The sequence below is a fragment of the Durio zibethinus genome, chromosome 25 (assembly GCF_047325235.1).
Source record: "Durio zibethinus cultivar Kanyao isolate XHJ-2024 chromosome 25, ASM4732523v1, whole genome shotgun sequence".
Taxonomy (NCBI): Eukaryota; Viridiplantae; Streptophyta; class Magnoliopsida; order Malvales; family Malvaceae; genus Durio; species Durio zibethinus.
Window position 1 is genome coordinate 16821381 of NC_143186.1, and position 140474 is coordinate 16961854.

The 140474-nt window shown below is 30.7% G+C and overlaps 18 protein-coding genes, 1 long non-coding RNA gene, 1 other non-coding gene and 2 pseudogenes across 45 annotated transcripts; 10 read left to right on the forward strand and 12 right to left on the reverse strand.

The window, feature by feature from the left end:
• Window positions 1-1135: 1135 nt before the first annotated feature.
• On the forward strand, window positions 1136-5735 carry LOC111275788 (uncharacterized). Of its 2 annotated transcripts, none has more exons than XM_022861299.2 (12): window positions 1136-1331; window positions 2067-2180; window positions 2478-2588; window positions 2683-2745; window positions 2849-2962; window positions 3039-3188; window positions 3476-3553; window positions 3621-3842; window positions 3949-4035; window positions 4279-4398; window positions 4941-5033; window positions 5169-5735. In XM_022861299.2, the coding sequence occupies exons 1-12, from the start codon at window positions 1215-1217 to the stop codon at window positions 5226-5228; spliced, it is 1329 nt and encodes a 442-aa protein (XP_022717034.2). In that variant the 5' UTR covers window positions 1136-1214; the 3' UTR covers window positions 5229-5735. The 2 variants fall into 2 exon arrangements, 1 of the variants encoding a protein (XP_022717034.2); XR_016333745.1 differs by having other exon boundaries at window positions 1158-1331; window positions 3926-4035.
• Window positions 5736-6547: 812 nt separating this feature from the next.
• Window positions 6548-9678, reverse strand: LOC111275790 (protein ULTRAPETALA 1-like). The gene is made up of 3 exons (XM_022861300.2): window positions 9128-9678; window positions 8063-8387; window positions 6548-7943 (listed from the first exon to the last, which is right to left on the reverse strand). The coding sequence occupies exons 1-3, from the start codon at window positions 9300-9302 to the stop codon at window positions 7769-7771; spliced, it is 675 nt and encodes a 224-aa protein (XP_022717035.1). The 5' UTR covers window positions 9303-9678; the 3' UTR covers window positions 6548-7768.
• Window positions 9679-18461: 8783 nt separating this feature from the next.
• LOC111275789 (uncharacterized) lies at window positions 18462-22763 on the forward strand (annotated as a pseudogene). The gene is made up of 12 exons (XR_016333817.1): window positions 18462-18578; window positions 19358-19471; window positions 19768-19878; window positions 19974-20036; window positions 20140-20253; window positions 20330-20479; window positions 20950-21027; window positions 21095-21317; window positions 21424-21510; window positions 21753-21872; window positions 22426-22517; window positions 22653-22763. The product of XR_016333817.1 is annotated as an uncharacterized LOC111275789 (transcript).
• A 904-nt stretch (window positions 22764-23667) lies between these two features.
• LOC111275786 (uncharacterized) lies at window positions 23668-27518 on the forward strand. 3 transcript variants are annotated; one of them, XM_089754637.1, is made up of 7 exons: window positions 23724-24230; window positions 24623-24700; window positions 25545-25579; window positions 25676-25731; window positions 26030-26128; window positions 26747-26820; window positions 27403-27518. In XM_089754637.1, exons 1-6 carry the CDS (start codon window positions 23796-23798, stop codon window positions 26803-26805), a joined length of 762 nt encoding a protein of 253 aa, XP_089610763.1. In that variant the 5' UTR covers window positions 23724-23795; the 3' UTR covers window positions 26806-26820; window positions 27403-27518. The 3 variants fall into 3 exon arrangements, with proteins under 3 accessions (XP_089610762.1, XP_089610763.1, XP_022717032.1); XM_022861297.2 differs by having other exon boundaries at window positions 27356-27494; XM_089754636.1 differs by lacking the exon at window positions 27403-27518 and having other exon boundaries at window positions 23668-24230; window positions 26747-26996.
• Window positions 27519-28709: 1191 nt separating this feature from the next.
• On the reverse strand, window positions 28710-30137 carry LOC111276174 (uncharacterized). Its single transcript, XM_089754383.1, has 5 exons — window positions 30129-30137; window positions 29872-30070; window positions 29676-29746; window positions 29442-29534; window positions 28710-28954 (listed from the first exon to the last, which is right to left on the reverse strand). The coding sequence occupies exons 1-5, from the start codon at window positions 30135-30137 to the stop codon at window positions 28931-28933; spliced, it is 396 nt and encodes a 131-aa protein (XP_089610509.1). The 3' UTR covers window positions 28710-28930.
• Window positions 30138-30721: 584 nt separating this feature from the next.
• On the forward strand, window positions 30722-31494 carry LOC111276498 (putative EG45-like domain containing protein 1). Its single transcript, XM_022862241.2, has 2 exons — window positions 30722-30905; window positions 31042-31494. The coding sequence occupies exons 1-2, from the start codon at window positions 30806-30808 to the stop codon at window positions 31314-31316; spliced, it is 375 nt and encodes a 124-aa protein (XP_022717976.2). The 5' UTR covers window positions 30722-30805; the 3' UTR covers window positions 31317-31494.
• A 2932-nt stretch (window positions 31495-34426) lies between these two features.
• LOC149511699 (putative EG45-like domain containing protein 1) lies at window positions 34427-34843 on the forward strand. Its single transcript, XM_089754651.1, has one exon. It carries the CDS (start codon window positions 34451-34453, stop codon window positions 34688-34690), a length of 240 nt encoding a protein of 79 aa, XP_089610777.1. The 5' UTR covers window positions 34427-34450; the 3' UTR covers window positions 34691-34843.
• Window positions 34844-36776: 1933 nt separating this feature from the next.
• LOC149511700 (uncharacterized) lies at window positions 36777-38314 on the reverse strand. The gene is made up of 2 exons (XM_089754764.1): window positions 38020-38314; window positions 36777-37293 (listed from the first exon to the last, which is right to left on the reverse strand). The coding sequence occupies exons 1-2, from the start codon at window positions 38249-38251 to the stop codon at window positions 36950-36952; spliced, it is 576 nt and encodes a 191-aa protein (XP_089610890.1). The 5' UTR covers window positions 38252-38314; the 3' UTR covers window positions 36777-36949.
• A 4437-nt stretch (window positions 38315-42751) lies between these two features.
• LOC149511701 (uncharacterized) lies at window positions 42752-44107 on the reverse strand. The gene is made up of 4 exons (XR_016333682.1): window positions 43911-44107; window positions 43712-43801; window positions 43488-43580; window positions 42752-42996 (listed from the first exon to the last, which is right to left on the reverse strand). It is a non-coding gene; the product is annotated as an uncharacterized LOC149511701 (long non-coding RNA).
• A 737-nt stretch (window positions 44108-44844) lies between these two features.
• On the forward strand, window positions 44845-45650 carry LOC149511702 (putative EG45-like domain containing protein 1). Its single transcript, XM_089754639.1, has 2 exons — window positions 44845-44944; window positions 45081-45650. Exons 1-2 carry the CDS (start codon window positions 44845-44847, stop codon window positions 45353-45355), a joined length of 375 nt encoding a protein of 124 aa, XP_089610765.1. The 3' UTR covers window positions 45356-45650.
• A 5164-nt stretch (window positions 45651-50814) lies between these two features.
• LOC149511703 (uncharacterized) lies at window positions 50815-52367 on the reverse strand. Its single transcript, XM_089754592.1, has 2 exons — window positions 52058-52367; window positions 50815-51331 (listed from the first exon to the last, which is right to left on the reverse strand). Exons 1-2 carry the CDS (start codon window positions 52287-52289, stop codon window positions 50988-50990), a joined length of 576 nt encoding a protein of 191 aa, XP_089610718.1. The 5' UTR covers window positions 52290-52367; the 3' UTR covers window positions 50815-50987.
• An 8719-nt stretch (window positions 52368-61086) lies between these two features.
• On the reverse strand, window positions 61087-62570 carry LOC149511704 (uncharacterized). The gene is made up of 2 exons (XM_089754594.1): window positions 62261-62570; window positions 61087-61534 (listed from the first exon to the last, which is right to left on the reverse strand). Exons 1-2 carry the CDS (start codon window positions 62490-62492, stop codon window positions 61260-61262), a joined length of 507 nt encoding a protein of 168 aa, XP_089610720.1. The 5' UTR covers window positions 62493-62570; the 3' UTR covers window positions 61087-61259.
• A 1956-nt stretch (window positions 62571-64526) lies between these two features.
• On the reverse strand, window positions 64527-66139 carry LOC111276497 (uncharacterized). Its single transcript, XM_022862240.2, has 4 exons — window positions 66016-66139; window positions 65303-65542; window positions 65101-65177; window positions 64527-64801 (listed from the first exon to the last, which is right to left on the reverse strand). Exons 2-3 carry the CDS (start codon window positions 65477-65479, stop codon window positions 65121-65123), a joined length of 234 nt encoding a protein of 77 aa, XP_022717975.2. The 5' UTR covers window positions 65480-65542; window positions 66016-66139; the 3' UTR covers window positions 64527-64801; window positions 65101-65120.
• Window positions 66140-68821: 2682 nt separating this feature from the next.
• On the forward strand, window positions 68822-73725 carry LOC111275785 (ADP-ribosylation factor GTPase-activating protein AGD5-like). Its single transcript, XM_022861294.2, has 11 exons — window positions 68822-69169; window positions 69935-69993; window positions 70172-70262; window positions 70791-70845; window positions 70955-71045; window positions 71158-71392; window positions 71782-72004; window positions 72173-72351; window positions 72554-73009; window positions 73100-73158; window positions 73344-73725. Exons 1-11 carry the CDS (start codon window positions 69119-69121, stop codon window positions 73501-73503), a joined length of 1659 nt encoding a protein of 552 aa, XP_022717029.2. The 5' UTR covers window positions 68822-69118; the 3' UTR covers window positions 73504-73725.
• Window positions 73726-85785: 12060 nt separating this feature from the next.
• LOC111276496 (uncharacterized) lies at window positions 85786-87191 on the forward strand. The gene is made up of 2 exons (XM_022862239.2): window positions 85786-86406; window positions 86579-87191. Exons 1-2 carry the CDS (start codon window positions 85854-85856, stop codon window positions 86965-86967), a joined length of 942 nt encoding a protein of 313 aa, XP_022717974.2. The 5' UTR covers window positions 85786-85853; the 3' UTR covers window positions 86968-87191.
• Window positions 87192-89406: 2215 nt separating this feature from the next.
• Window positions 89407-93019, reverse strand: CCDA (cytochrome c biogenesis protein family). The gene is made up of 12 exons (XM_022862238.2): window positions 92818-93019; window positions 92634-92729; window positions 92438-92493; window positions 92109-92239; window positions 91936-92021; window positions 91787-91818; window positions 91155-91316; window positions 90510-90582; window positions 90304-90404; window positions 90039-90131; window positions 89788-89834; window positions 89407-89635 (listed from the first exon to the last, which is right to left on the reverse strand). Exons 1-12 carry the CDS (start codon window positions 92903-92905, stop codon window positions 89563-89565), a joined length of 1038 nt encoding a protein of 345 aa, XP_022717973.2. The 5' UTR covers window positions 92906-93019; the 3' UTR covers window positions 89407-89562.
• Window positions 93020-93118: 99 nt separating this feature from the next.
• On the reverse strand, window positions 93119-105100 carry LOC111275784 (B3 domain-containing transcription repressor VAL2-like). Of its 21 annotated transcripts, XR_016333568.1 has the most exons (12): window positions 104700-105095; window positions 101286-101367; window positions 101022-101117; window positions 100672-100774; window positions 99736-100018; window positions 99431-99530; window positions 98616-98790; window positions 98103-98182; window positions 94509-94607; window positions 94135-94211; window positions 93976-94009; window positions 93119-93892 (listed from the first exon to the last, which is right to left on the reverse strand). XR_016333568.1 is itself a non-coding variant. In XM_089754232.1 (10 exons), the coding sequence occupies exons 1-9, from the start codon at window positions 104816-104818 to the stop codon at window positions 94512-94514; spliced, it is 1140 nt and encodes a 379-aa protein (XP_089610358.1). In that variant the 5' UTR covers window positions 104819-105100; the 3' UTR covers window positions 94053-94211; window positions 94509-94511. The 21 variants fall into 21 exon arrangements, 8 of the variants coding, with proteins under 8 accessions (XP_089610358.1, XP_089610357.1, XP_089610356.1 ...); XR_016333567.1 differs by having other exon boundaries at window positions 93119-94009; window positions 101016-101117; window positions 104700-105100; XR_016333566.1 differs by having other exon boundaries at window positions 94135-94607; window positions 101016-101117; window positions 104700-105099.
• Window positions 105101-106245: 1145 nt separating this feature from the next.
• Window positions 106246-108261, reverse strand: LOC111276494 (uncharacterized). Its single transcript, XM_022862236.2, has 3 exons — window positions 108069-108261; window positions 107847-107901; window positions 106246-106699 (listed from the first exon to the last, which is right to left on the reverse strand). The coding sequence occupies exons 1-3, from the start codon at window positions 108151-108153 to the stop codon at window positions 106540-106542; spliced, it is 300 nt and encodes a 99-aa protein (XP_022717971.2). The 5' UTR covers window positions 108154-108261; the 3' UTR covers window positions 106246-106539.
• Window positions 108262-116697: 8436 nt separating this feature from the next.
• On the forward strand, window positions 116698-128275 carry ATM2 (myosin 2). Its single transcript, XM_022861292.2, has 24 exons — window positions 116698-117582; window positions 118609-118710; window positions 118808-118951; window positions 119042-119192; window positions 119316-119343; window positions 119476-119644; window positions 119851-119914; window positions 120046-120059; window positions 120156-120240; window positions 120631-120734; window positions 120844-120982; window positions 121749-121867; window positions 121986-122138; window positions 122226-122315; window positions 122882-122959; window positions 123242-123400; window positions 124116-124301; window positions 124680-124885; window positions 124991-125126; window positions 125649-125778; window positions 126118-126231; window positions 126319-126434; window positions 126617-126832; window positions 127460-128275. Exons 1-24 carry the CDS (start codon window positions 117100-117102, stop codon window positions 127937-127939), a joined length of 3666 nt encoding a protein of 1221 aa, XP_022717027.2. The 5' UTR covers window positions 116698-117099; the 3' UTR covers window positions 127940-128275.
• An 88-nt stretch (window positions 128276-128363) lies between these two features.
• On the reverse strand, window positions 128364-129726 carry LOC111275783 (chlorophyll a-b binding protein 13, chloroplastic-like; annotated as a pseudogene). Its single transcript, XR_016333845.1, has 3 exons — window positions 129475-129726; window positions 129193-129353; window positions 128364-129021 (listed from the first exon to the last, which is right to left on the reverse strand). The product of XR_016333845.1 is annotated as a chlorophyll a-b binding protein 13, chloroplastic-like (transcript).
• Window positions 129727-129934: 208 nt separating this feature from the next.
• Window positions 129935-130007, reverse strand: TRNAF-GAA (transfer RNA phenylalanine (anticodon GAA)). Its single transcript has one exon. It is a non-coding gene; the product is annotated as a tRNA-Phe (tRNA).
• Window positions 130008-130921: 914 nt separating this feature from the next.
• LOC111276173 (uncharacterized) lies at window positions 130922-135194 on the forward strand. Its single transcript, XM_089754517.1, has 6 exons — window positions 130922-131342; window positions 131904-131968; window positions 132081-132110; window positions 132218-133103; window positions 133519-133794; window positions 133911-135194. The coding sequence occupies exons 1-6, from the start codon at window positions 131304-131306 to the stop codon at window positions 133977-133979; spliced, it is 1365 nt and encodes a 454-aa protein (XP_089610643.1). The 5' UTR covers window positions 130922-131303; the 3' UTR covers window positions 133980-135194.
• The last annotated feature ends 5280 nt before the right edge of the window (window positions 135195-140474 follow it).

Consider the following 140474-nt stretch of genomic DNA (forward strand, 5'->3'; position numbering starts at 1 on the left):
TATATCTGAAAAATTACTCAAGTACTCTATAATCAATCGTCTATCCCCGTACTATAAAGTTACAAGCTTTTTAAAAAGCATAATTTTATTCATACATATTTTTTTCTAATACAATGCTGTCAATTTTTTTCAAACAATGTGAGTATCTGTCTCTTGTTCTACATAATTTAATATGTTGATATCAACCCATTTTTTTATTATAGCCAGTGTCTTTTTGCCTAACTTTTTTTGGTTTTCATCTTTCATATCTACTGGTTTAGTCGAATAACCCAATAACGGCTCATACAAATCTTTGTAGTATAAATGATCTTTCATCATAGGCTTTCAAATTGAATAATTTATGCTGTCAATTTTATCATGAAACTTGTATCATCTTTTATGATTTCAAACAAAATTTACTTATGTATTGGGCTGTTTCTGTATCGTTGTCTTAAAATAACCCTAACTTTGATACTAATTGTTGGTCTGAAACAATAAATATAACAATGTAAAAGTAATATATCGCAATAAACTTACAGTAATAAACAATAATCAACAATCAATAACGTAAAAAAGATAAAGCACACTAAGATTTACGTGAAAAATCTTTTAGTGTAGAAAAAAAATCACGAACCACCAGAAAAATCTTCACTATCAAATAATGGATACACAAAATTTTTTCTAACTAAAACTAGAGCTAATCAACAACTAGAGATACAATTGAAAAAATCTCGTCAAATAGGTGATTCAACAAATATATTCTGAATTTATTCCTAGAGAGCTTCAAACCCAATTTTTATCTTTTAAAATGTAAAACTCTGAATCATAAACCTATTGATAAATTTTCAGTTCAATCAGATCACGAATCAATTTTCGTTCAATCAACTCTCAATTTTTCTTTTTCTTTCAATTTTTCTAACTATTTTTCTTTTTTTTCTTGATTTGCGACACTACCTTAAAATAGCTTCATCTCTTTTTTTTAATTAAATAACTAAAACTTTGTGTGAAAAAAAAATTAAAACCAATGAGTTTTGATTGATCCAAAACTAATTACATAGAGCTAGATTTTATTTTTTTAATATTATGAAGTTTATCCTTATTTTATTTATATTATTTCATTTTAATATTTATTATTAATTTTTAAAAATTAAAAGTTGAAAAGAAAACTTTAAAGGGGAGACTGGGTTAGGCTCTGAAAACCGTGGAAGGGAGGAGCGCTGTCAACTTGTCTGAAGATGTGGGTCCTATCCTGCGCTACACCTGCTTATCCTACGCACTCTCTCAAATCTCCAATACCCAAATGTACAGCAATTCGTTCAAGCTTTACTTATGAACACCCTTTTGTCCCAGAGGTATATATATTCTCAGAAACTCTTTTTTTTTTTTTTTGGATTGTTTATTTTAGTTTCTGAAATTTAAAAAAAAAAAAGAACGAAAAACAGCTAAAATAGACAGTTCAAGACCACCATTTTTCATGCTAGGAACCATTTATATGTATAAATATAAGAACCCATTATTGTAAACTTGTAAACAGTTAAAGTTCTTTGTTTGATGAGAAAGGAAGAAACTTTGGTGAGGTTGTTTAATGGGCCTAGTTAGTGATTTTTGGGTTTTTTGCTAAGGAATTTGAGGGAACTTTATTTCCTGGTTGAAACGAAGACTTAATTTAAGAAATAGTGTAAAGAGCATTCAAGGTTGATTTTTTTTTTTTTTTCTTCGAATTCTGAGTCTGGCTTATGAGATAACATGGGAATGTGGAGAATTCAACTGCTTTCAGTCTGCAATGAAACAGAGATTGTACCTTGTTGGTTGCTGATAGGATACACATTCAAGTGTTTATAGCGATTGTAAGTGTTAGCACAAGTTCCTAGTTTTCATTGCTGTAAGACTATGTAGCGGAGTATTTATATCAAACTTTAAAAACTTGATAGGAAATATCAACAATTGACATTAATAAATTCCGTTTCATTTGCTATAAGCACTGAAGTTTTCATGGGGTTTGAAGCATTAGCATTAGTTCAAGCTGCTTTAGCACTGTAGAATTGGTAGCGTTAACACCTAGAGTTGTTTTATTATATCCACTACAGGTTGCAAAAGCTGCAGAGTCTTTGTACTTGGAATTCAGAGCCGTGGATAATTTGGTAGCTTGCAATTCCTCACGTGTTCTCAAAGCTTTTCAAAATAGTAGGGTTGGATCTCATGTAAGTTACTCATTTTATCCAAAGTGGCGGTCACCTCTGGCTTTCATGTTTCTAATGCGTGTTCCCTGCAGTTGAGAAACGGCATCTTGCTTTAATATGTGATTGGACATATCTTTGAGGCATTTTATGTCATTGTTTATGTACATGTGTAACACATACTTGTGTAGATTCATGTATGCATATGCATTTCATGTTATAACATGCAGATTTATCTCTACAAGAAATTGCCAATTGTTTAATCTGTTAATAATGATGGTGTATGTGGTGCTTTTATTAATATGCTTATTTTGTAGCCAGCACTTTGCTGGGTGCACTGGCTACGGTCATGATGAAGCCGGGGGACGAGAAGCACTTGATAAAGCATTTGCAGAAATTGTTGGAGCTGAGTCAGCAATAGTGCGTTCCCAGGTTTGCTATATGTTGCCTTTGTATCTTTGGATATTATGAGTTCTGAACAGTTAGCACTAATTCTTGTTAATCTCTTGGTCCTTTTTTCCACCAGTTCTTCTCAGGTACTCATGCTATCACTTGTGCACTATTTGCTTTTCTAAGGCCTGGGGATGAGGTAAGCTAACTTGGCTGATTGTTTCCACACTATCTTTGCTGTTATATGACGTTCAGTAGCTTTTTTTCCACTAGAATATGGTCTGGATTAATTCGGTTCTCAGCTTTTGGCAGTGGCTGGTGCTCCTTATGATACCTTAGAGGAAGTTATTGGAAAGAGGGATTCCAATGGACTGGGCTCCCTGAAAGATTTTGGAGTGATGTATCGTGAACTTCCTGTATGTTGCTAATAACCACACAGAGCAAGTTTCAGCTTCTGGTTGTGAATGTTTTCTCAGATTGATGTTCTTACAGCTTGCTGAAGATGGTGGACTTGACTGGGTTGCACTCACAGGTGCTTTGAGACCTCATACAAAATGTGCACTCATACAGAGGTCATGTGGTTATTCATGGCGTAGGAGTTTAAGTGTGAATGAGATAGGGAGGGCAATAAAGATTATCAAGGTAATCTGTTTATATTCGGTAAAAATTATGGAAACTCTATTGAATTGACCTCATTGCTGCAATAAAATCTATGAGGGTCTAGGCTTGAATGTGTTGTCCTCTGCCTTTATTCACTATTCTTCTGTCTGAAAGGGGAAACGAGGAAGAAAGATAGATAGAAAAAAGAGTTATGGGATATTGTCTTGAAATTTCATTATTACAACCATTTCTGTTTCTCTTATTAGTTTGGAACTCATAATACTTTTATCCAGTTAATGTTCCCTCTTAATTCTCATTTGTATGAACAGATGCAGAATCCTAACTGCTTGGTCATGGTGGATAATTGCTATGGTGAATTTGTGGAAAGCATTGAACCTCCAATGGTGGTAGGTGCAGTATTTCTCATTGCTTTTTCTGAAGAAGGGTCACATGGTTTCATTAATGGTAGGGCAGGGTGCAGATTTGAGTGCAGGAAGTTTGATAAAGAATCCCGGAGGAACTGTTGCACCATGTGGTGGATACATTGCAGGGAGGAAAAAATGGGTTGATGCTGCAGCGGCTCGTCTATCAGCACCAGGCCTGGGGGTTGACTGTGGCTCAACCCCTGGTGATATTATGCGAGCCTTTTTCCAGGGTTTGTTCCTTGCACCACAAATGGTTGGTGAGGCAATCAAGGTACATTCATCATGTTCTTAGCCCTCGGGGTTTTTTTTTTTTTTTAATTTATTTCCTTTTGTCCCTACTATGTGGCAATGAAGCACATATCCTTCCTTAATTCAAGGGAACCTTTCTGGTTGCTGAAGTTATGGCATCTGAAGGGTTTAAGGTGCAGCCTTTTCCTCATGTCCCCCGCCATGATACCGTACAGGTTTGCTTCCTGACTGTTCCTTGTTCAGCTAATTATCCAAAGAACTGAAATTGGAATTCATATGTGTTACACTTTTTGTATTTCTATAGCTGATAGGAATTATATGTTATAAGAGTATCTCTCTTTAAGCAAATGATATTGGTTCTGCATTCTGACTAATTCATCAATATTTTCATTTTTGCTAAGTTTTTTTCTGCAAATTGATAAAACAATATGGAAAAGTCATTCTGCTCTTGTTTTCAGGCAGTGCAGCTTGGAAGCCGTGAACTTCTCGTTGCTTTCTGTGAAGCTGTGCAAAAAAGCTCTCCTGTAGGTTCATTCACTAAACCAGTTGCTGGTACAACTCCAGGATATGCATCAGAGGTCTGGTTATGTTTTACCTTCACCTTTAACTTGTAATGCATTGGGAAATATTTTATGGATGCAATTACCTAAAGCAAATTATTAGACTATAAGGTGCAAATAGCATGCATGAATTCCTCATGACTCCAAGACCTTCAAAGTTCACTTGCATATTACATTCTTCAAAGAAACTTTAGCATCATTTCACTTCATCCCAACTCATAATAAATTGAGTTAGTTATGCAATGGCATCTGTATAGGAAGATGTGGATCACATATAGAATAGCTCGATTTCAAGATTTCTGTATAAAATTTTGTCGATGTGAGGATTATCTGTTGTCAAGCCTCTTAGTTATACTTAGCATCTGGTTGAAATTGAGATTGTCTGTGTGGGAAAAATTGGTGGTCCTAAGGTAACGCTGGGCATGAGTAGTGGTAGAACTCTTGCATAAACTAGAGTTTAAGTACCATTACCAAAGGCCATCTTAAATTTGCATTTTCTTCTTTTATATTATAAATTCCTATTTTAAGAACTTAGAGAGAAATCTTATATCTTTTATCAGGTTATTTTTGCTGATGGAACCTTCATTGATGGGAGTACAAGTGAACTGTCATGTGATGGACCATTAAGAGAACCATATGTCGTGTATTGCCAGGTATGTTTTTCAAGGATTTCAATGTCCATGCCTGGTCTGAAATATTTGTTATCACAACTAGATTAGGAAAATTATCAGATAACATGTTTGTATGCATATCCTGAATGAGAATTTTGCTTGAATTTTCTAATATAGGGTGGTACACACTGGACTCAATGGGGATTAGTTCTGGGTGATGTTCTAAAATCTCTCTGATATGAAATCTAATTTTGAGCAATTAGGAGGAGGCAGAAGTGTTTCATTGATATTCATCAAAGGGCATATACTTTTTATATCTGGCATCGGAGTTTATACATTTGCAGTGTTATTAGGAGAGTTTCTTGTCAAACTCTGCTTAAACGTAGATCAAAGCTTGATCAGTCTCTAACTTCTGAGGTATAACAACATTCGTTTCATTTTTCACCATTCTACCTTGCCATATGGAAACCTTTCTAAACATTTTTAGTAAGAACTGCTATCCTTTGAGTTGATTTCATGATAGTCTCATGAAAACACTCATCTAGCTTTTCTGATTAGGTTTATGGCTCACTATGAGCCCGAATATCTGAATGAAACGCAGGGGGAAACAGAACTTTTGGATGCCACATCAGGAGACAGGATGCTGGACCAACTTTAAACGTTCACTTCGATGTCCATGTATGTTTGGTTACTTGAAAACAGTGAATGTGAAATTAGATACTATAAATCGGGATTAAATTCAATATTTACTTGAAATGATTTAATCTCGAACAATTAGAAATATTTACTTCAAATGATCATAAATATAATTTGATTTAAAATTTAATAATTTCATTTTGAAATTATTCAAATTCAAATAATTTGAGTATTAAACTCAAAAAATCCAAATTGAAAATTAAGATAAATCGAATCTAAAATAAATAAAAATTTTCTACCTGAAATGATTCAGCTCATCTAATTACCACCACTAACAGTGATTCAAATTATACAATAGTTTGAAAAATTAGTTGGATGCTAAAGGAAAAACAACTTTCAGCAATGGACGTAATCCTTTATTTCAAATGAAATTATAATTATTGGTCGATATTAGGAAAAGAAAAATGATTGGTCGGAAAATTATGGATGGTTTCAATTACTTAAGCACAGCGCCCAGAAGCTCAAGTTATATGTGAAGACATCATCAATCTGGATATCAACAGGAAGCACACGTGGCACATTTTCAAAAGATAATGGAAATTACTAGTGAAAAATTAGCTCATAATAGTCCAAGAAAAAATGAAAAATCTAGTTGGATTAGTGCTATGTAAGTAATGAAATTCTCAGTACACAATCCAAAATTAGTACCATGTAAGCCAATGATGACAACACTTTACAGATGAAGAGTTTTGTTAAAAAACCTTTTTATGTTACTCTCTAAAAGGAACCAAAATTTATTCTTTGCAGCTAAAAGGGTTCAAGTTTGGAGCTTTTAGGAGGCAAAGATGGGATTTTTGTGAAACAAGAAGGGTGGAAGAGGAAGAGAAGAGTGGTTATTTTGAGGTTTAACCAAGGTTTCGGATTTAATCCAGAGATCTAAGTTATCCGCTAAGAATTACTAGAGAAAAGAAATGGAACAACAAACATTCTAATCGGGTAGATTGTTCTTCATTGACATCAAGACTAATGACTGAGTCAGATTTACAAGAAGTCCTCAATTCTTTCTTCGCTGAAGAAAATATTTTATTGGTTGTTGGCCAAATTGGTTTCTAATTCAGGGGCCATTGTTCCATCAAGTAACTGTAGCAGTTTTCAGTTGGGATCGAACATGCAATGTAGTTCCATAAACAGACTCCATAGTAAAACTTGTACTTTGTTTTTTTCTTTTTTTTAGGCCTATGTGGTTCTTTGTAGTAACTTGTATGTTGTACATGGTAAAATTTTCATCTTTGGCGCCATTATACATCTTTCCTCTCATACGTGCATGATTCAAATGACCGAAGACCTTGATTTCTTGCACTCATTTTTGTGACAAACACGATAGCAAAGTATATTACAGGGGCGGCTGTCATCCAGCCATAATGTTTCTGTTTCTTGGACTTTTCACCTGCTCGATTAAGACATCTTTTTTTATGTTCATGATCATGAATTGGGGTGGTCCTGTTCGATTACGTCAATCTACATGATAATTGATGAAATCATGCAGTAAAAGAACCATTAAATAGCATCCTAAACACTTCCAATCAATGCTGAAAAACTCTTTTGATCAGTCGCAATGTGTCATAAAAATGAGGCGAAAGCAGCCCTGACAATCCATATGAATCAATGACTGCATTTGGTGTTTGATTCAGTGAGCACGATACACATGCACTGCAATTGTTTTTTCTTTCGAAGATTCAATTACCGACAGTTATTCTCAGCCGGGCTTTAGTTTAATCAATGCCAGAGTCGAGAAAGAAGGAAAAGCTAGGAAAAAGATCTAAAATCAAACTTGTAGCAACAAAAGAAACAAGCTGCAGGAAAGAAAACTACTTTATTAGCAACAGAAGCTAAAAATGTTTGACTGAGGTGGGATGCCTCCCGAGAGCGTTTGCCCACCGGCAAAGAAAAACCTTAGTCCAGTTATCTGCTAAGAATTATTCTATAGAAAAGAAATGGAACAGCAAAGTTCTTAAATTCCAACAACAAACATTCTAACAGAACTTCAGGAAACTCTAATTGATTCATTTTTCCTTTGCTGCTAGTGAAATGAGAGTTGGGGCATTGCAGCACTGAAAGGATCGATGTTTAGTTCCTATAGCTCAAGGTTCTGCATTTTGCATGAAATCAACGCAAGTGCGACACTTGCAACCCAGAAAGCGGCACTTAAGGCACCCGAAACACACACAAGTAGTGCAACCTTTGCAGATCGGAGATCGAGGACAGCCTCTGCAGCTCTTCCTACTTGCTCGCTCTTCACCATCAAGGCAGGTCATTCTGAAAGAAAACGAGCCAACAAATGGAAAGCTATTAGGAATTTATCTATCTGAAAATGGATTATGGAAGTGATTTTTTTCAGGTTCATATTTTAAAGCACAACTGATGGTGAAACTTACTTGTGATATGGCCAGTCGGCACACCTCCACCTTCTTGCATTCAAAGCATCATGGTAAATTCTGCATTCCTCTTCAGTCCGGAGATGAAACCTGCGTTCTTTCTTACAAATTGAGCAACTAATGAACTCATCACGATGATAAATACGTTTAGCTTGCATGGTGCTTTGCCTGTTTGCTCCATTGGATGCATGTTTGTAATATTTCAGGAGAGCAGTTCTCCCTAGAGGAACCTTCTTATTATTCATGAGCACCCAAATGTGGTTCTTCCATTTCCTTGTTCCTTCTTTTCCATAATGCTTTTGGAAATCATAGGGAGTCAATCTCTCTGCTTATCAAGAATTACCGTCAACATGTTTAGACAAAGGTATCAAAAAGTATACTAAATTAATCCAGAAATTCTAGCTTTGTTTAATAGAATTATTAACGAAGTTAGAGCTCCGAAATTGATAATCTTGATAAAAATATGACAAACTAACAGCCAAAGACAACTTACTGAAACTACAACATGAAGCTTTTATTAACTCTTCAAGCTCTAAGGTTCTAATTAATCAGGCTAAAGTGATTAACTTGCTTTAATGGCCATATAGAATAGGATAAAAGAAAGCAAAACATTTAAGGGATTCCTAGGTTTTTTTTTTTTTTTTTTACAAAGAGGTTGTAGTCTAGAAATAAGAGGAGTTGTAGGTGCATGAAACAACTGAACAAACAATTCATTTAAGAGCTATGATTTTGAGAAATTTAATTTTATTGAAAAGGTTGGAAAGTTTTACAGCAAATCCATGTTTGTTGAAACTTTACAAGACTTTGATAGATATTGGTTTTTGTCTCAAGTTATCTACTGAAAGGTGAACCATTTAATACATGCATTGCTTAATGCTAGCACTTCTCCGATGCATTATTCAACCAATAACCAGTTTCATGTGACAAAATAAAATTATGAGGTGAAATTAAAGTCCATGGAATCAAAGAATCAAAAACAAAGTTGCATATACAAATAAAATTAGAAGAAATAATTGTATCATTCATTAATATATAAATTAGGGGAAAAGGGAAATAATGATTTACCTTCATCACAGGTAGACGTGCGTTTGCAGGATATCAAAAATTGGCCATTGGAAGAAACCTTAAGCTTTCCAATGGTATCACCATATTTCTTGCTTGTGCCGCCACACTTGACCTCAATGAAACGTGACCCTCTTTTGAAGCCATCCACGCCTGTCAACTCTTCTTCAGTGAACATCCTTGACACCCTCAACAAACAAAGCACAAAAAAAAAAAGGAAAAAAAACCTAACACCACTGCTTTCTTTGTCTCGACGAGATTGAAAAACAAAATATATAAAAACAGCCAGAAAGAACTTAGAGATTTGATCAGCTGACAAGAATTTGAAAGAAACTAAGTATTATAGTTCGGATATATTATGTAGATTTGATGTTAGAAAGCGAAGCAAAGCAAAGCAATTTTTTATTTTTAAACGTGTCCCAATTAAATTAAACCGTAAATAAAGGAAGAAATGCAATGTCTGGACAGAGTATCAAATCTGTGGTTATGTAAAAGAAACCACAACCAACTCATCAAAGACATGTCAACAAGCATGCGAGAATCAAAGCCAAAACGTGGAAAAGATGGGGATAGAGAAAGGGAGATGGGAAGTTGGCCAAAGGTAGATTGACAAATGTTTGGAGTTTCCTAAATGCACGAAGTGACGCAAAAAGGTTATCTACTGCAATTAGCATTGCATATATCATTAATTTTTGGTTTGGAGTAAAAATTATAAGATTTTATAACACAAATAGTTTTTTTCTTCTATTTATGCATAAAAGGAGAGCATAAGTTACTACTTAAATCCAAAATTTTATCCAAATTCATTCATCTTTAACACATGACTTAACTTCAAATACAGTTATTTTATTACTTTCTCTATACCAATAATACTGTTTTAGTTTGACTTTTAATGATCATACACTTTTTAACTTTGATTTTATTTGATTTTAAATATATTATTAATTAAATATAAAAAATAATTTCTTGAAGCCTTAAATAAAAAGGTTTTCATATATGTTTTTATAAAAATTTAATTTGAAATATTTAATATGAGAATGGATAGTCATCAAATAGTTGTCACTCAAATATCACTTATGTTTTCTCTTTGCAACAATAACAACAAGAAACTCAATTTTATATCTCATAGCTTTGGATTAGTTGCATGAAAGGTAAAAAAAAAATCATGTTAGATCGCAATTTTTAAACTTTTTGCATCACTTATTTTTATCAAAAATAACATTTTCATCTATTTTCTTAATTCTCATATCATTTTTCATTAATTCATATTTTTTGTAATTTATCTCTAAAAATTTTGATCTTTCATAAATTTAAAAACTTATTTCTCCTAGTCGGTGCACAAATATACTTACATTATAACTTATATTTTCTCTTTGCAAATAGAAAAAAACAAAAATTAACTTAAAAAATTTTCTAAATAGAAAATAAGAAGATGTAGCATTTTATGTAAATGGTCAATTAGAAAATTTCAACCAAAGTCTTTAACAAATCAAAATTGAAATTAGATTTTAACAAATGTTAGAAATTTGCAATAAAGTAACAACGTTCATGAAAATCTTAAAACAATCTTTTTAGAAGAAATAATCTTAAAACAATCTTAATTACTTGATAACTTTAAATAATGGATGCAAATAAGATTGAAGAAAATGAGAAATTTACCTTGATTTCATCTTTGATAAGTAATATCTCGTTCCGAAGCTTCCTATAATTTGTAAAGTTTAATCCTTTTTTATATTCTATCTCTAGAATAGAGTTGGTGAATCAGTATCTATAAGTAGAAAAAAAATTTTGATATCTTTTTTAATAGATTTAAAAACTAAAATTTGATCTGTCGAACCAATTTGCACTAATTTAAATAATTTACCTAAATCGATTTAAATATAATTTCTTTTACTCAATTGTTTTCAATAAAAAATTTAAAAATTAACAAAATATAAGTAGGTAAAAATATGACATCACTCAATACGTTATAAACATAATATATATTTTAATACATGTCTATCTGTTTATTTACTAAAACAATTCAGTACAGATGATAAAGTTTATAGATGAGAGGATACTTTACCTTTTATTATGGATTTCAGATTCTAATCATAGATTTTAACTTTAGTGAAATGCTTAAATAAGCTGCCATCGCTTATATTCTAATTTGCTCAATTTCAATGGTAATTAGTGATGATAGATGTAAGTGTTTGAAATAAAATCTATGATAAATCTCATTCAAATAAAAACAAAGGAATAGTTTAATTTTGTTACTAATGTTACCTAATAACTCTTAAAAGAGTTTATCTTTCTCATGGATAAGGAAAATAAATAATTTGTGTTTGATATGCATTGAGTTTGGGCTCTTTAGGTGTTATTTTTCACAAGAAAACTATGTAATTAATGAATTTTACATCCTAAAATAGATTAAAGTATGAAGGTTTTATATAGTTTTCTTTGAAAAATCACTTTTTTTGGGATAATTTAGGAATAAGCAACTATAATTGAATGAGCTGCAATTTCACCCTAGTAAATTGCTAATTAAAGATATTATGCATTTCAAATTGTCCCCGAAATAAAATAAACGATTTAATATATATTACTCATGCCATAAATTTGCCCTCTCCAATATTTACAACCTCAATTGAAAAGAAATTACTTTATTAGTTCATTGTAATAATAGTATATACATACATATATATATATATATATATATGTTCTATTTATATTATTCCATTTTAATATTTTGATTATTATTTTTTTTTAAAATTAAAACAGTTTTAGTTTGACTTTTGATGATCATACACTTTTCAACTTTGATTTTATTTTATTTTAAATATATTATTAATTAAAATATAAAAAATTTCTAAAAGCCTTGAATAAAGAGGTTTTCATAGTGGTGTTTACAAAAATTAAGTTTGACATATTTAATATAAAATGGATAATCATTAAATAGTTGTCACAAAAATATCACTTATATTTTTCCTTTGCAATAACAATAACAACAACAACAAATTAAAATTTGTATCAAATAACTCTCAATTTGCAATATGAAAAGTACAAAAAAAAATTATGTTAAGTTATAATTTTAAATTTTCTTGCACCGTTCATTTCTATTAAAAACAACATATTCGTCTACTTTCTTATGCTTTATATCATTTCTTATTAATTTACATCTTTCATAATCTATCTCTAAAAGTTTTGATTTTTTTTAAATTTAAAAGCTCATTTCTACTAATCGATACATAAATAGAGCTACGTTTCAACTTATACTTTCTCTTTGCAAATAGGAAAAATAGTAACTAACTAGAGATTCTAGATAGAAAATAAGAAGTTGTAGCATTTTATGTAAAAGGTTAATTAGAAATTTTCCACCAAAGACTTTAACAAATCAAAATTCGAACTTGATTTTAACAAATGGTAGAAATTTACAATAAAGTAATGTCGTAACGGTTTTGTGTCCATCCGAAGAATTTGAAAACAAAATAAAAAAAATAACGGAGTCGTTACCAATCTTTTTTTGGCTAAGTGCGATTGGTCACCTACTAAAACATATCATTTTAATAAAGTTTTAAAATTAATTAAAATTTATTAAAAATATAATTTTACGATCTGCGAAACAGTTTGGATTCAATAGTCGATTACGCTGGGGAAGGATTAACACCCCCACAATGCCCGTTAAGAACGTTACCAATTAACAACGTGTTATCTTTTGATTTTGATAGAAATAGTCCAATTTTCGATGTTCGAAAAATAATTTCCTTGATTTTTTATTTATTAGAAAAAAAATTTTATTCTCGAAAAAAATAAATTAAAACATTTTTATTGAAATAATTCTTAAAATGTTTCAATATATTGGTAACATTAGAAGAACTTTTTCTTACCTAAAAATTTTTTAGGCATTGCTTCTCGGAATACTTAGAATCTCATCCTTGGAGACTCGAATTTACTTGTAAAAAATGTCATGCATGCAATGCAAAATATTACCATGTTTATGCATACATTTTATTCTCCTTTGTTAAAAATTTTATTAATATTTATCTTTAATTCAAATTTTGAAGAAAAAAGAATTTAATTATATAGAAGATTTTCTATAAATTTCTAATACATTGGTAATATTTTACAAAAAATTTTTTCATCTAGAGATTTCTTAAAGCATCTCTACTCGAAATACTTTTAGAATCACATCATCGGATAAAATTTCTTTTCTTCTCATTTTTATTATTATATTTTTAATATATTAATCAATTTTTATTTATTACTTAAAAAAAATTTTTACTATATTAAAAATTTTTTATAAATGCTCCAATACATTGGTAGTATTTTAAAAAAAATCTTCTCACCTAAAGATTTCGTAGGCATCACTACTCAGAATACCTTTGAATCTTACCGTCAGATAAAAATTTCTTTTTCCTACATTTTTTATTAGTTTAGTATTATTATTAAATTTATTTTTATATTATTTTGTTTTAAAAGTTTATTTTAAAAATTAACAAAATTATAAAAAAAATTTAACCACATATTTCATCATTTAATCTAATAAATATAAATATTTTAATATGCATAAATATTAATAAAATAATATATAAAAATATAAAATTTTAAAAAAATATTTATTTTACCTGAACCGGACCGATCAACGGTCCAGTCAATGCGCGGTTCGGTTCGACAGTTCAGCTCTGTCTGGGAGCGATCTGGTTGGCTCAGTGGTTCGTACGGGTTTGATTCGGGTTCAACGATTCGGTTTCGATTCAATCAGATCGATCAGAGACTGATAGAGAAGTAGATCACGGATCGGGTGACGGACCCAGGGTCGGGTCACTGATTGACGAGCGGATCCTCAGGGTTTAAAACGACGTCGTTTTGATCTTTATTGAAACGACATCGTTTTGCTTTTCACTGTTTATATAAAAGGTTCAAATTTTTTTTTCGATCATTTTTCCTTTCCTCTCCAATAAAAATGCCTATTTTTCTTTTTTTTTTTCAGGCTGACCTAGGGTCAGTGGCCTTCCGTCGTGACAGCCGCCATGATCCTTACCTGTCGCGAGCTCTGACTGTCGTCGTCGGTGTCAAAAAATTTTAAAATTTACCCACAAACTCCTTTCAACCTCCTGAATATAGATCTGACCTCCTTTTCACCAAAAAGAGTCTCAAATTCCCTAGATCTGCTTTTGAAGTTTCGGTGAAACTATTTTTTTGTATTCTAACTTTTTTTTTTTTAAACTAACCTTTTTTTTTGTGTAAGAAGCTCTCGGCGCTAGGTTCCTCCTTACGGAGAGGACTGTGGTTTTTTTTTTTAGTTTTTGCACTATTTTTTTTGTTTTTTTTACAGCGTCTCCTTCTCCGTCTGTGTTTTTCTTGTTGTTCGACCATGAACTCTATTTATAAAGCTCTGACATTGCCCTATGCCTAAGGGAATGGCACAAGGCTAGGCATGGGAGTGCAAGCACGAGCCCCATGCATCTTTTATTTTGTTTTTGGCAACATCTGAAGTGGTAGAAGATGGGTGGTAAGGCATGGTGGTCAAAAATGTGGGGTGTAGGGCCTGGTGGCAGTGGTGCCGAGGAAGGCACCACTGCCACCCTCGATTTTTTCTTTTTTTTGTTCTATTTTTTTATTATTATTTTTGTATATTTTGTATTTCGTATTTCGTATTTCTTTTTTCTGGACAAATTTGATGTCTACAAGTAATAGCATTTATGATAATCTTAAAACAATCTTTTTAGGAAAAATAATCTTAAAACAATCTTAATTACATTATAACTTTAAATAATGGATGCAGATAAGATTGAACAAAATGAAAGATTTACCTTGATTTCATCTTTGATAAGCAAAATCTCATTCTAGAGCTTCTTATAAGTTGTTAAGTTTAACCCATTTTTATATTCTATCTCTATAATAGAGTTGGTGAATCAATATCGATAAATAGAAAAAAAAATTGATATCTCTTTAAATAGATTTAAAAACTAAAATTTGATCTGTCGAATTAATCTATACTAATTTGAACAATTTACCTAAATTGATTTAAATATAATTTTTTTTACTCAATTACTTTAGTATAAAATTTAAAAATTAACAAAATATAAATAGGTAAAAGTATAACGCCATTCAATACGTTACAAATAGAACATACATTTTAGCACATGTCCATATGTTTATTTACTAAAACAATGCATGTGCAAAGTAAAGTGATAAGGTTTATGTAGGGGTGAGCAAAAGTTGGTTTGAACCAACTAGACCGATCGAAATCGAGTGAATTCGGTTGAATCGGTTCGGTTTATTCGGTTTTAGTTATAATTGATTTTTTAAATTGATTAAATTGGTTAATTCGGTCGGTTTTTAATTTTTAAAATTGATAACTGCACTGATCGAACTAATCCACTTTCCAATAATTAAAAATAAAAAAAATTAAGATAAATATATATATATATTTTTTTGTAAAATATTGTTGAAATTATTAAATTCTTTAGTAATTTAGTTTGAATGATACTAGAGTTTGAATTTTATTGAATTGAATTTGTGGTTAAATAATTATTCATAATAGGAAAAAAAATAATAAAAAAAATCGGTTATTTAACCGAATCGACCGAATCGAACCGATTTTGATCAGTTCGATTATAGTCAGTTATTTAATAATATTCGATCGGTTCGATTTTTTGTTAAATGAAAATTGATTAGACGGTTATTGATTTTTTCAAATCAAACCGATCGAACCGATCATTTACTCACCCCTAGGTTTATGAACAAGAAGAGATTTACCTCTCTCATTATGAAATTCAAATTTTGATCGTAAATTTTGACTTAAGTGAAGAGCTTAAATAAGTTGCTATTGCTTATATTCTAATTTGCTCAATTCCAAGGGTGATTAGTGCTGATCAATGTGAGTGTTTGAAATAAAATCCATGATAAATCTCATTCAAATAAAAACAAAACATTAGTTTACTTGGTTACTAATGCTACCAAATTATTCTTAAAAGAGTTTATCTTTCTCATGGATAAGGAAAATAAATAATTTGTGTTTGATATATATTGAATTTGAGCTATTGCGTGCTATTTTTTACAAGAAAACTATGTAATTAATAAATTTTGCATCCTAAAATAGATTAAAGTTTGAAGTTTTTTTATAGTTTTCTTTGAAAAATCACTTTTTTTTGGGACAATTTAGTGATAAGCAACTAAATTTGAAAGAGTTGCACTTTCACCCTAGTCAATTGTTGATTAAAAATATTATGCATTTCAAATTTTTTCTTAAATAAAATAAAATATTTAATATAAATTACTCATGCCATAAAATTTACCCTCTCCTATATTTACAACCTCAATTGAAATAAAATTGCTTCATTAGTTCATTGTAATAATAGTATATACATATATATATATATATTCTATTTATATTATTCGATTTTTAATTTTTTATTATTTTTTAAATATTAACACTGTTTAAGTTTGACTTTTGATGATCATACATTTTTAACTTTGATTTTTTTTTATTTTAAACATATTATTAATTAAAATATAAAATTTTTTTTTCTAGAAGCCTTGAATAAAGAGGTTTTCATATATGGTTTTACAAAAATTTAGTTAGGACATATTTAATATAAAATGGATAATCATCAAATAGTTGTTACTCAAATATCGCTTGTGTTTTCTCTTTATAACAACAATAACAACAAACTAAAATTTGTATCTATAACTTTAGATTTGTTATACGAAATGCCCAAAAAAAAAATAATGTTAAGACTTAATTTTAAATTTTCTTATTTCACTCATTTTTATATAAATAAATTTTTTTATTTATTTTCTTATGTCTTATATAATTTCTTATTAATTTACATCTTTCACGATTCATCTTTAAAATTATTTTATTGCTTTTGAATTTGAAAATTCATTTATCCTAATAAGTAAGTAAATAAACTTTCGATTCAACTTATATTTTATATTTGTAAATAGAAAAAACAATAATTAACTTGAAAAAAAATATAGATAGAAAATGAGAAGTTGTAACATTTTATGTAAATGGTGCATTAGAAAATTTTCATTAAAGTTTTAATAAATCAAAATCCAAACTTAATTTTAAAAAATGTTAGAAATTTGCAATAAAATAACAGCATTCATGATAATTTAAAACAACCTTTTTAGGGGAATAATATTAAAACATTCTTAATTTTAAATAAAAGATGCAAATAAGATTAACGAAAATGAGAAATGTATTTTGATTTTATCTTTGATTAATAAAATCTTGTTTCGGAACTTCCTATATTTTGTAAAGCTTAATCAATTTTAACATTCTATCTCCATAATAACATTAGTGAATCAATATTTATAAGTAGAAAAACTTTTAATATCTCTATGAATATATTCAAAAATTAAAATCTATTATATCAAATTAATTTATACTGATTTGAATAATTTACTTAAATTAATTTAAATATAATCTTATTTACTCAGTTACCTTAGTATAAAATTTAAAAATTAACAAAATATAAGTAGGTAAAAACATGACATTATTGCATACGTTATAAACAAAATATATTTTAACACGTGTCCATTTGTTTATTTACTAAAACAATCCATGTACAAAGTAAAAATGTTAAGATTTATGAATGAAAAGCGATTTACCTCTTATTAGGAAATTCAAAATTTGATCATAGATTTTAATTTGTGCTAAAAGCTTAAATAAGTTGCCATTACTTGTATTGTTATTTGCTCCGCTCCAATGGTGATAGTGATGATCAATGTGAGTGTTTGAAATAAAATCATGATAAATATAATTCAAATAAACACAAAGCAATAGTTTAACTTAGTTATTAATGCTATTTAATGATTTTTAAAAGAGTTTGATTTTCTTGTGAAAAAGGAAAATAAATAATTTGTGTTTGATATGGATTGAGTTTGACCTCTTTTGGGTGCTATTTTTCACAAGAAAATAATATAATTAATGAATTTTGCATCTTAAAAGAGATTAAAATATGAAGATTGTTTTTTTTGAAAAGTCACTTTTTTTGGCAATTCAGGAATGAACAACTAAATTTGAATGAGTTACAATTTCACCATAATCCATTATTTGATTAAAGATATTATATATTTTAAATTTTCCTTTAAATAAAATAAAATTGTTAATATATATTTCTCAAGCTACAAATTTTTTCCTCCTCCAATATTAACAACCTCAATTGAAAAAAAAAAAAACTTAATTAATTCCTTGTAATAATATATATATTCTATTTATATTATTCTATTTTATTATTTTATTATTTTTTTGAAATTAAAATTTGAAAGCAAAATCTTCAAAAGAAGACTGGGTTAGACACTGAAAACTTTGGAAGAGAGAAGAACACTGTGAACTTGTCTGAAGATGTGGGTCTTGTCCTGAGCTACACCTGCTTATCCTACGCACTCTCTCAAATCTCCAATACCCAAATGTACAGCAATTCGTTCAAGCCTTACTTATGAACACCCTTTTGTCCCAGAGGTATATATTTTCCCAGAAACTCTACTGTCTTTGTTGTTTTTTTCGGGATTGTTTATTTTAGTTTCTGAAATTAGAAAAGAACGAGAAACACTTAAAAATAGACAGTTCAATACCACCCTTTTTTCATGCTAGGAACTATTGATATGGATAAATACAAGAACCCATTATTTTAAACTTGTAAACAGTTAACATTCTTTGTTTGATGAGAAGGAAGAGACTTTGGTGAGGTTGGGTTTCTTAGGAACAGTTAAAAAGAAAATTTTGGCTTTGTTAAGATTCCATTAGTGGGCCAAGTTAGTGACTTTTGGGTTTTTTGCTAAGGAATTTGAGGGAACTTTATTTTCTGGTTTAAACTGAAAAGACTTAATTCAAGAAAGTGTTCAAGGTTGATTTTTTTTTTTTTTTTAATTCTGAGTCTGGTTTATGAGATAACCTGAGAATGTGGAGAATTCAATTGCTTCCAGTCTGCAATGAAAAAAAGATTGTACTTTGGTGGTTGCTGATAGGATACACATTCAAGTGTTTATAGCGATTGAAATTTTAGCACAAGTTCCTAGTTTTGATTGCTGTAAGACTATGCAGCCTAGTGTTTATATAAAACTTTAAAAACTTGATTGGAAATATCAACAATTGGCATTAATAAATTCCGTTTCATTTGCTATAAGCACTGAAGTTTTCATGGGGTTTGAAGTGTTAGCATTAGTTCAAGTTTTGCCTGCTTTAGCACTGTAGAATTGGTAGCGTTAACACCTAGAGTTGCTTTATTATATGCACCACAGGTTGCAAAAGCTGCAGATTCTATGTACTCGGAATTCAGAGCTGTGGATAATTTGGTAGCTTGCAATTCCTCACGTGTTCTCAAAGCTTTTCAAAATAGTAGGGTTGGATCTCATGTAAGTTACACATTTTATTCAAAGTGGTGGTCACCCCTGGCTTTCATGTTTCTAATGCGTGTTCCCTGCAGTTGAGAAACCGTATCTTGCTTAAATATGTGATTGGACATATCTTTGAGGCATTTTATGCCATTGTTTACGCACATGTGTTTGCATACTTGTGTAGATTCATGTATGCATATGTATTTCATGTTATAACATGCAGATTTATCTCTACAACAAATTGCCAATTATTTAATCAGTTAATAATGATGGTGCATGTGTTGCTTTTATTAATATGCTTATTTTGTAACCAGCACTTTGCTGGGTGCACTGGCTACAGTCATGATGAAGCTGGGGGACAAGAAGCACTTGACCAGGCATTTGTGGAAATTGTTGGGGCTGAGTCAGCAATAGTGTGTTCTTAGGTTTGCTATATGTTGCCTTTGTATCTTTGGGTATTGTGTGTTCTGAACAGTTACCACTAATTCTTGTTAATATCTTGGCCCTTTTTTTCCACCAGTTCTTCTCACGTACTCATGCTATCACTTGTGCACTGTTTGCTTTTCTAAGGCCTGGGCATGAGGTAAGCTAACTTGGCTGATTGTTTCTACACTATCTTTGCAGTTATATGATGTTCAGTAGCTTTTTTTCAACCAGAATATGGTCTGGATTATTTTGGTTCTCAGCTTTTGGCAGTGGCTGGTGCTTCTTATGATACCTTAGAGGAAGTTATTGGAAAGATGGATTTTCATGGAGTGGGCTTCCTGAAAGATTTTGGAGTGATGTATCGCAAACTTCCTGTATGTTGCTAATAACATTACAGAACAAGTTTCAGCTTCTGGTTGTGAGTATTTTCTCAGATTGATATTCTTACAGCTTGCTGAAGATGGTGGACTTGACTGGGATGCGCTCACAGGTGCTTTGAGACCTCATACAAAATGTGCACTCATACAGAGGTCATGTGGTTATTCATGGCATGGGAGTTTAAGTGTGAACGGGATAGGGAGGGCAATAAAGATTATCAAGGTAATCGGTTTATATTCAGTAAAATTATGGAAACTCTATTGAATTGACCTCATTGCTGCAATAAAATCTATGAGGGTCTAGGCTTGAATGTGTTGTCCTGTGCCTTGCATGGTTTTAGCTTGGCTTGATCACTGAAATCTTGGTTTCATGAGGTGACAACTGGAATCTTGACAAAATCAAGTTACAACTTACATATTTTGCTATTCTAAATGTTCAGATAAATTGAACCACCGATAAGTTCTATTGTTATTGCTTTGCATGGAATATTAGTATTAATTCTTAAATGCATTTATTCACTATTCTTCTGTCTGAAAAGGGAAAAGAGGAAGAAAGATAGATAGAATAAAGAGTTATGAGATATTGTCTTGAAATTTCTTTATTACAATCATTTCTGCTTCTCTTATTAGTGTGGGACTCATAATTCTTTTATCCAGTTAATGTTCCCTCTTAATTCTCATTTGTATGAACAGATGCAGAACCCTAACTGCTTGGTCATGGTGGATAATTGCTATGGTGAATTTTTGGAAAGCATTGAACCTCCAATGGTGGTAGGTGGAGTATTTCACATTGCTTTTTCTGAAGAAGGGTCACATGGTTTCATTAACGGTGGGGCAGAGCACAGATTTGATTGCAGGAAGTTTGATAAAGAATCCCGGAGGAACTGTTGCACCATGTGATGGATACCTTGGAGGGAGGAAAAAATGGGTTGATGCTGCAGCGGCACATCTATCAGCACCATGCCTGGGTGTTGACTGTGGCTCAACCCCTGGTGATATAATGCAAGCCTTTTTTCCAGGGTTTGTTCCTTGCACCACAAATGGTTGGTGAGGCAATTAAGGTACATTCAGCATGTTCTTAGCCCTCTGTTTTTTTTTTTTTTTATAATTTATTTCCTTTTGTCCCTACTATGTGGCAATGAAGCACATATTCTTCTTTAATTCAAGGGAACCTTTCTGGTTGTTGAAGTTATGGCTTCTGAAGGGTATAAGGTGCAGCCTCTTCCTCGTGTCCCCCGCCATGATACTGTACAGGTTTGCTTCCTAACTGTTCCTTGTTCAGCTAATTATCCAAAGAACTGATATTGGAATTCATATGTGTTACAATTTTTGTATTTCTATAGCTGATAGGAATTATACGTTATAAGAGTACCTCTCTTTAAGCAAATGATATGGGTTCTACATTTGGATTAATTCATCAATATTTTTGTTTTTGCTAAGTTTTTTTTGCAAAATGATAAAACAATATGGAAAAGTCATTCTGCTCTTGTTTTCAGGCAGTGCAGCTTGGAAGCCATAAACTTCTCCTTGCCTTCTGTGAAGCTGTGCAAAGAAGCTCCCCTGGAGGTTCATTCACTAAACCAGTTGCTGGTGCAACTCCAGGATATGCATCAGAGGTCTGGTTATGTTTTACCTTCACCTTTATCTTGTAACGCATTGGGAAATATTTTATGGATGCGATTACCTAATGCAAATTATTAGTTTTTCTGATACCATAAGGTGCAATAGCATGCATGAATACCTCCTGACTTCAAGAACTTCAAAGTTCGCTTGCATGTTAGATTCTTCAAAGAAACTTTTAGCATCATTTCACTTCATCCCAACTCATAATAAATTGAGTTAGTTATGCAATGGCATCTGTGTAGGAAGATGTGGACCACATATAGACTAGCTTGATTTCAGGATTTCTGTATAAAATTTTGTCGATGTGAGGATTATCTGTTGTCCAGCCTCTTATTTATACTTAGTGTCTGGTTGAAATTGAGATTGTTCGTGTTATAAAAATTGGTGTTGCTAAGGTAAACACTGAGCGTGAGTAGTGGTAGAACTCTTGCATAAACTAGAGTTTAAGTACCATTACCAAAGGCCATCTAAAAGTTGCATTTTCTTCTTTTATATTATAAATTCCTATTTTTTGAACTTATAGAGAAATCTCATATCTTTTATCAGGTTATTTTTGCTGATGGAACCTTCATTGATGGGAGTACGAGTGAGCTGTCATGTGATGGACCATTAAGAGAACCATATGCCGTGTATTGCCAGGTCTGTATTTCAAGGTTTTCAATGTCCATGCCTGGTCTGAAATATTTGTTATCACAACTAGATTAGGAAAACCATCAGATAACACGTTTGTACGCATATCCTGAATGAGAATTTTGCTTGAATTGTCTGATATGGGGTGGTACACACTGGACTCAATGGGGATTAGTTCTGCGTGATGTTGTAAAATCTCTTTGATATGAAATCTTATTTTGAGCAATACGGAGGTGGCAGAAGTGTTGCATTGATATTCGTCAAACGGCATATACTTTTTATAACTGGCACCGAAGTTTATACGTTTGCAGTGTTATTAGGAGAGTTTGTTGTCAGACTTTGCTTAAACGCGGATCAAAGCTTGATCAATCTCAAACTTTTGAGGTATAACAACATTCGTTTCATTTTTCACCGTTCGACCTTGCTGTATGGAAACCTTTCCAAACATTTTTAAAACATAGTAAGAACTGCTATCCTTTGAGTTCATTCATGATAGTCTCATGAAAACACTCACCTTGCTTTTCTGATTAGGTTTATGGCTCACTGTCAGCCGGGATTTCTGAATGAAGAAAATTTTTGGATTCTACATCAGGAGACAAGATGCAGGACAAACTTTAAATGTTCCATTCGATGTCCATGTATGCTTGGTTACTTGAAAACATGAAGTGAGATTAGATACGATCAATCGGGATTAAATTCAAATATTTACTTGAATTATTCAACCTTGAATAATTAGAATTATTTATTTCAAATGATCATAAATATAATTTAATTTAAAATTTTAATAATTTGAATTCGAAAATTTTGAATTTAAAACTAAGATAATTCAAATCTAAAATAAATCAAAATTTTTTGTACTTGAAACGATTCAACTCATCCAATTGCGTCTCTAATAATATTGAAATTTTACATTAGTTTGAAATTTTAGTTGGATGTTCAAAGAAGAACAACTTCCGCATTGGATGTGTAACCCCATGTATCAAATATAGTACTTTTTAAAGTTACAATTATTGGTCGATATTAGGAAAAGAAAAATTATTTGTCGGAAATCATGGATCGATTCAATTCCTAAAGTACAGCCGCCAGAAGCTTAAGTTCCTGGCAAAGGCATCATCAAACTGGATATCACACACGTGGCACATTTTCAAAGGATAATGGAAAGTTTTAGTGAAAATTGGCTCAAGCTAGTCCAAGAGAAAAAAAAATCTAGTTGGCTTAGTGCTATATAAGCCACGAAATTCTCAGTACACAATCCAAAATCAGTTTTTTTCTGAAACTTACCAATAATGGCAACACTTTTACAAATCTCCCTTACCTTCTCCTCCTTCAGTTCTTCAAATGAAGAGTTTTGTGAAAAACCCATTTCCCGTTACTCTCTAAAAGGACCCAAAATTGCTTCTTTGCAGCAAAAAAGGTTCAAGTCCGGAGCTTTTACGGGGCAAAGATGGAGTTTTGGGGAAGTGGGCAGGGGCAAAGATGGGATTTTTGTGAAAGAAGAAGGGTGGAAGAGGAAGAGACGAGTGGTTTTGGTGAAGTTTAATCAGGGTTTTGGGTTTAATGGTGGTGGCGGTAGTGGAGGTGGAGCTGGTGGTGGTGGAGGTGGGAACATTGATAGTAATACTGCTAGGCTCCTGGGAAATATTGCTTTGGCTATTGGGTTGATTTATCTTTCAATGACTGGACAGCTTGGCTGGGTTTTAGATGCTATTGTCTCCATTTGGGTATTAATCCCCCTCTCTTTCTATATGTATGCATGCGAAATTTAGCTTTCTATTGTTTTTACTTTTCATTTCATTATTGGGTTTTTTGTGGTATGCCCAATATCCCGGATGGTCTGGTTGAAGATTCTATTCGAAGATCAAATTGCCTGCATTTCTTTTACTTTTTATGTAATACTAGAGTTATCTTCTTTTGCAATGCATTTTTGCTCAATTGAAGATATCAGATTTTGTTCTTATTTGCTGATTTTCTAGTTGTGCTGAATGTAGCATTAGCTTGCATGTAATATAGCACCATTTGTTTTGTGAGACCGTCTTAAATATAGTTTTATACATATATATATATTGACATTAGTCATGTAGTTGCATCTGATAACTGGTATTTTCATCTCCAGCTTCTAGCGGTGCTCGTACCCATTGTAGGTTTGGGAGCCTTCCTCTGGTGGGCAGGCCGAGATATTGTTCAAAGCAGTGTGAGTCTTCTTTAATATTTGGTTCCTTGTTGAGTTTATATAACTCTAATTTCTTCAATTGTCTTTCTATGGGTTATAGAAACCCTCCACCATAGGAGTTCTTGCAAGATCAACTAATATTTAAAAGGCTTCTTTCCATACCTAAAAGCAATAGGACATGTTTGTCTAAAACTCTAAATCACTGGTTGAAATCTTCTAGTTGCATATCTTAGTCAATATCTTCAGTGGCTTTAGCAACATTTCAAGTCTTTGCAATCATTCTTTTGAAAATCTATAAATCGGTTTGTTATTGAGAGAATGGTCTGAACTCATTGGTCTGAAACGCCTATAATGGAGGTTTTCCATTAACCTATATCCATATACTTATTGGTTTAATTCCCAAAATTTGTGTAAGCGAATGCATCTAGCATCTATGAATTATGACAAACTTGGTAATAAATAATTCTAATAAAACCATATCAAACTGGATAATGTAAAAATAAAAAGAAGATGAAGGTATGTAGTTGACCCCCTTAGACCTCTCAAGAGCCTTGTGGCTGATGGCCCTTCGGAGCATTTAATGGAGGACCAAGAGCAAGTTTGAGTAATTTTCCCTAATAAATGAGGTCTAGTAACAAAGTTTTCAGAATGTGTTGCCTACTGCAGTACCCGCTCATGTACATGATATAATGATGTTTATGTTAGCCACTCCCTGTCTGTACTTGTAGTCATAAGTATCAAATATCTTCCTGTTATATTTTCAGAGATACAACCCTGTTTTACTTGGTGTTCTTTATAATATGAAGAAATATATGGAAATTCGTCTACTACTGACTGTCTTTAGTAATATCTGATTTATGTGCAGTGCCCAAACTGTGGAAATGATTTTCAGATTTTCAAGTAAGCACAATAAACATCTCTTAGGTAACTTATGGGACAATTATGAAATGGTTTTGTAATTCTTCTGACATTGATGGTAATGGTGATTTTTTACAGGTCTTTTCTAAATGATGAGTTACAGCTGTGCCCTTACTGCAGTCAGCCATTCTCTGGTAAATTGATTATGATTTAACAATTTCACTTGAAGCTAGAATTGACAATCTACAAATATTAACTTGACCCTCTAGTCCTTGCTCACATTATTATTGAATTGGATATGATGGTGAAATTATTTTTTATGTTTATTGATACATCTTCTCTTTCAGACTCATGAAGATGTCTCCATAGATTAGGCCGGATAATCTGGCTAAAATTGTAGCGAGCCTGACTAGCTAATGTCTATTGCATTTATTACTTTGAGTTGGATTGACATTCTTTTCATGTTTTTTTGACTTGTTGATTTCATTGCAGTGGTGGATGACAAGTTTGTTGAGGAACCTGTAAAGTTCTCCAACCAAACTTCAAGATCAAAACAAGCATTCAATGGTTTCAACCCTGGCTCCAAGAAAGGTTCCCTTTTTGACCCCTGTTGCCATTTTTGGGTTTCAGAATCTTTTCTATTTCTTAGAGAATTTAGTATTAACTGTCATTTATGGCGTTATTATAACTGGCTTCAGTATGTTTTGGTTCTTATAAGTTCAATTGAATACAGTCAGGCATCCATTTGCAGCTTCTTTATGTATTTTTGAGTTTGCCAAGTTTCTGTTACCTAAGATTATCAACATTGCAACTTGAATTGTTTTTCGATTGTACAAACCTGGCTCAAAGCAGTACATCATAGCTTTAAAACCATACAGTTAGAAGAAAAACAGAACATGAGATTTGCAATATGATCGTAGGACTTTACTTTTTAAAGTTGGAACTGCCATCTACTTCATTGAAAGTAAGTCTCACATTTAAAAACTTGATTCTATCTTGATCCTCAATTTGTATTGTTTGTGCATATTTTCCACAAACAACATGAGAAAAAAAGGGAAGAAAGAGAAGGTGCCCTAGATTTTGCATATTGAACATAAATCATTTATCAAAAGGATTCTTCATATAGAGAGTTATAAACATCCACGATATTTGGATATGATAAGACAAGATGTAAATTTAAGTTCCTGATATCTATCATGGTTTGTTCAGGAAAGGATTCTTCAGCTGCAGTTGTTGATATTGAGGCTGAAGTAAAAGATGCAGACTGAAGGCTATCATACATGGTAAAGAACTTAAATATTGCAGTAAAGAGGATTCATGAATCATCATGCTGTAGATGAAGACTAAGAATATGAATTGCAAATGTTCCATCGATTTTGGCAAAATGTGTGGCATGACTCTATATTTTCATTTTTTTTTGTTCCTCGTAAAAGGTGAATGAATATTTCACTTCATGTTACCGCACAGCTAGCTCTAGCATAACTCTGTAGATAATCTGTTGTCAGCTACTATCTTTCTTCTTCCATTCTCTTCATATTTATGGAACCTTAAGGAATGAAGTAATAAAACAAATTGACTTGTAAGGAAGGTCTAGTTTAAACCATGAATGCTTAAATCTGCTGGGAAAGTAGCAAATAAAACAAACCTAAGCATATGTTCATCTTTGAGTCCTTGATGATTGGATTTTTCTATGTTCATAATTTCTTCTGATGTCGATTTCTAATAATTTTGCATGTTTAGTTTCCTTGATTTTTCTTGTCCAAGATCCAAGACATGTATAATTTGGATTATGAAAATAGTAAAGATGATTTTGAATAGGTTGGATGCATTTGCAAAAATTTCTCATCGTAATTCAAATGGATAAGGTGCAACCCACCATAGCCAATGAGCCATGCAACACTGCTACGATTCATGGATGGAGTAAGCCCGGTATAACGGCAGCTATTTTCATATCACTGCACTTCAATCCAGAGGAGGTGGAACAGCTGATAAACCAATTGACTATACTACCAATGCGGCATAAAAATGTTGATCAGATGACTGAGAACTATTTTTTGAAGAAGACAGGTAATGAAAACGAAGAACACTGACATTGAAGGGGCTGCCAGAACTGCTGTAGCCCCTAGGAGACCCCTTACTGCTTGGTTTTGAATAAAATGAATGTTGATCAAATCATTCTGCAGCCAATCAAATGTAAATCTCAGCACTTCAGTTAGGAACCCTTCTGAATCCAAGGTTTAGAGGAAAATGTTTTTTGTTCCAAGTTGTATGGTTGGAAACCAGTTTGACAACCAGTTTGACAAATATATCTGGAAAATTTTCTCTAAGTTGCATTAAATTACAGTTAATGTCCTTGTCATAAACAAATTCAGATAAGAATTTTCAGATTGTATAACATTACCTTACGTCAAAAACATTTAGAAAGGAAAATGCTTCTTCGTATACAGATGAAGCTATATGGTTTTCTGACAAAAGTTGGCCTACATTTCGTCATCAACCCATGAAATTTCATCGGTGTCTGGTGCACTATCTATTCCTTTGCCCATGTTCTTCAGAATCTTACCATATATAACTTCATTTTTTTATCTTTTTCATTCCATAAGTTCCGAGTAATAATTATTTTGTTTTATTCTTTTTTTATCCTTTCATATTTGCACTTGGAAAAACCTTAACAGCTTAACCAGTATGACATGACTATCAAAGACACTAACAACAGAGGACGTGGAGAAATGTAATTGATGGGCCTGGAGAAGCTTGGATATTTCCATGCTTCATTGAGCAAAGCAAGAGCAGATCAAAGTCATCTGCTATTCCTGTTGGTTGGCTTGAACTTGTTTGCCGAAAAAATGTCACAGATGGCAATGTCTTTACCACAAATCCATGGGTGTACTCACCTCAGAACTCAAGTGGAGAAAAATTATTCTGCCACTTTCAAGATTCCAAACATTGCAATTCGAAGTATAATTAGAGTTTTTATCCAATTCCATGAAGAAAACTTACAATTCACAAGAACAATATCATTAAATTGGCTGACAGAAAAGCCCTTGGAGACCACAAATTGCTTGGTTGCTAAGAATATGATTCATGATAATTGCAGTTTTCTTTAGAATTTTCAACTGTTAAAAGGGTATTAAGCATGAAATTTTCAGGCATCTATGGATGCAGCATAGGATGAAAACAACCACAACAGAAACTATCATTATTATTATTATTCGTTTGGTGAAATGACCACAAAAGAAATTAACAGAAGTGATAACAGTCACCACCATTATTTTTAATAGTCAAGAACATAACATAAACTGGGCAAACTACATCATCTAATATGGATAGGAAAGGCATTCTCATCCTGCATACTTAGCTGACTACCTCTTATGTACTCACACCCTGTAGAGCTTACTTGGATGCCTGTCCAACCCTCTGCATAAAAGAAAAAATCACCCCAACAAGTTTAAGCGGTTTTTCAAGTTTCAGAACCATGTATATTGTCCCATAAATCAAATTGCATAACGAAGCCATAGACGAGGTAAATGGCACAGACTAAATTCATCCCAAAGCTACTTGCATAGTATACAAATGATACTACAATTAGACCAACACCGGTAAAAATCCTAAAATGTTTGATATATATGCACTGAAATTGCCATAAAAAATAAACAATGGCATTAGCATTTTCCTACCTTAATCTAAAACAACATAAAAAGTTACACTCTTCATTACAATAGCATTGTTTCTTTCTAAAGAGTCTATTTGTACAATCACACTATAGTCAAGGTTCAAACACATAGAAAGTGAGCAGATGTGTATACTTAAGGGGTTTTTTTTTTTAATTAAAGGCAAAACATGCATTGGATAACCAACAAAATGAATAGTCAATTAGTAAAAAAGGTTTCCAAAAAATGATTACCTCTTCTTCTTTCTCTTCCTTCTTGCCTCTAGTGAAATACTTATAACCGCCGTAAAAGAGTAAACCCCAGCCTGTTAAAGAAACAATCACAAACTGCAACAAACAGAAAAGATTAATCAATAAAAAAAGGTGAAATTTTAAGCAATTCAAAGAAATGGGTTTTCAAAAATAAGCAACTAAACAATTAAAAAGATATATATATATATATATATATATATATATATATAAACTTACATGGTCTTCTTTCCATTTAGATGGGTTCATGGGGTCTTCCCACAAATTCACCTTTGTAGGTCCATGATGATCTGCAACACAACCCAAACACCAAAAAAATAATTTATTTTTTATTGAAATCAGCTCAAAAAGAAGAAAAACATAATTTTTGCTATCATGGTTATAAAATGGTGATAGAAATGTGAGAGGGTAGTACCACCGCCACCGCCGGCGAATTCGCGGCAGTGAATGAGGGTGGCAGCTTGAGGAGTCGAATTAGCTGACTTTTCTGGGACAGCCAAGCCAGATTGGTGGCCTGGCGAGCCCTGGTGGTCCAAGCTGACATAGTTTTCGTGCAAGCTGCTCTCTCTGTTTCTTGGAGTGCTTTTGGGAGTGTTTGTGGGAGCGTATAGAAACTACAGGAGAACTGACAAATGAGACTCAACTTTAAGCCATTCTGTTTCATGAATTGACCCGAACCATTGGAGTCGGTTTGGGACATGTATCTTTAAATTTGGACCCGGTCTATGAAAGTGTTTTATTTTTAAATAATAATTTATTTAATTTTATTTTTAAAATATATATTTTAAAATCTTTAAATATTAATATGATTTTTTTAAATATTTTAATATTAAATATAAATTAAACTAAAATAGATGAGTTTTATTGATCAGATGAGACCGAATTTTTAAATCAATAAAAATATCAGCCAAACTTGATTTTGTTCGATCCGAACTTATCAATATGTTAAAGTGCAATGGGAAAGACTGTCCTGATTTCCTAGTAATTGGTAAAACATTGGATTACATGTCCTTCATTTGTGTCAAATTTTGTTATGCCACATTTTGATCGAATTGGTAAATACTTTTTACAACAGGATAGGATACAAGGAAATTATGGAAAGATTTTAAACAGTTTGGAAATTCATTTCTCCTAAATGAATAAAAGGAAATTATGGTAAGTAACCAAATAGAAAAATTGGTATGAATTTCATTTCATGATATACTTTCCTACAATAACTCAGAAATGACACAGGCAATTTGGCCTATATAATTGGAAATGCCCATGCAGGCGGCTACAGTACTCACAACACTAACAACCTGAAAATCAGAAACTAAGCACGAGTACTGTTTTCCATTAAAAGCAAGCCAATGGAGAAGACTACTCTGATTTTTGTTGGTATCGTAGCCTGCCTCATCTCCATTGCTTCAGCAACACCAGGAATTGCCACCTTTTACACAAACTATGTTCGTGAGTATTATTTAATTTCTCCTACTCAATTGAATCAAAATTTTAATTTATTTCTTTCCTTCATAATATATAACGTTTTAATCCCATTATTACATATATATGAAAACGTTAATCATGCTATTATCGTTGTTTGTAGCTTCTGCATGCTATGGAAACCAGGATAACGGAAACATGATTGCGGCAGCTGGTGATACTCTGTGGAATAATGGGGCAGTGTGTGGAAAATTTTTCACCGTCAAATGCACAGGAGCCCGAAATGCCGTGCCACATCCATGCACAGGCAAGAGTGTAACCGTGAAGATCGTGGATCACTGTCCTGGATGCCCTTCAACCATTGACCTCTCTCGGGAAGCCTTCACACAGATTGCCAACCCCGTCGCCGGTATCATTAACATTGACTACAAGCAGTAAGCAACTAAGCGTAGCACATTTCCTTGAAGTTTTTTTTTTGTTTTAATGCAATATATAATATATGATTTTGTTTTGTGGTTTTGCAGGAATTGAAAATTTTTTGCATACAGAGACTGAAGTTTAGTCATAAATGTTTATTGTAATAAAATAATGTCTGTTTTGTAATAAATTTCATAGCAGTAATAGTGAGGTGAAGAAATTAAGCTTGAAGTACCTCTTGATGCTATCTATATCCCCATCATTTGAGAAAATTAAATTATATTTATCAATAAGTTGTTAGGAAATTAAAATGAACAATTAAATAACACATCATGAATGATTATATTTATTAATTTATGCATTGTAAGGTTAATTTTTCAACATATTATTTTACATTAAAATTTAAATTTTAAATATTAATTGATTCGTTCATATATTTTTAATCCAAATTATTGTAAACAAAATTTGCACAAAAAAGTGAGTAATAATTTTAATTTTTATGATAAATAGTAAAAAAAAATCAGTACATGTTTATAATAAGTAGTGAAATAAACTTTGAAACATTGTAATCAATCCAAAAAAACACCACTAATCAATCAAATGCAAATACGAGTCATGATCTGTATATACTACAATTACGGGTAAAAAAAAACAAATACATAATTACAATTAAAAACATTGAATTTGTCCAATTTCACTAACAGTCACATGATCTATTAGTAGAATGCTAGATACTTAATTTCAGTAATTAGAATTCAGATCTTTGATAGCTTCAAGTAAAATAAATTGTCGCATTTTAAATCCTACTGGCAAAGGAAAGACCTTCCATTCTAAGTTGTTACTAAAAGTAGTTGTATTATGGTATACTATGTAATAGCAGAACTCCTACAGATACAAAACAGAAGTTAGACTGATCTCCATGGGAAGAATACAATAAGCCAATCTAAATAAGTGCAAGTGCGAGCAATTTCAACCCGATTCCAAAAAACCTTTGATAAATATGGAAATCTGTTCTAAAGCAATAATTTATAAGGGTAATTACTCGATGTTCCTGGCTAATACTCCAAATAGATTGAAAAAAAAAAAAAAAACACCAGAAAGGCCAATAAGATAAGAAACAGCAATGTTGAATGAGAGCAGCAGTGAAAAGGTATATGAAGATTCCAGCTAAAAGCTTTGCTTCTTTTATAAGAAAAATGAAGAATGTAGCAAATTAAAAATAATTGAGGCAAGGTATCTAATGTAAGATGCATGGAAAAAGAAAAGCATTGTAACTAGAAAACCAAAAGGATCGATGAGGTTGAAACTGTTAGTACTTAGTTGTTAACCACCATGCTTCTTCTTAACACAAGGGAAAGACAGCCTTTATATTACATTACCAGCAGGCAAAGTACTTGTAACATATATGAGTAGAAGTGTTGATATCCAACAATCTAACAGAAATAGGTTCTGCTTTTAAGTCTTACGCAGAACAGAGATCAAAGGGCATGATGAATCAAGCATTTACATCAACACCATCCAACATCAAAAAAATAAGTTAAGATTATTTTACGATCAAAATTGAGCATCACATCCTTGTACATTATCTCCGCTGAGAAATTTGTTTCAAAGTAGCATAACTTTATTTTCAGTTTGAAAAATGCAGTCCTAGAGTTCTTAGATGTAAAACGCCTGCACTCTACTTCTAGCATCTCTATCATTCCAGCTTAAGGCATGTTTTGAAATGGTTGAAGCTTGAAAGTGAAACTTCAAGCAGAGAACTTGTGTTATTCCATTGAGGAAAGGATCATCGCCAACACCCAAAATTAGTGGAAATCTCCATTGATTCCATTTATAACACGATTATTTTCATATCCTTTAATTCTTGTCAACTTTTTTTCATAATCACAAGTTCATAATTGGAATTGGGTTCATGTTTCCAGTGCCAAGAAAGAAGCATCACTCGTTTGCACTTTGCTATCATAAGCCAGAAAGGAAGGCTAACTCAGACATTGATATGTCATTATCTATATTCAGGAAATGCGATTGGAGTTGAGGAAGAAAGAGGAATCTGGGAAAGTTGCTATAATTATACCCTTTCTGATCAAATCTTGAAATTTAAGCTATAATGCCAATTATCTGATTATAAAGCTTGCCAGGAAAACACTGCTTTTTTCTGCCCTCACTTGAACAAAGGCATTAGTACATTCAAAAAATTATCATCCTTAACAGATTTCACCCTATCATTCTATCCACATCTGACCCCAGGAACTTTTAAGTCATCCTAGAAATGGCTATGGACGAATTCCTTCATAGATGAAACTTGAGTCATATCCTCTGGTTTATCAGAAGCCTGGACAGTGTTTTGAGGCTTCATCTCGACAGCCTGCTTTCGGATCACTGCTTGCTCACGCAGAACACCAACTTCTTTCTCCGGTCTGCTTACAGTCGCTCGCAATGTCTTCAAATCTTCTTCCAGTTCCTTGGACTTGTTCTTATTCTTTAACTTCTCGTCATCACTTAATGACTCTGAGACAATTTTATAAGTTGGATATGCACCTGCAAACATAGTAAAATGCTAAAATACCCATCATACAAGATTAAGAGCAAAACTGCATCATCCTGATCATACAGTATGAATTTTCACAGATCATCATAACTGCTAGTAAGAAAGCATGAAATGAAGTGAAATGCATTATCTGGCTATCTATGGAAAACAAAAGAGATTGGCCAACGAGGTGTTGGCTCAATTGATTGAGCTGGCTCTCCCCACTAATAATTGCCTAGGTTCAAGTCTTGCCAGTTGCCCCTCATTGGTTCTAGTCTCGAATGTAGCCAATGAAGCTGGTCTGGGTTTCGAGCAACCTATATATCAGCCCCTGGTGTACCAAAAAAAAAAAAGAAGAGAGATTTTAAAGCCTATATCCCTTTTCTTTCTTTACGGATACCTTCTCCGGACTCCACTTTATAAAAAATATGTTCGTGAGTATTATTTAATTTCTCCTACTTAATTGAATCAAAATTTTTATTTATTTCTTTCCTTCATAATATGTAACATTTTAATCCCACGTCGGAATATTATGAAAATTCATTACGACATATATATGAAAACGTTAATCATGCTATTATCGTTGTTTGTAGCTTCTGCGTGGTATGGAAACTAGGATAGTGGTAACATGATTGCGGCAGCTGGTGATACTCTGTGGAATAATGGGGCAGTGTGTGGAAAATTTTTCACCGTCAAATGCACAGGAGCCCGAAATGCCGTGCCACATCCATGCACAGGCAAGAGTGTAACCGTGAAGATCGTGGATCACTGTCCTGGATGCCCTTCAACCATTGACCTCTCTCGGGAAGCCTTCACACAGATTGCCAACCCCGTCGCCGGTATCATTAACATTGACTACAAGCAGTAAGCAACTAAGCGTAGCACATTTCCTTGAAGTTTTTTTTTTGTTTTAATGCAATATATAATATATGATTTTGTTTTGTGGTTTTGCAGGAATTGAAAATTTTTTGCATACAGAGACTGAAGTTTAGTCATAAATGTTTATTGTAATAAAATAATGTCTGTTTTGTAATAAATTTCATAGCAGTAATAGTGAGGTGAAGAAATTAAGCTTGAAGTACCTCTTGATGTTATATATATCCCCATCATTTGAGAAAATTAAATTATATTTATCAATAAGTTGCTAGAAAATTAAAATGAACAATTAAATAACACATCATGAATGATTATATTTATTAATTTGTGCATTGTAAGGTTAATTTTTCAACATATTATTTTACATTAAATTTAAAAATTTAATTTTAATTGACTCATTCATATATTTTCAACCTAAATTATTTTAAACTAAATTTGCATAAAAAAGTGAGTAATAATTTTAATTTTTATGATAAATAGTATAATAAAATCAATACATGTTTATGATAAATAGTGAAATAAACTTTTGGAACATTGTAATCAATCCAAGAAAACACTATTAAACAACCAAATGCAAATACAAATCATGAACTGTATATACAACAATTGCAGGTAAAAAAATAAACACATAATTACAATGAAAAATATTGAATTTGTTCGATTTTGCTAACAGTCACGTGATCTGATAGTAAAATGCTGGATACTTGATTTCACTTAATAGAATTCAAATCTTTGATTACTTCAAGTAAAAAAAATTGTCCCATTTTAAATCCTATTGGCAAAGGAAAGACCTTCCATTTTAAGTTGTTACTAAAAGTAGTTGTATTATGGTATACTATGTAATAGCAGAACTCCTACAGATACAAAAAAGAAGTTAGACTGATCTCCATGGGAAGTTATAGACTGATCCCCATGGGAAGAATACAATAAACCAATCAAAATAAGTGCAAGTATGAGCAATTTCGACCCAGATTCCAAAAAAAAAAAAACTTTGATAAATATAGAAATCTGTTCTCAAGCAATAATTTATAAGGGTGATTACCTGATGTTCCTGGCTAATACTCCAAATGGATTGAAAAAAAAAAAAAAAAAACCAGAAAAGCCAATAAGATAAGAAACAGCAATGTTGAATGAGAGCAGAAGTGAAAAGGTATATGAAGATTCCAGCTAAAAGCTTTGCTTCTTTTGTAAGAAAAGTGACGAATGTAGCAAATTAAAAATCATTGAGGCAAGGTATCTAATGCAAGATGCATGGAAAAAGAAAAGCATTGCAACTAGAAAACCGAAAGGATCGAAGAGGTTGAAACTGTTAGTTGTTAACCATCATGCTTCTTCTTAGCATAAGGGAAGGACAGGCTTTATATTCCATTACCAGCAGGCAAAGTACTCGTAACGTATATGAAAAGAAGTATTAATATCCAACAATCTAACAGAAGTAGATTCTGCCTTTTAAGTTTTATACAGAACAGAGACCAAAGGGACTGATGAATCAGGCATTTACATAAACAACATCTAACATCAAAATAATAAGATGGTTTTACAATCAAATTTGAGCATCACAGTAGTACATTGTCTCAGCCAAGAAATTTGTTTCAAAGTAGCATAACTTTATTTTCAGTTTGGAAAATGCAGTCCTGGAGTTCTTAGATGTAAAATGACTGCACTCTACTTCTAGGATCTCTATCAATCCAACTTAAGGCATGCTTTGAAATGGTTGAAACTTGAAAGTGAAACTTTCAAGGAGAGAACTTATGTTATTCCATTGAGGAAAATCCTCCCCAACACTCAAAACTAGCGGAAATCTCCATTGATTCCATTTATAACACAATTATTTTCATATCCTTAATTTCTTATTAATTTTTTTTCATAATCACAAGTTCATAGTTGGAATTGTGTTCTATGTTTCCAGTGCCAAGAAAGAAGCATCACTCATTTTCACTTTGCTATCATAATCCAGAAAAGAAGTGTTAACTCAGACATTTATTTGTCATTATCAATATTCACGAAATGAGATTGGAGTTGAGGAAGAAAAAGGAATCTGGTAAAGTTGCTATAAGTATATCCTTTCTGATCAAATCTTGAAATTTAAGCTATAAAGCCAGTTATCTGATTATAAAGCTTGCTAGGAAAACACTGGTTTTTTCAGCCTCCACTAGAACAAAGGCATTAGTATATTCAAAATATTATCATCCTTAACAGATTTCACCCTAGGATTCTATCCACATCAGACCCCAGGAACTTTTAAGTCATCCTAGAAATTGCTACGGATGAATTCCTTCATCCATAAAACAGGAGTCATATCCTCTGGTTTATCAGAAGCCCGGACAGTGTTTTGAGGCTTCATCTCGACAGCATGCTTTCGGATCGCTGCTTGCTCACGTAGAACACCAACTTCTTTCTCCAGTCTGCTTACCGTCGCTCGCAATGTCTTCAAATCTGCTTGCTCACGTAGAACACCAACTTCTTTCTCCAGTCTGCTTACAGTCGCTCGCAATGTCTTCAAATCTTCTTCCAGTTCCTTGGACTTGTTCTTATTCTTTAACTTCTCGTCATCACTTAATGACTCTGAGACAATTTTATAAGTTGGATATGCACCTGCAAACATAGTAAAATGCCAAAATACCCATCCTACAAGATTAGGAGCAAAACTGCATCATCCTGATCGTACAGTTTGAATTTTCACAGATCATCATAACTGCTAGTAAGAAAGCATGAAATAAAGTGAAGTGCATAATCTGGTTATCTATGGAAAACAAAAGAGTTTGGCCAACGTGGTGTTGGCAAAATTGGTTGAGCTCGCTCTCCCTACTAATAATTGCCTAGGTTCAAGTCTTGCCAGTCGCCCCTCATTGGTTCTAATCTCGAATGCAGCCAATGAAGCTGGTCTGGGGTTCGAGCAACCTATATATCAGCCCCTGGATTTTGATGTACAAAAAAAAAAAAAGAAAAAGAAAGAAGAGAGATTGTAAAGCCTATATCCCTTTTCTTTCTTTACCTATATACCTTCTCCGGACTCCACTTTATAACAAAAATCATCAACCGAGAATCCTTTTTGATACCCCTAAAATGTTATTTTCATATCAAATTAGAAAGAGAATCGATAGAAAATGAGAGTAATTGCAATTTGAAGCTAAAAACTCAAAGATAGAAGATAAAAGTGGAAAAACAAAACCATGCACCATGGCTAAGCTTTAAACTATAAATATCAACATCAGAATCAAGACCAATGTGTTAAAATATGACTGATCAACAATCCATTAGCTGCAAACATTAGCATTAAAAAAACCCAATAATATATAAAAGTAAAAATGTATTCATTACCAGGGACGATTTTAAGGCCTTCAATGGTAGCTTTCTTGAAAACATCGGTTGTTACCCTGGAGATTTTTGATCGGTTTTCAGGATCCGACAAGTGTTGGTTCACCTTTTCCACTGCGTCAACTGTTACTACCTTGTTGACCTTGCTGATCGCCGCTGAACCATGATCGTAAGAGCTCTGCCAAAGGCCCTTGACTGAGTCGGTTGACCAAGAAATTAAGTCCCATATTCCCATTCTCGCTGTTTTCCTTTCCTTTCTCTTTGTGCAGTAATAAAGTGAGGAAGCGCAAAGCAAGCAAAAGCAAGAAACAGGAAAGTGATCTTTGATTATTATATTCTTGTTTTTAAGTTCTAAACATAAAATATATTTTTATTTTTATTAAAATTTTAAATTATTATTTTATATATTTTATATCATATGATCATACTATATTATATTTAAAGTTAAAAAAACGAATATTTAAATTTTGATTGTATTAAAAATTTATTTTTTATGTATTATTAGTATATAAATTATATATATTATCTCAAATGATATTATTTTATTTAAAAAATAAATCAAATAATATTATTTTATTAATAAAAATTTTTTTAAAATATTTATATATATATTTTAAAAATTAATATTTATTAAAAAAATAATATTATTAATTTATTGATAATATATAAATTTTATGTACTAATAATATATTAAATATATTAATTTTAATTATTATTGCCCGTACAGATTACGATAAATCCTTACAAACACTCAATCTTGACCCCACCTTTTTTTTAGAAGGCCCATTGTTTTTCAATCATTAATTCTTTGCTTTAGACTTGAAAACCATGATCGGATTTGTGATTAAAAATTTATTGCTACGTTTGGATAAAAGAAAAAGGGAAATAAATTAAAAGAAAGAAATATTATTTTAAAAATATATATTTATCTTTTATTTTGATAATTAAAATTAATAAAAAATAACAATCACTATTTAATTAAAAAGTGAAAATAAAAAGATTCATTATAGTTTTTTTAATTATAACTAGTTTATAAAATAACATATAACATCAAAATAATTTCTTTATGTTGAAATATATTTTTTCTATTGAATTCTTTAAAAAATTATTTATTTATTAGCTCTTAACATTAAATTATTTTCCTTTATTGAAAAACATATCAGAAATCTTAAATTCATTGCGAGACCATAATAAAAAAAGTGATTAATAGATTACACATTACAAAACTTCATTTCTTGGCACAATGTAGGAAAGGAAAAAAAAAAAAAAAACAATATATAGGAAAGACGGACGGTGAACGGACGAAAAAAAAAAAGTGGTGATTGGACAAATGAAAATGAAATGATTAGGGGTATATTTAGATGTTCTATAACATGATTTTGAAAAATTAAAAATAATAATAAGAATAAGATTAATTATTATAATAATAAATTTTAAATTATTAGTAAAATATGTTTTTAGATGAAGCAAAAGTAATATTGAGATAAATTATAATAAAATAAAAAATAATTATTAAAGAAATTAGATTAAAATATGTGTATAATTAAAATTTTAAAATTATTTAACATTTATTAAATTTATTTATTATATAAAGTTGTTTATAAATAATAAAATTTATTTATGGCATTGTAGATTTTTTATTTTAGTTTATAATATTTTATTTTTCTTTAAAGTTGTTAAAATTGATAATAAGTCAGAACAAATAATAAGATTTTTTTAGCTAAAATTATTTTACGAAACAATTATTCATAAAATAATTTTTTTTCAGAATAATTGTTTATGAAATAACTATTCAATAAACAACTTCTTCATAAAATAATTGTTGCCGAAATAACTTCCTTAAAAAATAAAATCAACACATTTATTGAAAACTCTTGAAATATAAATTATTTCATTAAGAGTTATTACACAAAAAGACATTTTATCGAATGTCATTTCACTGAATGAACGATTTTTAGATTAATTTCATTATTGAAATATTTTGAATAGTTTAATTTAGTGGATTGAATATGAAGATAATTAAAATATTCTCTCTTAACATTTTCTTAAAATAAAAATATTTTTTCTTTTTTATAGGGAACTTCTATGTTAATAAATAATTTTTTTTTACGTTTTCCAATAAACAATAATGTGGTAACCCTAATTCTTAAAGTTTGTTGTTAAAATTATTCTTTATTATAAAATGACTATCCATCAAAATTATTATTAAAACTAAAATTATTCATCAATTTTTTTTATACACATAAAAGTTTTGATTGCATACATAAAAAAATATCACAAACGTTTTTTTATTCAATTGATTTGCCGAGGTCAGTGCCTTCTTACGACTTTCATAGCTCAACTATTTGCTCGGAATGGGCAAGCAGAGATTAGTCACAATGTAAAATAAATAAATAAATAAATAAATAAATGAAGATAAAACAAAAGGTAAAAAATTAAAAATGAATATTTACTTGTTCAAAAGATCAAAAAAATTTTAAGAGAAATTAGACTTTCACTTTGAATTGAAAAAGTTTTCAATATAATTTTTATATTTATAAGATTTAAAGAATCAATTTTTTTAATAATAAATATTTATTTTTCTTATTCAAAATTTTTTTTAATAAAATCTCAAAGTTTTCAATTTTTATTCTTTCTATTTCATCAAATTTTATTCTTATGATATTTTAATACTCTTGATATCTTATATAAGATTCTACTACATTGCAATTAATTCATTTATTCATTTGAGTATGAAAAAATACTATTGAAGGGTATGATTAAATCTCTAAAAGAATTTTGGCTCAATTCTAACACATAATAGAGTGAAAAACATGACCCTACTAATTTTAACATTTTTTATTTTTAAGAATACGAAAGACTTGCTTTGGTAGATGTCATCTTCCAATCAATAAGTTCTTGTTTGCCTTATTCTTGCCTGTCCAAGTTGTATAAACCTATATTCTCACTTTTAAAGCATTGTCAAATGCTTCACATCTTGACGTAAAAGTTATATCATAGAATATTTCACTTCATGTTACCGCACAGCTAGCTCTAGCATAACTCTGTATATAATCTGTTGTCAGCTACTATCTTTTTCTTCTCCCATTCTCTTCATATTTATGGAACCTTCAGGAATGAAGTAATAAAACAAACTGACTTGTAAGGAAGGTCTAGTTTAAACCATGAAGGCTTAAATATGCTGGGAAAGTAGCAAATAAAACAATCTTAAGCAAATTTTCATCTTTGAGTCCTTGATGATTGGATTTTTCTGCGTTCATAATTTCTTCCGATGTCGATTTCTAATAATTTTGCATGTTTAGTTTCCTTGATTTTTCTTGTCCAAGGTCCAAGACATGTATAATTTGAATTATGAAAATAGTAAAGATGACTTTGAATAGGTTGGATGCATTTGCAAAAAAATTCTCATCGTAATTCAAATGGATAAGGTGCAACCCACCATAGCGAATGAGCCATGCAACACTGCTACGATCCATGAATGGAGTAAACCCGGTAATATTTATATAACAGCAGCTATTTCCATAATCACTGCAGTTCAATCCAGAGGAGGTGGAACAGCTGATAAACCAATTGGCTATACTACCAATACGGCATAAAACTGTCCATCAGACGACTGAGAACTATTATTCTGAAGAAGACAGGTAATGAAAACCAAGAATACTGACATTGAAGGGGCTGCCAGAACTGCTCTAGCCCCTAGGAGACCCCATACTGCTTGGTTTTGAGTAAAATGAATGTTGATCAAATCATTTGCAGCCAATCAATTGTAAATCTCAGCACTTCAGTTAGGAACCCTTCTGAAATCCAAGGTTTAGATGAAAAAATTTTTTGTTCCAAGTTGTATGGTTGGAAACCAGTTTGACAAATATATCTGGAAAATTTTTTCAAAGTTGCATTAAATTACAGTTAATGTCATTGTCACAAACAAATTCAGATAAGAATTTTCAGATTGTATAACATTACCTTATGTCAAAAACATTTAGAAAGGAAAATGCTTCTTCGTATACAGATGAAGCTATATGGTTTTCTGACAAAGATTGGCTCTACATTTCGTCATCAACCCATGAAATTTCACCGGTATCTGGTGAACTATCTATTCCTTGGGCCATGTTCTTCAGAATCTTACCATAAATAACTTCATTTTTTTATCTTTTTCATTCCATAAGTTCCGAGTAATAATTATTTGTTTTATTCTTTTTTTATCCTTTCATATTTGCACTTGGAAAAACCTTAACAGCTTAACCAGTATGACAATACCATCTAAGACAATAACAGCAGAGAACGTGGAGAAATGTAATTGATGGGCCCGGAGAAGCTTGGAAATTTCCATGCTTCATTAAGCAAAGCAAGAGCAGATCGAAGTCATCTGCTATTCCTGTTGGTTGGCTTGAACTTGTTTGCCGAAAACATGTCAGAGATGGCAATGTCTATACCACAAATCCATGATGTACTCAGCTCAGAACTCAAGTGGAGAAAAATTATTCTGCCACTTTCAAGATTCCAAAACATTGCAATTCGAAGTATAATTAGAGTTTTTATCCAATTCCACGAAGAAAACTTACAATTCACAAGAACAATATCATTAAATTGGCTGACAGAAAAGCCCTTGGAGACCACAAATTGCTTGGTTGCGAAGAATATGATTCATGATAATTGCAGTTTTCTTAAGAATTTTCAACTGTTAAAAAGGGTATTAAGCATGAAATTTTCAGGCATCTATGGATGCAGCATAGGATGAAAACAACCACAACAGAAACTATCATTATTATTATTATTCGCTTGGTGAAATGACCACAAGAGAAATTAACAGAAGTGATAACAGTCACCACCATTATTTTTAAGAGTCAAGAACATAACATAAACAGGGCAAACTACATCATGTAATATGGATAGGAAAGGCATTCTCATCCTGTATACTTAGCTGACTGCCTCTTATGTATTCACACCCTGTAGAGCTTACTTGGATGCCTGTCCAACCCTCTGCATAAAAGAAAAAATCACCCCAACAAGTTTAAGCGGTTTTTCAAGTTTCAGAACCATGTATATTGTCCCATAAATCAAATTGCATAACGAAGCCATAGATGAGGTGAATGGCAAAGACTAAATTCATCCCAAAACTACTTGCATAGCATACAAATGATACTACAATTAGACCAACACTGGTAAAAATCCTAAAATGTTTGATATATATGCACTGAAATTGCCATAAAAAATAAACAATGGCATTAGCATTTTCCTACCTTAATCTAAAACAACATAAAAAGTTACACTCTTCATTACAATAGCATTGTTTCTTTCTAAAGAGTCTATTTGTACAACCACACCATAGTCAAGGTTCAAACACATAGAAAGTGAGCAGATGTGTATACTTAAGGGTTTTTTTTTTTTTTTTAATTAAAAGCAAAACATGCATTGGATAACCAACAAAATGAATAGTCAATTAGTAAAAAAGGTTTTCAAAAAATGATTACCTCTTCTTCTTTCTCTTCCTTCTTGCCTCTAGTGAAATACTTATAACCGCCGTAAAAGAGTAAACCCCAGCCTGTTAAAGAAACAATCACAAACTGCAACAAACAGAAAAGATTAATCAATAAAAAAAGGTGAAATTTTAAGCAATTCAAACAAATGGGTTTTCAAAAATAAGCAACTAAACAATTAAAAAGATATATATATATATATATATAAAAAAACTTACATGCCCTTATTTCCATTTAGATGGTTTCATGGGGTCTTCCCACAAATTCACCTTTGTAGGTCCATGATGATCTGCAACACAACCCAAACACTAAAAAAAAAATAATTTATTTTTTATTGAAATCATCTCAAAAAGAAGAAAAACATAATTTTTGTTATCACGGTTATAAAATGGTGATAGAAGTGTGAGAGGCTAGTACCACCGCCACCGCCGGCGAAGCCGCGGCAGTGAATGAGGGTGGCAGATTGAGGAGTCGAATAAGCCGACTTTGCTGAGGACAGCCAAGCCAGATTGGTGGCCTGGCGAGCCCTGGTGGTCCAAGCTGACATAGTTTCGGTGCAAGCTGCTCTCTCTGTTTCTTGGAGTGCTTTTGGGAGTGTTCGTGGAAGCGTATAGAAACTACTAGAGAACTGACAAATGAGACTCAACTTTAAGCCATTCTGTTTCATGAATTGACCGAACCATTGGAGTCGGTTTGGGACATGTATCTTTAAATTTGGACCCGGTCTATGAAAGTATTTTATTTTTAAATAATAATTTATTTAATTTTATTTTTAAAGTATATATTTTAAAATCTTTAAATATTAATATGATTTTTTTAAATATTTTAATATTAAATTTAAATTAAACTAACCTAAATGAATTTTATTGATCAGATGAGACCGAATTTTAAAATCAATAAAAATATCAGCCAAACTTAATTTTGTTCGATCCGAACTTATCAATATGTTAAAGTGCAATGGGAAAGACTGTCCTGATTTCCTAGTAATTGGTAAAACATTGGATTACATGTCCTCCATTTGTGTCAAATTTTGTTATGCCACATTTTGATCCAATTGGTAAATACTTTTTACAACAGGATAGGATACAAGGAAATTATGGAAAGATTTTAAACAGTTTGGAAATTCATTTCTCCTAAATGAATAAAAGGAAATTATGGTAAGTAACCAAATAGAAAAATTGGTATGAATTTCATTTCATGATATACTTTCCTACAATAACTCAGAAATGACACAGGCAATTAGGCCTATGCAATTGGAAATGCCCATGCAGGCGGTTACAGTACTCACAACACTAACAACCTGAAAATCAGAAACTAAGCACGAGTACTGTTTTCCATTAAAAGCAAGCCAATGGAGAAGACTACTCTGATTTTTGTTGGTATCGTAGCCTGCCTCATCTCCATTGCTTCAGCAACACCAGGAATTGCCACCTTTTACACAAACTATGTTCGTGAGTATTATTTAATTTCTCCTACTCAATTGAATCAAAATTTTAATTTATTTCTTTCCTTCATAATATGTAACGTTTTAATCCCATTATGACATATATATGAAAACGTTAATCATGCTATTATCGTTGTTTGTAGCTTCTGCATGCTATGGAAACCAGGATAACGGAAACATGATTGCGGCAGCTGGTGATACTCTGTGGAATAATGGGGCAGTGTGTGGAAAATTTTTCACCGTCAAATGCACAGGAGCCCGAAATGCCGTGCCACATCCATGCACAGGCAAGAGTGTAACCGTGAAGATCGTGGATCACTGTCCTGGATGCCCTTCAACCATTGACCTCTCTCGGGAAGCCTTCACTCAGATTGCCAACCCCGTCGCCGGTATCATTAACATTGACTACAAGCAGTAAGCAACTAAGCGTAGCACATTTCCTTGAAGTTTTTTTTTTTTTTTAATGCAATATATAATATATGATTTTGTTTTGTGGTTTTGCAGGAATTGAAAATTTTTTGCATACAGAGACTGAAGTTTAGTCATAAATGTTTATTGTAATAAAATAATGTCTGTTTTGTAATAAATTTCATAGCAGTAATAGTGAGGTGAAGAAATTAAGCTTGAAGTACCTCTTGATGCTATCTATATCCCCATCATTTGAGAAAATTAAATTATATTTATCAATAAATTGTTAGGAAATTAAAATGAACAATTAAATAACACATCATGAATGATTATATTTATTAATTTATGCATTGTAAGGTTAATTTTTCAACATATTATTTTACATTAAAATTTAAATTTTAAATATTAATTGATTCGTTCATATATTTTTAATCCAAATTATTGTAAACAAAATTTGCACAAAAAAGTGAGTAATAATTTTAATTTTTATGATAAATAGTAAAATAAAATCAGTACATGTTTATGATAAGTAGTGAAATAAACTTTGAAACATTGTAATCAATCCAAAAAAACACCACTAATCAACCAAATGCAAATACGAGTCATGATCTGTATATATTACAATTATGGGTGAAAAAAAACAAATACATAATTACAATTAAAAACATTGAATTTGTCCAATTTCACTAACAGTCACATGATCTATTAGTCGAATGCTAGATACTTAATTTCAGTGATTAGAATTCAGATCTTTGATAGCTTCAAGTAAAATAAATTGTCGCATTTTAAATCCTACTGGCAAAGGAAAGACCTTCCATTCTAAGTTGTTACTAAAAGTAGTTGTATTATGGTATACTATGTAATAGCAGAACTCCTACAGATACAAAACAGAAGTTAGACTGATCTCCATGGGAAGAATACAATAAGCCAATCTAAATAAGTGCAAGTGCGAGCAATTTCAACCCGATTCCAAAAAACCTTTGATAAATATGGAAATCTGTTCTAAAGCAATAATTTATAAGGGTAATTACTCGATGTTCCTGGCTAATACTCCAAATAGATTGAAAAAAAAAAAAAAACACCAGAAAGGCCAATAAGATAAGAAACAGCAATGTTGAATGAGAGCAGCAGTGAAAAGGTATATGAAGATTCCAGCTAAAAGCTTTGCTTCTTTTATAAGAAAAATGAAGAATGTAGCAAATTAAAAATAATTGAGGCAAGGTATCTAATGCAAGATGCATGGAAAAAGAAAAGCATTGTAACTAGAAAACCAAAAGGATCGATGAGGTTGAAACTGTTAGTACTTAGTTGTTAACCACCATGCTTCTTCTTAACACAAGGGAAAGACAGCCTTTATATTACATTACCAGCAGGCAAAGTACTTGTAACATATATGAGTAGAAGTGTTGATATCCAACAATCTAACAGAAATAGGTTCTGCTTTTAAGTCTTACGCAGAACAGAGATCAAAGGGCATGATGAATCAAGCATTTACATCAACACCATCCAACATCAAAAAAATAAGTTAAGATTATTTTACGATCAAAATTGAGCATCACATCCTTGTACATTATCTCCGCTGAGAAATTTGTTTCAAAGTAGCATAACTTTATTTTCAGTTTGAAAAATGCAGTCCTAGAGTTCTTAGATGTAAAACGCCTGCACTCTACTTCTAGCATCTCTATCATTCCAGCTTAAGGCATGTTTTGAAATGGTTGAAGCTTGAAAGTGAAACTTCAAGCAGAGAACTTGTGTTATTCCATTGAGGAAAGGATCATCGCCAACACCCAAAATTAGTGGAAATCTCCATTGATTCCATTTATAACACGATTATTTTCATATCCTTTAATTCTTGTCAACTTTTTTTCATAATCACAAGTTCATAATTGGAATTGGGTTCATGTTTCCAGTGCCAAGAAAGAAGCATCACTCGTTTGCACTTTGCTATCATAAGCCAGAAAGGAAGGCTAACTCAGACATTGATATGTCATTATCTATATTCAGGAAATGCGATTGGAGTTGAGGAAGAAAGAGGAATCTGGGAAAGTTGCTATAATTATACCCTTTCTGATCAAATCTTGAAATTTAAGCTATAATGCCAATTATCTGATTATAAAGCTTGCCAGGAAAACACTGCTTTTTTCTGCCCTCACTTGAACAAAGGCATTAGTACATTCAAAAAATTATCATCCTTAACAGATTTCACCCTATCATTCTATCCACATCTGACCCCAGGAACTTTTAAGTCATCCTAGAAATGGCTATGGACGAATTCCTTCATAGATGAAACTTGAGTCATATCCTCTGGTTTATCAGAAGCCTGGACAGTGTTTTGAGGCTTCATCTCGACAGCCTGCTTTCGGATCACTGCTTGCTCACGCAGAACACCAACTTCTTTCTCCGGTCTGCTTACAGTCGCTCGCAATGTCTTCAAATCTTCTTCCAGTTCCTTGGACTTGTTCTTATTCTTTAACTTCTCGTCATCACTTAATGACTCTGAGACAATTTTATAAGTTGGATATGCACCTGCAAACATAGTAAAATGCTAAAATACCCATCATACAAGATTAAGAGCAAAACTGCATCATCCTGATCATACAGTATGAATTTTCACAGATCATCATAACTGCTAGTAAGAAAGCATGAAATGAAGTGAAATGCATTATCTGGCTATCTATGGAAAACAAAAGAGATTGGCCAACGAGGTGTTGGCTCAATTGATTGAGCTGGCTCTCCCCACTAATAATTGCCTAGGTTCAAGTCTTGCCAGTTGCCCCTCATTGGTTCTAGTCTCGAATGTAGCCAATGAAGCTGGTCTGGGTTTCGAGCAACCTATATATCAGCCCCTGGTGTACCAAAAAAAAAAAAGAAGAGAGATTTTAAAGCCTATATCCCTTTTCTTTCTTTACGGATACCTTCTCCGGACTCCACTTTATAAAAAATATGTTCGTGAGTATTATTTAATTTCTCCTACTTAATTGAATCAAAATTTTTATTTATTTCTTTCCTTCATAATATGTAACATTTTAATCCCACGTCGGAATATTATGAAAATTCATTACGACATATATATGAAAACGTTAATCATGCTATTATCGTTGTTTGTAGCTTCTGCGTGGTATGGAAACTAGGATAGTGGTAACATGATTGCGGCAGCTGGTGATACTCTGTGGAATAATGGGGCAGTGTGTGGAAAATTTTTCACCGTCAAATGCACAGGAGCCCGAAATGCCGTGCCACATCCATGCACAGGCAAGAGTGTAACCGTGAAGATCGTGGATCACTGTCCTGGATGCCCTTCAACCATTGACCTCTCTCGGGAAGCCTTCACACAGATTGCCAACCCCGTCGCCGGTATCATTAACATTGACTACAAGCAGTAAGCAACTAAGCGTAGCACATTTCCTTGAAGTTTTTTTTTTGTTTTAATGCAATATATAATATATGATTTTGTTTTGTGGTTTTGCAGGAATTGAAAATTTTTTGCATACAGAGACTGAAGTTTAGTCATAAATGTTTATTGTAATAAAATAATGTCTGTTTTGTAATAAATTTCATAGCAGTAATAGTGAGGTGAAGAAATTAAGCTTGAAGTACCTCTTGATGTTATATATATCCCCATCATTTGAGAAAATTAAATTATATTTATCAATAAGTTGCTAGAAAATTAAAATGAACAATTAAATAACACATCATGAATGATTATATTTATTAATTTGTGCATTGTAAGGTTAATTTTTCAACATATTATTTTACATTAAATTTAAAAATTTAATTTTAATTGACTCATTCATATATTTTCAACCTAAATTATTTTAAACTAAATTTGCATAAAAAAGTGAGTAATAATTTTAATTTTTATGATAAATAGTATAATAAAATCAATACATGTTTATGATAAATAGTGAAATAAACTTTTGGAACATTGTAATCAATCCAAGAAAACACTATTAAACAACCAAATGCAAATACAAATCATGAACTGTATATACAACAATTGCAGGTAAAAAAATAAACACATAATTACAATGAAAAATATTGAATTTGTTCGATTTTGCTAACAGTCACGTGATCTGATAGTAAAATGCTGGATACTTGATTTCACTTAATAGAATTCAAATCTTTGATTACTTCAAGTAAAAAAAATTGTCCCATTTTAAATCCTATTGGCAAAGGAAAGACCTTCCATTTTAAGTTGTTACTAAAAGTAGTTGTATTATGGTATACTATGTAATAGCAGAACTCCTACAGATACAAAAAAGAAGTTAGACTGATCTCCATGGGAAGTTATAGACTGATCCCCATGGGAAGAATACAATAAACCAATCAAAATAAGTGCAAGTATGAGCAATTTCGACCCAGATTCCAAAAAAAAAAAAACTTTGATAAATATAGAAATCTGTTCTCAAGCAATAATTTATAAGGGTGATTACCTGATGTTCCTGGCTAATACTCCAAATGGATTGAAAAAAAAAAAAAAAAAACCAGAAAAGCCAATAAGATAAGAAACAGCAATGTTGAATGAGAGCAGAAGTGAAAAGGTATATGAAGATTCCAGCTAAAAGCTTTGCTTCTTTTGTAAGAAAAGTGACGAATGTAGCAAATTAAAAATCATTGAGGCAAGGTATCTAATGCAAGATGCATGGAAAAAGAAAAGCATTGCAACTAGAAAACCGAAAGGATCGAAGAGGTTGAAACTGTTAGTTGTTAACCATCATGCTTCTTCTTAGCATAAGGGAAGGACAGGCTTTATATTCCATTACCAGCAGGCAAAGTACTCGTAACGTATATGAAAAGAAGTATTAATATCCAACAATCTAACAGAAGTAGATTCTGCCTTTTAAGTTTTATACAGAACAGAGACCAAAGGGACTGATGAATCAGGCATTTACATAAACAACATCTAACATCAAAATAATAAGATGGTTTTACAATCAAATTTGAGCATCACAGTAGTACATTGTCTCAGCCAAGAAATTTGTTTCAAAGTAGCATAACTTTATTTTCAGTTTGGAAAATGCAGTCCTGGAGTTCTTAGATGTAAAATGACTGCACTCTACTTCTAGGATCTCTATCAATCCAACTTAAGGCATGCTTTGAAATGGTTGAAACTTGAAAGTGAAACTTTCAAGGAGAGAACTTATGTTATTCCATTGAGGAAAATCCTCCCCAACACTCAAAACTAGCGGAAATCTCCATTGATTCCATTTATAACACAATTATTTTCATATCCTTAATTTCTTATTAATTTTTTTTCATAATCACAAGTTCATAGTTGGAATTGTGTTCTATGTTTCCAGTGCCAAGAAAGAAGCATCACTCATTTTCACTTTGCTATCATAATCCAGAAAAGAAGTGTTAACTCAGACATTTATTTGTCATTATCAATATTCACGAAATGAGATTGGAGTTGAGGAAGAAAAAGGAATCTGGTAAAGTTGCTATAAGTATATCCTTTCTGATCAAATCTTGAAATTTAAGCTATAAAGCCAGTTATCTGATTATAAAGCTTGCTAGGAAAACACTGGTTTTTTCAGCCTCCACTAGAACAAAGGCATTAGTATATTCAAAATATTATCATCCTTAACAGATTTCACCCTAGGATTCTATCCACATCAGACCCCAGGAACTTTTAAGTCATCCTAGAAATTGCTACGGATGAATTCCTTCATCCATAAAACAGGAGTCATATCCTCTGGTTTATCAGAAGCCCGGACAGTGTTTTGAGGCTTCATCTCGACAGCATGCTTTCGGATCGCTGCTTGCTCACGTAGAACACCAACTTCTTTCTCCAGTCTGCTTACCGTCGCTCGCAATGTCTTCAAATCTGCTTGCTCACGTAGAACACCAACTTCTTTCTCCAGTCTGCTTACAGTCGCTCGCAATGTCTTCAAATCTTCTTCCAGTTCCTTGGACTTGTTCTTATTCTTTAACTTCTCGTCATCACTTAATGACTCTGAGACAATTTTATAAGTTGGATATGCACCTGCAAACATAGTAAAATGCCAAAATACCCATCCTACAAGATTAGGAGCAAAACTGCATCATCCTGATCGTACAGTTTGAATTTTCACAGATCATCATAACTGCTAGTAAGAAAGCATGAAATAAAGTGAAGTGCATAATCTGGTTATCTATGGAAAACAAAAGAGTTTGGCCAACGTGGTGTTGGCAAAATTGGTTGAGCTCGCTCTCCCTACTAATAATTGCCTAGGTTCAAGTCTTGCCAGTCGCCCCTCATTGGTTCTAATCTCGAATGCAGCCAATGAAGCTGGTCTGGGGTTCGAGCAACCTATATATCAGCCCCTGGATTTTGATGTACAAAAAAAAAAAAAGAAAAAGAAAGAAGAGAGATTGTAAAGCCTATATCCCTTTTCTTTCTTTACCTATATACCTTCTCCGGACTCCACTTTATAACAAAAATCATCAACCGAGAATCCTTTTTGATACCCCTAAAATGTTATTTTCATATCAAATTAGAAAGAGAATCGATAGAAAATGAGAGTAATTGCAATTTGAAGCTAAAAACTCAAAGATAGAAGATAAAAGTGGAAAAACAAAACCATGCACCATGGCTAAGCTTTAAACTATAAATATCAACATCAGAATCAAGACCAATGTGTTAAAATATGACTGATCAACAATCCATTAGCTGCAAACATTAGCATTAAAAAAACCCAATAATATATAAAAGTAAAAATGTATTCATTACCAGGGACGATTTTAAGGCCTTCAATGGTAGCTTTCTTGAAAACATCGGTTGTTACCCTGGAGATTTTTGATCGGTTTTCAGGATCCGACAAGTGTTGGTTCACCTTTTCCACTGCGTCAACTGTTACTACCTTGTTGACCTTGCTGATCGCCGCTGAACCATGATCGTAAGAGCTCTGCCAAAGGCCCTTGACTGAGTCGGTTGACCAAGAAATTAAGTCCCATATTCCCATTCTCGCTGTTTTCCTTTCCTTTCTCTTTGTGCAGTAATAAAGTGAGGAAGCGCAAAGCAAGCAAAAGCAACAAACAGGAAAGTGATCTTTGATTATTATATTCTTGTTTTTAAGTTCTAAACATAAAATATATTTTTATTTTTATTAAAATTTTAAATTATTATTTTATATATTTTATATCATATGATCATACTATATTATATTTAAAGTTAAAAAAACGAATATTTAAATTTTGATTGTATTAAAAATTTATTTTTTATGTATTATTAGTATATAAATTATATATATTATCTCAAATGATATTATTTTATTTAAAAAATAATTCAAATAATATTATTTTATTAATAAAAAAATTTTTAAAATATTTATATATATATTTTAAAAATTAATATTTATTAAAAAAATAATATTATTAATTTATTGATAATATATAAATTTTATGTACTAATAATATATTAAATATATTAAGTTTAATTATTATTGCCGGTACAGATTACGATAAATCCTTACAAACACTCAATCTTGACCCCACCTTTTTTTTAGAAGGCCCATTGTTTTTCAGTCATTAATTCTTTGCTTTAGACTTGAAAACCATGATCGGATTTGTGATTAAAAATTTATTGCTACGTTTGGATAAAAGAAAAAGGGAAATAAATTAAAAGAAAGAAATATTATTTTAAAAATATATATTTATCTTTTATTTTGATAATTAAAATTAATAAAAAATAACAATCACTATTTAATTAAAAAGTGAAAATAAAAAGATTCATTATAGTTTTTTTAATTATAACTAGTTTATAAAATAACATATAACATCAAAATAATTTCTTTATGTTGAAATATATTTTTTCTATTGAATTCTTTAAAAAATTATTTATTTATTAGCTCTTAACATTAAATTATTTTCCTTTATTGAAAAACATATCAGAAATCTTAAATTCATTGCGAGACCATAATAAAAAAAGTGATTAATAGATTACACATTACAAAACTTCATTTCTTGGCACAATGTAGGAAAGGAAAAAAAAAAAAAACAATATATAGGAAAGACGGACGGTGAACGGACGAAAAAAAAAAAGTGGTGATTGGACAAATGAAAATGAAATGATTGGGGGTATATTTAGATGTTCTATAACATGATTTTGAAAAATTAAAAATAATAATAGGAATAAGATTAATTATTATAATAACAAATTTTAAATTATTAGTAAAATATGTTTTTAGATGAAGCAAGAGTAATATTGAGATAAATTATAATAAAATAAAAAATAATTATTAAAGAAATTAGATTAAAATATGTGTATAATTAAAATTTTAAAATTATTTAATATTTATTAAATTTATTTATTATATAAAGTTGTTTATAAATAATATAAATTATTTATGGCATTGTAGATTCTTGATTTTAGTTTATAATAATTTATTTTTCTTTAAAGTTGTTAAAATTGATAATAGGTCAGAACAAATAATAAGATTTTTTTAATTAAAATTATTTTACGAAACAATTATTCATAAAATTTTTTTTTTTCAGAATAACTGTTTATGAAATAAGTATTCAATAAACAACTTCTTCATAAAATAACTATTCTCGAAATAACTTCCTTAAAAAATAAAATAAACACATTTACTGAAAACTCTTGAAACATAAATTATTTCATTAAGAGTTATTACACAAAAAGACATTTTATCGAATGTCATTTCACTGAATAAACGACTTTTAGATTAATTTCATTATTGAAATATTTTGAATAGTTTGATTTAGTGGATTGAATACGAAGATAATTAAAATATTCTCTCTTAACATTTTCTTAAAATAAAAATATTTTTTCTTTTTTATAGGGAACTTCTATGTTAATAAATAATTTTTTTTTACGTTTTCCAATAAACAATAATGTGGTAACCCTAATTCTTAAAGTTTGTTGTTAAAATTATTCTTTATTATAAAATGACTATCCATCAAAATTATTATTAAAACTAAAATTATTCATCAATTTTTTTTATACACATAAAAGTTTTGATTGCATACATAAAAAAATATCACAAACGTTTTTTTATTCAATTGATTTGACGAGGTCAGTGCCTTCTTACGACTTTCATAGCTCAACTATTTGCTCGGAATGGGCAAGCAGAGATTAGTCACAATGTAAAATAAATAAATAAATAAATAAATAAATGAAGATAAAACAAAAGGTAAAAAATTAAAAATGAATATTTACTTGTTCAAAAGATCAAAAAAATTTTAAGAGAAATTAGACTTTCACTTTGAATTGAAAAAGTTTTCAATATAATTTTTATATTTATAAGATTTAAAGAATCAATTTTTTTAATAATAAATATTTATTTTTCTTATTCAAAATTTTTTTTAATAAAATCTCAAAGTTTTCAATTTTTATTCTTTCTATTTCATCAAATTTTATTCTTATGATATTTTAATACTCTTGATATCTTATATAAGATTCTACTACATTGCAATTAATTCATTTATTCATTTGAGTATGAAAAAATACTATTGAAGGGTATGATTAAATCTCTAAAAGAATTTTGGCTCAATTCTAACACATAATAGAGTGAAAAACATGACCCTACTAATTTTAACATTTTTTATTTTTAAGAATACGAAAGACTTGCTTTGGTAGATGTCATCTTCCAATCAATAAGTTCTTGTTTGCCTTATTCTTGCCTGTCCAAGTTGTATAAACCTATATTCTCACTTTTAAAGCATTGTCAAATGCTTCACATCTTGACGTAAAAGTTAAATCCCATTATATGTAAACAAGTTTTTTAAAATAGTGTACAATCAGACTATGACTCTGTGAAATATCACATTATTCATAAAACCCCTTTCTTATAAAAAGAAGTTATAAAAGAAATAATTACATACTTTTTTTTTGTTACTAGAAAAAAATTTATATATTACTCATCTTTATTTTTTGTTACGTGAAAAATAATTTTATTGTTAAGCATTGAATTTGTGCATATTCTTGTTTAAAGAAAATAGACCCATTAATTGTTTCATGGAATTTAATATATATATATATATATTCTTTTTTATTATTTCATTTAACTATTTCCCTTTTTTTTAGAGAACACCCCATTGCTTATTATTTTTAATAATTTTTTTTTTTTACTTTTAGGAAAATACTTCCATTATTCATTCTTTTTAATAATTTTTTTATTTTTTAAAAAAACATTACCATTACCTACTCCTTGTAATTTTTTCAATTTTTTAGAAAAATATTCTTATTACTTGTTCATTTATTTTTTAGAGAAACATTTTAATTATTTGTTCTATTATTTTTTAGAGAAACACTTTTATTACTTATTCTTTTTATTTTTTAAAAATAAACACTTCTACTACTTGTTCTCATATTTTTCTCTAGGAAAATATTTTCATTACTTGTTCTGTGCATTTAAAAGTTTTAACAACTTTTAAAATTTAATTATTCTATGCATGAAATATTCTTTAATTTACATCAGATAATTTTCATATAGGGGACAAAAAATTTGTACATATACAGTAAAAAATATTAAAATATGTATTTTTTATGTATATATATATTGCTTTTACTCTTTCATTATACTAATACATGAGTACTTCTTATACTAAGAATTCTCATGCAGAGGGTAAACTGTAGATACTTAATTTTTTATTATTAACATTTTATTTTTCTCTTAAAATTGAAGATAAATCAAAATAAATGATAAGACTATTTCAGTAAAAGTTATTTTATGAAACAATTATTCATGGAATAACTTTTTTACATAATAGTTATTTACGGAACAACTATTCAATAAATAACTATTTCATGAAGTAGTTATGCTCGGAACAACTTCCTTAAAGAACAAAACTAACACCTTTATCAAAAGCTCTTAAAACACAAGTTATTTTATTAAGAGCTATTCACAAAAAAAAACTTCATCGAATGTTACTTCACTGAAGAAAAAAATAAAAATAACTTAGGAATATGATAAGGGTTTTAGATTAATTTTACTATTAAGATGTTTCAGAGAATTTGACTTGTGAATCAGATATAAAAATAGTTAATGTATTTTCACTTAATTTTTCTCTAAAATATAAGTGCTTCTCTTTTTCTTTTAAAATAGATAATGAACTTATGTGTTTACTATACCTACCATTAAAACCTAATTAAACTCTCATTAAATAATATATTAATATTTTTTATGACAATCAATTCTCTCATTATTTCTATTCAATGCTCAAGATATATAACTTTTATTTTCTAACCTTATAAATAAGTGCAAGTGCGAGCAATTTCAACCCGATTCCAAAAAACCTTGGATAAATATGGAAATCTGTTCTAAAGCAATAATTTATAAGGGTAATTACTCGATGTTCCTGGCTAATACTCCAAATAGATTGAAAAAAAAAAAAAAAAAAACACCAGAAAGGCCAATAAGATAAGAAACAGCAATGTTGAATGAGAGCAGAAGTGAAAAGGTATATGAAGATTCCAGCTAAAAGCTTTGCTTCTTTTATAAGAAAAGTGAAGAATGTAGCAAATTAAAAATAATTGAGGCAGGGTATCTAATGCAAGATGCATGGAAAAAGAAAAGCATTGTAACTAGAAAACCAAAACGATCGATGAGGTGGAAACTGTTGGTACTTAGTTGTTAACCACCATGCTTCTTCTTAACACAAGGGAAAGACAGCCTTTATATTACATTACCAGCAGGCAAAGTACTTGTAACATATATGAGTAGAAGTGTTGATATCCAACAATCTAACAGAAATAGGTTCTGCTTTTAAGTCTTACGCAGAACAGAGATCAAAGGGCATGATGAATCAAGCATTTACATCAACACCATCCAACATCAAAAAAATAAGTTAAGATTATTTTACAATCAAAATTGAGCATCACATCCTTGTACATTATCTCCGCTGAGAAATTTGTTTCAAAGTAGCATAACTTTATTTTCAGTTTGGAAAATGCAGTCCTAGAGTTCTTAGATGTAAAACGCCTGCACTCTACTTCTAGGATCTCTATCATTCCAGCTTAAGGCATGTTTTGAAATGGTTGAAGCTTGAAAGTGAAACTTTCAAGGAGAGAACTTGTGTTATTCCATTGAGGAAAGGATTATCCCCAACACCCAAAATTAGTGGAAATCTCCATTGATTCCATTTATAACACGATTATTTTCATATCCTTTAATTCTTGTCAACTTTTTTTCATAATCACAAGTTCATAATGGGAATTGGGTTCTATGTTTCCAGTGCCAAGAAAGAAGCATCACTCGTTTGCACTTTGCTATCATAAGCCAGAAAGGAAGGCTAACTCAGACATTGATATGTCATTATCTATATTCAGGAAATGCGATTGGAGTTGAGGAAGAAAGAGGAATCTGGGAAAGTTGCTATAATTATACCCTTTCTGATCAAATCTTGAAATTTAAGCTATAATGCCAATTATCTGATTATAAAGCTTGCCAGGAAAACACTGCTTTTTTCTGCCCCCACTTGTACAAAGGCATTAGTACATTCAAAAAATTATCATCCTTAACAGATTTCACCCTATCATTCTATCCACATCTGACCCCAGGAACTTTTAAGTCATCCTAGAAATGGCTATGGACGAATTCCTTCATAGATGAAACTTGAGTCATATCCTCTGGTTTATCAGAAGCCTGGACGGTGTTTTGAGGCTTCATCTCGACAGCCTGCTTTCGGATCACTGCTTGCTCACGCAGAACACCAACTTCTTTCTCCGGTCTGCTTACAGTCGCTCGCAATGTCTTCAAATCTTCTTCCACTTCCTTGGACTTGTTCTTATTCTTTAACTTCTCGTCATCACTTAATGACTTTGAGACAATTTTATAAGTTGGATATGCACCTGCAAACATAGTAAAATGCTAAAATACCCATCATACAAGATTAAGAGCAAAACTGCATCATCCTGATCATACAGTATGAATTTTCACAGATCATCATAACTGCTAGTAAGAAAGCATGAAATGAAGTGAAATGCATTATCTGGCTATCTATGGAAAACAAAAGAGATTGGCCAACGAGGTGTTGGCTCAATTGATTGAGCTGGCTCTCCCCACTAATAATTGCCTAGGTTCAAGTCTTGCCAGTTGCCCCTCATTGGTTCTAGTCTCGAATGTAGCCAATGAAGCTGGTCTGGGTTTCGAGCAACCTATATATCAGCCCCTGGATTTTGATGTACCAAACAAAAAAAAAAAAGAGAGATTGTAAAGCCTATATCCCTTTTCTTTCTTTACCGATACCTTCTCCGGACTCCACTTTATACAAAATATGTTCGTGAGTATTATTTAATTTCTCCTACTTAATTGAATCAAAATTTTAATTTATTTCTTTCCTTCATAATATGTAACATTTTAATCCCACGTCGGAATATTATGAAAATCCATTATGACATATATATGAAAACGTTAATCGTGCTATTATCGTTGTTTGTAGCTTCTGCATGGTATGGAAACTAGGATAATGGTAACATGATTGCGGCAGCTGGTGATACTCTGTGGAATAATGGGGCAGTGTGTGGAAAATTTTTCACTGCCACATGCACAGGAGCCCGAAATGCCGTGCCACATCCATGCACAGGCAAGAGTGTAACCGTGAAGATCGTGGATCACTGTCCTGGATGCCCTTCAACCTTTGACCTCTCCCGAGAAGCCTTCACTCAGATTGCCAACCCCGTCGCCGGTATCATTAACATTGACTACAAGCAGTAAGCAACTAAGCATAGCACATTTCCTTGAAGTTTTTTTTTAATGCAATATATAACATATGATTTTGTTTTGTGGTTTTGCGGGAATTGAAAATTTTTTGCATACAGAGACTGAAGTTTAGTCATAAATGTTTATTGTAATAAAATAATGTTTGTTTTGTAATAAATTTCATAGCAGTAATAGTGAGATGAAGAAATTAAGCTTGAAGTACCTCTTGATGCTACATATATCCCATCATTTGAGAAAATTAAATTATATTTATCAATAAGTTGCTAGAAAATTAAAATGAACAATTAAATAACACATCATGAATGATTATATTTATTAATTTGTGCATTGTAAGGTTAATTTTTCAACATATTATTTTACATTAAATTTAAAATTTAAATATTAATTGACTCATTCATATATTTTCAACCTAAATTATTTTAAACTAAATTTGCATAAAAAAGTGAGTAATAATTTTAATTTTTATGATAAATAGTATAATAAAATCAATACATGTTTATGATAAATAGTGAAATAAACTTTTGGAACATTGTAATCAATCCAAGAAAACACTATTAAACAACCAAATGCAAATACAAGTCATGAAATGTATATACGTAAATTACAAGTAAAAAAATAAACAGATAAATTACAATGAAAAATATTGAATTTGTCCGATTTTGCTAACAGTCACGTGATCTGATAGTAAAATGCTGGATACTTGATTTCACTTAATAGAATTCAAATCTTTGATTACTTCAAGTAAACAAATTTGTCCCATTTTAAATCCTACTGGCAAAGGAAAAACCTTCCATTTTAAGTTGTTACTAAAAGTAGTTGTATTATGGTATACCATGTAATAGCAGAACTCCTACAGATACAAAAAAGAAGTTAGACTGATCTCCATGGGAAGTTATAGACTGATCCCCATGGCAAGAATACAATAAACCAATCAAAATAAGTGCAAGTATGAGCAATTTCGACCCAGATTCCAAAAAAAAAAAACTTTGATAAATATAGAAATCTGTTCTCAAGCAATAATTTATAAGGGTGATTACCTGATGTTCCTGGCTAATACTCCAAATGGATTGAAAAAAAAAAAAAAAAAAAAAACCAGAAAAGCCAATAAGATAAGAAACAGCAATGTTGAATGAGAGCAGAAGTGAAAAGGTATATGAAGATTCCAGCTAAAAGCTTTGCTTCTTTTGTAAGAAAAGTGACGAATGTAGCAAATTAAAAATCATTGAGGCAAGGTATCTAATGCAAGATGCATGGAAAAAGAAAAGCATTGCAACTAGAAAACCGAAAGGATCGAAGAGGTTGAAACTGTTAGTTGTTAACCATCATGCTTCTTCTTAGCATAAGGGAAGGACAGCTTTTATATTCCATTACCAGCAGGCAAAGTACTTGTAACGTATATGAAAAGAAGTATTAATATCCAACAATCTAACAGAAGTAGATTCTGCCTTTTAAGTTTTATACAGAACAGAGACCAAAGGGACTGATGAATCAGGCATTTACATAAACAACATCTATCATCAAAATAATAAGATGGTTTTACAATCAAATTTGAGCATCACAGTAGTACATTGTCTCAGCCAAGAAATTTGTTTCAAAGTAGCATAACTTTATTTTCAGTTTGGAAAATGCAGTCCTAGAGTTCTTAGATGTAAAATGACTGCACTCTACTTCCAGGATCTCTATCAATCCAACTTAAGGCATGTTTTGAAATGGTTGAAACTTGAAAGTGAAACTTTCAAGGAGAGAACTTATGTTATTCCATTGAGGAAAATCCTCCCCAACACTCAAAACTAGCGGAAATCTCCTTTGATTCCATTTATAACACAATTATTTTCATATCCTTAATTTCTTATTAATTTTTTTTCATAATCACAAGTTCATAGTTGGAATTGTGTTCTATGTTTCCAGTGCCAAGAAAGAAGCATCACTCATTTTCATTTTGCTATCATAATCCAGAAAAGAAGTGTTAACTCAGACATTTATTTGTCATTATCAATATTCACGAAATGAGATTGGAGTTGAGGAAGAAAAAGGAATCTGGTAAAGTTGCTATAAGTATATCCTTTCTGATCAAATCTTGAAATTTAAGCTATAAAGCCAGTTATCTGATTATAAAGCTTGCTAGGAAAACACTGGTTTTTTCAGCCTCCACTAGAACAAAGGCATTAGTTTATTCAAAATATTATCATCCTTAACAGATTTCACCCTAGGATTCTATCCACATCTGACCCCAGGAACTTGTAAGTCATCCTAGAAATGGCTATGGATGAATTCCTTCATCCATAAAACTGGAGTCATATCCTCTGGTTTATCAGAAGCCCGGACAGTGTTTTGAGGCTTCATCTCGACAGCATGCTTTCGGATCGCTGCTTGCTCACGTAGAACACCAACTTCTTTCTCCAGTCCGCTTACAGTCGCTCGCAATGTCTTCAAATCTTCTTCCACTTCCTTGGACTTGTTCTTATTCTTTAACTTCTCGTCATCACTTAATGACTCTGAGACAATTTTATAAGTTGGATATGCACCTGCAAACATAGTAAAATGCCAAAATACCCATCATACAAGATTAGGAGCAAAACTGCATCATCCTGATCGTACAGTTTGAATTTTCACAGATCATCATAACTGCTAGTAAGAAAGCATGAAATAAAGTGAAGTGCATAATCTGGTTATCTATGGAAAACAAAAGAGTTTGGCCAACGTGGTGTTGGCAAAATTGGTTGAGCTCGCTCTCCCTACTAATAATTGCCTAGGTTCAAATCTTGCCAGTAGTCGCCCCTCATTGGTTCTAATCTCGGATGCAGCCAATGAAATTGGTCTGGGGTTCGAGCAACCTATATATCAGCCCCTGGATTTTGATGTACAAAAAAAAAAAAAAAAAAAAAAAAAGAGAGATTGTAAAGCCTATATCCCTTTTCTTTCTTTACCTATATACCTTCCCGGACTCCACTTTACAACAAAAATCATCAACAGAGAATCCTTTTTGATACCCCTAAAATGTTATTTTCATATCAAATTAGAAAGAGAATCGATAGAAAATGAGAGTAATTGCAATTTGAAGCTAAAAACTCAAAGATAGAAGATAAAAGTGGAAAAACAAAACCATGCACCATGGCTAAGCTTTAAACTATAAATATCAACATCAGAATCAAGACCAATGTGTTAAAATATGACTGATCAACAATCCATTAGCTGCAAACATTAGCATTAAAAAACCCAATAATATATAAAAGTAAAAAAGTATTCATTACCAGGGATGGTTTTAAGGCCTTCAATGCTAGCTTTCTTGACAACATCGGTTGTTACCCTGTAGATTTTTTGTCGGTTTTCAGGATCCGACATGTGTTGGTTCACCTTTTCCACTGCGTCAACTGTTACTACCTTGTTGACCTTGCTGATCGCCGCTGAACCATGATCGTAAGAGCTCTGCCAAAGGCCCTTGACTGAGTCGGTTGACCAAGAAATTAAGTCCCATATTCCCATTCTCGCTGTTTTCCTTTCCTTTCTCTTTGTGCAGTAATAAAGTGAGGAAGCGCAAAGCAAGCAAAAGCAACAAACAGGAAAGTGATCTTTGATTATTATATTCTTGTTTTTAAGTTCTAAACATAAAATATATTTTTATTTTTATTAAAATTTTAAATTATTATTTTATATATTTTATATCATATGATCATTATATATTATATTTAAAGTTAAAAAAACGAATATTTAAATTTTGATTGTATTAAAAATTTATTTTTTATGTATTATTAATATATAAATTTTATATATATTATCTCAAATGATATTATTTTATTTATAAAATAAATCAAATAATATTATTTTGTTAATAAAAAAAATTTTTTAATATATTTTTTTAATATTTATTTTAAAAATTAATATTTATTAATAAAATAATATTATTAATTTATTGATAATATATAAATTTTATGTACTAATAATATATTAAATATATTAAGTTTAATTATTATTGCCGGTACAGATTACGATAAATCCTTACAAACACTCAATCTTGACCCCACCTTTTTTTTAGAAGGCCCATTGTTTTTCAATCATTAATTCTTTGCTTTAGACTTGAAAACCATGATCGGATTTGTGATTAAAAATTTATTGCTACGTTTGGATAAAAGAAAAAGGGAAATAAATTAAAAGAAAGAAATATTATTTTAAAAATATATATTTATCTTTTATTTTGATAATTAAAATTAATAAAAAATAACAATCACTATTTAATTAAAAAGTGAAAATAAAAGGATTCATTATAATTTTTTTTAATTATAACTAGTTTATAAAATAACATATAACATCAAAATAATTTCTTTATGTTGACATATATTTTTTCTATTGAATTCTTTAAAAAATTATTTATTTATTAGCTCTTAACATTAAATTATTTTCCTTTATTGAAAAACATATCAGAAATCTTAAATTCATTGCGAGACCATAATAAAAAAAAGTGATTAATAGATTACACATTACAAAACTTCATTTCTTGGCACAATATAGGAAAGGAAAAAAAAAAAAAAAAACAATATATAGGAAAGAGGGACGGTGAACGGACGAAAAAAAAAAATGGTGTTGGACAAATGAAAATGAAATGATTAGGGGTATATTTAGATGTTCCATAACATGATTTTGAAAAATTAAAAATAATAATAGGAATAAGATTAATTATTATAATAATAAATTTTAAATTATTAGTAAAATATGTTTTTAGATGAAGCAAAAGTAATATTGAGATAAATTATAATAAAATAAAAATAATTATTAAAGAAATTAGATTAAAATATGTGTATAATTAAAATTTTAAAATTATTTAATATTTATTAAATTTATTTATTATATAAAGTTGTTTATAAATAATAAAATTTATTTACGGCATTGTAGATTCTTGATTTCAGTTTATAATTTTTTTTTTTTTAAAGTTGTTAAAATCGATAATAAGTCCGAACAAATAATAGGATTTTTTTAGTTAAAATTATTTTACGAAACAATTATTCATAATGTACAAATTCATAAAACAATTATTCAGTTTTCCTCACTTTCTTTTATTTAATTTATTTTTTTAAACAAAAAATTTCCTTTTTTTTTTTTTTCACTTTCCTTTTCCTCAATCCAAGCGTGAGACAAGTGAAAACACCAAGTCAAAAAACAATCAATTCCATGCTTCTTCCACATTCAAATGGTGAGTGTGTTAAACTCTTTTTAGACATGACAATTCATGTATACATTGATTTCGATTCTGATTCACATTCAACTCATATTTCAAGAAACAGAAGGAAAACAATGGTAGGGGAACCTTTCTGGAATTGGCCTTCTCATCGAAGCATTTATACAACATATAGAAACACCGGTGTCCTGACAAGGCAGAACCTTTTCCTCACCACACCAGAGTTCTAGTCCAGCCTAAAGAAGAAAATTCCAACAATAAAGAGCCTAAAATCTTCCTGGCTCAACATATGAACATAGTATCTGAAGTAATTAACTAATATGAAAATGATGACACAAACACAATCCTAAGAACAAGGATTTCCGATATCATTATTATATAACACATGCATAAGGTTTCTGGTTTGTCCAGATGGTTACTTCACAAAAACTAGACAAATAAAGCCCCTTCTCCAGCCAAACATACCAAAAAGCATGCGATCAGATAAATATAAGACATACACAAAGCATTAAACATCACATTATCAGAGATGAATTCTACTTTATACAGTATAAAACACTTGGAAAAAGTTGTCCAGAGACAGAGATCCTTGGTTTGACACTTTGCCATGATGTTTATGAACCTGCAAAGAAATATTTAACAGTTTCAGACAGAAATTAACAGGAATTTCACAGATCAAAGCAGGAACAAAATGCATGGCATAAGTATTAGTTCACCATAATGCCCTAACGGTTGATTGGTAGCTTACGACAAGTTACAATGCATATAACTAGAATTTCATCAAGTATGCTGCATTATAAGATGTAATGAGCATCAAACTATACAGATAAATTGGGCGTTTATTTCAATCCCAGCTCAAATTCTCCATAAGCTATAGTACTAATCATCTTACAACATAAAGTATCGAGTTCAAAACTTTACCATTGTCTAGACAAGCCAGTTCATAGAGACAATCCAGCAAATAACAACTCCAACTCCTCTTCTTGTGAAGCAGTTCTCTAGCATAAACAAAAAGGCAATAAGCATCAAATCCCTCTAATAAACTCTTATGCAACTTCCCAAGCCAACTCGAACTTTTAAGCATCGATACAAGAATAAATCAAGCGAGAAATATTTTGACTACCTGAATTGACAAAAGTTGAAGAATTTTATTAAGAACTCGCAAGCGATGAGTAACATAAGTACTGGTCGCAGGAAGCCGGCTCATTCTTTTCATTTCTTCATGAACCGCTGCGGTTTTTTCTTCATACCCCATTTGCTTCCGTTGAACTCTAGGTTGAGTACTCCCACTTTCCTCCATAGTTTGATCAATAACAACACCACTTCTCTTGAATTGTTCCAAACTTCACATGACATACAAGAACTAAACAAAAAAAAAACAAACAAACCAAACAGCCAATAAGCATAAAAAAATCAAAATGGGGTTATAACATAAAATTCCAATTCCCTTTGAAAATCAAGGAAAATATTGAAAGTAATTAGTTTATGTGAATTATACTGCTAAATGTTCTTCTGGTCATTCTTACAATAATAATTGAAAATTCTTTTTTAAAAAAAAGAAAAACAGAAACAAAACCAACCAAAAAAAAAAACTTAAAAGCACCCAATTACATAGATGCCCAATTATGATTTCTCCTTTATATCAAATATAAATAAATGAAAATTTTCTGGGAAAAAAAAACTCCAAATTCTTGTATAATACTTGATAATACGTTCTTCATGGAATGAATAATTAAATTTTTTTCATTTTATTATCCAAATAGAGTTGAAATTACGTCAAACAGAAAAAAAAATTGAAACTTTAAAAAGAAAACAGAGAGAGAAAGGGGGACTTACGGTCAGAGTGGTTGTCTCAAAAGAGGCAGCTTTAGGGAGGCTGAAAGAGTTATTCGGTAAAATAGCGTACGCCGAATAAACAGAACGCGGCGTTTTATGGAATTATAGGCCTAATTATATCGGATAATTCCATAAAAATAAATAATTTAGGAGAGATGTAAATTTGTATTTATTTATGAGATGTAATAACTCCATTGGGTGTTAAAAAAATCGACCAATTGAAAATTTTTTTATAGAGCTATTTTTTATTGAAATTATAAAGATTTTACAGTAACATAAAATTTTATTTATTTTTTTAAATCAAAGTAAATTATCTTTAAAATTTCAATCACAAAATGAGAAGAAAAAGAAAAAGAAAAAAAAGCCCATGCAATTAATGCAATTAAGGTCAAATGCAAAGACAAATATACAAATGGAAGCAATTATCCAAAGGAATCCATTATGAGCAAACGATTAGTTTGAACCATGTTAGAAAGAAATGATATTAATGTTAATGTTATTAACAAATAAACAATGGTTTCAAATAATTATTAATTCTATGATTTTTTAAGAGTAGAAGTTGAAAAAAATTTAGGTGCATAATATATTCTTCTAAATTCAAAGGTTTACAAAATTAAAATAAAAGTATTATAAAAAAATATATTAATTGAGTGTTAACTTTAATGACATATCTATTAATTAGACTTTTAAATATTGCGATTCAAAAAAATATAAGTTTAACATTTCACTTATATCATATGAGTTAAATAGATAGAGATTAAAAATAGATTAAAAATCTAAAAACAAATGATGGTATTTTTTATATATTTTTGTTAAAAAAGGGAAAAGATAATGTATAATTTATCAATTAAGACAACTCAATTGAACTGTGATTTTTTTTTTTTATCAAAGACATACTTACAAAAATAAAATGTGGAAATAGTTTTGACTTCTATAATTTGGAGACCAACTTCAATACCTTCACTTTCTTTCAAATAAATTTATGGTCCTTTGGGAATATTTTACAACTTCATAATTAGAGAACACCAAAGCCTACCATCTTCATAGAATCAAGTAATTTTCCAAAACTTTTAGTTCCTAATCTAACAACCCAACCTAACCCATAGTTATATATGCTAGTGTATTAATTTTATTTACTACTCTGTTTTTTACTAAAATTTCTTTAGTATTTCTTATATAATATCAAAATCAATTGAAATTATTAACGTATAGTGTTTGTCGAATAATATTAAAAAAAATTTAAACACATCGATCTTTAATTTAATTAATTTGATTTTATGTTATAATTTCCTTAAATTGGCTATGATTCATTTATTTTTGTTTTGGATTATTAAAAAAATCTAATTGAACCATATTAATATGTGAACAATTATTAATCCAATTATATAGTAGTAACTACAAATCTAAAAATATTAATTTATATTAGGTTGGTTGAGTTGGCAAATATGAATACTTTAGTTGTAAGCCTTAAATTATATTCTTGCTGTTGTCCAACTGCAATTTTGATTGACTCCTACAACATGCCTTACCCAAGAATGGCATAACTTCACCTTGCCTAAACTTTAAATGCCAAAATAATAACTTGATACATCGGACTTTAAAAATAAGTAATGTGATTCAAATCTTCAAATAGAGTAATCTCTACTTAAATTTCATCCATCACTTGAATTAATAAGCACAAGTTACTTAAAGTATTTTACTGCTATTTTGTAAGGGTGTAAATAAATAGATCTTATGATAAATCGTTTGTGAATATATTTGATTTTTATTCGTTTATTAAATTTAACAAATAATTTTGAATAATATTTTTATATTTATTTATTAAATGAATAGAATACGAACAAAAATCTATTTCATTCATTTATATTTACGAACAAATTCATTTAAGAGTAGTTTAAAATTTATTTGTTTATTATTTGTTTACTCTAATTTTTTTGTAAGATTTGTTTATTTTCTTTTGAATTTGTTTATATTCGTTTAGAGTTTTTTTTTTTTTTTAAATTTGTTTGGTTGTGGTATTTATAAACATATTTATTTATATAAGTTTATGAACATATTTTTTTTAATGTTAACGAATGAGTTCATTTAATTTAATCTACTTGAATACAAACTAAACGTGAATATCCCATCAGTTAAAAGAATTGAGTTGAACAAACATAATAATTTTCTTACTGAATACGAATTAAACCCAAATACTTAAAAAAAAAATCACAAACATACATTCATTCATTTGTATTAGATTCGTTTACAATCCTATCATTTTGATACTAAAAATATTTTTAAATTGGATTATCCTAAAATCTAAAAATTTAGTATATAACATTTTAAAGTTATTCCAAAATTATCATAAACCTAATTATTGCCAAAATGATCACACTTAAAATGGTAAATCTATTTAATAACACATACTAAATGTGAAAGAAGTTTTCTAAAATAATACTAAAAGAAATCAAAACAAACCTTACCTAATTTTTAAAAGTAAAACAAATCAAAACAAATATTGTCCAATAATTTTTTAAAGCAAGAGAAAGGCAAAAATGCTCCACCATAAAAAAAAAAAGGATGCCACGTGTTTTCACACAATTCCATCATGGATTCAGGAATGACAGAACTCAGGCACAATTGACCTCAGGTGATTAAAACCGTTCACACGTGTGAGTAACCGTAAAGGTTAAACTCCGGCACTCCGCCAACCAACAAATGTTCACACGCGTGTGAATAAGGGAGAGAACATATGGGCAGCTGAAAATCCAAACCGAAACCGAAAATTCCCCGAATAAATAATTAATTAATTAAAAAGTCAAGCAGCGGAGAGTTAATTTTTTTCAATTCTTTTTTTTCTCTCTCTCTCTCTCTCTCTCTCTTTTCTATTTCTTTTTATTTCTCTTCTTTACTTTCGAGTCGCATAAAAATCAGAGAGAAAGAAAGAACGGAAGGAGAGAGAGTGGAGGAAAGAAGAGAGAAAGGAGGAGAGGCGTAAAAAGACTAAATTGTCCTTGGCTTTTTTTTGAAATTACCCTTTCTTCTTCTTCTTCTTCTTTTGCGTCATCGTCACCATCTTAGTCTCTCTCTCGCCGTAGATTTTTCTTTTCGTTTCTCAAACATGAACGAGAAGGCCAACGTTTCCAAGGAGCTCAATGCGAGACACCGAAAGGTGATCTTAAATTTACTTTTTTCACCCTGTTTTATTCAATTCCGATTTTTATCTCTTTTTCATGGCTTCCTTGAATTTTAACATTGTATTGATTTGATCTGTGTTTGTTAAATCAAGTTTTGTTGTTTTCACCTAATTTTGATTTAAACTTTTTTTTAAGGGATTTGATCGAATTGAATCTTGTATAGCGAATATGAGCTGATTTAAGGCATTTTTTTAACATGAATGAATGGTGATTATGTTAATATTGTTATCAGATTAAGATCGGTTTAGATAGATGAAAGTAAATTCATTGAGATTAATTGAATTTCCTCCGCTAAAAATTGCATTTTAAAGGAGATCTAAACTCGGTTTTCCTCAATCATTTTGCTTATGAGGTTTGGGCTTTTTTTGCCTAATTATACTTTTCCTTTTTAATATCTTTGTCAAGTTTGCGGATTGACGGTAGTGATGTTTGCTGCTGGTTGAGATTGATTTATTCACATAGGAAAAACTTTTGGAAGGTTGATTTTTGGACCGTAAGAGCAATTTTACACAATCTTCGTCTGTGGCATCAATGCATACGAATTAGGTTGTGGAAGGTGTTAAATTCCTTTATCTTCTTTGTATATTTATATGTTCTCGCAAATTTTTGGGTTCTTGTATGTGTACGATATGATAGACTCATTCAATCAATGATTTTGGTTATTGTATATTTGATGTTCGGCCAATATGTTATCTGGAATAAAGTTCTTATTGTTTCATTCTTTCACCTCATTCGTGCAGATTATTGAAGGTCTTCTTAAATTGCCAGAGAATAGGGAATGTGCTGACTGCAAATCCAAGTATGTAACAAGAAAAAGCTAGAGAGATGATGTGAATATCATAATAGCAAATAACTGAGTACCTAAAATAGAAATTGTCTTAATGCAATAGAACCTTTCTGTAGATTTTTGTCATCAATTGGTGGTGATATAATTCATTCTTATCATAGGTGCTAATAATTGCCTCATTTCTCTGCAGAGGTCCAAGATGGGCAAGTGTGAATTTAGGTATCTTTATATGCATGCAATGTTCTGGGATCCACAGAAGTCTTGGGGTACACATATCAAAGGTGATTTTCCTATCTCTGGAATGCTTCCTGACTCAGAAAATTATTGAATTGCTGACACTGTCTCAACTTCTGTACTTCATTCACATATACATTTTGGTTTGTCACAAGTGATTGGATTTGTGCCGTTACATTCTTGGAAACAAAATTTGTTGCCCCGGACATATTTTCTTATGTTCAATTTTTTATTTATAGAGGTTAGGAATTACTGGTTGAAGTGACAAACTGTTTTTTGTCGTAACAAACTAAAATATTGGTACAGATTTGGTTTACTCAGATGTTGAGACTTGGGAACGCTACCTATTTTTTCATTTATCTTTTTCCTGCAATGTATCTAGGTGAGCCTGCAGTCATCCAAAGTGTCCCGAATGCAAACAGTTATCCTAAAGAAAACTTTTACCTGATAGTTCTTGAACGTATTTTCTCTTCTAAAATGTTACCCATTTCTTGTTAAAATGTTCTTTTATGATTAGTGGAATACAGTTTATTTTTCCCTAGTTCATGTGTGCATCTTACTGGCTCTTGCTGCAGGTTCGATCTGCTACCCTGGACACATGGCTTCCTGAGCAGGTTGCTTTTATTCAATGTAAGCTTTTTTGTTAGCTCATGAATTTGTATTATTCTGATTGATAGTGGTTTTATGTTAAGATGGAGAAGAGCCTACTAATATGATAATGACTTGTCTTATTATACAGCAATGGGAAATGAGAAGGCAAACAGTTACTGGGAAGCTGACTTGCCCCCTAATTATGACAGAGTTGGAATTGAGAACTTCATCCGTGCGAAGTATGTCTTACAGAGTTTTCTGGAAAACCCCTGTTTTTTTCTTTTTTTATAGTATTTAGTTTTAGTGTAGAGCTTTTTGTATTATTCTGCTTCTTGTTGTATATTCTTTTAGGTATGAGGAAAAGAGATGGGTTTCTAGAGATGGAAAATCCAAATCACCGCCTAGAGGGTTGGATGAAAGGGCTCCTTCACGTTGGCAGAGACCTACAGAAAAAAGCGGCCATGGGCACATTAGTAATTCTGAGAATTCATTTGAGGAAAGGAGGAACATTCAAGCATCTAGCAGAAAAGAAAATCTTCCTGCAACAAGAGTTAGTCTTCCTGCCCCTCCAAAGGGATCTAATCAGGTATTACGTTCTTTTGCTGGTTATGTGCTTTTGTTTTTAACTCTTCTAGAAAACCACAGTCATTCATTTTTCTTCTTAATGTGTTTTGCTCTTCTAGAAAACCACAGTTATTCGTTTTTCTTCTTAATGTGTTTTATGTGAATAACCTGAGAGCTATTAGCATTATAATGAAAAAGAATGAGGAAAATGCTAAAAGAAAAGGTGGCTTGTCACTCTTTAAAGTTGCAAATAAATAGGATCAATTAGAACTAAGGTCTTATAATTGTTTCATGCATGGTTCAACCTGCTTTCTTGCTTCTCTTTGTATCATATTTCTTTCTAGTAATTTACTCTCTTATTTATATGTTCTCAAAAAAATTTACTTTCATATTCTTGTGCTGATCTAATAGGTTAAGCCCATCAAGAAGCCTGAATCTGTTGTTCAGAAAACAGAACCGGTTGTTGCACCAGCTGAGGCAACAAAGCCTGCTGTAGTGACTGCTTCCACTGTCACGCCCCCTAAATTTGATTATGCTACAGACCTTTTCAACATGCTTTCCATGGATGATGGTCCAAGTGAAAATGGTTCTGGGGCTGCTTCTAGTGATGATCATAATTGGGCTGGTTTCCAGTGTATGGTCTAAAATTCCCCGTAATTTTTTGTTTATTGGCATCATCTTGAATTTTATGTTTATTATCTTGTTAACATGCTTTCTACCAAGTGCCAACCACCTGGGAATTGAGAGTTATTGTTGCAGCATTTTATTATTGCCATTGATTTTGACACATAATAATTTGCAGCTGCTGGAGAAGCTTCCGCAACTGACAAAACCGATCCACCAAAAGCTGCTGAGAAGAATACCCAGACTGCTACTCGAATTGAGGATTTGTTTAATGATTCGCCTCCATTAACAACCAACCAAGTCCCAGAGAAGCCCCAACAAGATGTGAAAAATGATATTATGAGCCTTTTTGAAAAGGTATATCTTCAACGTCATTTACTTGCATCTTAGCAAGGCTTGGTGTAAAACTAAAACTTATATCACTTGATCATTTGCTGGTTGGAGCTAATCAGACTATTCTTTGACATTTTCACATGATTCTTGATGAACATCAGTATGCATTGTACGTGTTTTTTTTTTTCTTTGCTGGGGTTAAAATCATGGTTTGAATTGATTTCAGTCCAATATGGTGTCACCTTTTGCAATGCATCAACAACAACTAGCTTTCCTAGCACAGCAACAGTCCATTCTGATGGCTGCTGCAGCTAAATCTGCTCCTGGAAATACTCAACAGCCTCAATCCAACGGTGCAAGCATACCCACTCAACAACAACTAGCTTTCCTAGCACAGCAACAGTCCCTTCTCATGGCTGCTGCAGCTAAATCTGCTCCTGGAAATACTCAACAGCCTCCATCCACCGGCACAAGCATACCCATTCAACAACAACTAGCTTTCCTAGCACAGCAACAGTCCCTTCTCATGGCTGCTGCAGCTAAATCTGCTCCTGGAATTACTCAACAGCCTCCATCCACCGGCACTAGCATACCCACTCAAACTTGGCCAAACATTGGCTATCAAATACCTGGAATGATGGTGCCAGTTGCTGGGCAGGCTGATCTGCAGAAATTTATGCAGGTAGACTCCAAAATGTAGTTGCAATTGTTCCTTTAAAGAAATATATCTAGCAAGTTTCTAATTTTTGCTTTCTTTTTTCCACTGTACTAGACAATGAAAATGGGACAGACACAGCAAGTGGGAAACTCTGTTGCTAATCCATCATCGAGGTACATATTTAATCTCTTTATGCTTGATTTTGTCAAAGTTCAATTCTTTTCATTCGATGCGTTTCTCCCGTAGTACTGTCTACTTTGCCATGAATGTGTTCTGATAAAATAAGTATTCAATAGGTTAGAAATTTTACCCATAAGTTGCTTCATGCTCCTAATTTTTGCTGCATCTTTTCTTGCAGCTTTTATGCATTCGGGCAAGTTACCCCTGTAAATGGTGTTGCAACCACCGGAGCAAGTAAGCCTCAATCAGCTTCCCCAATTCCGTCAGGAAATTCTTCACAATCAGGAAAGGATTATGATTTTTCATCATTGACACAAGGGATGTTCACAAAACAGTAAGTTGCGTCGAGGGTAATGATTGCTGGCTTTGTCATACCATACCAAAATAGTTATTTTACAGGAAATTAGAGCTTCGGAAAGGTTTGGGGGGCATTGTAAACTATTTGTAGATGCCGTTTCAGTGTTATGTTTTTTTCTCCATATTTTGGATGATGGCTTCATTTGTATGAGTAGATTTATGCAAGCATCTAATAAAAATGAGTTTAGAGTGAATTGGATTTATCATTCCTTCTTAAACATGCTTCTTTGAGCAACATTAATTTTGCATCTTTTCTACTTTTTAACGGTTTAGGAAAAAGGTTAAGAGCTTGATTCTCACCAACTGAAGACTTTTGAAAATGCTTGAACTTCATGATGAAAATGGAATCAAAAGTGGTTAATCTCCAAAGTGGATAAAGATTGTTTTATCTTTTTTTTTTAAAATGGGTTATGGACCTATACCTATGTTCCATGAACACCCTTCTGCCTGAGTGGGCCTGTATTAAGCCTTGGGCTCTTGGGTTTAGTCCTAGCTATGTCTTTTTAATTTAGATTGTTCAAAAAGTGATTTATCGCCAATTTAATGGCTCAAAATCTTGACTATGATGTGTGCCCCACCAGAACTTTGAGCCCAAAAACAAGTGGTCCATCTTTGACCAGTGGAAAATGTAGTCAATTCAGTCGTCACATGCCTTTATTGATTGAAAATGAATCAATTTAATTATTCTTAGCAATAAGAGTTTAGGTTTAGTAACATAACTATTACTACGTTTCATTCATATTGTCACGTATTAATTATAAAAATTAATACATTTTAGCATTTTTTTAAAAGAAGAGTTTTTATCTTTTATTTTCCTTTAAAAAAGAGAAAAATGTTGAGTTCTAGATTAGCCAAGTGTCCATTCTCCACTATATTTGTTCAGAAAAACTTTATAATTATAGTTTACATATAAATCTTTAATTAAAAAATCATATGTCAGTAATCAGTCATAGTTTTAATGGATTTGTAGATTTATCTACTATTTTCTTTAAAAAATTGTTTAATAAAACTGATAAATTAGAATAAAAATAGATTATTTAAAACAAGTGACTAGTTTAGTCTAAATCAAGATTCTAAACAACTATTAGTAAATATTAATAAAAAAATTAAAATTATTAAAAGTTGATAAAAGTCAAACAAATAACTTTAGACTTTTATATTATGATAATGTTATTTTTACTCTTAATGATGATAAACCATTACATTCTCGACCACTTAATTTTTTTAAAGTAAAAAAAATTAGATTTTAAATCCTATAAAAGTCTTATAGAATACCTTAAGTATAAAATGAAAAAGTCATAGATCTTAAAAAAAGGATTAATTATTTAAATATGATAGAAGAACTATATGAAATACATATAGAACTTTTTAAAAGGTTTAATTATCATTATATGCTTAATTATGATATTATTGATGAAAATAGCTCAAATGAAGAAGATAAAGGAAAAGAAAAAATTTTAACTACTAATCCAATAGTAAAAGATGAAACAAGTAGTACAAAATCTTTATCCTTTGAAGAAGTAGATAAAAAAATAGATACTAAGCCTACACCTATGGATCTTGATCAACAAAAAATTGATAGAGAAAAAAGAAAAATAGAAAGAATTTATAATCAAGAAATTGATGATAAAAATAGGTTTGGTGATGGAATCGAAAAGTATATTTATAAAGATGAAATCAAATAAACAGGAACATCTTATGGAACTGTTATGGAACCTATACCACAATAAAATTTTATAGAATATTTAAACAAAAAAACTGTTGTTCAAGAGGTTTTTTTACCTCTATCCATTTGGTGAGAGACAATTTTACAGATGAGAAAAGTGTGAGAAAAATATATAAGAGAAAAAGTAGAATGAGAAACTAAGAGGGGAAGGGAGTCTCTGCTTTTCCTCTTTATTCCATCGTACTTTATAATACAATTTTCCTCTCATTAATTAGGGTAGGTAAATAATTAATGCCTATAATAGTAATGAAACTAATTGTCAATACTTAATTTTGACAAAAAGGTAACTTTTGACTTTTTCAAAAGATGACAATAATTTGTAATGAATATATTTGCCTTATCATATCTTGTTGATGTTGATTTCGCATGATGTCTTATTATTCTTGAATATTATCAAGATTTATTAATTTTTCATCATCCGGATTGAATGATTGTAGAGAACTGGTTTTGATTTTGTTCTAAATGTTCCATCATTCTTTGTATTGAAATAATAAATGTTGAAGATGGTCTATGTCCTTCATTTTTTATAATTGTTCCAAAAGATTCATTGTTTTCTGTTCAGTTGGTGGCAGTTTTCTTTCATTGTAGGATCTTTGAATGAATATTCTATGGCTGTTAGTTGAAGCAGAAACTTAAGGATATCAAGATTTTATTATTTCACAATGCAAGGTTTTTACTTTGTTCATCATAGATATTCTTATTTGGAATTGGTATTGATTGGAAGATGAAAACTTCCTTAAAACTTGATTAAGCTATTCAAAATTCTTATTGATTTTTTCAAGAAGAGGTACACCCATCAATTTTTGAATTTTTCATATTTGATAAGGGTGGATAAACCTTTCTTTTTGATAAATCTCTAAGAGACTGGTAATATTAAAATGAATATAATAAAAATATTGAAAATTTTTTATGAAATCAATAAATTTTGATTTAATAAAAATAGGAAATTATTTTATCAAGTGAAAAGAAAATTTTTGCACAACTATTTGGCCTACTAATTCAATTTCTATATTTATTATATCGAATGATTCATGATCCAAGTCTAAAGTTTATTTTTGGAAAAAGTTCTCTTATTCCAGTATTTTTAAGATATATCATAGAATTATCTTTCTGAGAATGATAATCTACAAATTTTTTTTGTAATAATTTTTCTATTTCAAGCAGAATAATACTATTTATTCTTTGAAATATCTCTTTGGGTAAGAGAATTACAGCTTTTTCAAATATTAAAATTTTTTTAATTTTAATATTTTAGAAGAAAAATTTGTTTTTCAAAGAATTTAAAAAGTGTCAAGAATTCAAAAAGTTTCAAGAAATTATTGATCTTTTTAAGGGAGTATTGATTTTCATTAATAGCAAAAAAGTCTGGATCTTGCTCTTTTAGCAAGTTATTTGTACACATTATTTTGAATACAAGTTCTTAAAATCAAGCTTGTTGATTAGCTAGAACTTGTGCTAATTTTGTCATGTTTCTTCTAAAATTAGTTTTGTTTTCAAATATATGGGCTTTCCATACATTATTAAGTATATTATATAATTCAGGGGGTAAATCTAGATTATAAAAATATTTTATTTTTAGAGGAGGTTACCTTGGTTTAAGCAATTCCTCAATTCTCTGAGGACTTCAGAATATGAAATAGGTGTTCATTAGTTTGGATTTTGCAAAAATTGAGAAATATAGGGGACTTGAACAGGTTGCATTACTAATTGTAATGAAAGTTGTAGAAAAAAATATGTTTGAAGAGAATAAAGATATCCTAGATTAGGACAAGGAATTGGTGGTCTAAAGTAGGATACGATTACTTGGATTAGGATTTTGAAAAAATATATTTTATTTAGATTGCTTATTCTAAATGGTGATCCATTGTCTTTATTGCTCAAGAGATTTTTTGTCTCTATCTATCTGGTTTGTTTAAAAAATCAGCAAGAATATTATTAGATCCTTTAATAAATTAAATAAAAAATTATACCATTTAATCTTTCTAGAATTAGTTTCTAACATCTTATTTTTTGAAAAGTTTTTGACTGCTTGATTATCAGTTCTAATAATAAATTTTTCAGGTACTAAATAAATATGAAATCTTGTTACTGTATTTTTTATTGCTAACAACTCTTTTGCAAAAATAATATATTTTATTTCATTACATTTATTTTTTTCTAAATTGTAACCACAAATTTTTTTTTATTGTGTACCTTTGATTTAAATACACATCCCCAATGTTGGTCTGAAACATCTATTTCAAGAATGAGTAATTCTCCTAATTTAAGAAGATATACTTTATGTATAAATTTAAGATATGATTTTATTTGTTTAATAATAATAGAATCGTCTTTTGTAAAAAAAAAAGGTATATCCTTTTTTTTAGTTTTTCTTGTAAAACCTTCTTTTTTATAGAGAGATTTTTAATAAATTGTCTTCCATAATTGAGAAGACTTAAAAAACTTTGAAGTTATTTTTTATCTTCCAATTGTTTTGGAAATTCTTTAATTTTTACTATAATATGATTTTGTAAAGTAAGATCATCTGAAGATAAATTTAATCTTAAGAATTCTATATTAGTTTTTTCAAAGTTTATCTTTTTAAGGCTTAATATTATACCATGTTTTATAAATTCTTGAACTATAATATTTAGATGTTTCCTATGCTCATTTAATGTTTCCAAAATATAAGTATATCATCGATATGTATTATACAAAAATCTTTATATTTCTCAAAAATGGTATCCATCCATCTTAGAAAAATTTGTGGAGCATTAAAAAGTCCAAAAGGCATGATTTTCCATTGATAATAACCTTTTGGTGCACTAAATGTTGTCAATGGTTTTGACTTTTCGATTAGCATTATTTGCCAAAATCTTGATTTACAATTAAATTTATTAAAATATTTAGCATTTTTTGTTGAGTTTATTAATACATCTTTTCTAAGAATAAAGTATCCATCAAATATTAAGTTTTGATTAAGCCATTTATAGTTGAGTACCATTATGGCTTGTCTTCTTTTTTGTTTAGCATGATTTCTTACCATAATGCTGGACTTGTATATGGACTAGTAATGGGTTTTATAAGTCATTTTTATAAAAGTTCGTTGATTTTGTACATCAAATTCATCTATATTTTGTTTAGTATAGATCATTGGTTTTACCCTAATTATTTTTTTTGAATCAAGAATTTTTAGACTACAAAAATAAGGACTTCTAGATCATAATTTTAATGGTTTCTCACAAAAAATTTCTTTTAATATTCTATATAATCAGTGTGTTTTACTAATTGATTTAATTTATATTTTCTTGGTTTCAAGTCAAAAATCAGAATCACATATATGTTTATAGTTTTTTACTATAGGTATTTCTATAGATTCTTTATCTATAGTAAAAACAATATTATTGTTATTCAAATAGAATGATAAATAATTGTATATAAAGTTATTTCCTAATTATATATCAGCATACATGAAAAGAAAGCATAAAATTTTTGGGATTATGAATTTTTTGTTCATAAAATAAATAATTTTTTTTTTGGCTTTATATCCTATTATAGTTTCTTTTTCATTGATTCCTATTACTGTTATAGGGTGTTTCATTGGCTCCCATTTTCCTAATGATAAAGCATTACTATTACAATTATATATAGTAGCTCTAGTGTCTATCAAAACATTTAAAGAGTATTGTTTATACTTTTTAAATCTAAATTCTACTACAACATAATTGTAATACATTTTTGGTTTATTTTTTGAAAATGTAATTACTTCATCATTACCAAATTAATATTGGATGATTACGGCCAAACTTCAAATATCATCTTTTCTAATATTTCTAGAAGAAATTGAATTTAAAATCGAGTTTACTAAATTGTAAATTGATTTTTCTTGATTCTGACTATTTGTATCTCTTGAAAAAAAAAAAGAAATATTTATATTTTTTGTACCTATTGCTTGAGGTTGAGAAAGAAAAGATTGCCAATGTGAAACAAATGATTATTCACTAGCAATACTCTTATTCTTTTCATTATCTTTATTCGAGAATGAAGGTATAGAAGAGGTGATGGTAAAACTAGATTGTTACTAGAATTACTTTCTTCGTAATTTTTAAAATACAGGTTATTTCCTAATGTAAAAAATTTCATGGGTTTTATTTTTCTATTAGAAGGAACATGTCCTATAATACTTTTTAATAATCATCTAGTGGGTATTGATAGATATTTAAGATTCATTAATCTTGATTTGATTTTTGAATCAAAAAGTTTGGATTCAAATATTTCTATAATATTGGAATCTATTTTTTTATTTGAAGTAAAAGTATGACTAGTAAATTCATTGATAACTGTCAAGTTTATAGACAGATCATGAGTTACGTTTCTGACTATTTTGTCATTATTCTTAATATAAGGCAGTCTTCTATTAATGGGTCATTAATAGAAATAAAATAATTTGATTTTACTTTAAACCAAATAGCTCTAGAAACAAGATTTGATTATATTCCTCTTGTTAATGCTTTAATAAGATTTTCAAATCTTTTATATAATCAATACTGCTATTAGTGGTATATCATTACCAACTTTGAATAAAACTTTTATAGTTATCATAATTATTCCTAAATGTATATATCTAACTTCAAGATAGTTTTGTTTAATTCACGTGATTTTTTCTTTAGTAAATAAATGAATATCTACAGATTATTGATTAGAATCAGTAGCTATAATATTACCATTGAATTTTTCTATGTGTATTTTTATCCATGGTTTGAATTTTGAAAAGATAAAAAGTTTATATTTCTTTAATGATTATAGTTTTTCTAACAATTCGTTTGAAATAGTAACATATTGTTCTAAGACATCACTTAATTTTATCATTTGCTATTCTTTAGTAGGTGTATTTTTAGTTTCAAAACTAAGTCGATTATTAACTTTCGATATAGTATTATTATTAGGATTGCTGCTGGTATTAAGCATAAAAATTTACTCATCATCATCATAATCATAATCTATTTCAGAAATTAATTCATAAATAATTTCATCTTCAAAAACTTCTTTTCCCAAACAAATTTTTAAATCTTGTTCTTCGAGAGTTTTAATAATTTTTTTAGCATTTTTTTTATTAGGACGTTGAGGTGCTATATGACCTTCCTCATTACAAATAAAATATTTGTATTTGGATTTTTTTTTTTTAAAGTTTTTATTCTAACAAATTTTTTTGTCAAATTTATACATTTTTTGCTTTCATTTAACCAATTTATATCTTTTTTTTTATTTTTGTATATCTTTAAATAGGTTTTAAATTGAGATTTACAATCAAATTTTCATTTATTTTCTAGTATTTTTTTGTATTATTTATCATTAAATTTACTTTTTACTTACTTAACAATCTTTATTTTAAAGTAATGTTCTATAATTTATTTAAAAATAAAATAAATTTTATTTTCTATAAAATCTAAATATTCTTTATCTTTTGCTATAAGATTATAAAATTTTAAATAGTTAGAATACTATTAATTATAGAATTCATTCTAAAGTGATTGTAATTTTAAAAAAATTATTGTTTTCAATTTTTAAAATAAATTTCATTCAATTTTTAATATTCATGAATACATTTATGGTAGAGTTGTAGAGGAGCCAAGTGTCCAAAGTGGGTAAAAATCATTGGAATTGAAAAACGTTTCCGAAAGTACAGAATCGTTTGTTTTGGAGTGTACTTACCAGCAGCTGAGCAGCTAGCTCTAGGTGTTGTTTTAGCAGCAATAAGTATAAAAATGCAACTGCAGCTGAATCTGACGGCTGGCATGTGTCAACCCCACAATTATTGGGCGGTGCCATCATTTGGTAACTTTACAAATTGTTTACACTTTTGGACCTGTTCACTTCTGCTTGGTTTCCTGTCAAACTTCTTCTTTTAGGTCATCTTGAAAAGCAAAGTCATCCTTGTCTTTGAACTACGGCTTCACATTTTTCAAATCTATTGTCACCCTACGGTGCAGTTGATAAAGCGAGGTTCCATTTTCTTTATTAATTATGATTTATTTTTTGTAGAGCGATGTGAAACTAAAATTTTAAATAAATTAAATTAATTAAGAGTCGATTAAGCTCCTTAAAAAGGTTCAAATTTAAATAAAATTTATTATCATATTTTTATGACGTAAATATTTAAATCTAAAATTTTTAAGTATTTTTTTTAAAGTATATCTTCGTGACAAGAAGAATTCAAACATTAATTCAATTAGCATTATTATATCTTTAAATAAAAACGTTAAATTTTGCAATCTAATCAAAGATTATCGTATTTGGTTACCTTCCTTTTTGCACAATAATTTCAAAATGCATGCTATGGTTTTTAGAAGGAAGCATCGAAAATTCAATGGCCAAATCCTTTTCTAGTTCCAACATTGAGCGGACGTCCCATTCTTAGCGTAATCAAAACCACAAACAATTCTTTTCCACACTATTATTTCCTCTTGTATTTTTCCCTATGTCGACTTACCTTTCATTTCCATCCATCAAAATCAATAATAATAACACACTTATTGGCCATGAGCTTTCTCAATCATATGCATTTTTCCTACCCAATTTCGGTTCTTACTCTCCAAAAGACCTAACCAAAATCTAACCAATTGGAAAGCTATCAACCATACTATTGCTTGAATGATGAAACCACAACCACACCACATATGCAAAGATACGTCCGTTCCAAGCAACTTGTTAGCCGTCTCACTTGACTCAAGGGCAAGTCTTGACGACTCGTTTTCTGTTTTTTTGGGTAAAGGAAAAGCTCGAAAATATGAAACAACTATTTTTTTTCATCCACGATTTTGCAACTCAATATAGCGTGTTTTGAAACAATGCTCTTCTCTTTGTGTCATGGTCAAGGGTGTTCTCATTGCATGAGAGAAAAATTTTGCTTTCCAAACTTGCCAAGCTTTTTTTCTTGTTTTCTCAGCCCTATATATACGTTAAGATAAAGTAAACTTCACTCTTCTTCACTTAAGAGTTGAACTTGAAGCCTCCAAAATTTTAAATATTATATATTGGGATGTTGCTTAGAATTTTTTTTTTAATGAAAAAAAAAATCGTTGGATAAGAATAGAGAAAAAAATTACAAATTTTAAACGTTAAATTTATTGGATATCATCTCTTAAATATAATATTTAAATAAATTAAATTAAATATTTTATTAGAAACAAATTAATTTTTTTTTGTAAAAAAAAGACAGTAATTTGAGGATAGAAAAATGTATTGTAAATATTGATATTTTAGTTTCAAATTTATTAGATATTATCTTTTAAAAATAATTATATAAATTAACTGAAATAAATATTATGTTTAAAACAAACTAATTTTAATATCCACTAAAAACAAATCAATTTTAGGTGGCCAAACTTCCCAATTAAGCATGTTTTTAATTTATTTATTTTGGGTCGGCCATATGCTTACTTTAAGATTTGAAAGTAAAACAAAAAAAATCTCACTTTTTCATAAATTAATAATTGAACTCGAAATCTTCATAGCTTAAATCTTAAACATAAGAATGTCGACTCGAACATAAATCAAATAAAATCTTCTCAATTAACTATATATATGATTGTGCTTCGAATATGTGAGGGCATATGATCATAATTATGATACTAAATGAAAGAAAAAAAAATTGAATATTCTTTGTGATAAACGAAGTTGGTGTGAAATAAAAAAAAAAAAAAAACAAATAACAAGCACATGGAAACTGTACAGGTCGGTAAGACAGTGACAAACTACTCGTCGACTTTGGTTATGGTTTTGTAATAAAATATCTGAAATTTTATTTTATTAAAAATAAAATATGGATCTAAGTCTTGAAGAACCATGGCATCTGATCATGTTAGGTCTTGATATATCAACTTTCATAAATCCATCATGAGCTGGATCTAGTTTTATTATAAAGACATTCACACTTGTTGGAACTACCAAATTTAATTATTTATTTTACTTATACACAGATTGAATTTACACACAGTTGCATTAGCAACAAAAATTATATATAGTGAATAATATTAATTAATTTCTTTTCAAAACTTCACTTTACTTTCTTAAATTTCATGTAAAAGATCTCAAATTTTAATTTACTTTATTTCTATTTCGTGTATATGAACATGATTTATCACTTTAAAAGCAGTAACTTCCTATTTTTTAAATTAAAAAAATATAAGATTGGTTTTGTCTAGGGTTGGTATCGGGTCGGGTTCGAGATGGGTTTTGCTCGCCCCGAACCCAACCCGATTTAATATTTTATTAAATTCGAACTTGACTTTATTCGAAATTTTTTTTGATTTTTTATACCTGAACTCGACCCGACTCCGATACCATGTAAACCGAACTCGACCCGACCTGAAATTAATAAAATATTATTTTTTAAAATATAAAATATTATTTTTTAAATATAAATATTTAAAAATATCATTATATAAATATATATAATAAAAAATTAAATAATTAATTAAAAAAATAATTTTTTATATAATATCGGGTCGGATCGAGTTTTAGGTAAATCCGACCCGACACCGAATGTTTCATTATTTTACCCGATCCGATCCGACCCAAAAACTCGAATTTCAAAAAAAAAAAATTGATCCCGTGAAATCGGGTTGGATCGAAACCCGTCGGGGACGGATTAGCTCGCTATCCCTAATTTTGTCTAACTAAGTTATCATCTACTTAATTGATTATTTAATTTTGAGTGCATGCAACATCAAGCTCCAAAATGAATCAAAGATTCAAATGTGGGAAAAATTATAGTAACTATTAAGAATAAACTAAAAACAAATACTACAGGAAAGATAAAAAAAAAAGGGTTTGTCTTTTCGTGAATTGGTCAACTTGTATTGCTGTTAGTGTTAATTAAGGTTAATCTATGGTCGGTCAAGGGTTGCACCACCCATGCTAAAATGGCCACATGGCTGTAATCCCAAATGACCCACCATTCATGGCTGCCGGAGATTCTGGATCTTAAATTAATTAAAGTTTAATCTTTCAAATGATCAACAACTATAATAAAATATTTCATTTATTATTAAACTTGAAAAATCTTTAATATGATATTTAAAATATAAATTTGTTAATTAATATGATAATTTGAGGGTTATTTTTGTGTCATATGTACATTAAAAATGAATGTCATATTAATTAATAAATTCATAATTCAATAATTATAATAAAAAATTTTAAAATTTAATTATTACATTGAATATTTGACTATAAATTAAGAGGTTATTTACAATATTAACCCATTAATTAACAATCCTAACACAAAAAATTAAGCTTTAAATATTGCTTTGAACATGACAATATTGTCTTGTTTTCAAGATTCTCTTTTGGCACATTATGTTAAGTAAAGCCTTGATTTAATTATTACAAGATTAATTTGTGACGGAAAATTTCTTCAAAATCTAGTCAAATATTGGATCCAATGGCACATTTTGGGAAGTGATTAATTAAATTTTAAGGCAATGCCATTGGGAACTGTAAATTTGCTTTTTGTTGGAGTTCGACAATATGGCTAGTGTTTTGTGAGACAAATTGTTGTCTTTAATTGCCCAAATTGATCGTTATATATAGTTTTGTCTTTGCTATTACAATATTACCCCCATGCATGCTGGATGGATGATGATTTTTTTATATAAAAGAAGTCTTAATTTACAATAAAAAATATAAATGTTATAATTTAAATTTTAAAAATTTTAAGTGTTATTCTTTAAAATAATTATATAAATTAATTAAATTAAATGCTAAGTTTAATGGGTAACCTTTTGTATTAGTTCCATGTGGAGTTATATTAATTTATAATTAATTTTTAGTAAACGATCACACGTCTTTTAAATTCTATTGATATATTTAAAGAATGAGTTAATATTAAAAATAATCTTTAAATTTGGAATATTTAATATGATTTTTTTTTTAGAAATATGATATTTAGATTTTAAAAATTTGTAATATGTATTTAAATTATGAATATGTTAATAAATATAATATTTATTCTTAACATTATTAATTTTAAATAATGACACATAATGAATAAATAATTTTTTAAATATCATATTAATTATTAAATTTATAATTTAAAAATTATATAAATTTTTTTAAAAAATTCTTATAACAATATTAAATATTTTTTATTATTTAAATAGACCATTCACAACATTATATCTTAAAAATTAATAAAAAAATATAATAAAAAAACATGTGATAACTTTTTATTTTTTATTGAGATTTTAAATTTTCACTTTAAATGTTTGAGATACTAATCTTAATATCTTATAAGATCTTAAGCGCAGAAATTATTGACACTAAAAATTCATTAAACAAAAATGGCAAAATAAATAAATATTCAACACGAAGAAGAGTCAAACAAATACGTCAACCGTACGCCAATTGTGCACATTACCACGTGGGCAAAAGCCCATGTCACCGCTTGCAAACGTGTCACTTCTCAACACCGGAATGCCTGGTCCATCATTGATCCACAATCAAATGGCCGAAAATTCATTACAGAACGCCCCAACTTCCCCTATATAATTATCCACAAGCACCATCATTTTCCACAACTTTCTAACCTTATTTTCCCGAGAAAAAAGTTAAGCCTTTTCACTAATGGCAAATCTAATGCTTTCTCTAAAAACGGCGTTGATATCGACAGGAATTATATCGGTCGCCGTTTTGTTTAAAGTTTCTGCTCCGTTTGTGACAGAGTTTATAACATCTGGTATTCCTTCAACTTACAGCTTAATACTTTCTTTTCTTCGGCCTCCGTATCTTTACCTTCTTGTCAACGGGATCATCATCTCCATCGTCGCCTCTTCTAAGCTCTCGCAGAAGCAAAACCGTGCTCAGCACAATTCTTCGCTGGAGATAGTTTTGCCGGGTGTTAAGGTTTCAAGTGAAGTGTATAGTAGTGAGTATAATTATGGAAGTGTTGCTGCAAGGGTTGTGGTGGCGGAGGATTTGAAGACGGTGGAGGAGAGTAAGGAAGGGGTGGTGGTGGACGGTGGCGGTGAGGAGGAGCAGGTTAAAGTGGTGATGGAGGTGGAGCCGGTGAGGAGTGAGTCTATGGAGCTTGTGAGTTTGTTGAATGAGAAAGCGGCGGAGAAACCGCCGGTTTCGAAGAGGTTTGGTCAGCGGAAATCTGTGAAAGCGGCTACGGAAGGTAAACTACTAAACTCTCTCGATCTCTTGTATGAGAATTTTAAAATGAAATGCCAAAGTGCATACTTGAAAAGTCAAAATTAACCCTAAGGGTAATGACATGTTCAATTTTTTAATATTTGTCTGTAAGGGTAAAACAGTGAATTTGATAAATGATGGTGCAAAATTTTCAGGGAAAGCTTTGAGAGTGTCGAAGCCAAAACGGCACGACACATTGGAGACAACGTGGAAGACGATAACGGAGGGACGTTCGATGCCGTTAACACGTCACCTGAAGAAATCCGACACGTGGGAACAACGGACTCCAAAGGACCACAATGCTCCTCCCCCTCCTCTCCCCAACACCGTGAAGAAATCCGATACCTTCAGCGAACGCTCCAGGGAATCGTCACTGACTCGTTCTTCTGGCTCGGGAAAACTCAAGAGGGACCCCTCGCTGAGCCAGGACGAGTTGAACCGCCGAGTGGAAGCGTTCATTAAGAAGTTCAATGAGGAAATGAGGTTGCAAAGGCAGGAGTCTTTGAATCAGTATCAGGAGATGATTAGGAGAGGAGCAGAGTAGAGATTTTAGTAACCTCTGAGGGTTAAAAAGTAAAATTTTCTCTTTTCTTTTATTTTACTTTTACCTTTTTTTAGTGGGGTAAATGATTCCTGCTTTGTAAAAAGGTTTTTGTGTTTTTTTGGTTTACTTTTTTTTTTTCCGAAATGTTTTTTATTGGAATTTCATGATTTTATGCATATTAGCCAAATATATTAATGACAGTAATTTTCATTATTTTCCCTTTATATTTAAATAGATGTGTTTCATATAATTGTTTTAAATGGGTTTTTTTTTTTCCATGGGTTGATCATATTAAGCAAAAGATGATAACAATATGCATGAAAAAATTATTTCAATAAATAACAAAAATAATAATAACTATAGTATTTTTAATTTATTGTTTTGTTATATGGTTATTAGTGGTTAGCCTTCACATTAATGATCATGGTTCATGAATTTTCCTTGTTTAAGTTTTGCTCATACTTCCAATTCCATGTCTGTATATATATGATCCAAAATTAAATTCTTTTTCTTTAGAAATAGATGCATTACTATCTTAGGAAATACATTTATGGCAAAGTAAAAATATGATAAAAGTAATTTTTAATCAATCATTTGTGGTCTGAACATTCAAGTCTAGTATTCAATTATATATATTTAAATATTTGATTTAATAGTAGATGTTAATTTTCTGTTTTTTAACAGAGTTTAAATCCATTTTTATCTAAGTAAAAAAAAAAATCAATTATTTGTATACAAACATTTGATTTAATAATTGATATATAAATTTTTGTTCTTCGATTAAATTTAAAATTTTTTTTATCCAACTAAAAAATAAATCAATTATCTATATACGAATATTTGATGTAATAATTTATGCATGATTTTTTTTGTTCTTTGGATAGGGTTCAAAATTTTTTTTAATCTAAATTAGTGCTCATTTGAATTTAATTGTATTTTTTATACAATGTGATTGAATTTATAATATTATTAATTGAATTTAAATATTAATTTTAATAAAATTTATTAAATATAATTTTTTTATTAAAATTTTTTAATCATATTTATAATTTTTAATCATAATTATAATGATTTTATTATTATTTTTAATTTTATTGTAATTAATTTCATCGCGCATTTAAACGAAGCGATAGGCTTAATTTGGATCTAAACGTACCCACGATAGGACTACGTTTTCTATGAAAAATTCGTGCAAAGCGCATTGAACCTGCTTTTTCTTTATAATTTAATTTATTATTTTTCATTTTAATTTTTTATTTAAAAAATATAAAATAATTTTGTTAATTAATAAAATAAAAATATTATTTTTTAAAATGTTTTTATTAATAAAATTATTATTTATAATAAAATTAGTTTAATAATTAATAATTTATTTATTTTATAAATATTAAATAATTTAAAATTTTTATTACATATAAATTTTAATATAATATCTTTAATAATTATTATTTTTTATTATAATTTAACTCATTTTCACCGCTGTGTTATTTTTAAATATATATATTTATTATTAATTTTAATTTTACTGGCATAATAATTAATTTTATTATTATTATTTTTTTTAATTTTAGCGAATTTAACTCTTAAATAACAGGTAAAAAAAAACCTGAGGGAATGTATACCTCAGGTTCTAGCCTCTCCCAGTGTTTTAAATGGTCCCCTATGTCATTAAAAACTGCTTGCATTTATTAATGTTGACCGGTGAGGTCACAGTCTAGTTTAATAGACATTTTGGTTTCTGTTCACTGGTGTCATTTCCTTGAACGATACGGGAGTAAGCTACAGCAATCTTATCCCATAAATTTGGCCCCCCTGCAACTAATTGTTCAAATTTGTCAAAGAATTACTTGTAAAGTCAGGATGATTATGGTTGGCAAATCTCTTTCAAAACCTGATTGTTCAGATTTCGGTTTCAGCAGCTTAAGAAAATGTATGCTAAATATATTCATACATTTTTTTTTTCTTTTTTTATTTGAAAAAGACTCAAACCGACTCGACCACCATTCCTATTCTGACGAACAATAGTGTTTTGATAATCTTTGCATACTAATAATTAATGTCAAGCTAGTTTGTAGAAATATTTGGTATTAGGTGGATTGAAAACGGTCATCTTCCTGACATTTTCATCTATCTTATTCGTATTTCAGATGTAAATTTATCACATCATCATGTTATACCAAATTAGAGCTAGTAAAATTGACCTAATTAATTTGAATTTGAATCGATTTGAATTTGAGATAATTTAAATCTGAAGTGACCCAGATTTCCTTCAACCTGAGATAATCCAATCCAACTCATCCAATTGTCATCTTTATCTAAGCCATTTGCATTCTGTTACACCCTTTTTACTTCATTGAGGATAGGGTTAATAATTTTCAAAGACTACTATTTTATCAGTTAACGAGTTTCATCCATTTCAAAATATGAACAAAGTACAAGGAGTCTGGGAACCTTCAATCTTATTAAAATGGAAATTTAATATATCCTCCAAGTTAGGAAAAATAAACATAAGCTGTTCATATCATGTTTTAAATTTAACTGAAAATGTCACCTTAGACCAAAATGAAAATCACATCTAAACTTGCAGAGATGTCTTTACATTGCCATCGTGGCAGGGAAAAGCCTATCCAAGAAAGTATATATACCTCCACCCAGTAGAAGAGCTCCACTGCGAAAGAAATCAGATTTTAACCATGTGTCAGAGAGCAAATATATACTGCAAATCTAAGAGCAGTTTCTATGAGGAACAAAAAACCAGATGCTTATTGTCACATTGGCGCATGAAGACCGAATTGAGCAATGACAAAAGCTATACCATACCTCACTGGGTTGATCCATGCTGAGAACTTCCTGAATGACAGCAGATTCTGCAAGTACATATACAATAAGTTGAATTTCGGGTTAATAATAATTTTAAGTACATTAGCAGAGAAAGATGGAGCAAGTTGGCGGTAATTAGTTAATGATTTTCTGTAGTTTGGACAACAGATTTGTGTCTTCCAATAACAAAAATGGACATGTATCTTCCAAAACAACAGAATTCAGTTCTAAACAAACGACTTCATGCGTACCTGCAAAGCTCCGGCAAAAGAAGCAGCCAGAAGTAGAGGAGCTACATAGCCAGTTGTGTATGTCAACAGTAAGCTGCCTCCTATTACTGGATCCTGTTATATGGTTGCAACACATTACTTATTATAGCCTTAGCTGCATTACGTAAATATATATATATATATATATATATGGTTTATGCCAAATAAAGACTGATATCATTGTTCTATAGACTTGAAGGTGCATTCACTTTAACAGCTGCAGTCTCTTTCTTTGGTTGTAGATTACCTTGGATGTGGCTACATATCCCAGTAAAGTGGCCAGAACTGGAGTGCTGCAAGGTGAGGCAGCTAATGCAAATGTAAGCCCAGCTAAATATGCTTGGACACCTAAAATATAAAAAAATTTTCAAAATTAACGCCTTTAAAATGTTTTAGAGATTCATTCATATAATTAACTTTTGTTAGGTAGGGGAATATAATCGAATCGGTTACCCGATGGGAAATTGGCAGCCGCAGCACGAGGGTCAAAATTGTTAAAGAAAGACGGAAGTTGTAATTCAATGACCTGCAATGTTAGTTCACAAAGAAAGAAGAATAATTAGATCAGATGTATAACAAACTTGAATTTATGATTGAAACATTTCTAATCTAATAGCAGTGCTACATAAAATTTGAAGCCATCTAGAGTTGTAATTCTGACCACGCCACTTAAAATGCAGAAACTTTAAGGCATAGGAATAACTTGTAACATCCCATTCCAACCCCCCAAGAAATAGATGGCAATAGAAAAACTTAAAAAACCCACAGATTCAAGCACAGATGGCAATGTGACGGACAGGAATAAAGAAGCTTCATACACACTGATAAAAAAAATATGAACTTCAGAGGCAGTTTCTCCTTTATTACCTTTTTTTCAGGAAATCCAAAATATTAAAAGGGAAAAAAAAACCCTGAAATCAACCTTCTATAAGCCTTTTCTTTTTTGCTAGAAGATAGAAATAAATAAATAAAGTGTAAGAATTCCTTCCATATAAATGAGAAAAATTATATGATTGATGACAAAAATTAAATCCCGTTGCTGGAACATTTAACCCTAAAAAAACCCATAAATCAAATAGAAGTAGCTTGATTCAATACCTCAAGTAGATTAAGACCCATAATAACAGCCAAACCCGAAGCAGCCAATGGCAACCCCTGCCCTATCTGTCCATATGCCTTCCCAGCAAAGGAAGCTCCAACACCCAGGAGTGCAAGTGTAGTTGCTAATCCTAGTGAGAAAGCGATTGAATTCACAATAATCTGACCAACAAAGAACCTCAAAGTCATTTGAGAACAAACACTCTTTACATCCATGATTGCATTTGTGTGTCTCATGCATAAGAGAGGGAGGACCCATATATATTTCAATTGGATTTAGTTACATAAACATAGTACACATGCTATAATAACTATCAAGGACAAGTTCAGAAGATACAAATGCTTAGCTAGAATAAGAAACTTCATAAATAGAAAGGTAAAGAAAATACAGAAGAACAGGCTGCATCATCACTGCTGAAAACTCAACCTGAACCAAGATATGTAACTTTAGGCTTTTATGTCATCTATGAGCGAAAATGTTTTTGAATCATTAATTTGTTTCAATTTTCTAATGAAGAGAGCTAGCAATTACGATTGACTTATAACAATATTTCCATATGCAAGTTTCAATGCTTCAATGAAGACCAAAAGGTAGAGGCAAAAAGGAGATGAATCACATAGCAAGCTATTACCTCAGTTTTTCCCTTGCCAGAGCCAAATGCACCTAGAAGGTTCGGATAAGTCAAAAGATCAGCATCAAACATGAGAGGACATGCAAGAAAGTAACAGCATCATTTTTTACAATGCATTGAGCTTTATGCAAAGAATGCGTATTACTTACCAATGTAACCAAGTGTCAAAGGCAAAACACTTAATGTACATGGAGAAAGACTTGTTACAAGACCAGCCCCAAAAATAACAGCCAAACTGCAACGAAAAAAAAAATAATAATAATACCGATTGTCAACCTCAGAAAATAGCGCTGCATTTAAAGGGAAAAGCACAGAAAAGAACCTAGTGAAACTCAAAGCTGATAATTGGCCCTGAACAGCTTCATTAGCCTGCTGGCCAGCTGAATATAGTAGGCCTCCAAACCAATCTCCAGGACTTCCATCAGCCAAAGTGTAAAGAGAAACAGCTTGTTCCTGCCTCAAACGAAATAATTCAAGTTCCTAAGATTATTTATATAACTTGAAGTTGACATACATACTGAAAAAATAAGATGGTATACTAAAGAAAACCAATTTAATCTATGGAAATATTAGCCTATGAAGGTAAATTTTAAAACATTGGGTGGAAAAATGGAACTGGAAAGATAAGAAAAGGGTAAACATTGAACTAACCAAGATATTATCTTCACTTAAAGCCTTTGCAGAGTCAATGGCAACCAAATTTGCCACTAAAAACAATTATAATAGAAATTAAAACTTAAAATATGAAAATAATTAAAAAAAACCCATCACTCATAAAGCAACTTACAACTAAACAAATTATTAGAACGATCATTATATGAAGTTAAAAACATTTCTCAGTAATTACCTGCTATAGTATTTACAAGAGTAAATTTCAAAGATTCAAAATCTTTGCAAAGTTCCTTATTTCCCGTTGGCTTGTTAATGGCCATAGTATATTTTCCTGGAAAAATGAAAAAGTAAAAAGTTTCAGAGCTTAAAATTCGTTAATTTCAACAAATTAAACAGCTAATCAGTTAATATTAACTTACCATAACTGGTTCTTCGGTGATTTTTAAAGCTTGAGATTTTGAAGAAATGAGAGGAGAAGCTGGCGCCGTGGTTTAGGACGAATGCCATATTAAAAGATACGAACTCTGTTCGGCGGTTTAGAAAGCTTTGTGGGGATTTTGAATTTGTTGATTTTTTTTTTCTCGGTAACCAAACAGAAAGAGGGAGATATTTTACAATTTTGTTTCGTGTTTTAACGGTTTTCCCAGTTTAAGTTCAACGGATCGATGTCGACGGTTACTTCGATTGCTGGGCTTTACATGGGCCGAAGTGGGCTAATAGACAATTTTGTCTGTGGGCTTTTATAGTCTGTATTGGGCTAAATAAGAGATCTATTGGGCTGTTATACTATTCATTATTAATATTAAAAAAGGTCAGCTTAATGCATAAAGCTTCTGCTATGCGTTAGATCCATTAGATCTAATATAGATAATCTTATCTTACATTTTCACGAGAAATTGTTTCCGCGACTTGGAAAAGACCGGATCTAACATAGACAGCCTTATCTTACATTTTCAAAAGAAAATTATTTTTGCGATTTGAAACCATGACATCCAAACCATGTGACAGCAACCTTACCATTACGACGAAGCATTACTACGTATTCATTATTACTATTGATCTAAATAAATAATCGAATAAAAATTTCATTTTCATCACATTTTCAATTCATACAATTTACATAACATTCTAAGTTTCTAACCCCAACCCATTGGAAGTTAGGGTCAGTTTGTCACAGGCTATAACACAGCCCTTCATGCCTCTAATAAGTATTCCCATATAGGCCAAGAATAGACAACAATTCTCCACAAAAGGCTTCAAAGTTTCATCATATCCTGTTTTTTCAGACGCTACTCTTCTAGAAAACTCTAATAAGAACCTGTGTTCCAGAATAATTCTAACCAAGGGTTTTAACACAAATGAAAGGCAAAATGTATCCTGGTACATTATTCACTACCTCATTGACTGTCCTTGTTAATATAACTGCATGGAGTCAGCAGCATTCACTTCATTGCTGTTAGACCGAATCATTTTCTGAGAGAAAACACTAGCAATCTGATCAAATGCAATAAGGCTCAATTTATATTCTTTGATGGATTACAACACATGGTGAAAAGAAAAAAAATTGTACATCTGACCTGAATACGAAAATTTTCCCGGTCAAGAGACATGCTATTGAGAATTCCGGAACAGATAAAGCAAGGTAAGCTATTGCATGATCTAGTTGCTTTAGTACTCAACATTGCCTCCCCTACCAAAACCAGAAGTTGAGCAAGAAAAACAGCAGTGCCACTAACCGTAAAGTCAGCATTTGTCATCCAAATTCAGCACTTCACAAAGCTCATCCTCAATTAATTTTGTCTTATAGGTATGACTGACAAACAGAATAAAAGGAAATGGTATTTAGTATTACTGCAAAGACTATAGTTCCTTGAAGTTAAACCATATTTGTAAGAACCTTGGGTAGAATAAGAGACATCAGCTGGAGATAAGGAATTTATATAAACTGCAGCATCCATATGTATTTTTATGTCAGTTTTTAAGAAAAATGAAAAGAAAAATACAAAAAGCAACTCAGTTTTCACTTTTCAGGCTATATATGAAATGCAGTGTGGTGAGGAATCAGACTTGTAATCTAACCTGACAACTGTTAACCAGTGAGCCAGCTTACTTGTTATGTTGAAGTGGAGCCACATGTGTACTGGTATGCCAAGGATAATCCCTTTTTGTCCATATTAAGAAGAGAGGCACCTTTCAGATGTCCTTGAACCTACTTGACACCAACTTAACCGCCATATGAGAATCCACATCAACAAATGCCACAATGGTCAGTTCCTGACAAAGCTATCTGTAAACTTATTATACATATACATATATAAACTTTATTTTTTTCCTAATTATAGGGTTCCAACTGAAGGCTTTTAAAAAAAATATCATCCTGGAACAAGATATAAATACAAAGTAATAAGTAGACTTTCATGTTTGACACATGTTTGACACGAATTGTTAGATCTAGTAATAAACATGCAGGAAAGATCAACAATCGATGAATTTGATATTTAATGAACAACTATTCCCCTGCAGTTACCAGTTAGTGAATCACCACAACAGCTTCAGATATCAAATGCTTTCTTCTTTTGGTTAGTTTGTGTTTTTATTTAGTTTCAAAAAACATATTGGTAACATTCAGTTGATGAAAATAAACCAAATGTCATGAATTTATGAGACGGATTAGGATGATAGGCAGCTGAAACATGGAAACTAAGGAACATAAACTCCTGCTGCCAAACAACTGATTAATATAGAAAAGATCCCATTAATAGAAGAAATATGGTAAATTCATCTCTCTTACCAAATTTCCATTTATAAATTGGCTAGACAGATAGGCAGTCAATAATGTTTTCTAACAAGGTCTATATTCATTAATGCAAAGCGAAGTTTATTGCTAAATATAGCTTACTGTATTAATTGCAGAACAGATTCCTGAGTTGTGACATTTAAGTTTAAAGGTTAGACTTGATGGCATTACTAAATTACACATTAGAAACATAAAAATCCAACTCAACCAAATAATGTGCAGCTAATAAATATTAATAGAAAAAAAATCTTGTGTTTAGATCTTCTCAAGTAACATAGCTGTTTAAGCTTGCTTAATTGCGAGGCAGTGACTGTTGGCCACCTCAATCTCTTCTGATTGCCAACAATGAAAATTTCCATCATAATACTGACAGAATAAAAGGTTTTTGTCTTCTTATCATTCACACCAACAACATGCATCTTCCTTGACAGGAGTTTCTTATTTAAGGCAGGAAGAAGTTGACAGTGATCTTGCACTTTGAAAGAAACCAAAACTAGAAGGAAAGTTGAAAGGAAATGAACAGCCTTGATACAAAAGAAACCAGTGGAACAATTCTGGAAATCAAGAATTTGCTTCTTCCTATAAATCACAAACTCCATATGTTTGAAATCCGTAAAACTAGAAGTTTGTTATGTTATATTCATTGTCCATATACTTATAAAAAATTAATGTGAATTCCAACTTTTTTCAGCTTAACAGATGAACTCAAAAATCCCTTTTTTTCAAAAAAAATCAACAACTAAGAATTGAAAAACTCTTTGCTTCTGTCTCAATCCATAAGACAAATAGAGATTCATGTTGGTTTTTTAAGAAAAATTTGTATAAAAAATTCCTATATGATTGTCCCATTTTTTCTGAAAATTTTGCAATGCCTATCCTCACTGTGAAACTACAAACGAAGCCACGCAAGTCTAATGAGGTCTTCTCCACATAACTCAGTGAAGTCTCAGTGAAGTCTCATCTTTGTAATACTCTATCAGTGATTCTTGTGGCCCTTCCTTAACTAGTTTACATTGATCCTGCTTTCTCTTCATTTATGTGCCTACAAACTAAATATAGTGAAAATGTTCGCAATCTAAATGTTGTAGTTATATCTTTTTACCGGTACTTTTGATGATTCTTGTGCACGATTAGATTTTATTCTGGACCAACATTCAACACAAGTTTTCATTGCCTTTTCAAACAATAATCATCTTACTTCAAGAAACATGTTTGAATATGCTGTAGGATTGAGATATTGCCAAGCTCGGTATCGATTTGTTTTCTTTTTTCTAAAAGTTCATGACTAAGAATTCAAGGATTCGCTTCACAAACATCATAATATGCAAAAAGCACATATTGTTCATTATAATGTCAACAGAACTATGTTAATAAATTAATTTTTCCATGGACCCTAGCTCGCTCCCTTCTTAGTTCATTACTCCTCAAGTCTAAACGACAAATTTGTCTTTCCAATATAAAGGTACTACAATACTAAAAAACTTTCAAACAATCATTGCATAAGTATAGTTTTCTTGGCCAAATTACATAAATAGAACTGAAAGCATCAATAAGTTCACCTGTTAATACTTAATACTGTTGAGTTGCACACATTTCAAGTTCATCACAGAAGATTATGATTTTGGTATATGGTTCAACTTTCTAACTTGTAGGTTCTACTAACAACCATTGCCCCTTTAAATTGTTCAAAAACAATCCTAGGGTACTGCAAATTACCATAGCAAGTTTATTTTGACTATTAACAGAAGAAAGATAATTAGAAGTATTCCAGCCACAAAGAAGCTGACTTCTTTGATTTATCAACATACTAGTTCGCTGACTGATGACATCATGTGTAAAAAGAACCTCAACACCTTCGATGAAAAGCACAAGATTCACACTGGTCTTTGAAGGGTACAGTTGTTTTCAAAACATCATGTTGAGCTCTGGAAAAGAAAGTGTGAAATCTTAGAATGGTAAAACAACTTTTTGTTCACAAACATAAAATCCATAAAAACATCATTTGTCAAATTGTAATCTTTGTAAGACCATCTGCTGGAAAACTCTATTCCTTATATGTTAAAAATTGTTCCTAACAAGAGAAAATATATCTATTCTACTAAGATGAAAGGTTATGGTTTATCATGTCGACAGTACAGACATCAAATTATACTTGAAGGATTCTGACAAGAAGATATCCAGGGTTCAATTTTTTTAGGTAAATAGTATATGCACCTTAAGAATTTGTGTTAGAATGAACTTGAAGACCATAATTATGCTATATAATTCATGGAGAAAGAGGCCAATAAATAGAAGGCAAGTAGGCTACCATTATTACATGGTGACAGAAGGAATGTATCTATCTACCTAGTAAAAGAAAGCTACATATATTGCTATTCAAATTATGTGTACATCATAGTGAATGTGACAGGTATTTCCCATCACTGGTTGCTCGCAATTCACAACTCACAACCATAGAAGGACTTTGTCATTCTTACAGCATTTTAAAATTGGCATTTTCTTTGGAGGATTAATGTCGTCATTAAGGGCCTACAGTGAAGCCAATGCTAGAGACATCCTAGCTGGATTCCTTCTGATTAAAGCCACCAACATTTAAGTGATGATTTATACTATTCATGAGGGAAGCAGGAGTTACTATTATTGTTGTTGTTACTATTCCTATTATTGTCATTGGTATCATCGCTATCACCATGATGATCTTATTTGCAGCCTTATCCTAGCATATATCTGACCCTTTAAGGAAATGCATCAACCATTGAAACATTGACATATTATAGACTTGAAGCAGATTTTTCATGAATCACTTAACACAGAATAAATGGGCATCATTAAATGTTGCACTTATCTGGCATCATAATTTCATGGACACAATAAAAAAATTTAGTTAACTTAATTAGCACACCATACCTTCTGGTCTGATTTGGCAGCTTGATACTTTTTGAATCCCATGACCAATTTTCCATCTGCTTCTCTTTTATAAAATGTAACTGAAATTTTTCATCAATCTCAGGCACTAATTAGTTATAAGTTGTCTGCTGATGCAAAATAAAAGAGTAAATCACAGGTGAAACAAAATAAATCTTAAAACTTTTGAAAATGTTTCTGACAAATTAAATTATGGCTGGATAGAGTATCTTTAAGGTGCGTGAAGAACTGGAACTGTCATTAGCAAAATTAACAAATAATGTTCATACAAAAGTTCGATGATACTGAATTTGAAGCATCAGAAAGTCAATCATTTATCAAGCACAACTAAACTCAAATTTGCCACTTGGTTGGGACTAAATAGTAAGATGGAATAGATAAATAAGAAGTATAAATGTATGATTCAAATGCCAGTTACACCAAAAAATACACATCTTATTAGAAAGGGAAAACAAAAGTATAGGTTAAGAATTGTTAGACACTTATGTCAATTACCTCTATCACCTGCTTTCCATTGCATCAAGATTATGTAATCTTTAAGCCCTTCAAGAACATACATCTTGCCATTAGTATTTGACCAGTAACGATAGTAAAGTTCCCAGTCATTTCCTTTTGTGTCTTGTACTGCAATGAAGTTTCCTTGTTGGCCCGAAATTTTTGGGAAATAAGCCTGTGATATTGTCTCTTTCAAAACAAGAAATATATCTAATCTTTATCAGGGAAAAAATTAAATACAGAATGAATTTGCTGTAGCCAGACTAGATGTCATATCTTCTCAAAAGGAAACTAAAGAGGAAATCCTCAATGCCCATTCCCCCTCTCTCTTTAAAATCAAGTAATGCTTTATAAAAAACCATCATCATCTGATGGAACATCTTATGCTGCAACTGGATAATGTGAAAGAAAAAGATGCAGATCAAAATCTCCCTGCAAGGTATATTAAATATATAGATGATGTCAGAGGCCTAACAGCCTCCAGTGCACAGAAGAGTTTGGAAAGTTGAATGTTTTACCATATAAAGGCCAGTACAGCAGCTTATATGACTCAACATTTAAGTGTAAGATATACACAGAAAATATAAAAAAAATCGTAGAAAATTAAATTACAGTAAATGCAAATGCTGCACTAAAAGAATTTGTCCAATCATAATCAGGTGCATTATCTTCTCATTGGAGAGTAAAAATTGAAAAAGGCTCTCAAGCTTCTTTTAGAGTCACCCCAGCTGTTGCAAAATCTCCATCAAGAAACTTAAGTTACCCTCCAAACAAACTTAAGAACTTCAAAAAATTTTAAATCTGCAAAAACTTACCTCTGCACATCTCTTTGGTAACACAAGGCGCCCATTCCTGAGGTCAGCATCACTAGCAGTCAATTCTTTCTCAAACAAAGGAATAAGACTTGATTGTGATCTGAAATATGATTAAGGACTCACAATCTCTTAGACATCAAGTTCAATATGAACCAGGATAGTGCATTAAAGTTATATCAAGTTAAAATCTTAAAGTAACACAGTAACAAATGTATACTACTCCCAGTATCATACAGTAAGGCAACCAGATAATCCTTCGAAAATAATGTCAACAGCACAAGAATAAACTCAAGGATAGTGGATACAGTCTGCAGATTTCCTTTAGCTCCTCCGAGCTGGTCTTCGGCGAGTATCTAGATTGTACTTGAGTCTGTTTATAGGCATTCTTTCGATGCTTTCCACCACTCTTATGATGAGATGTATTGATTTCATCAGGTGAATTTACAGAGGACTCTTCTCCAATTTCTACTAAAGGAGATTGTGCTTGAAGTACTGCTCCAGGAGTCGTTAGAGTGGCTACCTTATTAGGTGAGGCATTGCAGACCACAGAATCAGGGGATGGAATTGGATCAACTCCTAAGTTAATTCCTGCAACAGGAGAGAAGGAGTCACTTTTCCTTCCTACTAGAAACCAGATAAATGACAATTGACAAGCTATTGCTGTGAGTGCTGAAGGAGAGGATAAAGATAAAAATTATGCAACTTTCATATGCATTCCTTGTTTGTTTGTGGTGAAAAGAATAACAAAACTACTCTTCCTATCCAAAAACACTTGCCACAGCCAGTTGTACTTCAACTTTAGAACTGATTGAGCACATCATTTTAGGCAAAATGTGATCGCTTAACATGGGAGTTTTCCTCAATCAAGATTTCTTTTGTTTGCATTAATAAAAAAATAAAAAATTTGTGCTATCCCCCCCCCCCCCCCCCAGCCACTAGCATCACCAAAAAGAAAACCAAAAGTAAAAACTTTTATTTCCTTTATGTTATCCATGTCCTCATTCCCTTCTCTTTTATTTTGTTATTTAGTTCCCTAGGCACAGCAACAGATAAGTGTTGAAAATCCTTTCCTCTTTCCATGAGAAATTTATAAACAATCAGCATATGAGACTTCATATTTGCATGACACCAGTCCATCTCCATTGTCAACAAACAAGAGCACTTAAAAACCTGGAGATCACCAAAATGTATTTATTTTTCAATTTCAGTTCATTCCAAAGCTAAGATGTATTGAAAATCACCAGTTATCACTCTCTTAGGGTCAATAGATGGTCCTCCGGGCACGTCCTTTGCATGCTGCATAACCTCAGGGCTCCAGAAGGTCGGCGAGCATCGGTGTGGTGCCTGAAATAGAAACTGTTTGTTTGAAATTTGATAACTTTAATATTTTTAGACAAAGGAGAAATAAGAAGAATTCAAAACTGTATATGCTCATTTTAAGTTTGAATACATAAGTCATTCACCAAGTATACTTTAAGTATGATTGCCTTATAGGCTACATTATTTGGTTTTTACTAATATTATAACATGCAAGTTGCATACAAAAAGGGTATGAAAACTAAGATAGGAGGGCCAGATAACTGACTCCTACCAAAGCTTCATTTATGGCACACTCTGAACATTTCACACCACCAAAGTCCAGTATAGTATATGTATGGGATGCCATAATGCATCCGCAGTGAATTTGCTGCAGCAAATGGAAGAAGAATTAAGCATTAGTGAAAGCAATTTGCAGACTAGAAAATCCAATTAAGGACAAATAAATAAATAAATAAAAACTGAAGAAAATTTTCTATACAATCACCTAAATACCTGCGAAATGAAAATGCAAAATCAACAAGAATTTTCATCTTACCTTCTTACAAGAAGCACAATCTCTCCAACCACTGGCTTCAGGGTGAAAAGTGTCACAGAATGTTCCATCCTTATAAGCAGAACTGAATTTGCAAAAAAAGACTAAGTCAGTTTTTATGAACTCTATAGAGGGTAAATATACCTCAAATTCCCTTTTAAGCTTCCAGGTATTACGTTCTGAGAAACACAAATGATGCTAAATAAGAAGATATAGTTCATAATGCCAAGTACTATCATCAATTGAAACCTAGTACCATATACAAACTTCTAAGAATCACATATATGCATGCACCAATAATTCAACATAGAATTCATGATGTCAAAATTAAAGCCTAAGAACATGTTTCATACCTCAAAAACATGAACAAGCTCAAATAAATGAAAAGCAGCATTCAAGTAGAAGATGTCCACAACAGCCCAAGTAAACATTAAAATTTTTTGCTGAAAAATAAACAAGCTGTTGTAAATAAAAAAGTATTCTGTTGAATTATTAGAATGCAAGTAAATCCAGCCTAACATATTTGACATAAGATTGATATACCTCTTGCTTCCATAAAGGATGTATTTTTAGTTTTCACTATTAAATGTCGATGCATATGCACACATGCACACGTGCACACACTCAATAGAGGAAGAGACAGTGAAAGTAGAGTAAAAGAGGAAGGGCAAGCAAGAGAAAAGGATCAATTTAATACAATAACTTTTAAAGCAACAGAGCCAGTGTTATTAAAAGCAGAACAAATACGACATTGTTTCATTATTTGAATCCAAAACAAATCCATTTCACTACTAACTATAACTGTAACTGCAACTGGAGTTTGACAACACACCAAAACATTTCAGGAAGCACGCTGAAAAGGACTTTTGCTTGCTTTTTCAAGTAAGATAGGATTAAACCAACTATTGGTGTACAATTCATCATTTATACTGAAAATGCCATAATTCTGAATCAATTTTTATAAATGTTTTAGTCTCACATGTGTAACTTGTTGTCAAACTAAATTTCACACTTATGCAGATTGCCAACATCTGTACTCAAGCAATCTGCTGATCTGAAAACATCCAACATAGAAATTAAATCCATAGATTGTTTTTTCCTTCCTCAAACTTATAAATCACACAACATTCATCTCTCCCAACTTTTTCCTTCCTAATTGTTGTATGGTAAACAGCTATCTATTATTTGAAAAGGAAAGAGCTCAAATAATAAAGAACATTCTATACATTTCTTGATATAGAATTCTTAGATCAGTTTGGTGCCTCTATAGCAATTCAATTTATAAATTCAAAATTTACTGCTGACACCTAAAGAAATTCCTAGTCCAAACACCCATAAAATAAGATTTGAGGTTCATAGTTAGACCAGCCAGTTCTATTAAATCTTTTGACAGCTTTAGACAAAGCCTCCAGTCAAAAGGGTCTCTTCCACTAAACTCTGGTTATGTTTTAACATGCATATACCAACAAGATGAGAAGAGCTCCTCAGGATATGAGGGATAGTCTTATTTATCCAATTAGTTGGTGAAATAAAGTGAAATTATCCATGAGAAGAATTTTAACTTCTTCTCCATGAATCATGTTTCTGCATTTGATGCTCCCAATCTCCATAGGTGCCTCAATGTATATTCAAATTTATGAAGAAATGATTAAAAAAATCGAGTTATTTAAGTGCTTGTCACAGTATACAATGTACTTATCTTTCCTAACAAATATTATTTAATTTTCCGATGAATTGATGATTATAATTCATAGTCACTCTTAACCATTTTTTGTTTTGTTTTTATTCACTGCTTAAATAATCAAGGCACTAACAAGGCAAATCACAAGAAGGGAGATAACCATCATTTCCTGACTTCTTGAAACGCTTGTCACAAACCAACTGTTCTAATTACAAATTTCACAAATAAATATGTAAATGAAATAAAGAGAGATTCACACCATCAAAAGGAAATAGAAGCGCAATGAAGAAAGTGGTTAGCAAAAATAACTTATTATAGCGAAGGAATAGATTGATGAGTCTAGACAAACATAACAGCAACAATGGCAATGGGAACAGTGGTTACTCAATTCATTTGTTATTTGATATCCTATTTACAACTTGTTCTAGAATTCCATTTCCTTTCTCTCGTAAGTAAATCTCCAATTCTTCTATGTCACCAATATGACAAGAAGCAAAAGTGAGGGTGTGAAGGCTATGAATGGCAGCAATCATCAGGATTTCTAGCCTAGTTTTCTTAATCTTGCTCTTCAAACATGAACCGTAAAAGGGAAAAAAAGAAAGAAAGAAAGGCAGACTCGACATATGGAGGGCATTGTAATAATCATTGCAGAGAACAGTGAAGTTGATAACAAAGAGCCTCAATAACTGACTGCAGACAGAGAACTAAAACATGGCAATAAATTTCTCTTGTTATAGAATTTAGATTAACAAAGGGAATGGAAGAAACAGAAACAAAATCCATGTCCATGATTTCAGCTGAAAGGAAGCATATCTGAGCAATTAAAATAGGTCTAAACAGTCAATAACAAAAAGAAAACGGTGACGAAATTGTTTAACTCCAAAAAATTTCGAGCAATCTAAGAGGGCTTCAATTTAAAAGCTGGGTAAGAAGCTACTTTCCTATGCATCAAGTTCCTAAAAACCATACTTAAGTCCAAGTCCAAGCAATCCACAGTGGAAAACAGTTTATACCATTTTGCCATAAATTCTAATTCTTTTCTTAGATAAGCCAAAGTTAACTCAGCCAATTAGTTTAAAACAACAAATCAAGATGAAAAAAAGCAAATTATACACTTCTTTTCGTCCCAAGATTAGCGTCAAGCTTCATTTTCTTCAAATCAAGTCGAAAATGAGAAAAAATTATCATTTCTATATAGCCCCCTAATCTACTAACACAACAAATTTAACTTTCTCTCACGGTTACAATACACTAATTCCCAAACTTTTACTCTTAGGAACAAAGGTGGAAAAAAATGAAAAAATAAATAAACAATACTAATTATCTACCTTACTTTGCCTGAAATGCATGCATTTTCAAACTACTTGCAACACGACATCTGTGATAAAATGAGCACAATAAATTATAGTTTTAACTACAGATTTTTTGTATTCAAATTTCCTATCTTGTTCTAAAAGATAATTAAAAAACAGAAACTGAGACAAACCAATTTTCACTGAGGATGTTTGGTTGGAAATCTGTGCAGAAATTTTAAGTTTAAGCCATAACAATCAAATTAGTTTATTAAAAAATAAAAATAATGATTAAAAAACCAACTTTATCTTAGTCAAATACCAAATGAACACAAAAAAAGGCTCACAGACAAAACAAACAAGAAATGCACATTCAGAAACAGATTAAGGAAAACAACATGCAAAGAGTGAGATTTGCAGTGAAAGAAAACGTCAAAAGCTTACCCACACCGATGGCAGAGCATGGCGAAACCGCCATTACGAAGTTGCCAACCAGTGAAGAAATTATCAGAAGGAGATTTGCAATGAAAACAAGCCTTGTTAATTACTGAAGAAGAAGCCATTTCCCTGATTCCCTCAATAAACAAAACCCAGAGAACAGATTTGGTTCCTCTGCTTTCTTTTTTTCTTTTTTCTTTTTTTTTTGAAATGATATGACAGTGAAAAGAGTGAACAAAAAAGTACAGTGATAATGACAGTTTTTTAAGATTGGAAATTTTTGTCAGATTTTTAGTCACACTGACATCGAGATAGATGCGCCCTAGTAAAGCTATTACGTAGCAGTTCCTATCATTGTATAGGTTGGCTGTGAGGGTTTTGAACCGTTGGATTGATCTAGTGGTTGAGAATTTTTTTAACAGAAAAAGATATTTAAATTTGAAAAAGATTTTATTCGACGAGAAGAGTTTCTAATTGAATTATATTCTTCATTTTAATAACTACATGATTATTTTATTCTATTCTTAAAATTATTAAAATTACAATTAAATTTTAATAGTGAATCTTTCATATATAAAATTTTAATAGATACAAAAAAATCATTAAAAATATAAAAATTAAAATTTACATATTTATATAAATAAATGACCATAACAATTTAAATGAGAGGAAAATTATGTAATATTGATTGATTAAACTAATTAACAAGGAGTAAATTATATGATAAGGATCAATGCAATAGTTTAGCAATTGTTGCAAAAGGAAATGATTCTTCAACTTCAAATTTCCTCTTCCAAATTTTTTTTTTATTTTTCCTAATATAAAAAAATAAATTATTAGGTAGGTATATCTCAATAATGGAAATAAATCTGCATTCACATCTTCCACAATTAATTTGGGTAAAAATAATTTTGGTAATCTTAGCATTTTCTTTGGTGGTTATGATGAGCTCAAGTAGGCAAGTTTGCAAGGGATTAAAACCTGGATAATTTGAAGCCTTTTACGAGATGAACTTTAGGGGAAGATTCCTTTTCCTCTATCAAAACAGGTGTTGTCGAGCCTTTCAGCCAAGTAATACTCACCCTCCTTCGACTCCAAAAGCAATGGAAGACTTTGCTTCAGTGATAATGAATTTTCATGACCCTTCAATGAATTGTTCGTGAAATAATATTAAAATTTATACATTTATTTTATATTTTATATCAAAATTACGTATCATTATTTATATCGACATAAAAATATAAAAATTATATTTTTTATTTTATTAAATTTATATATATAATTATTATTAAAATTTTAAACTGTATTGTATTCATATAGTATATTCCTATATCGTTTTGAATTTCCAAATCTACACTAGTCATACATGGAACGAAGCCTAAAACGTACATTGTCGATGTATAAAAGATAATAACCATAAAATAATATTACAAGAAAAAGTTATTGGATTTAAGTTGAGGGCAGCTGACCCCATTCTAAATCCATCTCTTCTTAGAAAGAGAAGCTCAAGCTTTGATTAAAAAACAATTTAGAGAATTTTCCAACTCCACTATTGGAAAATGCAAAAAAATCAATGCTTGAATTAATTCTATAAGCATGACAAAACTCTCTCAAATTATGTTCATGAACACTTCCAAAACTTCTTCTAATGTAATTTATGGTATGGGAATCCTCAATATCCTGCCGGCTACAAAAGGTAGTTTAACCAGTCGTGATTGTAAGAATTGAACCAATTATACACAAACCTAAGAATAGCTAAATTACCAAAAATACATCTGAGTAGAAGATACTTGGATTAGAAGGACAGCATATTAAGTTCCTTTTCCAATAAAACTCTTTAACATACTCAGTCGTATAGCATTTTTGCTGATTGAGTTCTTGATTTCTTGTTTTCATTCTTTGAGTTTTTCTCAGCATGCTTCTCATTCTTCGCAATTGCTTTTGCCACAGCCTTCATCTTCCGAACATTTTTTGATCTCTTCATTGGTCTTCCTTTCTTCAGCTTGCTGTTTCGAGATTAGGACACAATTTGGGGTTTGTTAAAAAAGAAGAGAAAGACAACTTATATACCAGCAGGATAGAATACCATAACAGATTGAAGTTTAACAACAGATGCATTTTGACAAGGACTACTTAACCAAGTATGTTATAAAGCAATAACAACCCTTGGACTCATTCGTAAATGATTCTAAGTGATGTTCCACTCTTAGATATCGAACAAAAAACCGTTAAACATGCCATGAAGAAAATCATTTCAAAGATCAAAATCTTATTCACTAGGGTCGCCAATGAGGGCATAATCATTTCTATATGATGGAAATATGTTATGATGAGTTTCATTATCTAGAAAAACAAGACTAAATGCAAAACTAGAACATCGCCTATAATTCCCAGAATGACGATACAGCAAATCAGCTTCCAAGATGAGAGGATAAAACCCACAGAAGTTACTAACTGTCAAATAAAAATCACAAGGTCAAGCATATCCATTAAACCATATACATAACACGTCCGAAACTAAATGCGAGCTCAACAGAATCCAACAGCCATGTGTTAATGTTCAATTTATCCACTAGTTGGAAATAGATAATAATCTAAAAATTCTTACTACCAATCAAACAATACATATAACTAACAAAATGCTTTAGAAATACCCATCAAACAACTGAACAAAGAGGCATCAATATAGAATTATCTTTGAAATCTTTTTTTTTTTTTTTTTGGTAAAATGGAGGCTGCAACCCAGGGATTGAAGAAAGGGTTGCAGTTGCTGAGATTTTAATCTCAGACCTATTAAATGCCACCTTTAAAGATGGATGCATAAACCAACCGAGCTAAGCTCCAGGTTCTCACAATCCTGTTTTTAGTCCCGGATTTGTGCTCAAAAAAAGCATTTACCCTTGAACAATACAATCCAAATACGCAAATGGAGTAAATTTACGAGCATTAACAACAAATTTCACTTCCGCAAATGCTAGAATTTCCCTAAAAATTTCAATAAAATACAACTAAAAAATTCCAGTTAGAATCCAAACTCACATATACACAAGCATATATCTATATTATATATGCATGGAAAACAACCATTTTCATCATTGAGTAACAAATTCCTTCTTAAAAACAATTTTTTTCATCATACTTTTTAATACTTACATTTTGGCAGCACCGAAATTAGGGTTTTTAACTCCAGTCTCTGAAGTGTCCATTGCTGCAGATAAACCAAAATTTACATAAAAATTACAACTTTTTTTAAAGGCATACGAAAAAAAAAATTAATTATGAATTAAACTTATTTTTTGTTCTTTTTCATTTTTTAAAGATCGAATTTTTAATTAAAAAAAGAATAAAAGAAAGAAAAAAAAAGTGAAATTTTACCTTGAGGAAGATCAGGAACGGTTCCTTCGCTGATTTCCATTGAAGCGACAACGTTTCGCTTCTTCTTGTTTCTGTTTTTGGCCATATCTTAGGGTTTTTAGAGATCAGAAAACAGAAAAATAGAGTAAACAGAAATTGAAGGTTCTAAACTTAAATCCTAGGATTTTTCTTTATAAAGAAGCAGGAAAAGACCCGCCCGACCATTAGAATTGAAATGAGCCAGCCAATCCAGTTTTAAGCTGGCTGAACAAGAAAGCAACGATTTAGCCCATGTTCAAAGAGCTGCCCGAATTTATTGGGCCTCCAGCCCATCTTTTACAATGCCGATGATGCTTTACAATTTTTTTTTCTCTTTTCATTTTTTGAAATAGGAGAGGAGAGGGGATGATCTTCATGTTAACCTTTTTTCTATAATTTTATATTTACGTAAGAATTTATAGAAAATATATAAATAAAAAAATTTATTCGCCTCAACATTTTTATATATCTAACGGTTTTGTTTTAAGACAATAATTTATTGATTTGATTTTAATATTTTATTTACATGGAGGTATTAATTTATACAATATAATTTTTTTTAATTATATATTTTTTTAAGCATAAATTTTCATAGATCAAGAGACGAAAATTAGACTTTTTTATTTTTATTTGTTTCTCACATCTTTTAAATTTATTAAAATTACGGATTAAAAATATATATAAAATTAAAAAAAATTATATTGTATAAGTTGATTCCTCATTTATTTGTAGGTTAATTAGTTTCTCCATGAATTTGGAACATTTTATATTTTTTAATTTATAAACTAATTAAATACCATGTTTGAAAATACTGACTAGATTTTAGGTTAAAAGTTAATTTGAATACATGGTGGAAGAATTCATATCGTGCCGTACAAATTGCTTTATTCAGTGCACATTTGGAGGTCCATTCATAAAATGGTCCAGTTATAAAATGCAGTGACAGCCCGGTGAAAGTACTTCCCTCCCTTCAACCCAGGGGACCTAAATTGGTTAAGCTTTCGCCTTCATACACAAAAGGAAACATGCTTAATATGCCTTTTAACATGTCTCAATTTATGGGTTTAATTTGTTCATTCGTTTTCCACCCAAGAAACCAAACCCAAGACTTAAAAATGTCTAAATCAAGTGCATATTGAGAAATGAAAACAGCAGGCCCACGAGTTGCTGAAACTCATTCATTTCCCCAAAGCAAAAACATCTTTGTGCCATGAAAATCATTCTTTTTCAGATGCACCTCGTTTGGATGGCACGTGTGTTACGCCGGGCACTCAAAAAGAGTAGATAGGATGTATTAATTTCATATCAAATAAGAAATGAAAGATCGTTGGATATATAAGTGTGCTACACACATTAATAAATTGATTTTATAGGAAGAAGATAATGATTACATAACAAGTGATACTAAAATCAATCCTTAACTCAACGCCTCAATAGAGAATAAATAGGGTGGACCAGTTTGGCTACTTTGACAAAGTGCCAATGTAAGGTACGAAGACAAAGTTCTGATCATGCGAAGCACTCTAAAGGGGAGCAACCAGGATGACAGTTATGACAAAGACGGCATGAAATTTTGTGGAGAAAAATATCACACCAAATGCTTAAAAATAATAAGCAATGTGCATTAATCTGACATTGGCTAAAAAAAAAAAAGATCGTTAAACATATAAACGTTGATACTGTATATCATAATAAGTCAATTTTATAAAGAGAGAATAATGATCATATAACACATATGCTTTCATTGTATTTTTTTTTTTTCATAAAAGATGTTATAATATTAATATAAAAAATTACAAATATTATGATTTAAATTATAAATTTATTGAATGTTAATTGCATCATTCGATTTAATTAAATTCAGAGTTCTCTTCCAATCCAATTTTAGTAAACGGCCAAACCAGAAGATCCCGTCCTAGCTTAGACAAAACCATTGATCTGCATAGAGAGCAATTACTTCAGCTACTTCAACTATCATTAATCAAGACATAATGAACAAACAGCTGACTTTGGATTTTTCTTTTTGGCAAGAACATGTTGATAATTTAACAATGGTCCCATTAATCACCCCCGTTAAGTATAGCGATAATCAATCTTGGATGCCACCATCAATCGGGCCAACTCCTGTTCCATCAATTAAATACTCTGATTCATATCCTTCGGTTTCTTTATGCATGTTTAAATCATTCGTGTCCCTCTTCCATAACAAACAATGCCTCTCGAATTTTTTTATAAATAATAATTATACTTTTAACAAAAAGAAAACTTTTTAAAAATTTTCGTATTTGATTCAATGATTCGAATATGTTTTCTTGCTCAACGAATACGATTTTGAAATTTTTTAAAAAATTTAGAAAAAAAAATAGTATGTTATATACTATTAGCAGATCCTTTAACCCGGCAGCTACTCAATCTGGGGGAACTTGGATGGAAAGAAAGAATGAAGGTGAGAAACACTGGCAGATACTTTGAAAAAAAAAAGAAAAAACCAGTTTGATTGAAGATAGCTACCATACAACTCCTTTTGGGGACATCCCTTATAAGTTGTCAGAAGTTTCAACTTGCCTTTCATTATGTTCAATGATTAAAGGTTGTTCAAAGCACATGAATCAAAAGAAAAAAAAAATGTAACCCAATTAACTTTTCCCAAATTAACATGCCCTGCAGGCATTGTTCACCATCACACAACACTCCCAAAATTCTACCTAATGCAGTAGGGCCACACTAAATAAAAGGCAGAAAGCACATTGCAATTGCATAGGCAATTAGGCACCCATCATGCTATTCCCCTCCTTGATTTTTTTTTTTAAATAAAATTCAAATTGTTCAATTCTTTCTATAAACTTGATTGCTATATTTATCTCTTTAATTAATATAGTTAATTATGATTAAAAATCATAACATGGTCTTTATTGATGTATTAAAGATACTACTACTTAATAAGATAATGGCTTTTAATTGCGTGGTTGTCTTTTGGACACTATTAAGATTATCATTTTGCATTTAACTCTTATAAGATCAAAGCATATTCATGCATGGATCAAGCTCAATAATGTAAGTTAATTGATAAACAAAAATATTTTAATAATTTTGATCGAATTGACGTGTTAAGTTAACTTGAATTTTCGAATTCAAGTCAACTTAACTATTTTAACAACTTACATGCTAACATTTTTATATACTGATTTATCACATTTTGAATGAACAATCAACAATCAACTCAGCTCAAACCTACAAGATTAACTCTAATCCCTTAAATCTCAAGTAATCTAAGCTCATAAACCTTGTCACTTAGATATAAATAGCATTATCTAAGTATTTATAAAGGATCTTGAACCCTCTTGTTTTTAAGCTTTTACTTCGTTACTTTATTTTTCAATTCTTAGATCGATTTTTTATTTGAATATTGAAATACAATCGCTAAAATCATTTTTAAATTTTATTTTCAATCGTTCTCTTTTTTGTATTTGTAATTTTAAGATTTTGATCCTTCACGTCAGCTTAACGTAATCAATTATTTTATAATTAATCTAAAACAATTGGTGTTTCATTAGTTCAAATCACTTAATTATTAGCTCAAATTTAATATTAATTAGCCTACATGAGATTATTTTTTTAATACAAAAAAAATCATAATCTTTGAGAAAAAAAATTACAAATTTTTCGTAAAGTAGAATTTTTACTCCCTTCTATACAATTGGACTTTAGGGGTAGTAAATGAATATGATTACCAAAAAATGATTTCTATTTAGATTGTGAGAATTCCCAAAAGAAATTTTTTAATAAAAGAATATGAAATAATCATTGAATTGCGTCTTGTAAAAAGGCAAATAATAATATTTAATGAAAAAAAAAATAGTATATGTCTTATCTTACCCCAGGAATTTTGGTAAACCTAATTATCATATTCCAGACAAACTTTGTGGTGCATGGTCATGGGTTCAATTTAGGAGACATCTTCGTCAAAATGCTTGCTTTTATTAGTAATGATGTTGCTAAATGCTAATCTAGAGGCTCATTGGTAGGATAATTTGACAATTTTTTTTTAAATAAAGTATTTTTTAAAACTTGGAAACTGTTATAGTATTGAAAATAAAATTTAAAATCTAGTATTGTTAATTGTTGTCGGTTATTACGGTAATTTTATTTTTTTTTATATAAAGATAGATTAATTTCTATAAAAATTTAAAGATAAAGGCGAGTAACTTGTATTATAAATTTATAATTTTTATTTAATAAGATGATACATTTTTCTAGTATATATTTTAAAAAATTAAAATTAAAAAAAAACATGTGTTATTTTTTAATCCCGTTTGTAAAAATAAAAAATTATTAAATAAAATTTTATTTTTATTTTTATTTATGATCTTTTAAAATTTAAATTTGTATTTATGATTTCTTAAAATTATTAAAAACTCATTTATTCTTTTTAATTATTGTTAAGATATGATGAAATTTCTCACCTTAAAGTAACCTATATAATTATATGGATGTTCACGTGATAAAAAAAAAGTGGATTTATTTATATGACATTGATGTGATATATTTTATTAAATTTTGAATTATAATTGATTAATATATAAATTTAAAATATTTTTAATAAAGATTAAAGTTTGAGTTAAAATTAAATAAATCTTGTGCATTGTAAAAAAAGGATAGATAATTTGTGAATTTTACTCCCATAATTTTTTTTTCTCACATTCATTTCACTATCTCATTGTTTTATCTCTTTATTCATCTACCAAATAATAACTTTTTATTATAAGATTTCTATTAAATTATTACTGAAAAATTAATTATCAATTTTTTTTAGATAAAATTTTACAGTGAGACCGCCTTCTTTAATTTGGAATAAAAAAATCATAAATCTAAAAAATATATATTAAATTTATAAATAATCCATCAAATAAAATTATTAATAATAAATTTGAATCCAAATTTTATAAACGAAATATTTAAATTTTATCAATTCATCCGATTCACAATTACCAAAAAATTTCGTTCTAAAAAAAAAAAAAAACCTAAAATTTTGACCTCAACATGTATGATACAAAATCTATGAAAGAGATTCACACGTTTGGGGAACATGCATGTACTTGGGAACCACCAAAGAGGCAGAATATGAGAAAAACCCGAGTCTTAAAGTAGACAAATTGTCCTGCATTTGAGGCAGGCTTTAGCCATGGCAGAAGGATTTCAAAGTGACAATGAACTTTTTTAAAAAATTAAAAAATAAAATTAAACAAAACAAAATAAAACGTGAATTCTAAGCAAGTAATCTTAAGATTAAACCGTCTATTTAATACTTCAAAAATAAATAAATTGCCTTTTTCTTTAATCTTTTATTTCTATTACTTGAGCAAATCTATTTGTAATTATAAAAGCTACTTATTATTTGAAAAAAAAATGTTTGCATTTATCATTGCGATTTTATAAAATTTTGTTAACTAGCATTTTAGAACATTTAGCTAAAAAATACTCCCTCTGTCTCTATTATTTATTTTACATTGATTTTTATGGAATTTAAAAAAAATTTTATTTTAATATATTTAATATTAAAATTAATTTTTTATAAATTTAAAATTTTATGATTTTTAATGTCCAAAAACTAAAAAATGATAAAAATAATTTTAAAATATAAAAAATAAGAATTTTAAATATTAAAAAAATAAGACATAATTTTAAGACATTCAAAAAAATATAGACAAAAAATGAGATAGAGAATGTACGCATTTAAACGCAAGAAGTGTGTATGAATTTTTTTTAATTATACGAAGATTTCATGATAATTAAAATCAACTAAATTTTAGTTATTAATTTTTTAAATAAAAAGTTATTTTTTTAAAAATCCCTTTTATATACTGCCTTCTATATTTAATGAAAGCAAGAATTAATTTAAAATATTGTATTAAAAAATCATTAAATTTTAAATTATCAGTGGACCAACAATTTCTTTTCAAACACATTAATGATTTGAATAAAACAAACTAAATCCAATTGTTTTCCCAAAAACAAAAAAAATTTGTTTTTTGTTTGACTTATTTCTTTATCACAGCATCGGTGGGGGCCGCGTTACCGTTATGATTAATCTCCCTCTACTTATTATAAATTTATTCAAAAAAACGACCATTGAGTCGTGTGGATTAGGCAAATTGAAATTACCGATATACCCTTGTAAACAATCAAAATTTCTATTATCAATGGGTCGTTTTGGTATTAGTTGTAATTACCCATTTACCCTTTTTTAATATCAATTTTATAGAAGAAAATAGAACTCTTTATTGAGTAAATGTTTTGTTAGTCACGAAAGCAATCATTTTCTTTTTTTTACAAAGAAAGCAATAATTTAAGGATAGAAAAAATAATTGTATATGGTAAAATTTAAAATTTAAAATTATTGAATTTTATTTTTAAAAATTTATATGCATTAATTTAATTAATTTTAAATTTAAATATATTTTTTATAAAAAATAAAATTTTAAGAACTTATAATTCTGAGTTAGGAGAAAATAAAACTATTTTTCATCCTTTCAACAATCTTATCCAAATGCCAAGAATAAAATTTAATATTTCTATCAACGAGGCTACGATTTAGTAATAAGGAAGAGATTTTAGAATTTTACCATTCTAAATTCAAGTATTATTATGTGTTGATTTAATTAATTTTATGTTGAATTTGTTTATATTTTATTTTATTGGTTAATTAGTTTGTTTAATTATTTAATAATATAGTCTTAATTATGATTGTAACTTATAATTTTTTTTTTAAATATTCGTTGAAACTAAGGAAAAAGAAATAAAATCCAATATATTCAAACATATTTATCTTGATTTTTTTATAAGATTTAAGATTCAAATCAAACATGTCCCAATGAGAAAAATATTGCTTTTTTTTTTTTTTTTTCTAGTTTTGTGATTATAAATGATAATTAACTAAATCTACTTTTTTTTAATATAGTCATATACTTAGTCAACGCCATTGCGTAGTCAAAAGATTTTTTTTTAAGAAAAATAATAATTTAATCGTTAATCCTAAAATTTTCTTATTAAGTGATAAAAGTTGTCAATCAAGTCCTAAACTTCTAATTAATTGAACTTCCCTACAACAACCCAAGGCCAAATTAACAAACTTTAACTTACAAGTACCTAATCATGCCATAATTTATAGTCATGCACATAATAAATTTAAATTCAAAAACAAGCTTTGATCATTCAAACTTGAAAAATTCAAATAAAAACTTTCAGTACCAAAACATTTAGCTCAATGTCCTTTTCAATTCCATTATTATCTTCATAACAATTCCAGAAACGTACCATTCATACCAGAAACGTGCCGTTTTGGGCAAATGAAAGCAAGTCTCTAACTTAATGTGTAAACTAATTAATTTGTGATCCAACAACATTAAAGTTGGTTCATTAATTCTCATTATTAATTTTTTCTAAATCATTGATTAAATGAGTAAGTAAATTAATTATCCGTGATTTGATTCAAAATATACAATTATTCTTAATATATGACTTGTTAAATTTAGATCTACCTACTCCCAAAGAGTATTCCAATGGAAATTGTATTGGCACTAACCCTTTCATTCATTGGATGCAATGGTTTGTAGTTCAAACAAACCAAAGAAATAATAAGAAAACGAATAATTCTTGAATCAAAAGGGAAGAATCCTCACCAAAATTGATTAGTAATAATTTAATAAGTTGTCTTGGGATTATGTGGATTATTATTATAATTGGTTGAGTTTTTTAACTCTACAAATAAAATTAAAAAATAATTTATTTACATTAATTTTCATAAATATATTTTAAAAAGACATTTGTTTACGTTTTAATATCGTTTGTGAGTATATATCATATATATAGATATAGTGATTTGTATAATTTGTTAAATAAAATATTAAAATTCGTATATCTATATTATATTTTATATAAAAATTATGTATTATAATTTACATTAACATAAAAATAAAAAATATATTTTTTATTTTTTTAAAATTTATATATAATAATTATTAAAATTTTACATCGTGTTATTTTTACGTATTATGTGCATATCATATTATTTTATTATATTTTAAATTATTAAATTTACATATATTTATAAAATAATTTTGAATTATTTTCATCGAATCTCCTTACCTACCTATAAATAAACATTTTTTTCAAAATATTAATTTTTAATACAAACTATACCTAAAATTTTTTGGCATACAACTAGAAAAGGGCATAAAAGGAAATTTAATAAAAATTAAAAAAATAGGACTTATAACGGTAATTTTATCCAAATCCCCGACCTAATCCAAAACTCGTTTTTTCCCTTCAGCTTTTCTTTTTTTTTGGCCAATTCCCTTTAGCTTTTTCAGGTCCCTTCTGCTCTAACGACTGCATTTCAATTCCGCCAGCTCTTTCTATTTTTTATTCCCAAAAAATCCTTTTAATAATTATTTTAATTTTATTCTTAAATTAATTCCATAACAAATTTTATTTGAACCCTCTTCGTCAGATCCAAACCGTTTCCTTTTTTCTTTTTCTTTTTTTTTTTCCTTTTTTTCTGTTTTAAAATTTCTGATTAAGCCCAAACCAAAACAGAAAAAACAAGAACAACAACAACAAGAAGCTCATTTTTTTCTCGGAAAACAACTTTGAAACATTTTTTTTTTTTTGGTTTTGAAAGGTTTGTTTCTCAACAACCTTAATCTCTTGTAAGATTTTTTTTTTAAATTTTCGTTTTTAAAAGCTGCTGCTTTTCTTTCTCGTTCGTCTTTTTTTTTTTTTTTTTTGTTAGCAAATGCTAGTTCCCTCACAGTTTCGATTTCCGTTTCTTTTAACAAAATCCGAAACGTTTCAATCGTCTTCTTTTTTTTTTTTTTCTCCTCAAAATTTCTGCTGTTTCGATCTTCTTTTAACTTTTTTAATGCGAGTTTAGCAAAGAAATTAATTTGAATTTCTAAAAGAAAGCACTTTTTTTTGGGGTTCGTTTTAGGGTTTCTTTTTGTTCCTTTCAAAAATGATGTTATCGGCGTCGCCGACCACTTTAGCGAAAAGTTCGCTGGAAGAAATGTTAGAGTCTCTCCGGCGACGAGACGAGGCCGAGAAACCCAAAGACTTACCCCCGACTTTACCTTCCCGGCCCACGTCCAAGGCCCGACTTCCCTCGGTTCGCCGGTCCCTTCCAACGAACTTCAAAGTCGATGAAAATGGAGGCAAATGCGGTGAAAACGGTGGAATTTTAAGTGAAGTGAAAGGGAAAGAGGAGGGGAAAAGAAAGGAAAAGGAGTTAGGAGTGAAGAGGAATAGTTTTGGGAGCAAGAAAATGAGGAAAGATGAGAATGTGGATTCACCCTATAATTTGGAGGCAGTGAAGGGGAAAAAAGGGGAGGAAAGGCAGGGAGAAATTAGGGTTTCGGAGTCGAAAATTGAGGTGAAGGAAGGAGGGAAAGGGAAAGTGGAGTGGGAAGAGAATGATAATATTGGGTATTTTATTAAGAAAGTAAGTGTTAAGTGGAAATTACGTGTTCTTTGTTATTTATTTATTTTTATTTTGCTGTGTTTAAGTGTGCTTAGGAGCTTGGTATCCATGTTTTAATACCATGTAGGAAGTACTTAGTAAGAGAAATTTGAAGAATGTTATAGTTATTATTTGACTTGGATTGAGTTTAATATTTTTGTTACTTTTGCTAGTGTCTTACTGTGTTAAAAATTGAAGCTTTTGTGTAGTATGCTTAGGAACAGGTTTTATTTGCTCTAAATTAATCTTAGTGTTGATATATATATATATATATGTATATATCCGTGAAAGGTTTTGTTTTCTTTGCCTTTTAGGTTGATAATAGGTAGTGAATTAGTTGGCATAGGGGAAAAATATGGGATTTTTATGACAAGAGAATATGAAGAATGGTTTAGTTTGTTTTGCTTTGATTTTTTTTTTAAATTTAATTGTTTTATTACTATTAGTAATGTGTGTGTCAAATGGATTTTTTTTTTAAACTAGGAATACTTTTGATGAAATGTTTTTAGGGTGTTATGCTAGAAAGTGAGGACGATAACTAAATGGAAGCTAAGTTTGTCGTAGTAACTTTATGGGTTCATGACCAATGAATTTGGAAATGTTAAAACTAGAGTTGGCAGTGTTGTTGAATTGTTATACTATGCTAGGGTTTATAACTCATGAAGTATGTTGTTATCTGGATTGAGAGATGAAATTGAAATTTAGTTGCTAGTGTTTCTCATGATGTCTAGATGTTGCCTAACATACTAGGAGGTTGGTTTTAGTTTTATGGATATGAGAATATTTTCCAGATATTTAATGATATGAATTGTAGTTGAAAGGTTATATTGAGTGTATATGGTCGAAACAAAATTTAGACTACCACTGAAGTTCTTCTCTTCTGAAACATAAAAAAAAGGAGCAATGGCTCAGACATTTGTTTTATCTTCTGTGATAATGATTACTAGTTTAGGTAAATATATTTGATTTATAAAAAAACCTATTTATTGTGAGAGGATTTGGTTTCAGAAACTTCTTGTTTGGTGTCGGCAATCCAATGGGGTATGGGGATTTGGAACTATACAATCTACATCAGGAGAGGAATCATTTGTCTCCCTTGCCAATGGAAATGTAAGTACATATGTGTCATGATTTTTGAAAATTTTAATTAGTCTCCAGTATTCCTTTTGGCAGGTTGGTGTATGATTTATATTAATCTTTGTTATAGGTTGTAAAAGTCTCTACGAGGGAGCTCTTACCTGCAAACCCAGAAATTTTGGAGGGTGTGAATGATCTCATGCAGCTTAGTTATTTGAATGAGCCATCAGTTCTTCACAATCTTAAATACAGATATTCTTGTGATATGATATATGTAAGCAGGATATAAACCTTGCACATGTACTTATCAATGAGGATTATCTCTACTGGCATGCTTCATTTATACATTTTTTTCTTTATGTAGAGTAAAGCAGGTCCAGTTTTGATTGCAGTCAACCCGTTCAAAGATGTCCAAATTTATGGGAAGGATTTTGTCACGACTTATAGACAGAAAGCTACAGACAGCCCTCATGTTTTTGCTATAGCAGACACTGCTTATAATGAGATGATGAATGGTGAATGAAATCATTCTTTCTTTTTTCTTCTGGAGTTAGCATAAACAATTGATAATTTGCTTGTGGTGTTGTAATAACTTGTTTCTGATGTTCTATTTATTGTCTGTAATTAAAATTTTGCAGATGGAGTAAATCAGTCCATAATCATAAGGTTAGTTGGATATTTTAATATTTTTAGTTATATATAATAATATAATTCTTGTGTGGGTCTTTAAGCACATTTTTCTTTTTTTTTTTTCGTTTTATGAACTGTGGAATTACATAATCTAAATTTATCTTGCAGTGGGGAAAGTGGAGCTGGGAAAACTGAGACTGCAAAATTTGCAATGCAGTACCTAGCTGCCCTTGGAGGTGGCAATGGTGGGAAAGAGTGTGAAATCCTTCAGACAAATTATATACTTGAAGCATTTGGGAATGCAAAGACATCTAAGAATGACAATTCTAGCAGATTTGTGAGTTCTTCTTTTCCCCTTCATTCATTTTTCAGTTGTTCTCTACTGAAGTTAAATCTATATAAGATTATATCTCATGGCTGAAAGAATCCTCGCTGATTTCATACCTGAGAGGATGAGTTTCTGCTTTGGTTTATGCATTTCACATCTGCTATAGCTCAGAAAGTATGTCTTATTTATTAGTCTGTTATTCTGAACTGGTGCAGGGGAAACTTATTGAAATTCATTTTACTGCAGTGGGGAAAATTTGTGGTGCCAAGATTCAAACATGTAAGCTTGTTGAAATTAAACAAATTGCTATAATTACTTGATACATAGTAGTAATAAATAATTTAGATTAATCCTGGTGACTGACTTGATTTTTGTGCTAATGTTGATTCACCAACGATAATTCTGGATAGTTCTTCTGGAAAAGGTGACTTCCTGGCCCAGTTAAACTTTATATAGGATTTTTTCTCTGTTTTCATGTATAATATCTGATGTGGATGTTTTTGATGTTACCTTTGAGCAGTCAAGAGTAGTTCAGCTGGCCACTGGTGAAAGGTCTTACCATATCTTTTATCAACTTTGTGCTGGTGCTCCGCCAACTCTAAGAGGTACTATTTCATTTTACAGCGTTTCACAATCCATGCAAGTTCAGAAAAGTTTTGGTGTCTCTATAACATTGGATGTGCCCTATATTATCTAAATGGAACTATACTCACACCTGTTATCTCTTGAAGCTGTGGAACTTACTTTTAAGAAGTCATTGTATCATATCATTTAAATCTCCAGGTTGCTCAAGTTATTATTATTGCCACATTGTCTTTTATTCACTAGATTGAATCAATTAAATGTTCTGACTGCTATATCTATTTTAAAAAGCCAGAACCCATCAACATTTCCTTTTAACTAGGCGTAAATACATGATACTGTTTTCAATTCTGCTACTTATTCACTTGAATCTGTGAAATATATTTATGATCCTTGGTTTCATGTCTTTGCAGAGAGACTGAATCTTAAAATGGCTAATGAGTACAACTATCTTGCCCAGAGTGACTGCTTGGTGATTAATGGTGTTGATGATGCTCAGAAATTCCATAAGCTTATGGTAATGCAAAAGACTGAATTTTAATGTTACCATTAATAGTGCATGCATTCCTTTTCCATTTAATTTCTGTCATATTGGCTTTTAAGCAATATTTTCCCCATTTCTGCAGGAGGCCTTAGACATTGTTCAAATTTGCAAAGAAGAGCAAGAGCAAGCATTTGCAATGCTTGCTGCAGTACTATGGCTGGGAAATATATCATTTCAAGTAATTGACAATGAAAATCATGTGGAGGCATCAGCTGATGAAGGTAATAATATGGTTTGAGCTTTGCATAATGACACTTCAGCAAATATTTTACATTTGATATTGTATCTAGGATTTTTCTTTCTGTTTCTTTTTTCTTAGCCCAGAGAGAGAGAAACGGGATTCATTATATACTGTAGCATTTTTCAGGGAACTAAATTTGCATAAGCCTTAAATAGTTTTATGATGGTGACATCTCATTGGCAAGGTGGTGGAACATAAAATGAAGAAAATAATTCCCAGTAGTGAATGAACATGCCAATTTGTACTATTACTTGTAGTAACACTAAGACGATCCTACTTTAGAAGCAGAACTTGTTTACTAGCTTTTGACATTATAGTTCTAGCGACAAGATATTGTCATGCAGATGCATTGTCTCCTATTTTTGTTAATAACACTCCTTTGTATTTTGTCAACTGTTTTAGCATAGTGACTACCAAATAATATATCTGTCGATATCATTCCTGGGAGCTGATGGAAGTCTTTTCTGAACTCATCATACACGATAAAACACATTTTTATAAAATACATGTGCTGTAAAGACATCATATGTGATGCTCATCATCATCATCATCATAATCATTAGTTTTGTGCCTGCTAATATTACTTGGTTGTTGAACCTGTTTAAGTTAAATCTTTAGTTATCCTTTTGTTTTACATATAAGTGCTTGTTTGTTAATATGTTGTGTTTATGCTTGTAGAAGATGGAAAAATGATTACATTTTAAGATGCCTATTTATATGAGATCATTTTTTATTCCTTATTGCAGCTTTAACCATTGCTGCCAGGCTGATGGGTTGTGCACCACATGAACTGATGCAAGCATTATCTACCCATAGAATCCGAGTTGGCAAGGATAGTATTGCTAAAAAATTGACATTGCAACAGGTGTGTCCTGAATTTGTTAACAAAGTTATTCTTCTTCAATCCTCTCACAAGTCGCATTTGATTTCCTGTGATGCACACATTCACAACATGATAATGCTTTGGTTAACTTGTAATTTAGGCAATTGACACAAGAGATGCATTGGCAAAATTCATCTATGCAAGCTTGTTTGACTGGCTTGTGGAACAAATCAACAAGTCACTTGAAGTGGGCAAACAGCACACTGGCAGGTCCATAAGCATTCTTGATATTTATGGCTTCGAGTCATTTAAGGTAAGTAGGTTTTAATTAGCTGTTTAGGGATTATAATTGTGAAGTTCAGTTTGTGCAACTAATGATTTTTTCTCTTCTCATTTTCAGAAGAATAGCTTTGAACAGTTTTGTATAAATTATGCAAATGAGAGGTTGCAACAACACTTCAACCGGCACCTATTTAAGCTTGAGCAAGAGGTAAGCAACTTGAATCTTTTTGAAGAAATCTCTAGAATAAAACTACTTTATTCTTCTATATTTTTCTTATTACAAGGCTAGAATTGCATGAAAATATATAGGCCAAAGACTGAATATTCTCAGTCTTAAAAACCAAGATTTTCATGTATTAAATCAGCTAATTAAAGGAGTAATTTACTCTCTACACATAATAGGAAAATATCTAATTGATTTGTTGTAATTACCCAAATCACTCCTTCTAAAAATAAGAGACTTAACAAAAATAGACAAAGTTAACTAATCAAGTAATAATGAAGATTAGATCTCCACACTTTAAATTGTTAAGAGTATTTGACTTCTTTACAGTTTTGTAGAAGAACAATGCCTCTATACTCTGAAGCTGGGATTCCAGTACTCTGCCCTCATTTTACTGGGCATACAAATTAATTTTCAGAAGCCAAAAGTTGTATATAATCTGGTTTTCAGCTGTCTATTCTTATTTCTGGATTTGGTTTCCCTTCTGTCTCAGTAATTGGTATTTTGACCAACTTCCTGGTATTAAGTGTCACTTCTTTTTCTTATATCAGGAATATGAGTTGGATGGGATTGATTGGACTAAAGTTGACTTTGAAGACAACCAAGAGTGCTTGGACTTATTTGAGAAGGTAATTTGAAGGTTCAATAGTTTCTTTGTCATCCATGTTTGTTTGGAGTTCCTTCGATTGTGTTAAGGGATTGCTGGAATCTGTTCTGTATATTATGTAGCATGTGGTTCTTATGTATTTTATGGTTTTGTCCTATTTAGAAATTGAGCTTGGTCTCACAAAAGTATGTTGTCTTAGCTTGGGTGCTGAAGTTTTTGTTTCCTTGTTGTATCTCATTCCATTTGAAAGCAAAATGTTCCTGGGCAATCTGTCACTCTTCTTTTTTTGGTGGTCATTTTGCAGAAACCGTTAGGGCTACTTTCCTTACTGGATGAGGAATCAAATTTCCCCAATGCAACTGATTTGACCCTTGCTAATAAGTTGAAGCAGCACCTGAATGCTAATTCTTGCTTCAAAGGAGATAGAGGCAGGGCCTTTGGTGTTCGACATTTTGCAGGAGAGGTCAGGTTTACTGGTCTTTTAAGGATAGTTAGAAATTCCTTTTAAGGTTTTCCTTTCATTCAGTTCTGAAGGCAAATAATCATGAAAGTGGGAAATATCCTATATTAAAGGTGGATCATTACATTTTTTACTTGCTGTTTTCCATTCTTTTTTTTAACAAAAATATTTGTGAGATACTTGAAAGTGGTTAAAATATTGGTTAGATATTTGAAAGGGCCTAAGTTTGAGAGCACATCAGTCACTTGCCAACCATTTCTTAGAGCTTTAATAGAATTTTGTATTTCTCCCGGATCTGTTGATAAATTGATGTAAAATTTTCTTGTCGTACTCAAACTACAGAATAAGACTTTATAGAACCCTAGTAATGTTGTTAATTGCATTTTGATTTAGAAATGATGAAATTTTGTTCTAAACTACAAACTTCTTGGTATTAAACATTGTTTGGTTATCCTATTCTGAGTTAGGTTGACTTTTTATTGCAGCTTTTGATGCTTGTATATCTACTTTAATCATGTAGCTTTAGAACATTTATTTTGAACAAAGTAAGGGAGCTTTGTTTTATTGTCAAAATTAATTAACTTGATAGGGTTAGAAATTTTTTTGTCAAAATGCCATTTGAATTTGTTTGGCAAGTTGATTCAAATGGCATTGCATGCTACTGAAATGGTAATGCACAACACATACATGAAATTATTGATTTTCGGAGTTCTGCCAGGTACTCTATGATACAAATGGCTTTTTGGAAAAGAACCGAGATCCACTGAACTTTGAGTTAGTCCAACTTCTATCATGCTGTAATGGTCAATTGCCACAATTGTTTGCCTCCAAAATGCATAACCAATATCTGAAACCAGCAACTTCATTGGATGCTCCAAAGCAAAGTGTTGGTACAAAGTTAAAGGTAAATTTGCTTTCTTAGTACTTGTAATCCTAATATATCTGTGGTTGTAATGTAATTCAAACTGATCAACAAAACTGCAAAGCTTTTTGTGGTATGCATTCTTTATTGGAGAAGCTTTCTTACATTTCTCTTCAGTATAAAGCATACCAAGATTTGCCAGTCCTGTGAATGAAGTTATAATGATTTCTTGAGTTCTTTGGTTCTTGCATGTTTTGTTGATGGGTAATTGATATGTGAATTTGCTTTCCTTTACATTCCTTTGGTAATGGGGGGTATCTAATACAGTATTAGGAATATTGGTGTTTGCTGCACACTGACATGTGCCTGTTATTACAAGCACGCTTTGTATAAGTCGATATTTTTCTTCCATACTTGCAGGGCCAACTCTTCAAGCTAATGCACCAGTTGGAGAATACAACACCTCACTTTATTCGCTGCATAAAACCGAATTGCAAGCAGCTCCCTGACATGTATGAAGAGGATCTTGTCTTGCAACAGCTTAGATGTTGTGGAGTTTTGGAGGTTGTTAGAATCTCAAGATCTGGATATCCTACTCGAATGACACATCAGGAGTTTGCAGAAAGGTAGAGGCTAAAACCTCCTATAGTTATGGCTTGTTTTAATTTCTTTTTATTATTCACTTTAACTAGTTCACCATAGTTCTTCTCATATATTTGTGCATTTCGTAGGTATGGATTCCTACTGTTGGAGACCAATGTATCACAGGATCCATTAAGTATTTCAGTTGCAGTTCTTAAACAATTTAATGTCCTTCTTGAAATGTATCAAATTGGCTATACCAGACTGTATCTTCGAACTGGGCCGGTAAGTTTTATACTCGTCTCGTTTTTAATGTTGCTGTCAATTTTTATGCTGTAATTTTCAACCTTGATACCTCTTTCCGCAAACACTTCCAGGACCTATATGACACTATAGATAATTGCAAGAGCCAATGCTTGGTCTATGCATATCAAGAGTTTGTACTAAGACTTCATATGAGGCCAGCAATATGTTCTAGCATAACTCACTAGCTTTTCTACTCCACTTGAGCTAGGTGATATGATTTTCTCTTACTTTATGGTTGAAAATCATGTTAGCCTAATTAGTCGAGGTAAAAATCTCCAGGAATCTTTATCAAGTGGATCCTACATAACCTAGTTGATATATGACTGTAAACGAATCACTGTGTTGCAAATAAAAGCCTGAAATATCACTTGATGCTTAGAGTTGGACCTTCAAGTTAACATGCTGAGTTATGGAAAATGGACATGCAACCTTATTTCATTCTGTTTATGGTTATCTTATGTAATAGTTTCTTTGATGCCATTATGTCTGGCTGGCTTGCAGATTGGTGCATTGGAGGATAGGAGAAAACAGGTGTTGCAAGGAGTAATTGAGGTTCAGAAATACTTCCGTGGCCATCGAGCTCGTCGTCTTTTCCATGAGCTTAACAAAGGAGCAAAAAATATACAATCATGTAATGAACATCTTCCAAGCAAAACTCATTTCCAATCAACTTAATTGTTTTCCCCCTACTGAGAGATTCATAGCTTGTTTTATATATATATTTTTTGTCTTATCTGGTCTGAAGTTGACATTGTTTCATACATTTAGGCTATCTTTCTGCGGGACATTTTAGATTTTGGTCTTATCATCTTCAAAGCACCTTTTTACACTTTAGAGGCTTGAAGTGTAGATTTATTTGTGTTTGCACCATAAGTCAATTCCTTTTCTAGATCATGGCACCTATATTGTAGCAATTTACATTTTTTTATTATTTTGTTATCGACTGACAGATGTCTCCTTTGTGATGCAGTTGTCTGTGGTGAAAATATTCGAAGGAAGTATGCTATTGAAGCAAATAGTTGCTCAGCATTTACTTCCCAATTGCTTGATGAGCAGTTGACTTCAGTCATATATTTACAATCTGGTAAATTCTGTGTACTAGATAAATTAATGGCTTTCCATTGTCTACAGTTTTCTTGCTTATCATTATCATTGTTTTTCTCTGCTGCAGTAATCCGTGGGTGGTTGGCCCGGAGACATTTGAAACAGTTGCATAATTTGAAACAGTTGAACCGTGAAAGTGGAAAATCTAGACGAAAGATGGGTAGAAAGATTTCTGAAGCAAAGGTATTCTCTACTCTTAACATGGTAACATTAAGAGTCTTGTTTTTTAAGACATTTTCTTGCTTACCATGCTTATTTTCTCTTAGTTGCATGCCTCCAACCATGTTTTACTTTCTTAAATTGCCTGTAATCTGTTGAGCAACTCTGAAGGACTTAAAAATATCACACTTTTTTTGGCTGACCAGGACATACCAAATGAGCAACAGATTCAAGTTCTGCCTTCAGTAATGGCAGAGCTTCAAAGAAGGGTTCTCAAGGCAGAAGCAACTTTGGGGCAGAAAGAACAGGAAAATGCCACATTACGGGAGCAATTACAACAGTATGAGTCAAGGTGGTTGGAGTACGAGTCAAAAATGAAATCAATGGAGGAGATGTGGCAACTGCAAATGGCATCACTGCAAGTGAGTTTGTATACTTGTATATAAATGTTACCAATAATAACATGTTTTCATTAAAGTGATTGTTGTAAAACCGAAACACAGAAGGTCTTGATAATTGTCGAAGTAACTGCAAAAATAATGCAATCCTGATGATCGCAGCTAATCATTTAAACTTGACTATTAAATTAAATAATTGGCGGATTGTAAATTTGATGTGGGAGCTGGCAGAACAAGTATATAAGAATGAATAAACCTAAAAGCTTATTGAAGAAAATATATCTAGACATGGCTGTCACAGAAAATATACTTAAAAGCTTTCATTTATATTTTTACTCACATTGCCAAAATATTTGCTCTTTGATGCTAAACATGGCTGTCATGACTTACGAAGTCTAACTACATTATCAAGCTCTGAAATGGCCTTGATGATTTGCTCATTCCGGATATTTTGTTTTCTTTCTGTTTTTTCCCAGTAACATAAATGCTGTTGTGGGACTTTCATGTTTAATATACATTTTTGATGAAAATTACATGTACTCGTAGAAATTACAATTAGATGCAACAGAAAAGATCAATAAATGCTTGTATAATAATTTGATAATTTAGATGTTTATTGATTTCAATTGCATTTTTTTTTTTTTTTTGCAGAAGAGTCTTGCTGCAGCCAGAAAAAGTCTTGCTGCTGACAGTACCGCTAGTCAGCTAGGAAGAGTTGATATGACGTCATCTTACTGTTATGATTCTGAAGATAATGTGTCCCCGAGATCTCGAACTCCTGGTGGGAATACACCTGTCTTATTTTCGAGTGCTATGCCTGATGTTGGGGGGAGAGAAAATGGTTTGAGCAATCTGGTAAAGGAATTGGAGCAGCAGAAACAAACTTTTGATGATGATGAAAAATCCTTGATTAACAACAGAAATGCCCGGCCTGCTTCTAATATGAATCATGTTGATGAACTTCGGAGATTAAAACTCAGGTTCGAGACATGGAAGAAAGATTACAAGATGAGATTAAAGGAAGCTAAGGCAAGGCTACATAAGCGTGGGCATCCAGAATCAGACAAAGCTAGAAGAAAATGGTGGGGGAAGCTAGGTTCAAAAGCGCTACAGAATTCCGGTTTGAAATGATCATCTTGGGTTGGTCTAAACAATTCGCAGATTGTTGCCAAAATGCCCGCCTGCTTCCCTTCTCAGGGGCAGTTACTTAACATTTCCGGCAACAAATATAAATGTTTCTATATTCCATGGGCAGCAAGGGTGATATCGTATTTGTATATCTACCGATTTTTGTTCCTTGGTGAGAGGAATTATTATGTGCATATACAAATAGTTGTCGAGAGTTGGAACCGATTTCTTCGTTGAATTGGTTTAGTCTGTGTATATTCTGTTGTCAGTGATGTAAGATCCAACTTTGTAGTTCCTTGTATACGGCTGAAATGAGAAATGTTCATATGCCTTACTCCAGATTATTTGGTTATGGAAATTTGGTCAAAACCATTACTCAGCTTTCCATTAAATCCCAGCAATTCATCTGCTTCAACATGCCCTGCACTGATCTCAATCACGAATTACATTGAAATTTCAATGATGCAGAGTTTAAATTCTCAAAAGTTTTCCAAAATCTGTAAGTACATAGGTACATTTCTCCATTCTAATCCACATAAGCAAATTATAGAACAAGTTTGATCTTTGGCTATCAATTTATGATCCGGGCACAAGCTTGGTAGCATAGACCCAAGCATTGTTGGCAACAGGGTTGTCAAGGTGGTCCAAGAGTTTCTCCGGGGGACCTTGCCGGTGACAATGGCTTGGACAAAGAAACCAAACATAGAGAACATAGCTAGCCTGCCATTCTTGATTTCTTTCACCTTGAGTTCAGCAAAAGTGACAGGGTCATCAGCAAGGCCAAGAGGTTCAAAGTATTGGCCACCATGGTAAAGGTCATTGCCTTCTCCAAAACCAGGATGACCGTTGATGCGGAATCCTTCAACGAGCCCCGTGAGGACGACCTGGAATCCGAGGACAGCGAGAATGCTTTGTGCATGAACAAGGTTGGGGTTGCCTAGGTAGTCCAAGCCACCTTCTGAGAAAATTTGAGCTCCGGCCTTGAACTATACTGGTCCCTTGAAGTCCACTCTAACCCATTTCTCCAGGACTTCTGGGGTGATGCAGCCTAGTGCTCCCAACATTGCCCATCTTCCATGGATCACCTAAACGTTGTTTGATAACAAATAATCAATAAAAGGCTAAAAAGATTTCCTTTTTGTTTATAAAAACCATGGCGTTAAAACATAGTTTCAATTGCTAACAAACCTGTAATTCCAAAAGAAGAATGAAATAGTGGTGACATGAAGAAGCTAATCATGAGAGTGAGAGCTTACCTCAAGAGCCCTATTCCTGGCAAAGGCCTCAGGGTCAGCTGACAAACCAGCAGTGTCCCATCCATAGTCACCAGGGAACTCTCCAGTCAAATATGATGGATTCTGAGCTGAAAGGGTCCCAAACACTTCACTCTGTCTGGTCCATACCACAATTCATTTCGCTACACATTACACCCCACCCCCCCCCCCCCCCCCCACAAAAAAAAAAAAAAAACCAAACAATTTAAAACTACTCAATCCAAGAAGGAAATGCCAAGGAAAAAAAATAAAACTAAAACATACCACTGTGAATTTGCCAGTGCCCGTAGAGACAACATCTCTAAGGGAGTTACCATTTGGGGTTCTGTTTTGGCCAAGAAATGGGGTTGGCCAAAGGACAGTTCCAGAGCTAAGCATTGAAGCCATTGTCTCTCAGAGTCAGAGGGCTGCCTTTTTTGGTTTTGTTTCAGTTAATTTCCGCTGGAAAATGAATGTACGTATGGAAAGGGAAGTGAAAGTGTTATATGGGGAGAAGAGAAGGAGAATGAAAGAATAAAAAGAATGTGGTTAAGGAAAGAATAGGTGAGGAATTGTAGTGGGGATTTGGAGGTTTAAGAATCAGCCAATCAAAGGGCTGCAAAGGATTTGAAATATCTCCAACTCATATCCTTCTGTCCACATATATTATCTTGTTCTGAAGGAGACACAGTTTGGACTGTGGACATGCGAGATTTTATGGGACAAAAAAAAAGAGAAAAGAAAATGCGGTGAGCGTGGATCGAACACGCGACCTTCAGATCTTCAGTCTGACGCTCTCCCAACTGAGCTATCCCCGCAATTGGCAAATTCTATTATATATTATTTATTAATATAAAAAGGTAATCAGCAAGTCTATACCCTACCTCGGATTTGCAGAAGATATAATCTAACCCAAAACCTTCCATTTGAAGAAAAATGAGTAGTGCTCTTTTTTTTTTTAATTAAATACATATCTTATGATTTAAGATGAATTGAAAGCGCTCCTTAAATTTTTGTCGATGCTTAGATGTTGTTAGTTCTAAATTACGAAATTTGATGTGAGAGTTTCATTTCAAAACCAAAATTATTTAAGCGTTTATTTCTAAAGCACAATATATTAAAATTAAATATCAAATTTTAAATTTAAAGAGATCTTTTAATTAGTGTCATAACACATAATATATTTTTATAATCTATTCTTTATATATTATTATAAATTACATAATTTAGGAATATTTTTAATTTATGAATACCTAAAATATTATACACTTTTTTATATAATAAAACACACATTTCTCTTTTCATAATTATTATGTTCATACTTTTATTAAAAATATAAAATTCTTTATCATATGAATTTGAAAATCAATTTAATTTATTTATATTATCATTTTTAAAAAATAACAACCGATCAAAAAAAAATTTAAATATCTATAATTATTTTTTTTATCTTCAAATTACATCTTTTTTGTACAAAACAAATTAATTTATACTAAGAAAATTTTACATATAAATACAAACAATAATGTGTATTCTTATTACAAACCCATTTTTACTCTTACTTAATTATCCCTTCTCATAAATTAAAAAGAAAGAATGCAGAATTTTTTTTATAGAAAATTTTAAAAAATGAAAAGGAAAAATTAATTACCAGATAAAAGGAAATTCTGACGTGTAGGATTTGTCCTTCGTGTGAGGAAAGTAACCAGCATGTTGCAGTAGCTGACTTCTCTCTGACATTTTCATTTTTTGAAATCTACCAACGGTCGAATTGTTAGACAGCGCTGCCAAGTGCCAACATCATTGGAAATCTTAATTTCTCAAAACCAAATCCAACTGCCAGAATTCTTCAAATTCTCGTCTGATGCATTTCAAACGACACCGTTTCTTGAACTTTACCCAATTCCTTGCTTTGACAGGGCAGAAGAAGAACCTAAATAGCCAAACATACCCGAAAAGTATGGAAGATTTGGAGCCTTTAAATCATCTCTCTAAAAGTTTGTTAATTACTTGATTCCAATTCAAAAAACTCTTTCTTTTTTCTCAAAAAAGCTTTTTTTTTTTTTTTTTACATTAAAGGAGATTCAAGCAGAACAGAAAAAAAATAAAATAAAATGGCTTTCAAGAATCAGAAAAATCATTGGGCATTTCTGGTAATAAATTAATAACCTTTTTTATTTTGATTTTTTTGTTGGGTTTTCTTGGATTTGATTCGTTGATTTGATTTTTTTTTTTGTTTTCTTTGTGATTGGCAATATTTTGAATTTGTTTTCTTCTTGCTATTTTCATTTTCTTTTCTGGGTTTTGTTTAATTTGTTTGGCTATGTTTTTATTTTTGTTTCTACGTTTCGTTGTTTCTTGTGTTCTTCAGTTAATACCTATGATAAATTGACTAAATTTTTTGGTTTCGTAGATAGGAAAATGGATACCTTGATTAAAATGCTGATAAGGGTATATTTGGCTGATGAGAAAATGTAGGGAACATGAAAATAATTTTATTTATTTATTTATTTATTTTTTATATTTTCCATCTCAAAAATATGCAAAAACTTGTGATTTTCCTTCTTAATTTTGTTGGGATTCAAATGATGTTTGGTTTTAAGAATTCTTGTCATGTTTTCTTTCTAATGAATGCTCTTCTGACCTGTTTCTGATTTTCAAGCTTATTTCTTTTTATTCATTAACTGGAAAAATTTTTTTATTGAAATATGTAGGAAGAAATTGAAGCACCAATGTGGGTGGATCTTACTCTAGAAACTAAGCTCAAAAGCCAAGACATGTGAGTTTCTGTTCTATTTTTTTATGATTCTTACAAGTAATTTGATTGATAAATATGCATGTTAACAACTTCTCTATTAAGAATTGATTCATATATTTTTTGTAAATTGCAGTGATGACAAATGGTTCCAAACAAGTCATTTGTAAGCATCTGTTCATTTCTCAATTACTGTTTCAGTAGCTATGGAATTATAGTTAATGACATTAGGATGGTAAAGTAACGGGGGATTAAATTAATGAGATTTTTCAGGTTCCACCAATGCTCTTCTAGCGAGTTAAAATCTGCATTTTCTTGTGCTGGTGAGGATGGGGTGACCTTAGAGTTGGACTTGATAGAAGAATCATCACCAACACTCACACAGTCAGTTTCAAGATCAAGAGGCAAGGACTACGAGAGCCAGAAATGGAAGGGGAACTATCATGATGTTTCATTGAATAAGATACAGCCAATGAAGGTTTTGAATGGGAAGCCTTCAGGGTTGGATTCAGGGTCTGGTGAGGGCACAAAACCTAAAATAAGCTTTATAAGTTTGAAAGGGACTTCCTGCATAAAAACAAGTTTGGTTTCTGAAAAAACTGAGAATGTCGAAGGAAAAAATGTCAAACCTGCTTCTATCTGTGAAGGTCCAGAAAGGAGTTCAAGTCATGTGGCAGATAAATCAGGTGAAACCAATAGTAGAAGCACAGTTACGTCCGAAAGCATTCAACAACAGCAGCAGCAGAAGTTTTTTGAGGTATCAAGTCGAGGCTTTGGTCAAACAAGTGAGCTTTTAACATCGGTGAGGGTTAGTCTTAGGAAAAGTTGTATTACAAGACCAGCATCAAGGGTGGAGATTAATGCTGATAGAAGGGAATCAAGAGACCATAAATCTTCCTCCGGCAAATCTAGCGTGGGATCATCTTCATATTCTGGTTATGATGTTAAGAGGTCAACTACTGCATGGATAAAGAGGAAAGAACAAACCCCAGATAGCAGAAATGTAGCACGGATGACAGAAGCTGCAAAGAATAAAGTGAAACCTTCTAATACGTGCAATACATCAAATGTTAGAGGTAAGGAAGGGAATCATAATCCTATAACAGGAGGATTAGTTACTGTTGTGAAGAAAACTTGGCAGGAAGCCACAAAATCAAAGGTATAAAGAACGTGTACCTTGAGAAACCAGTTTGCTTGTGCTTGTGCTTGTGCATGTGCATGTGCATGTGTATTTGTGCTTCCGGTGCGCTGTAGACATTTGGAGTTTTGAACATATACTTAATGCGGAAGACCATTTTCATGTTAATTGAGGAAGTAATCCTTCATTTTGACTGCATAAGCTTAACATTCTTCCCCATCAATTTTGGCCCGGGGGGGGGGGGGGGGGGGGGGGGTGGTGCAGAACATAGAATTTGCATAACTTAAGCTTTATTTGGATTAGTTTTCTTTTAGCTGATGTAAATCCTTCTCAACTGGTTTATAAATGTCAAGAAGTTTTTTGAAGATGAAAAATAAGCCATTATTCTGAACTTCTATCATGTTGAAGAACCCAAAATTGGTGTAATTTTTTGCAGGCTAATTCTCAGAATCATCGTTCCAAACTTTCACTGCCACATAAAGTTAATGAACAGAAGTCACTTGCTGGTGCTACAAAAGCTAGAGAGAAAGTGGGAGTTGGCAGAATCAACAAAGTGACAGGTGCTGGGAAAGAGAATAATACCAGAGAAATTTTGTTGAGCAAGAAATGCAGTGGAAAAGGCAGTGCTGATGGAGGCATGGTTGTGGGTAGAAAAGGGACAAGTCAGAGTGCATCCCAGAAGGGTGGCAGAACAGGACCGGTTGTTCCCAAGGTACTCATCTTGGTTGTCAATTATGATTTGGTTACATGTATATGAACTTTTGTGTGATTTTGTGCATTGCTATCTCATCTAGTATCTGATTTATGTGTATGAACTGTTTCCAACAGGGAAGAGTTGGTAATCAAAGGGAAGGGAAGAATTTCACCAATTCTACTCAGAAGGTCTACTTTCGATGAGCAAGCAGAGCAGATAAGGCCTGTATATAATGTAATTTCTTACTTCTTGTAACCATTGGATGGGAGCATGCCCACATTTAGGTGGTAAATTTTGGTTCTCATGGCTTATGTCAATGTAAATTTTGACTGGCCATAGTTCTCTTGTATACAGCTCCTAAGAAATCACGGTGCCTTTTGAAATCTCTCTTTCACCCTCGGCTTTTCACTTTTCAAGAAAATTGGTAATTCTTCATCCACTTATTAACGAATCTGAACTGGATATAATGGCGAAGACCAAATGACAACATTTTGCAAGCTTGTCCGAATCCACAGTTTATCAGTTTGATCATGTGCAGAACACACAGCAAAAAGAGCGAAAAGAACATTCACTAACCCCAGGTTGAGACTTATTAAATCTCCTTACAATCTGTTCAGCATCATCGTCATCAGCATCTTGCCTGTTCACGAACACTTTATGAACTGAAGAGTTATCATGATTCACAGTCTGATCACTAACAACTTGAAACTGCACTAGTTGATCGTTAAGGCAATGCAGACGAAGAATCTCGGCTTTTACTAAAGTTGACCTCGAAGGCTTATCTTCATGGAAAAGGTCTCCACCAAGGAGTAAAAAGTCAACCTGATACAGTGATGCAAGATAGAATTCAGTGGATACTAACACTAAAAAACGTGAACTTTCCTAGAAATTACATGCTTTTCCTGGAAAAATCGTAACGAATATATAAAAATAAAATTCCACGGAAAATAGCAATGAAGAAATAAAAAAAAAAAAAAAGAAAAAAAATCACCTGTCTTTTCCTCTGCTATTGAGCATATTTCATCAAAAGCTTGAAATGAATCATGTCGTCGTATTTCATCTTTCTCCATAAAACCTAAATGACAATCCGTCACTACAAGTATTCGAAGCGTGTCGCTAATATCTTCCCCGAAAATTTCTCTCTTTAATTACATTCCATTCAAATAAAAAAAAAAAATCTTTTTTTACCTTCTTGAATCGGTCATTGTAACAGATTAGCTCTAAATTCAAAACCTGCAAAACAGCTATACAATTTGAAGAACAAGTAAAATATTTTTAAAAATTTTCAAAACATAAAAAATAAAATAAAACCTGAAGAACTCTATTCTTGAGAAATTGAAAAAAGAAAAAACGGCGGGAATTTCAAAGAAAATGAGAAATAATGGAACCAGATTTTGGGTACTACGACCCGATCTTACCAATCGGACTGGTTTGATCGGGTCGGGTATTCAATTCAGGTCAAGTCTAGCCCATGTTGATGTTGGGCCTAAATTTTTGCCTATGCCCATCTATAGGTCTAACAAATTCAAAATTTTAATATGGGAATCGAATCTTAATTGATAAAAAAAAAAAAAAATTTCGTTTTATTATCTATAATTGAATGTGTTCTAAATTTTAAAGATTTTTAAAGTGCGTTTAATTTGAAAAAAAAATTAATTTTCTTCCGAGAATCTTACTTTTCGAAATATGTTTTTTTGAAGCATTCCGTTGATAAAATTTTTTCTATTATTATTAGTTGAGGTGTCAACTTCAGTTTCTATTGGTTTTTGGAATTTAATTCATAATAAAGGCAAGTAATTTTGACAATGATTTGTTCGTTGTAGTTTAGTCCATAAAAAAAAAAAAAAAAAGCAAGAATCAATCTTAATATCATTAAATTAACAGACAAAAAATTAAAAATTTATCATGTAGGCTTTCTCCTGCGAATAACCTATCAACAGTATATATTTTCAACTTTAAGTCAATAGTCACATTGTTCATTTTTCCCTTAATCTTTTAATAGGCTTTGAATCTTTCATTGAGTAGCCTTTTTTTTTTTTTTTTATGCCAATTTTCTTTGAACAGCCTCTTATTTATGCATTAGTAATTTTCAATGGCTAAGTAAAAAAAAAATAAAATTGTATCAAGTATTGATTTAGATGATATGTATTTTAATTAAATTTTTTAAAATTATGAATTTGAAAGAATTTAAATATATAATATTTTTTAAAAATAAATAAATAAATAAAATTTAAAGATTAAGGGTAAATTAAAATTTTTTAAAAAATTATAAGAAAAGATTTAACTCCAATTTTGGACTTTCAAAAAATATTTTAATGATTAATATTTAAAACTTCCTCTTACAAATCTTAAATTTAAATTTTAAAATAAAATTTATGAGATGAGAGATTGTTATTTCTTATTGTGTACTAACCCAACAACACATAAAATAATAAAAAAAAAAAAACTCTAAACTTGAATTACATTTAACTCAAATTTAAGCATATATATATAATATTATATACGCTGATTATCCCTTCCTTCAGATGGTATGTTATTGAAGTTGACACTTAAAGGTTGTGGATTTGAGAGAATTTAAACATGTAATATCTTCTTCAATTAAGATAAAAAAAATTTTAAAAATAAATTAAAAACTTAAAAAAAAAAATTTATATATATCCCTGTAGACACATATAACCACAAGTAAGTTTGTCTCAAATTGGATATCATTTCGCTTTGACTTCTCCTATGGTCTCAAATTCATAATAGACATTGCTTTAACTCCATAATTAACATATGTTATAATCATATCATTTACTATGTAGGAATCTAGCTAAATCCTAAATTAATCGACAAAAATTGCTGATAAAAAATTGACTCATGAACCACCGACATTGATTATGGAAAACCCTTTTTTTTTTCCCTACCAAAACTATATTAAATTGTATGAACCTTGGAAAGAAAATTGCAATGGTAATTTGACAATAGATATTAAATTATTTGAGCATCGGATGCTTAGAAAAGTTATTTGTCAAAAAATGGATATAAAAAATGTACATAAAATTGTGAAGTGAAAGATTTTGATTGAAGATTCCGTACGGGATTTGTGTTTTTTTCCTTTGGTGAAAAATTGTACGGATCTAATTGACAATCCATCCTACAAGGATATCGAGGGGAACTGAGACGAATACCATCAAATTCTTGAAAGGGATTTTCCAGGAAAATTCTAAGGAAAAACCAAACGCCAAAGGAAAATCCAATTCAAGCTTTAATTAGGTGGTCCTCGAGATCTTCCTCTACTCATCACCTCATTCCCACATGTTACTTTATTTGGGGTCCCTTTCTCTGAATTGTACCAAGTTTTGGGTGTCCATGGTTAGGTTTTGGCTAGCAAAAAAATTTTCAAAAAAACTTACTTGAGAGGGTTTCATCACCATCTAACCGGTTGCATTCGCATGAACATATATGATAAGTTGGTTGAAAAATCTCTCCTTTTAGTAGAATCTAGACGTAATTGTTACTCAAAGAAATGATATCTCCAAAAAAACAAAGTTTGATTGGACTATCATTTTGTCAAAATAAAAAGAAAGCTACAACTTTAAAGCTAGCTAGGAGTGAGAGCGATATCTATAGAACCATACATTTTGCTATGATCACTATGTAAAGTCCATATTTTAATCCAATAATTTAGCATGTTGTTTTCATTAGTACCTAAAAATTAGAGATGACAATGGATCGAATCGAAATAGATTTTTATTTGTTTTAAATTTGATCTGATTATAAATATGTAAAATTCGAACTCGATTCGATAATTTTTAATTATTTTTATATTTAAATCCGATTCGATTCGAAGTTAATAAAATGTTATTTTTAATATAAATATAAAATTAAATATATAAATAATTATAAAATTAAATAAATAATTAAAAAATTATTTATATATATATATCGAATCAGATAAGATCGAATTTACCTAAAATTCGATCCCGATTAAACTCTGACTTTTTTTTTATACCATTCGATTCGATTAGGTTTGATATTCAATTTTTTTTTAAAAAAAAATTAATTTTAAAAAAACAAATCAAATCGAAACTCATTAATTTCAAAATTTTTGTACCTTCTCTGCCAACAATTGAGGTGTTATTATTGTTTTAATTGTAGCTTCGCTAATCATCACATACAGGCAAAAAATAAATAAATAAATAAAAGAGAGAGATGAAGTGTTGGAGTGGCTAACTTCCCTTTGGCCAAGAAACCTTTTTGAGAATAGAAAAGGATTATTATGTTTTATATATAATATTATTGATGAACAAGAAAACAAAAAACGAAGTTGCATAGAACCTGTGTTTTTTGAACTTATCTGTGAATAAGACCGTAACTATATCAATGTCTCGTTCAACACCCTCTTTTTGCCTCTCTTGCTTTCATTTCTTGTTTGTTCTTTAGTTTTTTCTTTTTCTCCAAAGTACCCCTCGAACCCAAATGATTTCTATTTTGAAACTTTTAAATTACATCATCAAACTTAAAATAAGAGTTGACAAATGGATCAACTTAGGCTGGTTCAGGTTCATACATTACTAGATTTGGTTTATTTCGAATTTAGAAATTTTTAGGTTTAGATCATATTTGAGTTTGAATAAATCAAATTATTTTTTTAGATTTTATGAAAGATACAATCATTTTAATATGCTTCCAAGTTTGGGTTTTTTTTATATTGAATTATTTTAGATTTTTTTATCTTTAATTTTTATTTATCGATATTTTAAATAAATTTTTTTTTATAAAAATAAATAATATTTTATAAATTAAATATAAATTTTCATAAAATTATAAAATCTTTTATATCAAATCAAACAATATCTTAAGGTACAGAACAGGGCAATCATTGTGCATTGGGCTTATGATCTGGAATTATTTTTTACCAGACAACTATTTTTATTATTGTGATATCAACATATTCTCCTGAGAAATATATTACATGATTATTTAAGACTTGAAAGGGAAAGAGGAAAGAGCGAGGAAGGTAGCTAAGAAAGGAGTATTATTATTATTATTTGTTTTTTTTAAATTCCCAAGAAAAAACATAAAGTCATTATTTTCATTAAATTTTGAAAGCTATAAGGACAACGGTCCACAACATTATAGGTGTGGCAAATAATTAGAAAATTACTCTTTCTTGTTTTTGAATTCTCATGCTACCATGGCATATCGGATCTTGAAATTCGAGAGCTATACGTTTTTTTTTTTTTTTTTTTTCATTTTTAATGCATAGTACCTTTGGTTTTGTAAAGAAAATGTACCTTAAATGTTATAATACACCGAAGGTAACATGGGGTGAAAAAATGGAGTATTTCCTGGTGTGGATTTTATGATGTGGACATTTTAAATAATTGAAAAATTTTGTAAATTGGAGTTGATGATTCGTATATTTATGTTATATAAAATATTAAAATTTATGTATTTATATCATATTTTATATAAAAATTATATATCATAATTCGTGTTGATAAAAAAATTTTAAAATATATTTTTTTATTTTGTTAAACTTATACATAATTATTAGTAAAATTTTAAATTATGTTATCTTCATGTTTTATATTTATATCGTATTTATGTTGTATCATCATGTTATATTTTAAATTATTAAATCTATTGTAAAATTTTTTTTTAATAAAAGGATTTTTATACGGTGAGAATAAAAAAAAAGAAAAAATTTTATATCATGAAAGAGAGTGAAGTTGAAGTAAAATAATTTTTTAAATTCAATTAAATTTTACATCAAACATGCATCTTTTCCTTGAATTTTTTTAAAAAAGTATTTGAAACTTTCAAAAACTGAATCTTCGTCGTTAAAATTAAAGTATAATATTTTATCAATAAATTTTATTAAAAAATATTTTATTAATAAATTATATTATTATTAATTTTTTTTAAAATTTAATTCATTTTATTAGCGAAGTTGTTGAAAGCATGCTTACCTAAGCACACACACACATCAAAAGAGAGATTCACGAGTTTAAAAATAATGGGATTTTTCAAATTTGTCAAAAAGCAAATGAAAAGGAAAAATAAAATCTTGAACCTTAACTAATTAGTTGGGCATTCCCATTAGACTAATTAAACATTATTTTTTTTTTATGAAAATTAATTAAACATTATTAAATTTAATAACTTGGGACTTTGTCTTTAGCCAATTAACTAAATTTGAAATTTTTTTTTTGGTAAAAGGATGATCTTCAAATGTCTACCACAATGGAGTCACAATTTTTCAAAATGGGGTCCCCTTTTTTAGTGAAGGTACTCGTAATTATTATTATTATTTTGGAAAAGGATGATCTTCAAATGTCTAGCACAATGGAGTCACAATTTTTTAAATTGGGGTACCCCTTTCTTAGTGGTGGTCCTTGTAATTGAAATTACCAAAGAAATTTTAATGGAGAAAATATTATATATAACAACAAAACATATATTTATACACAAAAACTTAGTTCTCAACATTCACTTTACACTTTTACTTCTATATTTCTTTTTTTTTTTTAACTTTGAGAACTGCACTTTCTCGTCTTCTTCAGCTTTTTCCATGCCCTCGTGCGAATAGGTTTAACAAATTATGCCTCAAAAATTTGTTAAAACAATTTAGACAAAATTAAGTAAGAAGCTGCACATGATATTATTCATAGATATATGTATATATATATATATATATATATATATATGCA

Bases quoted from the DNA above. Each gene is read 5' to 3' on its own strand.
- LOC111275788 (XM_022861299.2), top strand. From the start codon at position 1,215: ATGTGGGTCCTATCCTGCGCTACACCTGCTTATCCTACGCACTCTCTC. The intron at 4,036-4,278 runs GTTTGCTTCCTG...TCTTGTTTTCAG, and splicing joins CCCGCCATGATACCGTACAG to GCAGTGCAGCTTGGAAGCCG. The intron at 5,034-5,168 runs GTATGTTTTTCA...TTTCTAATATAG, and splicing joins CATATGTCGTGTATTGCCAG to GGTGGTACACACTGGACTCA.
- LOC111275790 (XM_022861300.2), bottom strand. From the start codon at position 9,302: ATGTTCACTGAAGAAGAGTTGACAGGCGTGGATGGCTTCAAAAGAGGG. The intron at 8,388-9,127 runs GTAAATCATTAT...CTTGATAAGCAG, and splicing joins CACGTCTACCTGTGATGAAG to AGAGATTGACTCCCTATGAT. The intron at 7,944-8,062 runs GTAAGTTTCACC...GTTTTCTTTCAG, and splicing joins GCCGACTGGCCATATCACAA to AATGACCTGCCTTGATGGTG.
- LOC111275786 (XM_089754636.1), top strand. From the start codon at position 23,796: ATGGCAACACTTTTACAAATCTCCCTTACCTTCTCCTCCTTCAGTTCT. The intron at 24,701-25,544 runs GTGAGTCTTCTT...ATTTATGTGCAG, and splicing joins GAGATATTGTTCAAAGCAGT to TGCCCAAACTGTGGAAATGA. The intron at 26,129-26,746 runs GTTCCCTTTTTG...TGGTTTGTTCAG, and splicing joins CAACCCTGGCTCCAAGAAAG to GAAAGGATTCTTCAGCTGCA.
- LOC111276174 (XM_089754383.1), bottom strand. The intron at 29,535-29,675 runs GTAAGTTTATAT...TGTTTGTTGCAG, and splicing joins CTAAATGGAAAGAAGACCAT to TTTGTGATTGTTTCTTTAAC. The intron at 28,955-29,441 runs GTAATCATTTTT...TCTTTTATGCAG, and splicing joins AGGAAGAGAAAGAAGAAGAG to AGGGTTGGACAGGCATCCAA.
- LOC111276498 (XM_022862241.2), top strand. From the start codon at position 30,806: ATGGAGAAGACTACTCTGATTTTTGTTGGTATCGTAGCCTGCCTCATC. The intron at 30,906-31,041 runs GTGAGTATTATT...CGTTGTTTGTAG, and splicing joins CTTTTACACAAACTATGTTC to CTTCTGCATGCTATGGAAAC.
- LOC149511699 (XM_089754651.1), top strand. From the start codon at position 34,451: ATGATTGCGGCAGCTGGTGATACTCTGTGGAATAATGGGGCAGTGTGT.
- LOC149511700 (XM_089754764.1), bottom strand. From the start codon at position 38,251: ATGGGAATATGGGACTTAATTTCTTGGTCAACCGACTCAGTCAAGGGC. The intron at 37,294-38,019 runs GTAATGAATACA...CTATGTTTGCAG, and splicing joins AGGCCTTAAAATCGTCCCTG to GTGCATATCCAACTTATAAA.
- LOC149511702 (XM_089754639.1), top strand. From the start codon at position 44,845: ATGGAGAAGACTACTCTGATTTTTGTTGGTATCGTAGCCTGCCTCATC. The intron at 44,945-45,080 runs GTGAGTATTATT...CGTTGTTTGTAG, and splicing joins CTTTTACACAAACTATGTTC to CTTCTGCATGCTATGGAAAC.
- LOC149511703 (XM_089754592.1), bottom strand. From the start codon at position 52,289: ATGGGAATATGGGACTTAATTTCTTGGTCAACCGACTCAGTCAAGGGC. The intron at 51,332-52,057 runs GTAATGAATACA...CTATGTTTGCAG, and splicing joins AGGCCTTAAAATCGTCCCTG to GTGCATATCCAACTTATAAA.
- LOC149511704 (XM_089754594.1), bottom strand. From the start codon at position 62,492: ATGGGAATATGGGACTTAATTTCTTGGTCAACCGACTCAGTCAAGGGC. The intron at 61,535-62,260 runs GTAATGAATACT...CTATGTTTGCAG, and splicing joins AGGCCTTAAAACCATCCCTG to GTGCATATCCAACTTATAAA.
- LOC111276497 (XM_022862240.2), bottom strand. From the start codon at position 65,479: ATGGAGGAAAGTGGGAGTACTCAACCTAGAGTTCAACGGAAGCAAATG. The intron at 65,178-65,302 runs GTAGTCAAAATA...TGTTTATGCTAG, and splicing joins TTCAACTTTTGTCAATTCAG to AGAACTGCTTCACAAGAAGA.
- LOC111275785 (XM_022861294.2), top strand. From the start codon at position 69,119: ATGAACGAGAAGGCCAACGTTTCCAAGGAGCTCAATGCGAGACACCGA. The intron at 71,046-71,157 runs GTATGTCTTACA...ATATTCTTTTAG, and splicing joins GAGAACTTCATCCGTGCGAA to GTATGAGGAAAAGAGATGGG. The intron at 73,159-73,343 runs GTACATATTTAA...CTTTTCTTGCAG, and splicing joins GTTGCTAATCCATCATCGAG to CTTTTATGCATTCGGGCAAG.
- LOC111276496 (XM_022862239.2), top strand. From the start codon at position 85,854: ATGGCAAATCTAATGCTTTCTCTAAAAACGGCGTTGATATCGACAGGA. The intron at 86,407-86,578 runs GTAAACTACTAA...CAAAATTTTCAG, and splicing joins TGTGAAAGCGGCTACGGAAG to GGAAAGCTTTGAGAGTGTCG.
- CCDA (XM_022862238.2), bottom strand. From the start codon at position 92,905: ATGGCATTCGTCCTAAACCACGGCGCCAGCTTCTCCTCTCATTTCTTC. The intron at 89,835-90,038 runs GTACGCATGAAG...ATGTACTTGCAG, and splicing joins CTTTTGCCGGAGCTTTGCAG to AATCTGCTGTCATTCAGGAA. The intron at 89,636-89,787 runs GTATGGTATAGC...TTTCTTTCGCAG, and splicing joins GCATGGATCAACCCAGTGAG to TGGAGCTCTTCTACTGGGTG.
- LOC111275784 (XM_089754232.1), bottom strand. From the start codon at position 104,818: ATGGCTTCTTCTTCAGTAATTAACAAGGCTTGTTTTCATTGCAAATCT. The intron at 100,019-100,671 runs GTGATTTTCAAT...CTCCTGTTGCAG, and splicing joins CCCTAAGAGAGTGATAACTG to GAATTAACTTAGGAGTTGAT. The intron at 99,531-99,735 runs GTATCCACTATC...ATCATATTTCAG, and splicing joins CTAAAGGAAATCTGCAGACT to ATCACAATCAAGTCTTATTC.
- LOC111276494 (XM_022862236.2), bottom strand. From the start codon at position 108,153: ATGGCCAAAAACAGAAACAAGAAGAAGCGAAACGTTGTCGCTTCAATG. The intron at 107,902-108,068 runs GTAAAATTTCAC...GTTTATCTGCAG, and splicing joins CGTTCCTGATCTTCCTCAAG to CAATGGACACTTCAGAGACT. The intron at 106,700-107,846 runs GTAAGTATTAAA...ATCTCGAAACAG, and splicing joins AATTTCGGTGCTGCCAAAAT to CAAGCTGAAGAAAGGAAGAC.
- ATM2 (XM_022861292.2), top strand. From the start codon at position 117,100: ATGATGTTATCGGCGTCGCCGACCACTTTAGCGAAAAGTTCGCTGGAA. The intron at 119,193-119,315 runs GTGAATGAAATC...AAAATTTTGCAG, and splicing joins TTATAATGAGATGATGAATG to ATGGAGTAAATCAGTCCATA. The intron at 124,302-124,679 runs GTAAATTTGCTT...CCATACTTGCAG, and splicing joins GTGTTGGTACAAAGTTAAAG to GGCCAACTCTTCAAGCTAAT.
- LOC111276173 (XM_089754517.1), top strand. From the start codon at position 131,304: ATGGCTTTCAAGAATCAGAAAAATCATTGGGCATTTCTG. The intron at 131,343-131,903 runs GTAATAAATTAA...TGAAATATGTAG, and splicing joins AAAATCATTGGGCATTTCTG to GAAGAAATTGAAGCACCAAT. The intron at 133,795-133,910 runs GTACTCATCTTG...TGTTTCCAACAG, and splicing joins CAGGACCGGTTGTTCCCAAG to GGAAGAGTTGGTAATCAAAG.